The sequence below is a fragment of the Siphateles boraxobius genome, unplaced genomic scaffold (assembly GCF_051911475.1).
Source record: "Siphateles boraxobius isolate OS27281-9 unplaced genomic scaffold, OSU_SipBor_1 16, whole genome shotgun sequence".
Classification (NCBI taxonomy): Eukaryota; Metazoa; Chordata; class Actinopteri; order Cypriniformes; family Leuciscidae; genus Siphateles; species Siphateles boraxobius.
This window is the reverse complement of record NW_027508766.1, coordinates 3,995,201-4,117,096: the sequence shown is the minus strand read 5'-3', so window position 1 is coordinate 4,117,096 and position 121,896 is coordinate 3,995,201. Positions and strand designations below refer to the sequence as shown.

The 121,896-nt window shown below is 38.0% G+C and overlaps 2 protein-coding genes across 4 annotated transcripts; both read left to right on the top strand.

Moving 5' to 3' along the window:
* The first annotated feature begins 745 nt into the window (after positions 1 to 745).
* lrch2 (leucine-rich repeats and calponin homology (CH) domain containing 2) lies at positions 746 to 105,609 on the top strand. 2 transcript variants are annotated; one of them, XM_077231223.1, is made up of 22 exons: positions 768 to 1,029; positions 22,967 to 23,111; positions 24,165 to 24,291; positions 24,370 to 24,475; positions 25,232 to 25,368; positions 32,536 to 32,666; positions 34,399 to 34,486; positions 35,787 to 35,883; positions 45,436 to 45,536; positions 45,690 to 45,754; positions 65,646 to 65,750; positions 69,460 to 69,528; positions 70,759 to 70,818; positions 75,763 to 75,811; positions 78,785 to 78,823; positions 79,820 to 79,960; positions 91,184 to 91,237; positions 92,161 to 92,224; positions 93,850 to 93,962; positions 95,873 to 96,010; positions 98,353 to 98,430; positions 101,716 to 105,609. In XM_077231223.1, the coding sequence occupies exons 1-22, from the start codon at positions 777 to 779 to the stop codon at positions 101,833 to 101,835; spliced, it is 2,280 nt and encodes a 759-aa protein (XP_077087338.1). In that variant the 5' UTR covers positions 768 to 776; the 3' UTR covers positions 101,836 to 105,609. The 2 variants fall into 2 exon arrangements, with proteins under 2 accessions (XP_077087339.1, XP_077087338.1); XM_077231224.1 differs by lacking the exon at positions 69,460 to 69,528 and having other exon boundaries at positions 746 to 1,029.
* Positions 105,610 to 107,335: 1,726 nt separating this feature from the next.
* il13ra2 (interleukin 13 receptor, alpha 2) lies at positions 107,336 to 116,108 on the top strand. Of its 2 annotated transcripts, none has more exons than XM_077231185.1 (10): positions 107,336 to 107,512; positions 108,726 to 108,846; positions 109,356 to 109,507; positions 110,199 to 110,352; positions 111,643 to 111,763; positions 113,705 to 113,889; positions 114,177 to 114,328; positions 114,800 to 114,956; positions 115,286 to 115,397; positions 115,503 to 116,108. In XM_077231185.1, the coding sequence occupies exons 1-10, from the start codon at positions 107,486 to 107,488 to the stop codon at positions 115,600 to 115,602; spliced, it is 1,281 nt and encodes a 426-aa protein (XP_077087300.1). In that variant the 5' UTR covers positions 107,336 to 107,485; the 3' UTR covers positions 115,603 to 116,108. The 2 variants fall into 2 exon arrangements, with proteins under 2 accessions (XP_077087300.1, XP_077087299.1); XM_077231184.1 differs by having other exon boundaries at positions 115,283 to 115,397.
* Positions 116,109 to 121,896: the final 5,788 nt, after the last annotated feature.

Genomic DNA, 121,896 nt, shown 5'->3' with positions numbered 1-121,896 from the left:
TTATTATTCATAATATTTAATGTTATGGTGGTATGTAAGCAATCCAGACTTCAAATGAGCCCTTAGTTGTTCTGAATATTTGTTTTGACAGTGTGAGTGCAAATGCTGAAATTCTGCTCCCAAATAGGCCCAACGTTGCAATATTACAACATTTCCTTAAAAATGTAATAAAACATATATTTTTAAAAACTCCTTTATTATTTCCATCAGAGGCATAATACATCAACATCTGACAGGCGACCAAAAATGTTTTTCTATTTTTTTCTATACTTTATGGGGTCAGCAACACCTCCCTCATGTTGCAAGGAATTTCTCCATTCAGCCGCCAGGGTTCACATTTGAGCTCAGGGCACGTGGCCCGTTCTCTGTACCCCACTAAACCGCAACCCTACCACATGAAAGGAGGTAAGACACTCCCTAAAAGAGTCATTAATCCTTTATTTCACCTCTTTTCACTCAATAATTATCTGAGATATTTTTTTAAAAATGACTGTCGGTATTAATTATAACAAAGCTTTTGAAAGTGCCAACCCATTATTCTCGTATATTAATATTCCCGATGACAAAATACATAGTGCTCTAATTTTGTAAAAATAAAACAAAAACATGAATGGATTCTCTTGATCATCCTTATACATGTCGTAAGAGATGTGCCAAATCCTCCGCCCCTTTCCAGTAGTAGCCCTTCCCCTCCCCACCCCACCTCCGTCTGCGTCCTCTGCGCATGCGCGGCACGCCAGGCAGCCCCTATTATTATTGTCAGAATAATTTCACTTATGAAAATGGCGGCGAGTCAGGGAGCTGTGGGACCTGCGGCGGCTCTCCAGAGCCAGCATTATCTGAACGTCGCGCACTGGAGCCCGGGCGTGATTCAACAGCAGCAGCAGCAGCAGCACCCGCTGCACACCGCCCGCAGTCTGGAGCGCGCACTGGAGGATGCCGTCTGCTCCGGGATGCTCAACATCAGCGGAAGAAAACTGCGTGAATACCCGGGGCTCAACTACGATCTGACCGATACTACACAAGCAGGTGGGTCCCGCAGATGTGGGCTATCTCCCTTCGTGCTCCACTGACCCGATTCTCACGATTCATGTTTTAGGAGGACAACAAAAAACATTTAGAGCGTGGGTGTCTTTTTGGTGCATTTGCGCGGTGTGTCAATGGGTGTTTGTGTGTTCACTTCAATGGCCAGTGCACATGGTGCTTGTACAAGGGAAAACCGTTAATATCACGCTTCATCTCTCGTGTTTATCATAGCTTGAGTGCGGTGACATGGAATTAGAAATACTGGCTATGACACTGCGTCTCTATTTGTTTTGGTTTCACATCCCATTTCCCCTCAGATCATATCCCATGAATTAATGCAACTAGAGAGAGCAAATCAGCTGGAACGAAAGGAGACAATCTTCATTAACATTTGCTCCAGTAATCCAGCAAGTTTTAACATGCGAACCCGTAGAAACCACACTGCACCCTACTGTGAACACACGACAAAACTAGAATGCTCCCTTTTTGACGAAGCCGTTTTATTTATAATTACGGGGACAGCTTATTTAGTGGATATGGCGTTAAAGGATGGTAAAAAAACATCGGTAAATGCAGATACAGGCTGTAGCGACAGACAAAAGATGCTGCCCTTCGTCTCTATAATCTATCGCGCCTTTCTTCATTCTCTCAGTGTAAATCAACGTGCAATCAGCTATGGATGTAATTTAAACACACATTTTATTTTCAACTAATGTTTAGTTTTATGATTTAGATGTTTGTATTAGTATTTAGAGCTATTGTTAATCTAAATAATATTTGGTCTGGCAATTCAGAGTCTTTTGGGTACTATGGCTGTACTATTATAAATATTGCAGTATAAAGTGGATTCGCTACATTATTGTTTCTAGAGATGAGGATAGAAATTAAATGGCTGCATCTGTTTCGGAGGTGTCTGTGGTCTGTAATGGTAGTCTTGCCGCAGCAAACAACCATTCAGATGTGAAGCAGACAGTGGGAGGAGGGACACTAATCCATTCATTCATGCACACCTTACACACAGCATCATGTCTACACTCCCATTCAATTGTATCGAGTTACACTCGTGGATAGGCCAAGGCCTTTTGTGATTTTTTTTGTTTTGTTTTTTTGGCTGTCTCAATACCATTTTAACTGTATGAAGGTTCATTTGTTTATATCAAGCCTTGTGTTTTGATTCACACACATGGCTTGTTTGCCGAAAGAAGCCTGTTGCTGTTGTAGATAACACTAGACGTTCACTGGTTTCCCTGTTACTGTCAGGGTTGTTAGCATACAGTTTGCGTTAGTTGATAGTAGGGCTGCTTGTGTGCACTTTTGTTTGTGTGTATGATTTCTATGGAGGTGTTCGAAAGAGGAAATAGTTGGACGTGCACCAGACTGTCACCTATAAGAGGAAGTGACTTTGTCGCTGACTCAAGTGGAGATGTATGACTGCATAAAGAGAAGAGAATCCTCGTCTTGCAATCTGTGTTCACTTTTGTGAGAATTAGATTGCTTGTGTGCTTGTAGTTTCTGTGTGTTTGACAGTTTGAGTAGGCTTGAGTAAATGGTTGCATACTAGTGTGAGTCTGTTCCAGTGGCTTCAGTGACCTAATTGGCAGTCCTTATTGTCTGTTTGGCCACAAACTTAGCACTGGAGTATGAAGATACCCCCAAGTCGCTGGTGTTAAAGTGTTATAAAGATGAAGAATTCCTTCTCTTTGTCTTTCTTTTTTCCCACCAGTTTTCCCCTTTGAAGGGAGCTGTTTATGACATGAGTCAAGAAGATTAGATAGCTGCATATATCTTTTTGTCATGATTCGTGTCTTCATTGATTAACTGGATCGCATTTCTGTGAATATGCATGATCCACGGTCATATGTCCCAATTCAGTACATTGCAATGCATCTTATTCAATTTGATCTTCAATATGAGTTTCAATCCTTCTTGCGTAGTTTGCTTTACTACTGTCCAGTACATTCACAGTGGCTAAATGTGTAATCTCCCACCATTGTCTTACAAAGACCATATGTGTGCATTAAAAGTAAATGCTTTAAATTCTGAAAAAGTGAGAATTCCATTAACAGAATGGTTAAAGGCAGTAAAAGGGCTACGTTCACACTGCAAGCCTTAGTGCTCAATTCCGATTTATTGCTCTGATCCAAACGCGGCACGCTGTCAAGTCACCTTTATTTATATAGCGCTTTTTAAAATACAGATTGTTTCAAAGCAGCTTTACAGAGGTAACAGGAAAATAATGCAACAAAGTTTGTTTCCAGAAGAAAATAGTGTCACAGTCCAGCTTAAGTAAGCTCAGTGATATTTCATTTTTGTTGTAAAAAAGTATATAAAAGTATTATATATACAGCCGCTCTGGAGAAAACAGTGATGTCATCGTCCAGATCAGTTCAGTTTTCAAATAATGATAACAATGCAGGCATATCAATAATATTGTTGATATTAAATTAAATGTCCCCAACTAAGCAAGTCAAAAGGCGGAAAAGGCGAGAACTCAGAAAAGGAACCAAAACTCCACCAGGTGACAGAATGGAGAAAACCCTTGGAAGAACCCAAGCTCAGTCAGGGGGTCAGTTCTCCTCTGACCAATGAACGAACAGTGTATGATTATGATTCAGGCAGCATTAAAGGTCAGAAGTCAGATTGGATTGGAACATTTAGAATATTATCCAGTTCCATCTGGTTGAAGATCGGAGTCACGCCGGTATGGAGACGGGTTTGTTGAGGATCAGTGCTGATGCCTGTCGTGTCGATGAGGCCTTCACAGGGGAGAGTCTAGTTGAAACAATCTCTGCTGACACTTCAGGGATGCGTTGTGGTCGTGTCTAGGCGCAGGTCCTCCATCTGATCTAGAAATGGCCTGGATCCGGCTGATTACATCATGCGTTGTGGTCGTGTTTAGGCGCAGGTCCACCATCTGCTCTGGATACGGCCCGTATCCGGCTAATTACAGTAAACCTTGGAATAAATAGAAAGTGTAGATGCCATTCTTCTTATGATGTAACGATTACATCAGGTGTTATAGGAACTTTTCCCGTTTCCGGCTGACATCATTTATGCAGCCTAATAATCATTTATCTGATTTGAATAATAGAAATGTATAATGTTGAATGTGTATGCCAGGTTAAAGAGATGTGTTTTTAGTCTAGATTAAACTGATAGAGTGTGTCTTCCCGGACAATGTTAGAAAGACTGTTCCAGACTTTTGGTGCTAAATAGGAAAAGGATCTATTGCTAACAGTCGATTTTGATATTCTAGGTATTATCAACTGGCCAGAATTTCGAGATCGCAAACATTTAGTGATTTGTTTAAAACCACTAAAACCATTTAATGCACGCAGTCATACGGAGGTAAACAGAGAGAACACTAAAGAAAGCGATTATGCGTTTGTTTATAGTGTGATCTGCCGGCGAAGCAGCGAATTTATGCGCAGGCAGCAACATAAAAAACAAAGATGAGGATACGAAAAAAGAGCAGAATTTTTAAACATTTATGATAGTAGCCCTCCTGTTTTGCTTGTATATAGAGCTGTCACTGTAGCCTAATACTTATGAGTTCTTAGACATCACTGCCCTTCCACTGACTACCTTTCAGAGCGCAGTGACGAATTTTGATCTAGAGAGTGACGTAAAATTTGCTGAGGGCGCAGTGCAAAATATCTGACCTGTATTGGATTTAGTACCACATTATGGAAGTGGCACAAATTGGAATTGAAAAGATCAGATTGCATGTGTTTTTTTCTGTCCACACTGTCATGAGAAAAACGGATCTGAGTCACACGTGAGCAAACAAAACAAAACAAAAAAAACCCCAGCCTTATTGCAGTGGTGAGGTAGTTGTTTGTTCAAAGTTCATGTACGTAAACATACTAGTATCTAAACCCATATTTCGAGCATCTGAAAGAGAATATTTATGTGACAAAGACAGGCTTGATGTGAGATGGTTGGGTTTATTTAAAAAAAAAGATTTTTCTCTACTTTTGACTAATCAAGGTGTTTGTCAGAGAGAATGACCAATAAACTTAAATCTCCACTTCTACATGAATTATCTTCATGTAGAAGTAAAGTACAAGTGGTATTTATTTATTAATGATAGTGAAAGATGAAGACAAATAAAATGCTGACTGTTAATAAATATAGATTTTTTTTCTCTTAAAGGGTCACCCCACCTCTGGAAAGATGAATGTGTATTTAAAATGAGTAATATATGTTGAAGAAATGTGAAATTAATTTTGAATTTGGAGCTTTCTAGACTGAGAAAAGACAGAAAATGTATTTTTGGCTTATGTGGATGAAAGACAAAAACTCCCAGAATGCACTTGCTTCGCTGCCCTAGGAGGCCACGCCTACCGGTAACAGAGCGCAGTAGTTAAACAACAAGTCTAGGCTACTAGTGAGTCTCCGTGAGTCTGCCTGAAAATGTGTTTCGAGATCGCCCAAAATGTTCGGGATTCGGCTTTTGCGTTCTACAGTCGCCATTCATCATGTTTACTGTGGCGAGCAGGACGAGTGAAGGCCGTGTGAAGAACGACGCGAGGCCGGTGGCGTGATTACTGATGAGCGACACCTGTGAGACGCACCGGTCTCCTATCTCTCACGGAGGAGCGGGAATTTTCTTAGCAATGTTAAAACGCACATCAACCGATCACTTGTTTAGCGTTCATGTAAACACTACATTCAGATTCACCAATCAGAATGAATTCAGTTAGATTGAAACAAAAGCTGTGCATGTAAACAATGAATGGCGACCGCAGAAAGCAAAAGCTGAATCCCGGACATTGACGGCCGGACATGTCTGGGAAAAAGAGGACGGTAACCCCTAAATTTACTACTCAGCTTTCTCCACAGAACAAGAGCCTGCTAGCTTACCTTCCAAAAAAGATGGGTGACACTATGTGTAATCCCAATCCTCCATATTGCATCCGTCTGCGTATTCAGTACCTTCGTCCATATTTTCAAAAAGTTTCTGCGAGTGAAATCAAACGCACTGGCACTGATCTGTGATTGGACTGTTAGCGCATTAGGTCCAGTCCAGCCCCCTATGGGCGGGTTTGAAAGGGTGAGATCTAGTGCTTGTAGTCTTTACAGAAATCCCCCTGTCTTACACTTCCTCCTACAATGACGTAAAATGACGATTTTTGCGTCATTGTAGGAGGAAGTGAAAAAGGTAAATAGAGGATTTCTCTCGTCTCAGGGAAAATTAGAGAGTGTTGCACGGCCATTCAATAGTATAACTGTGTTTCTAACAATGGAAAGCTTAATGCAAATGGGTGTAGTGACCCTTTAATATCATCAGACTTTTATCTTGCCGTAGTATGCACTATAGAATATTCATGTGCAAAGTTGCCTTTCATGGAAACGACTTACATTAAGGCAGTTTGCGGTCATGCCTGTATATGAATTATGTATGTGCCTATTCCTTGTGCACATTTAGTGTTGCTTTTTGGATCCCTGTATTAAAGGCTGATGCAGATGTATGCTTATGCTAGTCGTAACCCCTTTTAACAGTTCTTATTTAGATTTGACAAAACAAAGTCATTCATATGGGTTCCCGCATGTGTGTGTGTCATAATCTGAAGGGTTGTACTTGAATTTATATCTGAAAATGCTGCTGCTCAGCCCAAATGTTGTGTTTTTAGGTTTAAAGTGCCTTAAAGGGATTCTCAATCCAAAAATTAAAATTATGTTATTTACACGTCCAGACATTTCTTTCCAAACCAGAATGCATTTATTTCTTCTGTGGAACACACAAGAAGATATTTTGAAGAACATATTTGGCCTTCCATTGTTTAGACATTTCTCAAAAAATCATTTTTTATGGTTCACAGAGGAAGGTCATACAGTTTTGGAACAACTTGAGGAACAACTGCTAAAAAAATCAGAAAATGTCATCAATTTTGTGAAAAGGGTCCATATTTGCACACAAAGTAACAGGAAGTCCCAAGGCTGTTTATAGCTGTGACAGAGTGTTGAATGTCTCTTTTAGTGTCTCTCTCTTTAGGGTAATCGGAGCACCAAGAACACTGTAGTCCTTCTTCCTCTAAGCATGCTATAGTTCTCAGTAGATCAGTAGCTCTTGAATGGTCAGGCACAAACTGGTTTGAAATCACAATGACTCATGAAGTTGAATTGCTCAGCGAATATCTTGAGAACTGAGATTGTGTCCATAACACTAAGTTCTTGTTTTGCAAACAGAGGTCAATGTGACCTGGATTTATTTATTCAGAGACGAGACAGGCAAAAGGTGTTTCCAGGAACTAAATTCACACTTTTTAAATAGCTTGTCATTGTGTCTGAATGAATGAATGACTCTGGTTGTGGAATTGTCATGGGTTCAAAGAAATTCATTGCATATGTTTTGGAGGAAAATGTAATGCCATGCATGACACATCTTGATTTATTTACAGTATCTTTTGCCTATCTTACCCCGTATTGTGAAGCCCTGCCTGTCCCCTTCAGAGTACACATTATAGCCCTCAATTTTTTTTCTTTTCTCTGCTGGCCTAGGTTACTCACTTGCCCTGCTTCCACCACTTTTTTTTCTGACCTGGCTGTATGAAATAGTGTTATTTTATATTAGTCTTTATATTAATATATCTGTAGCTATTAATTGCTATTCATTTTATAATGTTATTTTTAATTTACAACATATAATTTGTTTATACTTTTTTGTGATTTTATTTTATTGCATATCATATATAACACATATAATGAACTATACAAAACCAGGGATTTCCAGAGGTGAATAAAAAAAAAAGAAGACAAGAGGGGCACAAAGACAACAGAAAGCACATAAATAGGCTACCAATACACACCTTAGAATTACAGATTTGTTTCCACATTGTTTCTTATTCTTTTGAATAGTAGCTTAAAATTATGCAGCTATTAATGCATAAACACACCTTTACTGGAAGCTTTCTCAAACTATTTTTGGTATGTTACCCAATACTCAGCTAGAGAAAGAGAATGTCGTAGCTGAGAATGTTGGTGACATTTAAATCAGTGGAATTACCAAAAACAATGTTCAAAGGTTGTATCAAGTCATAAAAATGCATGGGGCAAGTGACAGCACCGTCACAGTCTGTTTCATTGCTATTCAACGTTATTATATTTTAAGATGAAGTACGTAACTTCCTTTTGCTGGTGTTGCTTGAGTTTCCTTGCATGTCCTCCAGTGATGTACACTCTGGTCTTGAGATATTGTGACAGTAGGCAGGAGACCTCTCTGCCCTTCACAGATGAACACACACACACACACACACACACACACACACACACACACACACACACACACACACACACACACACACACACACACACACAGAGCACTCTCCAGAGACTGAGGAAATTACACATGATCTGACATGCTGGTCCCATCTGTAAGGTGTCAACTTCAAACCCTTGTGCTCAGTATCATGGTCTTTGTAGTTCGGACAGCACATTTCACAGTGTGGTGAAGCTTTGCAGCACTATAAATACGGAAAAGAGGCAAAAAAGGTGGCGTGAGGCAACGCGTGAGAATTTTAACAAGGAAGAGACGTCTGCCTCTACCCTCAATAGTCCTGGCTAACGTCCAATCGCTGAAAAATAAGATGGGCGAACTACAAGCACGAGTATCTTACACACGGGAGTTCAGAGATGCGTGCGTGTTAGATATTGATATTGACGGATTCGGGGTACCAGTACGTCTTGATCGTGACCCATGTATGACGGGGAAGCGGCAGGGAGGTGGAGTATGCTTTTATATTAACCCAAGATGGTGTAATAAAGTGATTGTACGGGAGAAAATTTGCCTACCGGATATTGAGCTATAGACAATTTCGGTGAGACCATATTATTTGCCTAGGGAATTTCCTCAAGTGTTTCTGTCAGTTGTATATATTCACCCCAAGGCTAACTCTAAAAAAGCAAACGAGGTGTTGTTTTCTGTGTTACAAAGACTTCAGTCCATCTCACCTGATGCCCCATGTCTTGTTATGGGTGATTTTAATCACAGTAATTGCAACAAAACACTTAGCCATTTCCATCAGTACATCACTTGTCATACTCGTGGAAATAAGACTCTTGACTTATGTTATGGTTTCATACGAGGAGCGTATAGATCTGTTGCTGAGTCCCCACTGGGCTCCTCTGACCACAGTGTGGTGCACCTGTTCCCAACATATAAGTCTGTGCTGCGAAGGAGAGGCATAGAAACACGGACAGTCCAGGTATGGAATGAGGATGGTATATTGGCCCTACAAGGGTGCTTCGAGTGCACGGACTGGTCTGTTTTTTGCTGATCAAAGGACGGTTTGGGATGGAATGAAACTAATGACAGGCATACAGGCAAGTATTAGACCTACGTTATCTTTAAATGGGTATACATCTAATGCATGTTTAGCTAATGAACTTAACAAATTTTATCTAAGGTTTGATGTGGATGATGGTAATGTGAAGTATGACTCTTGGCAAAGTAACACGGTATTTAGTATCGATGCTCCTACGGTGGCTAGGTTTTTTAAAAGGATAAAAGTAAATAAAAGCCCTGGACCAGATAATATTAGTGGTAAGGTGTTGAGAGCGTGTTGTGTACAGTTAAGTGGTATATTTACACAGATTTTTAACATTTCTGTTAAAACGCAAACTGTCCCACTAATCTGGAAACATGCCATAATTGTTCCTTTGGTGAAGTGTAGGAGTCCGAAGGTTTTAAATGATTTTAGACCGGTAGCCCTTACCTCCCTTGTGATGAAAATATTTGAGAAAATTATGAGAATAGAGATACTGAAGCATGTTGAAGATAATTTAGATCCTCTCCAGTTTGCGTACAGAGCAGGGAGGGGTGTTGAGGATGCCATAACTACTCTTGTACACTTAGTAGCTCAACATCTGGAGACCCCAAAAACAAGGGCACGGCTTGCTTTTATTGATTTCTCATCCGCATTCAATACAATTAAGCCACATCTGTTAGCCGAAAAACTAGTAAGATTATTTAACCTTGATCTTAACCTAGTAGGATGGATTGTAAATTTCTTATCGAACAGAACCCTGTGTGTGAGAGTCAGTGGTTTGCTTTCTCCCAAGTTATGTTCTTTTATTGGTTCGCCTCAGGGGTGTGTTCTTTCCCCTTTGCTTTTTATTTTGTATACTAATGATTGTAGGAGTACATTTGACAATAGGTATATCCTAAAGTTTGCAGATGACAATGTGATTGTGAGTCTCCTTGCAAATGAGGAGACATCTCATGGTCTAGTGGTGGAGGATTTTGTCTCCTGGTGTGCAGAGTGTAACCTAAATTTAAATATAACGAAGACCAAAGACATGATTATAGACTTCGGTAAATCGGTCATCCCTGTCTCTCCTACTGTCATAAACGGAAGGGATATTGAGTTTGTGGACGAATATCGATATCTGGGTACAATTATTGATAATAAATTAAATTTTAATGCCAACACGGATGCCATTTGTAAAAAGGTTCAACAGCGTATGTTTTTCTTAGGAGAAATGAACTCATTTAAAGTATGTTCAGTGTTAATGACACTGTTTTATAGGAGTTTAATCGAATCCGTAATTTCTTATTGTGATATTGTATGGTTTGATTGTATTAGCCTGTCTAATAGAAATAGAATGACTAAGCTGATTAAGACTGCTTCTAAAGTGATTGGAGTCCAACAGATATTGCCTCAGGACATTTTTAAAAAACGAGTTGTTAAAAAAGCTTTTTCAATAATTAGTTGCCATCACATCCATTACATAAAGAGTTTGTGATTCTTCCATCTGGCCGCAGATATAGAGTAATGGGGGGGGGGGGGGACTAGGAGGTGGTTCAGGAACACATTCATACCAACTGCTATTTTAATGTTGAATAGTCTGTAACCATGTGTGTTCTTTTGTTTCGTGAGAGTCTATGTGAGTGTTTTTTTGTGACTTGTAGCACCTGTGCAAAACTAATTTTGTAAGGGATAAATAAACTAAACTGAACTGAACTAAGAAAAAATACTTTTAGGGAGTATGCAATGAAAAATTAATAAACTAACAGATAGATCAGTCAAGAGGGATGAATGCGCTCAGTGCAATCGACATTGAGAAATACATCTAAAACAAAATTGGGCTAATTCAGGGTTTAAAATGAAGTGAAACTGATGATATATGAGTCAGATCTTCTCACTTTCTGACGGTAGTTCTCAGGTCTCTGATACTGTAGCTTTTTTAAACACTCATTCTGAGCTCTACGCCTTGGCTTTTTTTAAATGTTCATCAGATTTTTCTGTTTATGGTTTATGTTAAATCTGTCAGGTATTTTCTATTTAAGCAAAAAAACTATACAACAACATAAGTTTCATTTTACTAACGTGATCCAAACCACATCCATATGTGCTGTTGTGGTGTGAAATCTTTATTTTGGAATATGTTTCAGTGTGAACAGTCAGATCGGATTTCATCCAATTTTCGTCTTTCAGGACATTTGTAGCTTTAAACAAACTGCAGCTGTGTTTGGATAACACTCATTTTCTCTCAATCTTTCTTCTGTGTGACATTCACTATGTAGTGAATAGTGAATGAGTAAAGGAGTCAGCAGTTTTAAGGAAATACATATGCACGCATACATAAAATGTTGCTTATATTTTTCACGTTGACACACTCCTTGTAAGTTTATCATCTTAGTGAGATGTCATAATATGAGCAGAGGAAAATTTCCCCTTTTTTCTACACTGACACCTACTTTCAGTTGTATAAAAATGTCTCCTGGCATTGTGCTGACATTTTTGTCATTACTGTAGCAAGCGCTGTAGATATGCTGCATATTGACTGCACTGTTTGTACAAGCGATCCAATTTCATCACTTGAGTTAGTTTCATGTTGTTCTGATACACATCACCCGCTGAGGTATAGTGTTTATGAGCTGTATATTTAAAATTTGGTTTTCAAGTCTTAAACACCAATATGGAGTGTCTAATAGTCCTAAGTAGACAGAGAAATGTTGACATTATTTTGAGAGATTGTTCTGGCATGTTAGAGCTGTGTTTCTTATCTCTCACTTTGTCCTGTAATACTGAACCTAGAGTATGAGACAGACGTAAACACTTTTTCAGGTTGCCTTTTTGCTTTTAAATTGAACGAAATAGAATTATTGGTAACACTTTATTTCAATAGTCTACTTTAGACTATACTATAAGTAACTTTGCATCTGCATGTGAACTAGTAGTCATTAGAGTTTAGACTGTGCTTAATCTCTGCTAATTATTTATTTTGATGCTCCTCCAACAGACATTAAACTGATTGTACACTGTTAGACAGTTCAAAAGAGTATTAGTGGCAACACTGTTCACTGAAACACTGAAAAAATAAATAAAAAAAAATAAAATTTAGTATATTTAAAAATAAATATACTAAATCTAAATTAGATTTTAATTTTTTTATATAGAATTGTATTCTACACAAGTACTACTGACATTTATTTACTACTAAATAAATTGTCATTTAAAGGAGCAATGCGGAAGTTTTGAAATTTCTAACTGTTACTGACACCAGTGGCCGTTAGAGAAACTGCAGCCAGTCTCATGCTCGTTCTCGGTGCGAACGCTCGTTGGGAACACTAGATAAGGCGCTTTTTTTTTTTTTTACTTACAAGGAGTTTCCGTGGGTGTCTGGATTGTGCTGGAGGCTGGTCGCTTCTTTCCGTCCGCAGAGTCCATTTGAAACACTACTGCTAGCGATGGCCGCTGCCGTACGTATGTAAGCCCAAGTTGACGAGAACGCGCATGACGTCACATTTAGTGAATTTTCGCGCCAATTCGGACCCCACTCCTCCACACACAATTGAGCCTACAGGCTGATAGAGGCAACCGTGGTGGACAGTCAAGGTGTCATTCTTTCTATTGCAATATGGTTGACTCATAAATGTACAAATGAAAACTCTATCTTAAAGAAAACCTAGTTATTTAACTAGTTATTTAACCCGAAACTCCATCGCAAGGACGACTTAAGCAGGACATTTCTCAGTGATCGTACATTATGAGATGTCTCTATCAGCATTAACAAGTGTATGTCCATCAAGAAACTGATGAGTACATTTCTAAATTATTGCGGAGCACCTGTAGTAACTGTGTCAATAACAGCGCACATGTTAGCTGAGCAGCACTAACGTCAATGACGGATGTAACATTAAAATTTGTAAAACAAAGCTCCATCCTTTATCATTACTCAAAGTAGTAAAAACGACTGCATTAAAAATCTGCATTAATTGACATAGATGTATGCAGTAATGGCCCACAGCTGATTAGCAGAAGTATTAAAGAAAGACAGTAATAACGTGAGTTAGCAGGGAGACCTACACACTATACAACCTAAGACTACGTATTTTAAACAGCCAGCAGAAAACTATATAACTAATTAAACTTGCAGGTTGTGATTCAGAGGAGCAAGTTGGGCCAAATAAACTGGGTACTTTCCCATATGTGTCCCAAAAGCGTTTTGCAAATCCTGAGTTGACCTCACATGCAGTTATAGAAAAGTTATAATGCTGTTATATCGCGGATGTAATTTTAACCACTGACTCTTCACAATCTCATCCTTTGGTAGTGTATACAAAGAGAATTTGCTTTTGCAGAGCAGAAAACAGTATCTTCTTGTGTTTGAGAGTGTACAGTGTTTGAGGGCGGGTCAAAGTAGAACGTTGTTCTTGGGCAGAGCACTAAAGCAGGGCTCGACATTAACGCTTGTCCGCTTGTCCGGGACAAGTGGATTTTTTGAAGGGACAAGTAAAAGAGAATTTTACTTGCCCGACCGGACAAGTAGCCTGATTAGAACATCAATAACAAAAATAAACAAATAACTAGGGCATCACTAAACCGAGAGAATGATTCTGATTTTATTAAATGTATTGTAAGTTGCGATTGATTGAGGATAATGTAGACTGACGGTAAGGTTGCGCTGTTGACGCTCGCGCAGCCTCTCGAGGAGAAATCTAACGTTACACAAATGAGCGCAGCACGCACACACAACATACTGCCTATAAAATATTTATATTTGTATATTTTTAACATATGTTAAGCAACCTCAATTATTTTTCCTGAATACCATCACGACTGAAAATGTGACCGTGATTTCCTACAACAGTTCAGTAAACAGTTAAAATTAAGTCACTTACATTTTAGATGTAATATTGGCTGTTTTTGTTCTGTTTCAGCAGCGAAAATAGTTCCAAACAAAAATCACAGAAGAACCACGGCGCATCTCACAGGAACACTCAACCTGTTTTAATTACTGAATGATTCAGCATTTTGAACGAATCGGTTGAGTCAAAGATTCAATGACCCATTCATAAACATCTGTCTCATACTTGATTGAATCAGCCGTTTGAACAAATCGTTTGATTGAACGAACAAATCATTTGATTGAACGAATCAATGACTCACTCATTAAGACGGTCGCCTGCCACCACCTACTGGCGGTTTAGTGTTGTGTTTAAAAGTAGTATCGTTCTTTCCAACGTTTCCTATTTGTATATTTAAATCAATTTCATAACATTATTTTATGCAATTGTAATTTTTCAGTGTAAATGATTTAATTTGATCAGCCCTACCTAGGGTAACAGCCCTATAGTATCTTATTATTCTAAATAATTGAATTTATTGATCAAATTTAGGAATTTAAAATGAAAGATGAAGCATACATTTAATAAGATTGGGGGGGGCAAATGCCCTTTAAAGATGCAGATATTACAATATGCAGATTTAAATATCAAAGCTGATTGAAAACTGTTGAGCATATTGCTTCAGAATAAATTAAAACACGAAAAAAAATCCGGACAAGCAACTTTTTTACTCGGACAAGTGAATGACAGATTTACTTGTCCGAAGGACAAGCACATGAAAAGGCTTAATGTCGAGCCCTGTAAAGTAATATCTAGATCAGTGGATTTTCACTGGTTAAAAGTAACCTGACATGGTGGTCATTACAAACCTTGTTTTTCATTTTTTGCAAGTGTGCATTCAATCATTGTAATCTGGGTTGTATTTCTCTTTTACCTTTTTAAGAATGAGGGCATGGTATCGATCTAATTTGGCAAGCTTCTCCTAGCTAAATTACCAATGAATTGGAACCAAATTACAGTAGTGTTTGATTGAACATCAATGTCTGAGCTTTTAGGAAAGCCTGTTCTTTTCCCTTTTTAAAGTCTAGACTCTAGAGGCCTATTTATTTTGTTATCATAGCAATGCTTATATGCTTGGTTTTAATGTATTATATGCAGTGTTGCTTGATGACTAGAAACAACAAAATGGTAAATGCAAGCATCTCCAAACACCCCTCTCTTTCCATTGATAAGACATAATATAGTAAATGATGAGTAACTAGTGATGAATTTTGGTTCATACTGGATGTTAAATGACTGGATGTGTATCTGTGTAAAAGATTTTTGTGGAAAAATTAAAAAAGTTGTACTGTAAGTGTAAGGAGAAATACTGCATCATATGACATGTTTCTCTGTAAAGTCCCTGGTAAAGAGTGAAATATTATACAGTGAGGTGCTGATTCATTTGACTTCCTTCATTCAGACTCTTTTCACTCTCTTTCTCTTAAACACCCTCTGTCCTCAGTTTGAACATAATTGGATAGATTGACTATTATATAACATTTATTCAGTGTAACAAAAATGAGATGTTAGAGACACAAAGAGCGAGTGAGACAGACAGAAACATTTAAAAAGTCCATGAAAAGAAAATGAGATGAATACATGCAGAGAACAAGAGAATATCTGTTGTATACACTCTTTTATGGGAGTCTCTTAATTAATCTCGTACTATGTCAGTATTGAATGCTGAAAAACAGCGCTGCTGGTCACCAGTATATGCAGTGCTGTGGATGCTTGTCCTCAGTATGGGATATAAATATATGCCTGTATCCCCACTAGACTTACTAGAAAGGTCTCTTTGGTCAACTAGCTGTGCTGAATGACTAGCATCACCAGCTTTGCATGGCTTTGTTGATTCACCAGCTAGACAAGCAGCAAACAATTAACAGGCCATGACTAACATAGAAATTCATGCCTGATATTTGGCCATATTGTTTTTAAAAGAGTTCTCCTTTCCTTACCAAAGTTGCATTTATTTGATCCAAAATGAAGTTAAACAGTAATATTGTGAAATGTTATTACAATTTAAAATGTTACAATTTAAACAGTTTTCTATTTTATTTTAAATTGTAAAATATATTAAAATTACTCCATCTTCAGTTCAGTGTCACATTGTCCTTCAAAAATCATTTGGTGCTCAAGAGACATTTCTTACCGTGTCCCAGTGTGCAGAAAGTTTCCATTCTAAATAGCATGTGAAATTAGAATAAATGTGTCCCGAAGTATAGCATGTTGAAAAGAGTCCCTGAGGGTTTACTGTTTCTGAAATGTGGATCTGTGCACACTCCTCCTCACTTTGGAGAGCTAGAAACAAAAAACAATCATGGTGAATGCACATGACAACTAGGGTTAAATAGAGATGTCCTGTTATTAATTGTCAATATATAACTTGATGAAGAATGTTTATTTTTTAATAAAACAGATACGTTTGGTCAATTACTATTAAATGCATCATTATGCGAAATGAGCAAAGTTCTCAGCATGAAAGACCCATGACTGTCAGATCAACATTCTCTTCAGTATGGTTAAAAGAATTGTTTGAGTAATGCAAACTTGCAAATAAAACGTGAACCTTTTTATATAAGGTTGTTAACTGTGATGGGAAGATTGACAGGCCAGTTTACGGTGACAGAATGCAAATGACTAGGCCTATGCGACACAGCACAATTTTTTGACGTGGTAGTAATGCCCCAAAGCTTCTCTCACGCAATCAAACGTATCTAATTTTTATTAACAAAAAGAGTAGGCTACATGCATACATATAGTAAAGTGGGCGAATTGGGACACCACATTATTATTATTATTATTTTTAATGTTAAAAAACAGTTGTGCTGCTTAATATTTTTGTGAAAACCGTAATTAATTTTTTCAGGATTCTTTGTCTAATATAAAGTAAAAAAAAAAACAACAGCATTTATTTGTAATAGACATCTTGTAACAATGTAAAAGACTTGACTGTCACACTGTGATTGTGTATTTGGCGGTAGGTTAGTGTGGGTATGTGAATGGTGTTGAAGTTGTGTGGTGTGTTAACAAACCACCAAACCTCTCTACTCCTGTTAATTAACCTGTCACTCTGTGAGTATCTATTGCTGGTTTCCATGGTAATTGAAGGAGGGTGGGTCAATTAAAATGAACACCTCACCTCACTATAAACGTGCTGGGACTTTTGCTCAAGCAAGGTTGTGTGAGAATGATTTCTGTGTATCATGCACTGTTTGTGCATGCTGACGAGCCCTACACGGCAACATTAGGGTCTATGGCTGTCTTGTCTGATCGTATTCAGAAAGAGTGATGTTTTTTGCATTTCTGTTTGATGCTGCTAGTGGTGCAGAAATTCACTTCAGCTTTAAATGGATAGTACCCAAAAAATGTATATTCTGTATATTTACTCATCCTCATGTCATTCTAAGCCCATAAGACTGTCATTTATCTTCAGACACAAATTAAGATATTTCTTATAATCTTAGCATTTTTTTTTCATCCTATTGATAATTTAGGTAGGCAACATTTTCAAGCTTCATGAAATATGGTAAAAGTAATCCATATCAATTGAGCAGTTCAATCCAAGGCTTCTGATGAGACACAATTGCTTTATTTAAACATTTTAATTTAGGCTATCTAAACATTAATCATCGCACACGTGTACATTGTACGCATTAAACGGAGGCTTGGTGCACAAGGATCAGTGATGTTTGTTCATATGTCACACACACAAACTTTAGAATGTTGATTACTTAGACTTTACTTAGACTGGCCAAATATGAGAATTATCTTCATTTGTCTTGAATGAACGTTATATGGGTTTATGGTAACAACATGAAGGAAAGAAATTGATGACAGAATTAACATTTTAGGGTGAACTATTCCTTTTAAGCTCAAACATGCTGTCTGCCAACATTCATTCAACTTTTGGTTTTTGCAGTGTTTTTGACTGAAATATGTTTTCTACAGATCTCTATGAATTCTCTATGAAATGTCATATTTCTGGGTTTGTCCTTGTCCATGAGAATTTGTTCATTTCTCAAAAAGGAAATGTATTGGTAGAAGCAGCAATCAAATTCAATCCATCATTATGTTAACAGTGGACAAGGTTGATAATCTGTTGTCTAAGAGAGCAAATATAAAGAAGACGGATAACATATTCTGATGCAGTCCATTATCATATTCATGAAACACATGGGGCATTGAGTTAGCTCTCTCTGAAACGTGAGCCCTATCCCCCTCACAGCCTGTATCATCTCTGGCCTTAAGTCCATGCATTAAAAGCACATTGATATCTCATTTATGTGTGTGTGTGCGCGCCCACGGTGGGGGTCTGGCACCTTCTGCTAAACGGCTGTGCCTCAGTGTAAGTATTGTTTGAGTAAAAAAGATAGATCACAAAAAGAAAGGAGAAATGGGGAAAAAAGAACAAATAAAGTGATCATAGATATCAAATCAGGATCTCGGTAGACTGTACACACACACACACACACAATAACAGACTTTTCAAAACGCACTTGCTGAGTGTAACAAACCACACACACACACACACACACACACACACACACACACACACACACACACACACACACACACACACACACACACACACACACACACACACACACACACACACACAAACTACTGCTGCTGGAGATGCTGAGCTGATATTAGAAATGTCACTGTCTCAAGGAATTCCCATCAATTCCTCCCTCTATAGCTTCCTCACTCACTTCTCCTATCTCCATCCAGTATCCACAGTCATTTACACACACGCACACATTTGTTTCACTAGTGAGGACATTACATAGATGTGGCGAGCAGGACGAGGTCGAGGGACGTGAGAGAATGTCGCAAGGCCGGTGGCATGAGTGATAATGAACTCTGAGACGCACCAGTCTCGCATAAAAGGAGGTGCGACGACAGTGAAGATCGAGAGAGAAACAGGCCTGATTTTATGTTGTGTTTTGTTTCTGTTTTGTGAGGCTAGCCGTCGTCCGTGAGGGGCTGCTGGCTTATACTTTTGTTTTTGTATTTGTATTATTGTATTATTATTAGTTTTGTATTATTATTAGTTTTGTATTTTATTATTAAAATGTATGAATGTTCGCCGGTTCCCGCCTCCTTCCCAAAACATCTGAACCCCGTTATAATAGACTTCTATAGACCCCGATATAATAGACTTATATCAGGTTAATGATATTTTCTATGGCCCTAACCCTGATTTTACTCCTAAACCTACTCATCACAGAAACATGTGCAACACTAGATTTAAAAAAATAAATAAATCGCATGTTTTTGCCGATCTCTAAGCCTTTTTAACCAGTGAGGGCCAGTAAAAATGTCCTCATTAGTCGGTTGTCGTTTGACACTCACAGGTATAGCCAAACCTGTCCACACATAGTTCCTCACAGTCATTCTGTGTCTCAGTCTTTCTGTCTGTCTGTCTCTGACTATCACACAGACTCAGTTCCTCATACAGTCTCTCTCTCTCTCTCTCTCTCTCTCTCTCGTATTATATATTATAGATGGCTGTAAACTATAAAATCCTCTCATAGAAACAGACAGCTGTGTCTCAGTGCTTAAGGCCGTGTGTCCACCAAAGCGTTTTTAGCCGGGTGAAAACGCTAGACGCTCTGCTGAAAACGCCTAGCTGTGGGCGCTTGAGAGCGTTTTGGCAGCGCTGCGTTTTTTCAGTTGAGACGATTCGTTGTTATGATACAGAATAACCGCAGCACAGTTTACTCGTAACTGATTTCGCAGATAATTTTGTTTCATACTAAAAATTTATTTTTCATCCATTTTGTTCGGTTAGCTCTGCTGGTTGACGTCGTTGTACATAAAGAATGTCCCGTCCCTCCTCCACTCTGATTGGACGGCTGTCTAAAAAGTGACAGTGATGAGCGCAGCGTTTTACCCAAAGTTGAACATTTTTCAACTCTCGGTGACCAGTAAAAAACGCCGGGCGCTCAGCGCTGGAGCGTTAAATACACGCTCAGCGCCTCGTTACGCTCATGGCGTTTAAAAAACGCGGTGCTCCCATTGAAAACAATTAGAATTTTATGCCAGGAGCGTGAAAAAGCTCTTTGGTGGACACACGGCCTAAAGGTGCAGTATGTTATTTCTCAAAATCGTTGCTGAACATTGTTGATATTTTAAATCGACCAAAACAAACACACCCCTCTCTTCATTGCTCCACCTCCAAAGCTCATCCTCTAATCGTAACCACCCTGCTTTGAGTTGGTCTTGAACCCCGATCATTGGCATGATGCACTAACAAGGACGCTAGTTGGCAAACCACATTCTCTAGCAGTCATCAGCCTGTGCAAACTCTCACTAGCTGGCCTCCGTTACACATGCAATGCAAGAGTGGATGTCTATTTATCGTACGAACAACAAAATAATGCTTCACGAAAAAAAAGCGAAGATGATGAACAAACGACAAGGAAGCACAAAAGATGAACACGCATACACGAGAGTTCGTTGTTAGTTGCCAACAGCACAGCATCTCCAGATGAACAGTGACACTTAAAACAAGTGTTACTGGCGTATGGAGTGGATTTAAAGCAACCTCCGTGTCTGTTTTCAGGCCTTACCACTTGGCTCTCTCTAGCACTGGAAAGCTTTTCTAATATAACGTGGGCCCTAAAGCTCTTTCCTGATCATAACCCTTCATCAACCACACAATCCTTCTAACACAGTGATATTCTTATGAGCTTATTTATCTCTTTTGTAATGTCTCTCAGCCATCTCTCCTTCTACAGTCTTTTTTCATATCTCCCTCTTGCTTTTTCTCTCTCCTCCACCATCATACGCCCCCTAATGCTGATTGGCTACACGTTTGTTGTTGTGTCGGTCAGAGCTTACCCCACCTTTAAAGGGGATAGCTCACCCAACAATGTAAATTCTGTCATTTATTCCACCTCATGTCGTTCAAAAACTGTGAATTTCTTTCTTCAGCAGAACATTAAAGATATTTTGAAGAATGTTTTATAGTTTTGAAGTTCTGTTTCCAGTTGTCATGTCATATTATAAATATTGCACTATTTTCAAATGTGACTGGAAAAAAAGTATTTTTTATTTTTAAAAGCCCAAATCCCTTCACTAAAAAGTATTTTGAAAAATCCTTTAAAAACAGAAGGTTTTCTGGTAAAAGGTGTATTATACATTTTTTTTTTTCAGTCTATGATTATAATATACTGATTAAAGGTTTGCAGGTTGGTGTGGGTGTGGTTACAGCTTACTGGCCCAAATTAATCAGCCAAAACATGACTCCTCGGGCCCGAGCATTTGAAGTGAAATGTTGAGTGGTGTGTAAATGTTGACAATGTTGAAGCCCTGTTAAACGAAGGCAAGTCTGCTGTTTTCTCTTATCAGCCAACTGAAGGCTGTTCAAAAGGAATTTCTGAGGTGGAGTCCGCACAGTGTTTGGGTTGGTAACGGTTGCCAAGCAACTCTGTTCCAGTCTGTAAGAGTTGCCAGGCAGCACAGTTTCAGGTTAGCAACGACCACTGCACATCAAATAGTTTTTTTTTCTTTTTTTTCTGCTTACATCTCATTGGCTGACAAATGGCTAACCCATAATATTGAATTAATTATTTGCTGGCATTTGGCTTCAAACTCCAGAAGGATGTTATCTGTAACACTTACAGGCCCAAAATAATTCTGAAATGATATTCCCATTCTGTTTGTATTTCTTCTTTTTCAGTCTGCATTGATGTAGTTACAGTCTTTTATATTTCTCTCACATTTCTCTTTTCAAATGGGATGTGAATTATAGAGGAAGTTGACATGACTTTTCTTCTGCATGCATGTCTGCTCCCATGGTAGCGCTGTAGTAATGACAACTCCGTTATGATTGTTTGAAGTTTTTATAATTCTGGGTGTTTCTTTTTTTTGAGATTGATGTCTGAGGATGAGGGCTAACATTTTATATCCTTTTTTGTGTGTGCACTTTACCAGTCAAAAGGGTCCCAAATGAAGCCAAAGCAAGATGAACCATTAACTGTCTCAGAACAACACATTCATCATGATTCAGTGTTTTTTAACAAAGCGCATATTCAATGTCTTATTCTTTACAATGTAAGCTCTGTTATATGTTTTCCCCAATATCTGTTTGGCTTATGTTTGATGTTAAATGTCATTTTAAGCTTTTATGAAAGTTGAATAAAAATATAAAAATAAATGATTCAAAAAGTCACTTATCGCCACCTAATGGCATAATGGTGTAACTAGCAAGAAAGTGTAACTTTAACTGTTGTGTAGTTGCATTTAAACATATTTTCAATGTGATAATTCTTTTGACCATTTTTTAAATTCAAAGTGAGTGGGTCACATTCATTTCACTGTTGTGAATCTCAGCCGTTTTATTTTCAGGTGTCACATCAGCAGAGCTTGTGACGGAGCTCTTCACACTACATCTGAATTAAATGTACTGCCTTGACAAATCAATAATTACCTCTCTTATTTTCTCTCTCTTGCATTCTCTCTCTCTCTCTCTCTCTCTCTCTCTCTCTCTCTCTCTCTCTCTCTCTCTCTCTCTCTCTCTCTCTCTCTCTCTCTCTCTCTCTCTCTCTCTCTGTGTGTGTGTGTGTGTTACACTGGTACTTTGAAAATGACTGATAAGGTGAAACTCCTATACATCAGACTAATCAACCAATTAATTATTCAATTATTCAGTCATTCTACCTGTAGACATTTCAAACTTCCTGTTTGTTTGGATGTGCAGTACATTAGCATGCATTATTAATTTGTAAATGTGTGTATCTTTCTGTTGAAAATGTTCACAGTATACTTATTCGCCATGTTAAACTGACTTTAATTTATCTTTTTTCTTTATAGACTTGTCGAAAAACCGCTTTTGTGAACTCCCTCCAGAAGTTTGTATGTTTGCGCCGCTGGAGTCTTTAAACCTCTATCACAACTGTATAAAGGTCATTCCAGAGGCCATTATAAACCTACAGATGCTCACCTACCTGAACATCAGGTAACACCCACACTATGATGTCTTTGTCTGTTAACATCTCATTATAATTCATCCATTTCTAAGACTATCTTAACATCTGTCTATTATGTTTTTGTTGATCAAGCTGTTATTAAAAATAATGTCTTTTGACTGAAACCGCTTTTAAATCAAATTTAGACCCATAGAAATGCATTGGAATCGACTGCAGATGCAATTGTTGTGAAGTAAACTTTATTTAATCAAGTTTAAAAAAAAATACAGTAAAAACTAACATTGTGAAATATAATTACAATTTAAAATAACTTTATAAAATAATTATCCATAAAAGTAAAATAACTTTAAATAATAATCTTTCTTTTTTAATATATTTTAAAATGTAATGTATGTAATCCTTCGGTCCAAATCAGAATTTTCAGCAGCTTGTTTGGGTTAGTAAGTTTTTATTTTTATTTATTTTTTATAAATTAATACTTTTATTCAGCAAAGATGCATTTTATAATGTTGCAAAATAATTTATTCCAAATATATGCTGTTCTTTCTAACTTTCTATTCAACGAAAGAATCTTGAAAAAAAAATGCATCATGGTAAGCGGAACAACTGTTTTCATCATTGATAAGAATAATACATGTTTCTTGAGCTGCAAATCACCATATTAGAATGATTTCTGAAGGATCATGTGACACTGAAGACTAGAGTAATGATGCCGAAAATACAGCTTTGGCATCACATGGATAAAATACATTTTAAAATATATTACAATAGAAAACAATTACTTTAAAGTTGTAGTAATGTCTCACTATTACAGTTTCTACTGTATTTTTTATCAAATAAATTTTGGTGATTTTTTTAAATCAAAAGCCTTGGTGAGGCTGCAGAGACTTCTTTCAAACACATAAAAAATTCTTACCAGCCCCAAACCACTGAACAGTAGTGTAATTTTGTCCAGCAACTGTAAGAGCTTTCATTTTTTTCAGTTGTTGTGGGGGTTTCCTCATTAAAGAAAGTGAGAGATGGTATTAAATGGTATTTATTGAAGACTATTGAACCTAATTCTTGTGTTTTGATGTTTTCAGTCGAAATCAGCTGTCCGTTCTCCCCAAGTTTCTCTTCATTCTTCCTCTGAAAGTGCTTGTGGTCAGCAACAATAAACTCCTGTCTATTCCTGATGAGATCGGAAAGGCCAAAGACCTTATGGAACTGGTCAGTATGTGAAAATACACACGTAATTAGTGTATATAATATATTCATATGTACACAGTACATGTTTTCTGTGTTCAGGACATCAGCTGTAATGAGATCCAGGTGCTTCCTGCTCATATGGGGAAACTACTCGCGCTACGAGAGCTCAACATACGAAGAAACTGGCTACAAGTGTTACCAGATGGTATAGGCACATACAAAAAGACAGATATATCAATAGAAGCATCTACCAGATAAAACTACAAAAGCTTAGCTGGATATAAATTCACATTTAACACATTTAGGCTCAATCCCAATTCACCCCTTGGCCCTACCCCTCCGTTCACGTCTAGGGGTAGGGTGTCCCGATTCTTGTTGTGATAGAGGGGTAGGGCGAAGGGGTAGGGCTATGAGAAAGTTCACAGAATACATCGCGAATCACCGGTGAGATGGCTTCGCAAACGGTTAAACATTTAAATTTAGCCCCAGATGACACCACCATGCACTTTATTTACTCTTATGATAATAATATAGTCATTTAAATTAAGAAATTGTATAATAAATTACCTTTCCGAAACAGAAAAGACATACATTTCGAGGAAGGAACATTATAATCATCATGTTTCCTCAGAGGTAAGAGCAGCGGCGCTCATTGTCAGTCATTGTTGTGGAGAAATCCTGTAAAAACTCGTCGCTTACGTCAGAGCCATCATCGACAACTGATGACGTATAATCGGGTTCATGAAGGGTTGTTCCATTTCCTAGGGGAATATTTCAACCTCTTGGCCCTTGTCACTCTGTTTTAAGGGCCAAGGGGTACACTCGAAAGCAAGGGGGATAGGGGCAAGGGGTGAAATGGGATTGAGCCGAAGTGTTTATGCTAGTTATGCTACTTACTTTGAGATAGGAAGGAATTTCTCATTATATCTTTAGTTTTACCCTTTCTTTCTCTTTCTCACAGAATTGTCTCATCTGCCGTTGATCAGGTTGGATTTCTCTTGTAATAAGATCACTGAGATTCCCATATCTTACCGCAAACTTAAGCAGTTACAGCACATCATTCTTGACAACAACCCCATGCAGTCTCCTCCCGCCCAGGTATTTCAGTAGTACTCAACTGTTACATGTGTGGCACTGAAGCCAAAGACTTGCTTGATTGTTGTCCCTGTCTGTTGGTAATTTCTTTTCTCTTGGCGCCATCCAGTGGCTGACATTGCAAAATACATAAAATATCAAGCATATTGATGCAATAATGATGGTATTTAATTTTTTTCTAATCTTACTTAGGATACCACATAGGAATGTCCCCTCAAAAAATAACATAAACAGTTCTGGGGAAAAAAAACTATTACAGTGTCCACAAATTTTTTTTTGCAGAACAACTGTTTTAAACATTGATAATAATAAGAAAAGTTTCTTGAGCAGCAAATCAGCATATTAGAATTATTTCTGAAGGATCATGTGATGACACATTTATCTTTGTTGAGAAAAATGTAATTAAACTGGGTTTGATTCCAAACTTTTGTGTAATTTCTATTGTCTGAGATGTTCAAGGACTTTGTAGTGTTTAAATCACATTTCAAGCATAATTTCTGCATTGTGTATTATTTGCGTAAATAAATAGGCTACTCAACCACTCAACCCCCCTCCCCCCAAAACACAGCGAACCTGTGGTGCTTGGCATTTTTGCCATCGCAGTGGTAATAATCTGCCATTGTCACAGCCCTAACCAAACCACACTTGTCATTTTCCAGTTTGATTACTGAAAGGATCCATGGGACCCATCAGCCATTACATTGTGCCCTTAAAGGTTGTATCAGCGATTTCAGGCCCAAACAAAAATTCTCACATTCATCTAATCTTTCCTAACGATCCACTAGCTGCCCGCCCCATATGCAGTCTGTCAAAAAACGCGTCTCTGTAGGCAGCCTAGGCTCTGAGATCTGCACACAAAAACAAATGGGTACAACCACCACTCAGAATCAAAATAAACAGTGTTCTAACCAATCACCGACAGGGGCGGGTGTTGTTTGTTTTTGCGCTCGTGCACGGCGCCTTCACGCGAAGTCGGAGCTAAAGAATAAGGCAGCGTCTATCAACCCTATGCTATCAACGGACCAGATACATTTAACATGGAAGAGGCAATCCCCAAGATGAGAAGGAGGATTAGGGCGAGGGAATACCCTCGTTTTTCGTCAAAGTAACGAATAATAATCAGGAAGGCTTTTGAACGGTGGAGAGAATTCAAAGATTTGAAAATTTTTAAATCGGACGCTGAGGTTGCGCTGTTTCTTCTGGACAGGTGAGTAGCTTCTAGTGCTGACTTTTTTGCATTTGAACTGTGTGTGAAAATATAATTCTTTAAAAAATATGAGTGAAGCTCGACTAAACTCGGATAGCTGTAGCGAATATCAGATTGTAGGGATTTAGTGTGTGAGATTGGCATTCTAGTGAGCGAGTTGATTCTGACGAATTGGAATTCGTTGAGGGAGGGGCGAGCTAACTTGGTTTGTTTGGGATCTCGATTCAAACACAAACAGAAGTGACTTCACCCACAATCGCTGATACAACCTTTAAGCAATGCACTTAACCCAAGTTTCTTCAGTGTTGTTCTTGCTTGAAAGGAAGACACATGCTGGTGTACCTGTGGGCAGTAAATCAAATGATAAAAGGGGGTGTTGTGTGATGATGTGCAGGATTACGTTGTTCTAGTCACATCGTTGGCAAAGAACTGTGTTCTGAACACTCAATTAAATCTCATCATCAGGAATTGCGTGTTGTTGATAAGGGTTTGGTCCTTTTTCCTCTTCATCTGTAAAATCTTTTTTTTTTTAATTATGTGAAATGCTTAACGTTTTGTTCTGTCTGATAAGTTGATAAAAAAAAACAAAAGATCATGGTTTCCCTGACTCTGGCTTGTCTTGCTCAGACACGCAGCATGTTCTTCCCTTAACTGAAATTAATTTTGGATTTGTTTGGAATGTTCTTTGGTCCGTTTGGTTTTTCCTTGGAAATGCAATGCTGAGAGAGAGAGAGAGAGAGACAGACAGATGGATTCCAGTCAAGTGACTTTTTTAATGTCAATGATATGTTAGCACATTACAGTAAAAATAAAAATAAAGGTTATTTATCTTATCTTTTTATGAAACACAAGCTGAATTAATTTTTTTGTGAAATGCTCATAAATCCAATCTTACATAAATTGATGAATTAGACTTAATGTGAATATTGACATGAGAATGAATATTGACTAAATATAATGTCCATCTATTTGTTATGTATGTGGTGCAACTTAAAAAAAACAGTTTTTGAAAGAAGTCTCTAATGCTCACCAAGGCTGCATTTATTTGATAGAAATACAATAAAACAGTAACGTTAAATGTTGTTACAATTTAAAATAACTGCCATATTTAGGGGCCAAGAACCAAAGGTGCTAGGGCACCTATTGTATCCGTTTTCTTCTTATCATTTTTCCTGAATGGGAGTCAATGGCAGCCCTATCAACGGAACATAGGAAAATTATGAAATTTGGCACACTTGTAGTGATGTTAATGAATAGTAATTGGACCAATTTTTGAGTCTCTAAGACCAACTCTATAGCGCCGCCACCAGTTCAAAAATTCAACATTGAAATGGTTATAACTTTTGAACCCTTTGATCTAGAAAAATGAAACTTAGTACAAAAAACAGTAGTGGCCATTTTGTAAAGTTTTGTCAAATTTTGTCCCAACATTTGCTCAAATGATCTTTGGACTGCGTAGCACAGAAATGACTGAATAGAATTTCATGACATACTGGTTAAAAAAAAGTTATCATGTTGCAAACTTAACGACTTAACAAGGTCGACACAAAATTGGTGTAGAAGCTGTAGCTCAGCCAAACTTTGATCAATCGAAACGAAAATTGGTACACTTCATTGGAACCATGATCTGAGGGTCCATGCCAGAGTTGAGAACAGCGCCACCTACAGGTCATAAGAAATGAAAAATGGCTATTTTGGCCAATAACTTTTGAACAGTTTGTCAGAAAATTATATAAAAATGTGTCAGTGTCATGCCGAATCCGTGGATACCGATTTTGCCAGGATTGGATGTACCACGTGTCTGCCATTTTGAATTTGGTCATAAATTGCAATATCTTTTAAACTATTTGACATATCAGCACTAAATTTGGTTGGGATGATCAACAAAATGTCCTGAAGGGACATGAAAAGTTTGAACACAGTGCCACCTAGTGTTCCAGAAATATAAGTTTTTTTTGCAAAAACGCTTATAGCTTTTGAAATCATAGTTCAAAATTGAATTGCTTTATGTCATTATATTCCTTGGTTTATGCCGATTCCGACGATATCTCATTTGTCATTTTCCAACAATGTGACTCCGCCAAATTGGAGCAAATAAATGATAAACAGTTTTTTTGTTACTCCATCTACAAATTTTGCCCAATTTTGTCCAAAGTGTGATCAGATGATCTTTGGACTGAACCGCACAGAAATGAGTGAACAGATTTTTGATAGTTTCCACTGTTCCCGAGATATTCCTCTCTGAAGTTGACCTAGCCTGTGTTTGTTGCCTTACGCTAGTTAGTTTAGCATAATAATTGGTTAGCATGCGAACCAGTTGCCATTCTTTCTAATGTGGGTCTTCAGCTATCAAGTTAACAATAAGCTACATTAACATAGCATGCTAATCTGGTTAACATGTTATGGAACTTTTTTGTGAACTCATTCTCACACTGAAACCTCTCCTCAGCAGGCTGGTGAACCCGAATGCTTTGCGTCGTGGGTTCGCAACTCAGTATGACACAAGTGCCCAGACCGCATGAGGTACTGTGGCAGGAAAAGATGCAGAAGTTGCATCTGTTTCAGGGATTGTGCCTAAGAATGATCTCATCTGAAGCTGTCACATACAACATGCAGTGATTTTACGTACAATTCATTGTTCTTCTTCCAGAATGGTAGTAAATGGCAGCCCTATGAACCACAAGTAGGAAATTAATGAAAATTGGCACACTTGTAGTGATGGTAATGAATAGTAATTGTACCAATTTTGGATTAAATTGAAGAAAAGAAACCTAACCCTAACCAAGAAAAATGAAACTTAGTAAACCTGATTCCAATCATTATGGTGATAACAATCAATACCGTCAGGGCTGTATTAAGACAGTGTGGTACCCCTGGGCACTATACCTCAAAATCCACCACCCCCAGCCCCACCCATCAGACATAATCAAGGTGATTTCTCAAATGTAATTTACTAACTTGTCCAACTACATACATTCAGGCATATGAGCAGTGAGCACTATATTCAAATGTCTCAAATCCAAATGTACATCAATTCATTGACAGCGTCAATTCACGTTTGCCTAAAAATAGTAATAAATCTATCAGGTTTCTTACCTATACAGGCTTGAAAACAGGTCAGGGGTGAAAAAGGTCAGAAGGCTATTCCCCCTCTAGGGGGGTCCGGGGGAATGCTCCTCCGTAAGAAATTTTTAAATATTCCATATTTTAAAGCATCAATCTGATGCATTTTGAGATGCATTTTTTTGCCAACCTGGGGAGAGTTGGAGAAACTTAACTTCAGCCATGAGTCAAAAATATTATGGCCTCCGTAGCGTTAGCTAATAATTTTACCAGCGCAGTTAAAAAAAAAAAAAATCAAGTCGAATTTCTATAACTCTGTGTGTTGAACTGATAATCACTCTTTTGTGTGTTAAACACAATCTACTTACTACAGACAATTTCATTATAAAGAAAAACAACAAATTAAAAAAATATGATCATAATCTATGACACAACTTCTATTATAAACTAGATTAGTGGGTAACTCAGCAGTAAAATTTTGAAAAATCACAAGTGCACAATAATTGTATAAAATCTGAACATTTTGTGAAAAAAACATTATTTAGTGGGGAACAAATAAGAGACAATAAGTGTAGCACTAAATCTGGTAAAATGTTTTCATGTATGAAGTTTAGCAGAACTGCTTCTTCCTTGATTTTGCGCAAGCAAAGGTGTCAACTACATCCCCAAAGTCCATTTCTTTGTTTCCGTCTCCACAGTTAGCTCAGGCTTCGTCGGAGTCAGCGCTGCTACAGGATCGCAATTCCCGTGATGTTCTCACAAAAAAACGTTCGATCCCTGGAACATTTTGAATTGTAGCTAAACGTTTAGCGTCCTTGTCTTTCTTTAACTTTCTTCTTGCAAAACCACTCAATTGATGTCTGTCCATTTTGGATTTAGATTCATTTTCTGTAGCCGTTAAAAAAATGACACATTTGCGTGTACTTTTGAACCAACTCATCTCTGACAGACTGGGGAGGGGGGAGTGATAGTGGTCATGTAATCTTTATTTATTTATAATTTATTAATTATTATTATTATTATTGTTAAATTAGTGTTCATAAACGGGTTATGTAGGCCTATGGTCTTTCAAGAATTTCAAGTTAATAATATAACAATTTACGAAAAATATTTTTAAAGCCTGTGTCATGTGGTGCTCCCTAGTGGTTGTGAATGGTTGGTGCCCCTGGGCATTGGCCCAAGTACCCTTATGGATAATCCGGCTCTGAATACTGTACATTAAGACTCCGCCCATTACAGTAGTGGCCATTTTGAAAAGTACAGTATTTTGTTTTTTGATCTTTGGACTGGGCTGCACAGAAGTGAGTGAACTGATTTTTTTAATTCATCTTTGTTCAAAAGTTATGATGTCGCAAACTTAACGAGGTCGACCCAATATTGGTTCAGAGGCTCTGTCTCGGCCAAACTTGGATCAATCGAAACGAAAATTGATACGTTTCATCGGTGCCATGATCTGAGGGTCCATGCAAAATTTGGGAACAGCGCCACCTACAGGTCATGAGATCTGGAAATTTTCTATTTTGGCAAATAACTTTTGAACAGTTTGTCAGAAGATTTTTCCAGGATCGGATGAACCACGTGTCCGCCATTTTGAATTTTGTCATAAATTGAAATATCTTTTAAAATATTTGACATATCGGCACAAAATTTGATATGTATCATCATTAGCATGTCTTGAAGATACTTGAGAAGTTTGAACACAGCGCCACCTAGTGTTCCAGAGATATAAGTTTTTTGCAAAAACGCTTATAACTTTGGAAAACATAGGTCAAAATTTGATTTCTTATTTATGTCATTATATTCCTTGGTTTATGCAGATACTTACGATATCTCATTTTTCATTTTCCAACAATGTGGACTGCTTCCATGTTTGAACAAACAAAAAACATTTTTTTCGCTACTGTTCCTAAAAAGTTTGCCCAATTTCATCCAACATTTGCTCTTTGGACCGATCTTTGGACCGAGCCACACAGAAGTGACTGAACGGATTTTTGATATTCACTACCGTTCCCTAGATATTCCACTCTGAAGTTGACCTAGCCTGTGTTTGTTGCCTTATGCTAGTTAGCTTAGCATGCTAATTAGTTATTTGAGTTGATTCTCATTTGAACTGTGGAACTTCTGCATCTATGTAAACACATGTCTTCCAAGTGGCACAATGAGATGAGTGACAGGCATCTGACCCAGAGATTGTGGCTTCAAGTCCTTTGTAGTACAACTTTATAAAATTGTGTGTAATGTTGTGTCATTTCAATTCCTTTATCATACTGATAAGCATTGTGCTATTCTTTCTTCCTATTAAATAAAAGTGTTTCATTTATTTACAAAGTCTTCATTTTGAGTTCATTCTCTTTTTAACTACTGAACCTCAGTAGCTGAATGAACTAATTTCTTCTGTGAGGTAAGAAGTTAAGAAGTAAGAATACTTTGCTTTCAAAACTTTAAAAGAAACTTTAATAACCAAAGTATTTTAACTACTTCTTGAATCTATGGAACCATTGGAAAGCTTGGCCCTTGTGAGGCTGCTTGCAGCTTTAATTTTAAATGTAATTTATTCCTGTGATGTCAAAAGCTGTATTTTAAGCATCATTACTCTAGTCTTCAGTGTCACATGATTCTTCAGAAATCATTCTAAAAGGGTGATTTGCTGCTCAAGAAACATTTATTATTCTTATCAATGTAGAAAACGGTTGTTCTGCAGATTTTCTTTTTTGCGGACACGGTGATAGTTTTTTTTTTCAGGATTCTTTGATGAATAGAAATTTCAAAAGAAGAGCATTTATTTATTTTAATTAATTAATATTCATTTCAGTGATCCAACTTTTACTGAGGCTGTAATTTCTGTGATGTTTTGTAATGTTCTTGTCAGTTTTTAGATACATTTTCTTCTTTGCTTTCAGATCTGCCTGAAGGGAAAGATCCATATCTTTAAGTATTTAAATCTGCAGGCATGTCGCCTGGATAAAAAACCAGACACACTTGACCTGCCTTCTTTGGGAAAGCGCTGCTTACCTCAGCAGCTAACAGACAGGTAACTACAGCAGGGCTTAAAGGGGCATTCGGCAACCCTAGGTATTTCTTCGCTGATTTTCACTTTTGTTGTCGCATGTTTTCACAACAAGCTCCCCCTACAGCTGTGAGACGTATATTTCACAACAATGTCGTAAAAAAAAAACTCACTTGCGGCACCCTCCTCCCCCTTTCTACCGCTGCTCATATGCATTTGTTATTATCGGAGCTGGCCAACTTTATAGTGTGGAGCTATGTCTACCGAGGGGGGTTATACATCATACACATTGAGGGGAGCGGCGTGTGCGTTTATGTCGAATTGCCATAAAGCGGTTAGTGTTTCTCGCTCGTTCTCACTTCTCAAGAGACTTCCTATTTCCAACTTACCGGGATGTTAATCCTCATGTTGCAAGGTTGGTTTTCCGCCTAGGAACGTTGGGGGGAACGGGGAAAGTCACCATTCTCACCAGAACAGGTTAATAAACCATCCAAATAATTTCTAAACAGTTTTATTAAGCTGAAATAGTTGCCGAATGCCCCTTTAAAAAATATCAATTGGTTCACTCCGAGCTACAAAACTACAGAATCAGTATTTTAACATTTCTATTCTGCGATCCTTCTGTAACATTACAGTTTAGATAACAGTTTATTAGAAAAACGCTATTAACTGGTTAATGTTAATTTTAAATGTGAGTTTTTATTCAGAATGGTTAAACTTGATTTAGTTTTTGTTTATGTTCCTGTTAAAATTTAGTTTGTTTCTGGTTTTTGTTTTCATTCCTTGAAATGGTTTGGAGCCCTGAACTACAGCTTTGTCATCTGTTAATGGCACTTTGTTCTACTAATAACATCACTTTCAGAGCTCCATGAATCATGTTGTCAACATATGTTTGTAACTAGTGAAGTATTTCCTGCTTTCCTGAGGATTTACACAAAGCATTTTACAGTGACTTTTCTGCGGGTTACATGCCAGTACGTAGCGACAGGTGCCCGTCTTTGTGTTCACTCAACTGAATTGTTCAACACTGATTCATTAAGAAAAGAAACATTAGAGGGAGTCGTTGAGTTGTCAATTCAAACCATTCGTTCAAAAGCACTGATTAATTTAAGAAACAAGTTACTTTTTTGTGAGTCATTTTATTGTTCATTCAAAGGATTTGTTCAGAAATGCTGATTCATTCAGGAATGAAACCCCTCTGTGTTGCTCGGAGATGTGCAATGGTTCTGCTTTGAATTTGTTTGAGACTATTTTGTTGGTGAAGCAATTACAAAGTAACTTGCAACTTGTGTTTAAAATGTTACTCAAATTAATATATTAATTTGATATTCAATATCTATTCAACAATAGTATTTTTTTTTTCCTTTTCAGTAGATTAAAAAATCAGCTGAATTAGAGATTTTTGTGATCTTTCTGGACAAATTAGCTGCTAGCCATCGTTGCTACTGCAGTATAATGATTCTAATGTGATGACTTTTAAGTAGTAACAAAGGCTTGTACATATCTTTTAAACCTATCAGTGGTAGCTCCCAAATCCTTGCTGTAAGTAGTTTCACACAGAAGAAGATCTTCGGGACACAATTTACGCAATTGGCCATTGACTATTGTTTAAAAGTGTTGTATCTTTCAAGTGTGATATTGCTTAATTATTGTTTCATTGAATTTATCCTCATCCAACTCTCAGTGTAGTGGAGGGAAATTATGTTGTGTGTCTATTTGTCTCTTGTTTTACATGAATATTTGTTTGTTTGTGTAGTATGGAAGATTTTTATCCCAGTAAAAACCATGGCCCTGACTCCGGTATTGGCAGTGACAACGGTGACAAAAGACTGTCGACTACAGAGGTAAACACACACACACATTAGTTGTACACGTATATAGTTAGTGCTTCAAACGGCTCAAATATTTTTTCACTTGATATAATAGAAAAAAGTTTTGAATTAATTTTGCCTGACAATCCAAACAGTAGACACTGAGGCCCTGTTTACACCTAGTATTAGGATGAGTTTTGTTTGATCAGATCACAACTGTATGACTCTAAATACAAGTGTAAAGGGGGTCTAAAACGTTTTGAGCTTGTCCATTTTCGACCACTTCCAGAGGTAGTCAAAAACGCATTAGACAGGATTGATTTCTTAGTGTATTCATTACTTCAATGAGCTCATTGTTTCTGCCTTTAATTATTAAATTATTTAAATGAATTAATTTTTAGCTAACTGTGATTTTGTATATGTACATTTCTGAAATACAAAACTACCTCTGGTAACAGATCGCTCTAAATTTTAATCTGAAACGATGTGTATTGTGAAAAGTGCTATACAAATAAATGTGAAATAAATGTGAATTGAATTGAATTAGTGTAAACCACATGTGGTCGAATGTGTTCGAACAGCGACAAAAGGCTGCCTGTTCTCCACCTACTGACCTAATGCATAAACATTAATGGAAGCGTGCTAACCCGATGGGATTTCAACTTTGCTGGCTAAAGACCCTTGTTTGGTTCAAAGACGAAAAACGTACCAGCACAATGTTCTCTCACCATTCCTGATTTCCAACACTCACTCACCACGTTCAGCTGATCTTGTGGATATAATAGCAGAAACGAAAGCCATTGTTCACCGTATGTTTTTCCGTCATCTCCAGGCACGTTTGTATATAAATTGCGCAAGCTTATTTTGTCCGTTAGATCAAAAGATCTGAAAAACCCATACATATACCCACCCATAGACCCCTCCCTTGAAGAATCAGGACAGAAGTGGTTGAAAGTGGACAGAAGAGACAGATAAAAATACCAGGTGTAAACGGGTATGTGTCTCACTCGACTACTTATCTGATCGACCAAAACACGTACCAGGTTCAAACAGGGCCAGAGGTGGAGTGAGTTAAGCTCATAATAAGGTGTGCTGTGCACACCTGTGGAACTTGACCTGATCTGGATTTTCAAGAAAGATTATCTAAAACAAGTAGCAATTACTGAGTAAATACAAAGACTATAAAATAACACAAAATGCATCACTCGTATAATGACTTGTCCTAAAGGGACTTTGGTAAATCTCTAGTACAGTTTGCCAGAGGCAAAAAAAAAAGATTTTATTTCCCTTCTATTGTTTTTCTCTCACTCCTGTTCTGTCTGTCATTCCCCAGCCATCTGATGATGATACAATGAGTCTTCACTCTCAAGTGTCTGAGACCGCGAGGGCTGACCCACATATACTTCTGACAAAGCTGGACTCAAACAAAGGTGTGCTTTCAGTATTAGTAATATTGGCCATAGGTTATCATTCACATTGTGTATTTGTTAAGAGGTCTAGAGACTGAAGGTCTGAAGAATCCACTCCGCTCACTCAAGCCAGAATGCACTTTGTCTTTGATTTTCTAGTTCGAGATCGTCTGTAAAATAGCTAAGCACGAGTGGAGCAATAGGTCATGGAGTTCAAATATTATTTTAGTGAAGTTGCAAGCCTTATACATGAATGCACAGTAAAAATCAAAGTTAAGAACGAGCAGGGAGAAGAAATTGAAAGGGAGTGTGGAAAGCTAGTGCGAGTTAGCAAAGATTCATATTGGAATCTAAAGCGGCACATTGGCAGAAAGCACAAGGATGTGCATGTGCTACGCAAACATAGTGCAGCAAAAGGTGAGCTATAGGCCTACAATAATAAATTAGATAAATAGGTAAAGTAGATATTGTGTTGTACCCCACTCTTTATATGCGATAATTAGATTTTACGTGCATATGATATACGCAGTTTTCGCGTGCATATGATACGCACTTTATAGCGTGTAATACAGACGCATCCCACAACACTAATCCTTCCCAAACATATAATACATACGTACCCCACACCACTACTACACCTACCCATATGTATCATATGCACTTAAAGGGTCATGAAACCCCTCTCTTTCAGCTCAAGTCTAGCTCACAATCTTTTTGAAAAATGCAACTTAAATGGGCGTGGATGGCTGTGAGAAGAAGGGAGGGAGTGGGTGTGGTGTGGCACGGCAGGGGAGAGGGGGAACTGTCATCAGCCAGTGGCCCATGCATATCGACTGTCACTAAAAATCAGCGGTAAAACGTGAGGAAATGCTAGATTTTTTTTATAGCTGGCAAAGTTAAAGTCTAATGAAATACACTGACACTTTATTATTGTCCTTTCAAAAGTAACTGAATGCCCTGCTACATATAGCCTACAGTAATCGTAATTCTATTAAAACATATTAATGTACATGTCTAATTATAATGTCATTATAATATATATATATTTGTTTATATACACACTATACATGCATATATTTGAAAATAATTAATTTTCCGCTTAAAAAAATGTTCTGTGCATAGATCTTCGCGCCCCCTGAACCCCAATGGCGCATGTTTAATTACACGAATTAACCATACAATTGATGTATTATCGAAATATCTAAAATTTTAATAACGAGCGCTTATTTAACAAAAGGCAAGTAAAATGACCAGGGTTACATTTTAGACACACACATACCATAGGCGGAGTTTGACATTCGAGCCAGGGGGGGCAAAAACTAAAAAAATCATTGTAGCAGCTGGGACCTGCATGGCCTATCAATTGGGAAACTCAGCACTAGCAAATATGGACAAAACAAACATGCTAAATAAAGACATATTTATTTTTAACCCAAGAAAAAACAGTACAACAATACAATCATATTTGTAAACAGGTAGAACTTCGCATAAACTGCCACTTGACTTCGCATCGCATCTTCGTTCGGACACAATTAGGATCAATGAAATGTAGACCTGTTTTCACAAATGTGAAATGTAGTTAAAATATTATCTTCAACCAAAAAGAAAATATTTTTAACGTTTTTCTTTCCTTTTTTCAAAACACATTGTGACAATGAGAGTGATTAAAAAAACAAGTTATATTTCGCATTTTGTTGTAGCCTATTTCATGAAACATTTAAAACATTTTGATACACGGGAAAAATGAACAGTCACACAATACTCTCCACTTTTGAAACATACTGAACAGCATATTGAAAGCAGTGTGTTGAGTTTCTCCAGCTTAAGCAGTTATTTGGCAGAGAAATAAAACTTACATACCTAGACATTGTCCAGACTAGTGCAACAGTAAATTTTCATTTTTTGCGTCCTGCATTCCTCATTTGGAGCTTGACGTTTTAAAAATCTCCGTATGTCCATATTTTGGTGTAACGAGTCCAAACAGATAACTACAAAGCTATAGAGTGCCGAAGTTATGATGTCACTTTGTATGCCAAAACGCGGAAGTGAGTTCCCTCCGGTTCCCTCGCCCTAAAGTCTATGGGTTTTTTGAATGGGTTTTTGGTAAATCGACTTAGACTTTTGCACCACGAAAATATACACTTGCGTCCCATGATTGTCTCTCTCCTCTACTACGCGATATCACAGTTTGACATGTCTGTCATTGGAAAGATCCACGTGGTGTCATGAATAATTTAGAGACAGTGGCCCTCATTTATCATTCTTGCGTAGAAACGGGCGTATATGTAGGCGTAAGATTATGCTTACACTCCTCTCACCGCCTGATTTATGAAGCTGTGCGTACCTTTGAAATCCAGGTGTACGCAATACCTGCCCTTGATAAATGCCGCGGCTGAAAACGATCGTCATTAGAATAACACGCCCCTATATATTCAAGTATCCGCTTCCCCCACACCCTCATTTTACGCCATGGACACACGAAAGACGGCAAAGAGGAGACACTTCTCTAGAGATCGATACCATCACCATCATGAAAAATTATTATTAAATCAAACAACAATATTGTTGATGATAAATTCAAAGTTAATTGTATTTTTTTTTTCAAAACGCTATAAATCCATCCATTTTTTGTATAAAAAAACAACAACAAAAACAACAAGAAGAGAACATGCAACATATAATCAGGGACTCATACTATAAATTAATATAAATTAAATAAGTGCAACTGCATGAAATAAATAAAAGCCAAACAAAATAAATAGTAAAATAAATTAAATAGTAAAAATAAAATAAATATTTCCAATGTCACGTTCCAATATTGTCCACCACATAAAACAAATAATTTAAAAATAACACACAAATACAGTCCTTAAATACAACAATGTTAAAAATACATTCAAATCATTTAGTAACACATTTAGGCTAATAGTAAAGTAATAACAATATTCAGGCCTACTATTAGGCTACGTGTTGTAGCCATTAACTAAGTGCATTTAGTTTCATATTTGTTAAAAAAATAATAATGTTATTTTTCCCCATCTATGTTGATTATGAAAAGTGAACATAGGCTAAGATAGGATGCGCAATATATTGGGAGACATGCTCAGACATGATTTTGGCCACTTAATTAAGTTTTGTTTTGTAGAAAGGCTTTCTTTAAAGTGAATTTCGTTTTGTATAAATTGTATCTTAATTTTAATATTTTTTTCATCAACCAATAAAATAATAAATAATAAGCAAATAGCAGACAATATAATCATGAGTTATGACATGGAGGCGCGAGCGCGGTCCCTTGCACTGCACGTGAACTGGAGCGCATCTCATCACAAATCAACCGAAACTCAGTATATGCCTCACAGACATGAGTAATATATCTATAAAGAAAGCTTGAAATGTCTTTAAACGAAACAATTATAAACGAAAAGAAATAGGCTACTCTCTCTATAGGCGCGTTCACTACGGAGATGGTGATCATCAATTTCATCTTTGCAGACACAACACTAGTTTATTAATAGAAATAAAATACAAATTTATTTTTAAAAATGGCTTTTATCGCGTTTTGGAAAAGAGCTCCTCATATCTTTTAGTTTGTCAGTGCGTTTTGTGGTTTTAGGAATTGTTTTTCTGCGCATTTCCGCACTAACTCAAAACGTGCGTACATGTACACCACCTCCTGACCTGGCGTAGGATTTGAGCGTGCCGTACGCCAACGTCCATATTGATAAATATCAAAGTCACCGTGGTTTTGGGTGTACGCCAGGTGTACGCTGGAAATTTGGTGTACGCACTTTTGATAAATGAGGGCCAGTGTCTTCTCATAGGATATAAAAACTCAGTCTCATTAATAATTATGAGAGACAGATGAGTCATCAACGCACTATACAGTGCTCTGCCACGTCACAGCCTGCGATGAAGATTTTAAACCCGGAAGACGAAAATAGAATTCGAATATAAAATTTAACAATTTTCTCCCTACTATTAAATCTAACAGATTTTACCATTGTCTTCAATGGTGTTCAACACACATACCTCTGTTAAATTTGGTTTAGGGTTTCATGACCCTTTAAAAACTCCTTTTCGCATATAAATTGCACGATAAACACAATGCTTGCTATAGAGATGCATTTAGTGTGACCAGGTTGCACCACAAATTAAGATTTCCTTCTCATGAATTTAAGAATTCGTTCTCTCATTTAGACCAAATCATGGCCACAAATTAAATTTGTTCTATGGTTTTAGTAAATCATGGCCACGTTGTTGAAGTAATTAATTCTCTCTTTTTATTAAAACAAGGGAACGGGGCCATGCACAATTTACTAAACCAGGTAGGCTTTAAATTAAATTAACTTTATCAATTAAAAAACATGACATTGATGTTTTTTTAATTGATGAAGTTAATTTAATGCATTTAAATTAATAAAAAGCACAGACTGTCACAGGATGTCATATCATAACTTCTATTTATAATCCTACATTTGATACATTATTTTAAAAAATCCAATACAAACAGAAATCAATTAGCCTACTACAGAGAAATGTAATGTCGGAGTGGGATTTGTTTTACCTGTGAGAGCATTAAGCGTTTTGTGAGTGGAGTGTTTGCTTGGGCCGTGAGTATGGGGTTAGATTTCGGTCACAATTTTGCGTGCGCAAGATCACATTTTGAGCATGCAAATGCGCATTTCGCATACGCGTGAACTGAGTTTTGCGCAGAAAAGTTCGTCTTGCAGATAAGACAATATTTCGAGCGAACGAAAATAAATTTTACATTTAAAATAAGTATTTGGATGTGCAAAGTTTCATCCAAATACTTTCTAGACACAAGACTTCACTTTCTTGCTACTCTCATACCAGCCCTGAGCGCTCTCTAAGCGCAGAAGGCTCACTTGCTCAACACAACCCAGGTTACAATATGCCATAATTCCAGCCAATCAGAGATGAGACTGCTAAATTCTGATTGGCTGGCTTGACAACCAATCACAAGACTCCCTGAATCACCGACTGTGGAAGAGGAAAAATACATTGCGGAACATGTTTGTTTATGTTGAATTTGTTTAATGGCTTGAACACTTCAATTTAAGTTCAAATGTTTAATCAAATCGTACTATTACTGTACATAATGGCATGTCCCAGTGTTTCCTACACCTCGAGTGGTAGTTCTAACTTGTCTCTGAACTGCAGGGAGTCTTGTGATTGGTTGTCAAGCCAGCCAATCAGAATTAAGCAGCCTCATCTCTGATTGGCTGGAATTATGGCACATTGTAACGCTGGGTTGTGTTGAGCAAGCGAGCCGTCTGCGCTTAGAGAGCGCTCGGGGCTGGTATGAGAGGAGCAAGAAAGTGAAATTTTGCACATGCGAAAGAGAACGTCTGCGCACATCCAAATACTTATTTTAAATGCAAAATTGATTTTCGCTCGCTCGAACATCAGACGAACATTTCTCCGCAAAACTCACGCGCGTGCAAAATGCCCTTTTGCATGCTCAAAATGTGATCTTGCACGCGCAGCATTATGACCGAAATCTAACCCCATACCGGAGCGCCTGAGCTGAGCGCACGTGCATAGAGCAGGCATCCTCTGGTCATGACATTAGATACTCAGATCTGCTGTCTGCTTTGTCACTTTGAAATAAACTTGGATTTGTTTGTACCATCAGATTATTCAGTAATGATGCCAAGATAGTATTCTACCTCTGCTTATCGTCGCTAAGACCAAATACATTAACATTATTTCCATTACCATGCTAAACTATTCCAAAAGTTGTCATTATTTAATTAATTTAATTTACATAATTTAATGCTTAATTTTACTTAAAGGCAGGGTAGGTAGGTTTGAGAAACTAGCAGAAAACTGCTGGATTTTGAAAGTATCCAGCAGAGAAACTCCCACCACCTCCGTTCTGGGCTCCTTCCAAAAGCCACGCCCCCAAAACTCATGAACACCTGATGCCGACCAGCGCCGAGCGGAGAGGAGCACAGTGCATGGAGTGATATCACCTTTTTTTGCCTTGTTTGCCTGCTCTGACTGCATATGCAGGTACAGTTGGTACTGGGAATTTTGACTGCTCTTTCTCTGCCATAATTGTGAGACTTCGTGGCTTGCGGTCGGTACGCGCCTCTCTTCCAAAATGAGCGAGTCAACCGAGTGCACGCATGTGGGCAGCTCCTGTTGGTAGCCATAGCAGCGAGGGAGAGTGACAGTCGCCCAGTCAATCAGAGCACTCGTTCCGAATGGAATAATGAGCTGTTTATTGTAGCCCTGAGAGGACTACAGACACTCTATTTTTATAAACTCATTTTCAGAGTACTTACATTTTAGATATGTATTGGTTTATAAAGACAGTTTAAACACATTTGGCAAAAAGTGTTTTAGAAACGCATTGCCTAACCTGCCTTTAAAGTTAAGCTTTAGAGATATATTGAATAGTTTAATAACACTTGCTGATTACCTGCTGCTGCTTTACGTTACAAAAAAATATCAAAAGAAAAACAGGCGCTTTTGGGTACACGATATCCTTAAAAGACGAGAGGAGTTGGGAGAATCCGAATTTTATTATTGTTGTCTACAACATGTCATTGAATATGTTTTTGCTGTTCTTATTGCCTTTACATGTCTTTGCCAGCAGATGTCCTCAGCCAGCATGCTATGTTCCGAGCGCATCTAAACAGTGAATCTAGCAAGTCTAGTGTAATCGATCTAATCTAACAGTGAATTTAGCTGACGAAGTCAATGAAGGGATAAAAACATCGCCTAGTCAACACCTTTATGTATACAACGCCTTTTTCACTGCAACTTCAGCAATGTTGTCAAAACTAGCGCTGGATAGCCTACCTTAGGTAATTTTGTTACACTATGCTAAACTGCATAATATCTCATCGTTAATACTTTTCACCATTTATTCCCAGGGTACGACCGATTGTTTTCCATATATCCATCTTTTTTTAACGTATCCTTGTAAAGGGGGTTTGACTTGTCAAACAGTGGAGGATTTTTTTTGTACCTCGACGATTAACTTCTCTGCAATGTCATCTGCCATTTTAAATGCACGAGACCTTTAAATTAGAATGGATTCTGATTGGCTGTCAGTGTTTTATCGTTCGACAGCTGGAAAAAAAATCGTTCTGAAAGTGATCCCAACGATATCGTTCCTCATATCTTTAGCGTTATAGTTGTGGTGTGAACTTTTTATATTCTTTAATATGGAGAACGATTTTTAGAATTATATCTTTATCGTTATCTTTATAGTTATCGTGCTTGGTGTGAACGGGCCTTTAGTGAGCCATAAACATTTGTGCAGTTATCAGACAGCTAATTCACCTGCAGCATGCAGACACTTGATTGTTGAGGCCAACACAATTTCCTGTTCTTTCTGGCATTAAATAGTGTTATAAAAGCCAGTAATTGTCAGTTATTAAGTGAACAACTCAGACAAGTCAGGAAATTACCTATAGCCGCAAATTCACTTCTTTATTCAGAAAGTCTTGACATGTCATATATTTATGTAATTATGTTGTTTGTTCACTTATGATTTTCACCACTACGTATGATTATAGTCATGACATACTAATATGCAAAATCCCATTCCTTAGAAGACATAACATAATGAACTAGCTGTTGCATTGCATACCATAACTAACTTATTCTATTGTGCATTGAAGAGATAAAACATAATTTCTGTTTGTTTACTTTTGATTGACACCAATACGTATTTTTACAGTCATGATATACTGATATGCAAACTCATGCCCTAGAAACCTATGGGATGAATATAGTATCAAAATGATTAACACATGCAAGCACAATTATCAATGAACTTGATTAATGTTGCAGATTTGTTTTACTATCCACAACCAAATGCCTTTCAACTTAGTTGTTTGTTTGTGGGTTGTGAAATGCTTAAAGGGTAACTAAACCCCTGGTCAGAGCCTGACTCCACCCTCTGGCAATATTTGAAAAATGCTGGAAAAGTGGGCAGAGCCCAGCGGAGATAGAGGGGACGAACAGAGGGCGGGGCTGAGCGGGGGGGCGTGCACCTGAGACCCGCAGTGACGGATTAATTGACAGCCGCCGTCAGACTCTGAGGGGGCTTTCACACTGGCAGTTTAGTTCGGAACGGGGCACAGTTCGCATGAAAAATCGCTAATGTGAACGCTGTCATGTGGACCGAGGTGCGCACTGGGGTACCGAACCCGAGACTACCTGGAGGAGGTGGTCTGAGTTCGGTTGCTCCCGAACCGTGCTGCGGTTCGCGTGTATGTGAAAGCAACACGGACCCGGTTGCGCACTTGTTCAGGAATAAAAGTATCCTGCGCATGCGTTTTAGCCGATTATGATGTATTTACATGTTAAAACATGTAAGGGATGGTAGTGTTGATGAGTTACCTTGGATATACGAGCAAGAACGCTGCAGTGTATTCTCGCGTAGTGCGTGTAATCAGGGCAACAAATTAATGGAAATCCACTATCGCCTTTTGCAAGAAGCGGAAAGACAGCTAATGTGACACACACACACACACACACACACACACACACACACACACACACACACACACACACACACACACACACAGTAAACCTGTGTTGTTTACTCAGCTATGCATAATAGCTCCAAATTAATAAAAAACACAATATATTGACCCGCGTAGTGTTTTCTGTCACGCATCTGTAAGATGCACACAAACGTTGTTGTAGGGAGATACCCAAGGTATAGCTATGAAATATGACAAGTCCAGAGTGTTAAGTCCAGTTAATTCATTAATTCATACTGATCGTTTTCAATACTCGCAATTCCAACTTCTGACCTGCTCGCTACAGTGTTTTTGACGAAACAAGATGTTTTTTTTTACTGCCAAGGGCGTGGTGAGCTGGAACCTGCTTACGTCACCTGCCACCCCAAACATCCAATAGGAAAATTCAACTGCAGTAGCCACCGTTCAACCTGAAGAGGGCAGCACTCAGACGTTTTTACACCATAATATTGTAGAATTAAAACACTTTGTGTCAAATGTCAAAAAAGTTACTCGAATCAATGAACAGCACTAATAAAGCCCCATTCTTGCAGATCATTGACTAAAAAAGTTGGTTTAGGGTTTAGGTACCATTTAAAAACAGCAAAAAGAAAGTCTCAAAATCCAAATGAATCAAATGAGATTGACTCAGAAAAGACGTCAATGAATGCACGCGCGTCACCTGATCCACACATGCAAATCATCTTTGTTGCATGAGCAAATTATGATACACTAATACAAAATAAAACATTTATATTCACAAAAATGTCTCTATTTGTACAAATTGCTACACATTCATTCAATTTTGAATTTTGCACAGGCAAGTTGAAAAAGGCATTTGGTTGTGGATCGTAAAACATATCTGCAACATTAATCAAGTTCATTGTATTTGTTAATCATTTTGATACTATATTCATCCCATTCAAACCCCACCAAAAATAACAAATAAAGCCTCTTGGTGTTTTTCAGAAGTAGCATGTCATATTACTGGTATGTAGCAATTACAGTATAATTTTACAGGAATGAAAGTGTCTCACCTTAGTGTTCTCATGTCAATTATTTGCAGATCAGGACCCATATGACTTTATTGACCCAAATGCAGATGAAGAGGCCACTCTGTCTGAGGGAGATCTACAGCACAATGCACCCTATGTGTCGTGTATAAAGGTATGCATAAACATTCACACAGATCCATACTCCTGTGTACTTGCTTTTTAAAATCCTTATCTGTCAAGCACAGACCACAAGCATGCACATGTGTACATAAACACACTCAGTGCACCACGCAATGTAAAAGAGCTTCCCCTCTCTCATCCTCAGGAGTTGGAACGGGTACTGAAAACACACCAAAGCAAAGACAAAGAGAACTGGAAAGAAGAGTCTGGGTAAGTCTGACTGGTTTTATGGGAAATATTATATTGGGTAAATTCTGTTGTAGATCTTTCCCTAAACCTAACTACTCTAACTTACACTTCGGCGAGTCTACAGTCGACTACAGCCTTTTACGTAAACCTATATTTCAGCGAGTCTACAGTCGACTACAGCAGTGGTTTTCAAACCCTGTGTCGCGACCCTCGGGTGGGTCGCGAGAATTAAAAAATGGGTCGCCAGTGATTTAAATAAAAAAATAAAAAAAATTAATTCCGTTTTTAATAATATTAATAATAATAGCTTTGATCAGAAGTACACTAAAAAAACATTCAAATTCATGCAAAATAAATAATCCAAGTCACCTGACCAAAATGAAGAAACAACGAAACAAACTGAATGCTTCTCCTGACATGCGTGTTGCCCTCTCGTCCTGCGAACCGGCTTGGGACCAGATTATGCAGAATAAGCAGGCCCACCCTTCTCATTAATATATATACACAAAACTCGTACTCGTTCGCTCCATCCGCAACACACACACGTTCGCTCCATTGGCAGCAACACACAAACACTCGTCTTTTATTGCGGCTTCCGCAACACACTCTCGTTCGCTCCATCGGCAGCAACACACAAACACTCGTCGTTCCTTGCGGCTTCTGCAGCACACTCTCGTTCGCTCCATCGGCAGCAACACACAAACACTCGTCGTTCCTTGCGGCTTCCGCAACACACTCTCGTTCGCTCCATCGGCAGCAACACACAAACACTCGTCGTTCCTTGCGGCTTCCGCAACACACTCTCGTTCGCTCCATCGGCAGCAACACACAAACACTCGTCGTTCCTTGCGGCTTCTGCAGCACACTCTCGTTCGCTCCATCGGCAGCAACACACAAACACTCGTCGTTCCTTGCGGCTTCCGCAGCACACTCTCGTTCGCTCCATCGGCAGCAACACACAAACACTCGTCGTTCCTTGCGGCTTCCGCAACACACTCTCGTTCGCTCCATCGGCAGCAACACACAAACACTCGTCGTTCCTTGCGGCTTCTGCAGCACACTCTCGTTCGCTCCATCGGCAGCAACACACAAACACTCGTCGTTCCTTGCGGCTTCCGCAGCACACTCTCGTTCGCTCCATTGGCAGCAACACACACATTTCAGATCAATATATTTGTTTTCCTTAAAATTGTAATTAACACTAACTTTATTCTCATTTGAATTATAAATATGTTTGCTTTTAAACTGTGTGTGATTTTGGTTGGGAGACAGTGGTAGGTTAAGTTTGACAAGAGTTTACAGTTTGACAAAAGCACAATGTTGTGTTTTAAAATAATAAAATAGTCTACCTAATATAAAAATCACACTGCTCTGTTTAAATAGCAGTAGTACGCTACAATTCGTACCATTCAGCGTAAGCACCGCTCAACTGTGATGTTTCCATGCACATTTTTGCGCATGTGAAAAGGATGATTTTTTCCTGTCGATATTGCAACGTGAGTGAAGTTGACAAAGCCAGTGCTCGAAGTGGGGCGGTACTCACCGATACGCAGGAACGGCACTTCTACATTTTACTCTTAAGCGTACCTGCACTTTTTCTTGTGTAGCCTACCGCTACTTCTTGCATGTAGCCGGTACTCAACCACTGACAGAAAAAGCGCCAGTGTCACGCCCCGTTGATATACTTCGTTTGCAGTGCGTATGCAGTGCGTATTTTTTCCGCACCCATGTTAACAGGTTCGAGCTTTCACACTGCACGCACATGCGGTCCGTCAATGCACTCCTGGTGCTGTGCGTATACAGCAGTGCAGAGATCGTTCCGAGTCTATTTTTGCTGTGCTGCACGCGGTGAATTAAAGTGACAGCTCATGTTTCGTGGTCAAAACACAGATTGACATGAAAATATAATAATATCACCATAAATGCATTTAATTAAATAAAATGTAGTAATCTAAATGTATTTTTGGACTTGCAGACTTGGAGGAGTTCCGTTTTCGCACGCACGTGAACACACGCAGGACTTATACACTCGCACAATAAGTTTTGTTATTCACTGTAGAAATCTCAAATGTCATGATTTGCCAATGCAAGAGAGTCCCGGCACCTTTCTTTTCCCACTTCAAGCACTGTACAAAGCCTATAATAAAGAATAGTTTACCATCAAATACATTGCGATTCGCGAATATTGAAACATTATGATTCTAATGAGATGGTTATGTGAGCATAATGCCCCTTACTTTTACTTTCGCTTTAAATTATTTCGTTTTGGCTTGTTTATAGTTATTATTTTTTAAATTCTTGTTCTGGTCTGAATATTACATTTAAAGAATTTGTTGTGGAATATGTTTTGTGTATTTTTTAAGCATGCAGCAAACGATAGACTATTAATTGGTTAAAATTCCTGTATGTAGGCCTATAGCTTGATCAAACTAGTTCAGAATCGACTTTGCGTTGCAATCGCGTCAAGGATCAGCATGTGCACGTGCATCATCAAAAGTGGTTAAAAAAGTGCTGAGCTGATTTTTTTCTGCGCACAAGCCTATGGGTCGGGTGAAAAAAAAAAAAATCCTGTATCATCAAAAACATTGTGAGGGGTTAATATTTTAATCAATCATTTCACAATATAACGGTTAGTCCAAATTCAAAGTTCCTTTTACCAAAGTTAAATTAAGTCAAATGTTAGGAGGTTAGAGTTTGTCTGCTACATCCTAGAGAAAAAAAGGAAGTAAGCTCAATTTAGATTTATTGTTAGAATCAGGAATGGAAGTTTTAGTCATCTTCAGACATAGGACCAAAGGAAGTGTTAGAACTTATCAGGAAATGTTAGCATAATTCATATCTTTATGTTTAGATGTTAAAAACATGGTTAATTTAATGTTCAGTTTAAAATCTCTACAATTCCTATACGCAAAATCCGTGCTCCTGAGGTTTGTAGTTTTGAGTCAGTTTCCTGCACAGATTTCAGATTACATCCATTATCATAAATGTTGCCTTTGCTACACTTAGATAAAAAAATTCTCACTCATAAATATCTCTTACTTCAAGTGTGTGTATTCAAGGCCATTTACCCATTTATGGAATCTATCTACGGTCATAAAGGTTTTAATTTACTAGCTACGGTCAACAATGCAACATGCTAAGACCTGTTGTAGTTTGAGATTTAATACATACTATGGCTGTACACTAATGGTTAAACATCCAAGCTGCTGACACAAAGGGCAATAGTTTGGGGTGACACATGAACAGAGCTTCAAGAAGACTTCCTGTGTGAATGTGAGCTAATGTGCTGTACAGTATGTCACACCGGATGAAGCCTCTTTAGGAGCAAAAAGTTTAACCATATTGAAATGATTAACAAGACATGAAAACTCTTGAAACTGCTCAACGATTTTTTTTTTATTGGGTCTGTGTTCCAAACAAAGTGTGTAAAAAGTAGCATCTGTAGTGTAGTGTTTTTAAACAGTTATGGGGCCTTTCACACAGATTTTATTTTTGTTTAAACAGGGCAGTGGAATGAACAAAATGAAAAAGGTCTAGATAAATGTTGGAACTGTTTTTAGAAAGGCTTGACAAAAGACGGTCAATCAGTCAAACATATCTGTCTAGCACATGTGTTTACAAAGAAAACAAAAGCAGCGCAGTGGAATGCAAAAATGTGTTCTGTGTGAACAAGCTTAGTCAAACATAAGCTTAAATGCCATCCAGGTTTTGCATTGTGGCTTTAGCATTTTACATGAATTTTTGTTCCATAAAACATGCAGCTGTGTGGATTGTCACTGGAGCAGGTTTTGATGTGGTATCTAGAGAGGTGATTAAATCTATAAATACATCTGATACACTGCATGTGTGTGTGTCACAGAAAAGGAAGGACAGGAAAAGTGACAAGCATGCATGTTTTGTACAAGCATGTTACTCATTTTTTTCTCCATTATTTTCTTTATCGCTAGATTACTTAGAACAGGTGTGGTACATTTTCCCTGACTTGCATCACCATGTCTTTCATAGAGTGCATTGCGAAACAGTGGTGGTTTGTTGACTGACACATGACATGATGACATTATATCTTAATAAGGTTTTTTTGTATTGTCAAAAATATCAGTAGTCAGTGCCAACATAAGTTGCATTTCTTTTCTTCAGTACAATACCAGGTTTGATTGAACTGTCTGAAACTTAGGGGTCAAATAGGGCTGAAGGGTAAGAGAGTCTTCAGGGCGGCTTGTGTAATGACTCTTTTTACACTTGGGATACTTGTGCTTTACTCCTCAATTAGCAGTTTTCCTATTAGACTCTGTTTTTGCAGGTTAGATTTTACAAACTAGTTGTGAGTTTGTATAACTTTACCTGCAGGGTTGGTACAAGGTGCTTAAAGTGCTTGAAGTGCTTGAAGTACTTGAATTTGACTTTTTGAAATTTAAGTCCTTGAAAACCCTTGAAAACAGCCATATTTTTGAAGAGGTACTTGAAAAGTGCTTGAATTATTAAAGGGATGCACCGATACCGAGCTCATGTACTCGTAAACATGCTCGGATACCAACAACCGATAGGCCCCCCAGGCAGTGTGTAGTAACACACAGCTGTGATGCGCGAGCTGATCAGAGAAAACCGCGCTGTGGATTGAGCGCGCAGCGGCACAGACACGCGAGCTGGTCGAGCGCATCCCTTTAAACAGACATCAGTGGAAGGTTTGTAGTTCAGTCGGATGTCAATGGCTAAGAAAATAAAACGAGGCATGTAGCTTATTATTAACGTTAACTGACGAGAGAGCGCAGTTCTGTTGAATGCTCTTGATTGTAATCGTTCACTCAGCACGTGTTATTTGGATGAAAACGAAATCGTATATGTAGGAAAGTAAAACATGAACTGTTACCTGATGTATGTTAACGAGTGATTCCCTACATTATTACTGGACGTTTGCAGTCAAGAAGTTCCATGAACGCAAACATCAGCGCGCGACCCGCAAACCAGCGTATCCGCGCGAGAATACTGAATTAAATTGTCTTTCAGGTCTTGCGTTTGTACGGACGAATTCACACAAAATTATGTAAAAACGCCAATCTTGACGAGTATCCTAGTAAACAAAGTCAGTTATATCTCAAGTGAACGTAGCCATGTTCAAATGGGGTCCGTGCGTTCGTCTTAAAGGGGCAGTTTAATAAACCCACTGCTGTTTTAGTGTTAATCAAACAATGGACAATACATTACTCACTGCTCTTTACTAAATAGGCTACCCTTTTCAACTTTATAAAAATATCCATCTATATTTAATTTATCCAGTAATGAAAATGCAATTTTTTCACATTTGATTACTTTATTCAAATTTCTGTACCTATTAGATCTAGGCCTACCTGAAAAACTCCAAAAACACTGTTTATTTCATTTGTAGCCTTTTTTTGTTCTATTGTATTTATTTGTAAGTTGATTATTCGTTCTTATTTTGTTTCTGGCTGCTTACCTTTTAATAATGTTTTAAATTCACATTAATTAGGCTGGCAGTTTTTGTTGTAGTATCAAAATTGGATTAAATAATTGATATTTCACTGGTGTCTAAACATTTGTACCACTGACCCAATCCTCAGCACGGACCCTTCTGGAGCTGCTCTAGTCTAAATATGTGCTGTGCATTCAATGAAAGATAAAATATGATAGAGCAATAGAATGTACAGTAACAGAAGCTCATACAATGCATTTTAGCGGGCTTAATTAAGCATGAAAATAATTGAAATAAATATATATTTGATAAACAAGCCCATTAGAATTAAGCCACCTAATATGATTTATATTCTTTTGGTTTATCTACTAATACATTTAAAAATTACAAATGCAGTGAAAATTCAGGGATCGGTTACGGTATCGGTATCTGGTTCTGCAAAAAGTGGTATCGGTGCATCCCTAATTCAAAATATTGGAAAGTTTTTTTGTTGTTGTTGTTGAAACCATACAATTGTTTCACACTAAATCAACGCTGCAGTCCTGTTTAACTGCAGTCCTTTGTCTGTTATAATAACAGACATGTTGATCCGCTTTATCAATGCAGAAATGTTCTCCATGAACACCTGCAATTGTTGATAAAGCACAAACCTAATGAAAGTCAAGGGTCAAGAGCCCAACTAAAGCAAACACTGATCTCCATGATGGTGACCTCAAACGAAAACTTTTAAATAAGACATCAACATCTAAATCTGTTAATTCTCAATAAGAACTTCTCTAGATGTTTGCCACAAATAAAGTCAGTCTGGTTAGTAATACGTGAGGCTGGTGATGCTGTTTGTGGAGTTGTTTAATGAGATCTTGATAGTTAATGTCTTTTATCTTCAGTTTATCTAAGGCTGTGTCTCGATAAAGCTGTAGTTTGTGTTCTTATTACTCTTTCGAAAGATGATTGAAAGAATGTTTCAGGAACATCACACTAACCTCAAAATAACATTATAGTAACATTAAAGAAACTGGATATTTTTATGTTCTTGGAATGTTAGAAATCAACGTTCCTATAATGTTGAATTTTAAATCAAAATGAAGTTGAAAGAACGTTTGAGGAACATTACACCTTTTAAAACACGTTCCTCTAACGTCAAGAAAACTGGACATTTTTCACATTCCCAGAACCAACACTTAATATTTGGAGAACGTTCTTATAACAAAAGTCTGTTAGCTGGGACATCAGATACCATATATATTTAATTTGAGTAAAAAAATAAAATGAAATAAATTTAAATAATAATAAGGATATTGTTTGATAAGTACCGATTGAAGTCCTTGAAATCCCAAAAAGTAGTGCTTGAAAAGTCCTTGAAAGTCCTGGAATTTCATTTGACAGAGTCTACGAACCCTGTACCTGTAAAAGTATTAGTCAAAATCTGCTAAGGGGTATTTTTACAATAAGGTTTCATTAGTTAGCATTAGTTAACTACTTTAATTAACATGAACTAAGAATGAACATTACTTCTACTGCATTTATTAATTTAGTTAGTTACTTTCAGCATTTACTAATACATTAATAAAATCAAAAGTTGGATTTGTTTACATTATTTAATGCACTGTTAACTAACATGAACAATGAACGACTATTTTTATTAACTAACATGAACAAAGATTAATACATATTTATATAAATAAAAAATAAATACAAACAAATGTATTACTTATTGTTAGTTTATGTTAGTTAATACATTAGCATTAAGGTCTCATTAGTTAACATAAGCTAGTGTTACCAGGTAATTAAATATAACAAATCATGTTACAAAAAATTGCATCTTTTATTGGAAACAATAAATTAAAAATAAATAAACTATAAATTATCAAACTTTGATCATTTTTATAATTGATAATCAGCTATTATAATTGATGATAACAACTGAGAAGATAGTAATTAAACTACATTTTATAAAAATAACCTGTCGAGTTTGTAATATATATTTCATCAGCCAATGAGTCCATTTGGAGGACTAGTAGTAGTAGTAGTTAGTAGTTTAGTTTATTGTCATTGCATATCGCTACACAACGAAATTAAGATGACATCAATCACTCACTTAGCAGCCTATAGGATAAAAAGTGTCACTGTCAAGAAAACCAGTATATTTAAAAACACATTGCGATTCATGTCCAAATTTGATTAGTTTTCCATCTTCTTTTCAGCCTTTCAGCAGCTCATTTATGGCCCTTGGAAAAAAACTGTTTCTCATGCGGTTTGTCCGCGCCCTCATGACCCTAAGCCTGCCTGAGGGTAGGGTGTCGAACAGGGTTTGGCCAGGGTGTGTAGGATTTGCCCTGATGCTTGCTGCTCTTCTCTGCAGACTACTGAGATAGATGTCCTCAAGGCTTGGAAGAGGTGCACCAATTAATCTCTGGGCAGTTTTAATTGCAGGTCTTTGTTCTCCTCAGTAGTGCAGCTGGAGAACCACACTGTGCAGCTGTATGCCAGCACACTCTCTATTGTGCACCTATAGAAGTTTGTGAGGAGTGTCTGCGGGAGCCCAGTGCTTCTTAGAGTTCGCAGGAAAAAGAGTCTCTGCTGATCTCTTTTCCCTATCTTTTTGGAGTTCACTCCCCAGGTCAGATCCTCCGCCAGATGCAGCCCTAGATATCTGAAGCTTTGGACCTGTTCCACCTCCTCTACATGTATCTCAAGACTGTCATGACTGTTGTTTTTGCATTTCCTAAAATCGATTATGATTTCTTTTGTTTTCTTTGTGTTGATGATTAAGTTGTTTCTGCTACACCATGATACTAGTGATTGGACCTCGTCCCTGTAGGCGGTCTCCTCATTGTTGGTTACCAGCCCCACCACAGCTGTATCATCTGCAAATTTGAAAATGGAGTTTGAGTCATGAATGGGAAAACAGTCATAGGTGAATAGTGAGTAAAGGAGCGGACTAAGAACACAACCCTGGGGAGTGCCAGTGTTGAGGAGGATGGTGGTGGAGGAGGTAATATTTCCAAGTCTGACATGCTGGGGTCTGTCAATTAGAAAGTTCTTAATTCACTTACAGAGGTGAGAGTCTAGGCCAAGTAACAGCAGTTTGTTGACTAGCTTGCTGGAGTTGATAGTGTTAAAAGCTGAACTAAAGTCAACAAAAAGCATCCTGACATATGTGTTGGGGTTCTCCAGGTGAGTGAGGGCAGTGTGAAGTGCAAGTGAGATGGCATAATCGGTGCTTCTGTTAGCTCTGTAGGCAAATTGATGTTGGTCCAGATTAGCTGGAATGAAGGCCTTGATGCTGTTCAGTACCAATCTCTCAAAACATTTCATTATGACTGGTGTTAATGCTATTGGTCTGTAGTCATTCAGGCATGCAACCGTTGTCTGTTTTGGAACAGGAATGATGGTTGCAGTCTTTAGGCAGGTAGGAACTGTAGCCTCCTTCAGTGACCTGTTGAATATGTGAGTCCAAACAGCTGTAAGCTGGTGGACACATACCTTTAGTACACGTCCTGGGACACCATCTGGTCCAGGTGCTTTTCTGATGTTAATGTTCTGCAAAGCCCACTTGACCTGGTGCTGATCTAGTACAATTGGTTGCTCATCCACATGAGTACTGACGATGGTCTGTCCTGCACTAGCTCCATCCTCAAAGCGGGCAAAGAAGAGATTCAGCTGGTCCGGGAGAGAAGGGTCAACAGAAGAGGGTGGGCCATAGTCTGCTGTATTGTTTGTTATTGTCCTGATTCCCTGCCACATTCTGCGTTGGTTATTTTCTTTAAAATGCTGTTCAATGCGCAGCTTGTAATTTTTCTTAGCAGAAGTGATCCCCCTTCTCAGGTCAGCTCTGGATTTCCTGTAGGCCTCCTGGTCCCCAGATCGCAAGGCAGCATCCCTGGGTTTCAGAAGAGTATATACATTTCTGTTGAACCAGGGCTTCTGGTTAGAGATCAGTTTGACTTGTTTAGTCTGGATGGTGTTTTCAATACAGAACTTAATGTATGACAGTACTGTGGTGGTGTATTGCTCAATGTCTGCATGGTCAAAGAGCTCCCACATAGTATCTTCAAAGCAGTCCTGTAGTGCAGATGCTGTTTCCTCAGTCCAGATCTGCACAGTCTTGATTTGGCATTTATTTCTGTTAGCAACAGATCTGTATGTTGGTCTCAGGAAAAGGGCAAGATGATCAGACTGACCGAGGTGGGGGGCTGGCAGTGCTCTATAGGCTCCCTTTATATTCGTATACACCTGATTCAGTGTTTTTCCCTTCCTCGTTTCAATCTTAATGTTTTTGTGAAACTTAGGTAGGACTGACTTTAAATTTGAATGATTAAAGTCTCCCGCCACAATGAAAAGACTGTCAGGTAGCTTGTTTTGTTGTAATAGCCTCGTACAGTTTTTTCATGGCTAACTTAGCATTAGCACATTAGTGGACCTATACAGCAGCCACAAACACAGCAGTAAACTCCCGGGGTAGATAGAACGGTCTGCATTTTAGCAGCGGGAATTCCATGTCTGCACAGCAATGTGTCTCCATGACAGTAACATCCTTGCACCAGTTGTTATTTATAAACATGCATACTCCTCCCCCTCTCGTCTTACCAGACTGTAGTGTGCGGTGTGATCTGTAGACACCGCAGCCTGCTAGCTCCACAGCTGTATCCGGGATGTTCTCATGTAGCCATGTCTCTGATATTATCGTGACACAACAACCGTCCCAGCGGTGATCCGTAGTCCAGAGTCTCATCTCGCCCATCTTGTTGACGAGAGAACGGGCGTTGGCAATAAAGATGCCGGGCACGGCAGGTTTGTGTGGAGCTAGGTGAAGCCTGTCCCAGCTCCCAGCCCTCTTCCCCCGCTTCTGTTTCCGCGTCCTCCTTGGATCTGTGTCTCTTCCCGGAGACTCGGATTAGCTCCCTATGCTTCGTTGGCCGAATAATCTCCACCGGGAATGTTCCAAAATTACCAGGTACATATACTGAGCTGCCGTTTCTTATCGTCAAAAGTGTAGATCGAGTGTACTTCACCATAAAACTGCTAAGCAAGGGAGAGTGCCAAGCCGCTGCATGCGCCCGCGCCGCCATTTACTTCCTACAGGGTTTCATCTACAGGGACTCATCTCAAGATCACTCATTTAACATTTAGTCTTTTGCCAAAATCATTAAAAAAAAAGATCAGTTAATATCCAAATCAGGAATGTCAGAATCAGAATGTGTAGTTCGTGCTTGAAAAATGTCTGTCAGAACATTTTGAAAGATTGTAAAGTTTTTCGGATTGGCTTTTATTATTTTTTGCATGAAGCATTTTCACTCCGTTCCCTGATCATTCCGATTCAATGTCAGCGAGTGAAGAACAAATTTATACTTGCGTGCGTTATGTATTATGTACGTTATCATCTCTGACCAACAGCATGTCATTTCCACCCTCTTCTCAGAAAGCGACGACTTTGTCAAAATATCTGATAGAGTGGGTTTATTCTGCCTGTTATTTTTTGACAGACATTATTGCTGTGATGTTCACTATTGTATGGATTTGAAAACAGATGGAACGTAAGGCAATAATTATTTATTTCTTAGCTGGCAACTTGACAAGTATTCAGGGAAGTGATTGATGCTCATGAGTGTGGTACAGTATGTCAATGTTTTTAGTTGTAATATTTCAACCAACAGACAGCCTAAGTTTTTGACGGATGTGATAGCGTGCGTGAGGGGTGAACTATGTCGCAGTTTGACAATTTTAATTATGAAATCATTTTAATATGCTGATTTGCTGCTCAAGAAACATTTCTTCTTATTATTATCAATGTTGACAGTTGTACCCTACACTCAGTTAGACATATATTATGAGATGTTGCAACTGTAATTCCTCTACATCAGCATTAACAAGTACATGTCCATCAACAAACCAATGTGTATATTTCTAAATTATTGCGGTGTACATGTGGGAACTGGATCATTAACTGCATCAATAACAGCGCATACGTTAGCCGAGCAGCACTAACGTGAATGACTGATGCAACATTAAAGTTTGTAAAACAAATCTTGCTGCATCCTTTATCATAACCCAAAGTAGTAAGAATGTCAGACAATATGCATTAATGGACACAATTTTTAGTAGTAGTGGGCCCACTGCTGATTTGCAGAAGACAGTAATAACGTGAGTTAGCCAGTTAACTGGATAACTACACAATATAAAACAAAAAACTACATATTTTGAACACCCGGTAGAAAATGTATACATCAATAATTAATAATACTTACAGGTTGTGATTCTGAGGAGCAAGTTGGTCTAAATAAAGTGGGTATTGTCCCATCTTTAATGGATAAGCATTTTGTAAATCCCATTTAGACCTCACAGAGATTTGAGAAGCAATCGTCAAAAGGGTTATACTGCTGTTGTATCGCTGAAGTAAACTTAACCACTGACTCTTCACATCCTCATCCTTTGGTAGTGTATACAAAGAGAATTTGCTTTTGCAGAGTATAAGACAGCGTCGTCTTGACATGTACACAACACCAGCTACAGTGTTTGAGAGAAGGGTGGGTCAAAGTAGACGTTGTACGTGGGCAGCCAATGCAAACCATAGGCGGGCATTAGGCAAATCTGTTACGGCGTTACGTATACAGGTCACGGAAGTGGGATTCGAATTACTGGTGACTAGGGATCGGACGATTACCGGTTTCACTATAAACCACGATAAAATGTACTGACGGTTAGTAATATCGTTTAAAATTCAATTATCAGTAAAACCGTGTTTGATTATCGCGATTTTAATAACTCACTATAAATCCTGTCCAGCCAGAAACAGTCTGACGCAGTCGCGCAATGTTGGGTTTTTTTTTTATTCCAGAAGGAATGGCGGAAGGCAGTGGCCGTGTTCGGGAGATTTTTCAGCCTTTTAAGAGGACCAAATCTGAGGTGTGGTCATATTTTGGCATTTACAAAAATCCTGAGGGAAACTTAATAGAGGATGGGTCACTCTGTCTGCAGAACATGCACAAAAAAAGTCGCAGTGATAGGGGTAAACACTTCAAATCTGCTGAGTCGTCCTGTGTGACCATCATCCACGGTTTTAGCGAACGCAAGGCAAGTTAACTTTGATCTCAATACTAAAACTACGTCTGGGAAATAATTGGGCACAAAATGTTGTTTTGAGTTGACATATTTTATCTCACTCACTTGAAATAAACTTGAAGCTTCCGCGAAGAAAAGTTCGCAGCAAGTGGCTTTGAGCCAAAGACGAACTAATAAGTTCAAACAAGACTATTAAGAGTGACATTTAAGAGATAATAATGTATATTCATTGTACACTTATAACACCGATTTTTTTTTTTACCACATAATTACGGGGACATATTGAATAGAGATTAATGTCTCTATTCTTAGCTGTTAAATCCATTTAGCGTACAAAACTCGTCCAGACAATATGATCACAACAATATTATCAAATTCTGTAAACAATAAATCAACTCTGATTTCATTTTCAAAACAATCAAAAACGGAGACGCAAGATGACAGGTTGTATTTAAATGAAATGAGAACGCGCGTCCGTTGTGATACACGTGCGCTGTTATAATATGTTGTTATTGTCGACGGTCATCATAAGGAAGAAAATCAAAATGCCACAGAATAGAATGTTGCTTTATAAAGTGCATAGAGCTGCTTGTTTTATTTGTTGTTTGTTGATTCTCAAATATTAAACTTGTTGAAATGTTTTCAGTGTGAGCATCAGTTCTTTTTTAACACTTTCATCTTGTTTTAACAAAACCATGATAATATTGATAATCATAATAATTTCGGTCACTACAATCGTGATATGAAATTTTCATACCATCCCATCCCTACTGGCGACTCGTTTAGGCTGTTCAATTCAATTCTTTCTTCTGAGAGACAACTTTACTTATCGTGCACTTTCGGCTTCACAACAATGCAGATCGTTTACATTCACAGACAGCTGTATTACACATTGCATGAAAGGTAATATTCGAAAAACCATATTGGGGGCACTTTAATCTTCAAAAGGTGAGGCAACAGTCAGAAAAACATAATACATAACTGAAATGGCAGTTGGCTCATGTATTTAAAAATAGAGCAAATTAGCTCTAAAGAAATATTAATAATCAATCATAACTTGTTATTATTGATTATGAACATTTGTATCAGTTAATAGAATTTACTTAATGAAGTAAAATTAATATTACAATCAAATCTACCTGTTCATCCCATGAACACATTTCCGCCCTGTTTTTAGGCATAAAATGTCATATAAATCAGGCCATGAATGATATATCAACAAATCCCTCTGGGCAAACGTTCAAAATATAGTTAGGAATAGGACTGTAAAGTTTGGTGTATGTAGGTGCTACAGAAGTGGAAAACCGTCACTAGGAGTGTGAGAAAAAAACTCATTTTGAGAAAACGCCCTTTAAAGATTTTTATGGCAAAATTCCACTAATTTCTATTGAAAGACATGAATTACAGAGAAAATATGATTTAGGTCCAAGTAAAATCAATGTATCACACTGTTCAACATCCAAAACTCATTATTGCTTCATCCATCACTGATCATAACATCCAAAACAACACTCAAAACATCAAAACCACACATCAACAGTCCATCACACAGGTGAATATGATCTGCCTGAGGGACTCACAACAAATTTAGGATCCCACAATTACAGATTTGTTTAGTATTATATAGTAATTATATACAAAAACTGAAATGTGTTGTGTAATGTTATTGTGAGAAAGAGCTTTCTAACGGTATATGTGATAACGGGGTGCAGACAGGGATTGCGGAGCAGAGGGATGATTTAGAATGCCAACTTTTGATTCATTTATGCAAAATCTAAACACGCAAACAGAAAAAGTGTAGTAAAATAAAGACCTAAATGTGTATTTTGGACTTTTTTCAGCACAAGTCTGAAAGAAAACATGTTGTTGAAGACAAATAGCCCAAAAAAACATGTTTTTGCCTGCTGTGTCTCGCCTTAATTCTAATAAATGTTAATTTCCGGGGGAGGGAAATGTATTTCTTACTGTACAGTACTATTCAGAGCCTTTAGTCAAAATCTAAATCGTAAAATAAACTTTATTGCAAGCAGAGAATCAGAACCAAATACGTATTGTGCACAAGTTTCATTAACTAAATCACAAACATCACTAAACTAAACACACATATACATAAATGCATAGGTAAAATGGTGAGCGACAGAATGAAACCGGAAGCAGGAAATGAAACTATGGAAAAGATCCATTTAACTATGAAAAGAACCATCAGCTTATCATTTTAAGAGCACCTCATTAAATGTATACTTGCATGGCCTTTGAAACATTTCGTGAAGTTCATGAAGAAGGATTTTGATGGTCCCATGAGTCTCAATCGATTTCTTCAGCATTGACTGAAGAATTGGTGATGAACTTGCATGGTTGGTTTGACTCTCTTCCCATGGCTGGAGTGCAGATTATGGCCTGCCGGCTCTGGGCCGGAGAGGACACGCAGAGTCGGAAGAGTTCATGGTTGGAGTTGCGATGGACTTCTTCTGCATTGAATGAAGACATTGTGCCACACTCCTGATGTTGTCCTTTGATTCAGTTCTGGTTGAGAGAGTCCTCTCTCCTGAATGAGCACATGGCTGGTTGTGGGTCAAGGCCTACTGCCCTGGGGCCTAGTGTGTCCACGCAGGACAGCTATGCGAATGTACAGAGAAGGCCAAAAAAGGGAAGAGCTTGTGTAACGGCAATTTAAAGTCTGAGAAAGGGTTGGCTCGACCAATAAGAAAGGTGAAATCTCCAAGCGGGAAATTGAGCTCTCTTTCGCGTCTTCTTGTGCTTGAATATTTAAATTGACAAGACTTAAAAACACATGCAAATGATAAACTTTCGTGTCTATGCAGAACCGATCTATCAACTGTCTCAAGCGTCGTTTATGCTGACCTCGTGGGCATTAGGCAGTCCTTATTGTCAAGCCCTGGAGTGAAGAACTACATATTTTCATTTATGCACCTGAAATGAGCATGCATTTATTAAATGGCAATTAGTATGATAACAATGACAATGGTAATTGTTTAAAGTTTTATACATTTTTCATTCTAATCGTAATTTGATGTCATTACTGTTTTTATATCTCAGGAAAGAGCAATAGTAATTGTGAAAAAATAATAAATGGAGCAAATATCTCCAAACTGTGGAGCAGGATTGTGCCAATGTTAATTGCCAATCTTTTCTTATATTGACAGTTGTTTCTGTTTCATGTGGGATTTTTTCCAAGGGTATTTTTGTCACCTTTGTTACAAGCTCTTACCTTGGTATTCCAGAGAAGTTAACAAAAAAGTAATGCGGTATTATCTAGATGGCAGGGAAATTCCCTTGCATTCTGGTGAATTGAGTTCAGAACAAAAACAACAAAAAGGTCCAAGGTTATGGCATACCTCGCCCATAGCTTTAGGTCCTGTCTTGATTTGATCTCATTTAGATTCAGACAACTGATGTTATGGGTGGAAGAGGATGGAGAATTATTTAATATTTTATGACTGTCTAATTCGTCACATTAAAGGTGCTGTAGGCCCCATTTACACGTTCATGGTTATTTTGAAAAACAGAGCGATTGTGCCCTTCGTTTACACGCAAACGAAGAATTTGCTTCTGAAAACGATTCTTTCTAAAAACTCCGGCCAGAGTGGAGATGTCGAAAAACTTCGTTTGCATGTAAACTGAGTTTTAGGCAGTTTTAGGCAGCCGACGTCACAGTATGCGACAGAACTTGTACCTGCGTCAAAAGTGCGACCTATGTTTACATTTTCATTTGGCTATGGTGATCATGGATGCCTTCAGAGTAGCAGTCACATTTCTGTTGGTGCAAACCCTTTTAAACTGTTTGCATTTGCAAATACAGCTGCTCTATTATGTCGAGGAGCAGAGACGAATGAGTGCTCGGAGGTCAGCAATTTTGCAACAACTTCTCCTCCCTCCAACACGAATAGGTTTTTTTGGGTCCGACCTGGGTGAACTGCTGTCTGGTGGGAGAACTTCGAAAATGAAGTGGTTGCTCCAGAGGAGTGACTTGAACATTTTAGGATGTCGCGGTCATCGCTGCTGTCACTCTCCAAATTGTTGCGTCCCTACATCGAGACTGAGATGACTAGCGTGGGCTTGAGCTTCTTGTTACACTGCCACCTACAGGTTTGGCATGCTCTTGACGGCATATATACACGGGTTCGTGTAAACGAACACTTTTCTGAAAACTGACAGGTGTGCACGATGTTATTTTTGAAAAAGGAGAGGGTGAAATGTCCGTTTATGAAAATAGCCGGCCACATGTAAACGTAGCCGTAGGACATCTGGGAAAATGCTAACTTTAGCCTGATAGCAGTAAAAGTATATGTTCCACCCTCCCTGCAAATCGCCGTCCAAAACCACACCTCCTGAAAGCATGAATGTGCACAGCCAAGAAGACTGGAGACAACGTTACTGCAATACCATCATATGATATGTCATTCACCGGTGAGAAAACTTTATATTACAGTTAGTAACACTACAATACCAAACGTAAACAAATTCTTCAAAAACATACAGCGTATGTGAAGTGAACTCGCTGATGACTTATGTCTGCGTGAAGCGCCTGCGCAGTGGTATGCAAACACACGTTGACTAACAGGGAGCACATGTTATAGGACCGAACGCAACAATTGAACGACCATTTTATGGTCCTACGCCTTCCACAGCCGACATGTATTTTTTTAAATACATTTAGACCGCTTAGTGATTGCTATCAGGATATGAGGAGACTTTGAACCAGCATAACAAAACAAAAAAATTCTTCAGAAAATCACCTACGGCAACTTTAAGTCCATTTCTTAGTTAATTATTTTTTCATTAATGAGCAATTGTTATACACTTTGCTTTAAATAAGTGTCGAAATAATAAAGGAGGGAAAAATTCACAATAGATCTGGATACTTTTCACAGCAATACACTAAGATAAATACGATATGTGACTCTTTGCCAACTGCATCTATTGGCATGTAATGACGCACATTCCCCTACATCAAAACTTGTTTCGACACGGTTAATTGAAGCCTCTAAGTAGCATGACTCTGCCAGTGCCAACCTTTTATGAAGTAAGTCACACTTTACGTGTCTGATTTTTTTTACCTTGGTAATCCAGAAGAGTTATTTACTGTACATCCAGAATCCTAATATTGTGGAAAGATTCCGGATTCCTAATATAATGGGTGGAGCCAGAGAATGGAGGTTTATTTGCATTTTATTTATTTTTTGCAGTGCATTTGGTAAGCCACACTAAATGTTAGTCAACAATAATCAACTAGTTTAATTATATATTAGCACTATTCAGATACACTTTGCTAAAAAAAAGAGATCTAAATGTCAAAATGATAAAGGAAGGGAAAAGGGAGCTAGATAGAACATTAGCAGGAGTTTTTATGCCGTAGTCGTCTTGCGGTTTTTCAGGTTGCCGAGACTCCATTTTTTCCAGAGAATTCCCAGATTCTGTAGTATCCAAAGGTCCAATAGAAACAAACAAATACTTGAGTCATCGGGTAAATTCCGAGTTACTAGCCATACTTGCAGTTATGTGGTGTTCCTGCGATGTATCCACTTACGTAGATGTTTGTGCTGTTGGGAGGCTTTTAAATTGGTGGATGAGAGGAACTTCTTATACCGTAAAAAAAAAGGGTGGTGCCAAACTATGGATAATATGTAGTTTGTGATTTTATTTCATTTTTAATATTTTTTGGATGGCCTCAGCAGAACCCATTCAATAAATTATTTACTTTTCTTCCCCCAAAAGCTTTTGTTTCATTAAAATTAGCCATATAAATCTATTAATTTACCACATCTATATGCTTTTTTTAAATAAAATTTGTAACTCAAATAATTTATATCACTGCTAATCATACATTACAGAAAATGATTACCAATGCAAAATTGCTCTAAAAGGCTGAAAAATTACATGAATTTTCAGAGAGCATTCAACACTTTAAATTATGCCTTCGAATCAGCTGTCATGGAGGATGGAGTTATGTCTGTAGTTGTTATGTCTGTCGTTCTAAAGAAAAGATTCTAACAAAAAGAATGTGGACACCACCATTCTAATTACCAGGTTTGGCTAATCCAGTAGTTGCAGTGAAAACATTTCTTGTCATATACAAGGACTAGAATTGTGTGCTTCCAGCTTTTTTGCTGCAGTTTTGAGAAGCTCCTTTTTCTGTTCCCAAAATCAAAATACAATACAAAATTTTAACTTTTAAGAGTCTGGTGTAGAATAACTTGGTCCGCACAAAGCCCAGATGTGAACCCCATAAAACACCTTTGGAACGAAAAAAAGCAGCTATTGATTAGGCAGTTCAAGATTAGTGCAGCATCCAATCATTCACTAAACTCACTGATGTGTTTGTCCCGTACCAGTGTTTACAGCTCTTGTAAGATGCAGTATCACATCTGCTAGGCTTACTGCGGTAGTCTCTGTTATCGGTGTTACACTGTGTTTGGCCGTACACCGATTATGTTACTTGGCCATCACGGCACCGCTCCCACTGTCATTTTGCTTTTTTTTTAATAGAAATAAAAAACATTAGTTCATTCAACAGCGTTTACAATTTTAAAATGAAAGCCTCTGCTCTGCACCATACAGCACGAGCTGCAGAGTCTCAGCACAGTGCAGCAGGAGTCTTGTCACTTGTCAGTCATCTCTCCTTACTCTCGTCATGTTATAAGATGATGGCAGAGGATTTGGTGTGCAACAGATCCTGAGCGTCATTGACACATATTTTATCTTGTAAGTTGTGCAGACAGTACTGCCGCTCCCTATACACAGAGTACACATGATCACAAATTAATTCAAACGCAATTTCAGTACCCCACATTTTGATGGTTAACGTGATTACACCAAGTACAACATGTTCCTGGATCAACATTCCAATCAACCAATCAGATTTGAGGGTTTGCAGTTTGTCAAGTTTAGGGCTTACAACCAGGGTTAGGTGCTTTAACATCACTGTTCTTCAACTTCTTTTTTTTTACATGAATGTTGTTCCAGGATCAACAAAATATTATATACCGGTGTGAAAATTTCCTCACCGTGACATCCCTAACATCTGCTCAAAGGCTTCATTAAGGTCCTGTACCATGACTCCTTGTATCATGCTAACATCTGCAGGACTTCTAGCCAAAAACACAATATTTTGTGCATTAGTAAATTCGGTAATGGTCCAACAGAAATAAATTAATCACATTATTGCATTAATTTATAGCCACTTTGGTTGTTAAACATTATATGATATTTCTAAACAATCTATTCTTTTATGAATTCCTTTAACTACACAGACACTGAAATGTTATAATAGCATCTTAATTTTGAATAACTCGTAAGGATTTGTTTTTAACGGTTCGGTGTAAATTGTGTACAGATTAAGAATTCAGCAATAACCTCCTTTTGTCTCTTTCTTTTTTTTTCTTCCTCTCTCATCTACTTCAGCTCAGAGAAAGAGCAGTTAGTTGAAGAGGAGGAGGATGACTTGAAGGAAGTGTTGGATCTGAGGAAGATTGCAGTACAGCTGCTACAACAAGAGCAACAGAACAGGTGATCTTTCTTTCATGCTAAATCACACATGGTCATGCAACCTTCAGAGCCCATCAAACACAAATGGGTAGATGACAAATAAGGGTGAAACAGCATTTTTTTTAAACAAAGTTCTAAATTGCTTGAGAATTGTATGAATTTGTAAAGTTCAAATACTGTTGTTTTTGAAACTGTTAGAGGTTTGCAATTTTTTTTTCCTCATTATGCAATTTATTAAGCTTTTCTCACAGCTCCAGGCAAAATATGTCCTGCGGTGTGACATGAAATTACTATTAAATTCAAATATTGAAATATTATTAATTCCAAATACAAATCAGGTATGTTTTAAGTTGAACAAGTATTCTTAAAGAATGATCATTAAAATTCTGCATATATTTTTTTTCACAGCTGTTTTTCGATTACATTCTTTGCTTGTCCCATCTATTACCACTCACTCCAGTGGAAATATTGTGTAAAATGAGAATTTTTTTTTGAAAATGTTTATTATTTTTTTATATAGCTATATTATGCAATGTTTTCAAATGCATGTAATTATTTAAGCTAGTTAACATAGTAAAAGTCGTTTAATTGTGTTTGAAGTGATGTCACACCACAGGACATCCCGTCATACCAAAGGACGAACAGAGACACTGTATGAACATTTATGGTGAAATTTATTGAATACTTTTGTAAAAAACAAATTAATTTGCATCTCTATTTGAACATTAATGAAAATGCAACACATCAGTACAATCTTATTACTTAGTGTATGAATTTGAACTAAAAACAAACATACTGAATAATTAACATTTTGAAGGCATCAAATCAGACCCAGTCATAAAGTCCACTCATTTCTATTTTTAACTTAAAAGACTAAACAAACGTCTTGTTTCTCAGGAGAAAGTCATTAAATTCACGCTTAAATAATTAAAAGCATGTTAAAATCATCAATTCAGCTCTTTGAACAAAGATTCCAATGAACAAGAGACATTTGACATTCTGTAGTTGTCACTAACAAATGATCAGACCCTGAACATTACAAGCTTTAGAGCCAATATTTACATTTACATTTACATTTATTGATTTAGCTGACGCTTTTATCCAAAGCGACTTACAATTGCTATATTTCAGAGGTCGCACGCCTCTGGAGCAACTAGGGGTTAAGTGTCTTGCTCAGGGACACATTGGTGTCTGACAGTGGATTCGAACCCATGTCTCTCACACCAGAGGCATGTGTCTTATCCACTGCGCCATCACCACCCCATATATACCACCCCAATATAAATAAAAAAGACTAACTGTAATATTAGGGCTGTCAATCGATTAAAAAAATCAAAACAAAGACTTGCATTAAAAAAATTGTATATATAAAGGGGCTGTTCTAGGGTTATTGTATATTGTGTATTTGGCACCATTAGCATTAAACATTGGAATATTATATATACACTACAATTAAATGTTGACATGTTACATCTCCAAGGTATAATTTTAACAAAGTAGATTTATCCCCAGAGATACAACTAAAAAAGTTCCTCAAAGCCTCTATAATTTATTTTTAACTACTGTATTTTGAAGAAATCTTTTAAGAAATTTGTCCTTTTAGGCTTCCAATGGTCAGCTGTATGTTGTATAAGGTAACAGTAGACTCATTTTAACTTTTTAAATAAGTTAGCAGGTTCAGATGATTGCTTCAAAGATTATTATAGTTCCTTAATTTACCAAAGTTTGTGGCATCATGTCGTAATAAAGGTTTTGCAAGAACTGTAAATTTGCAGATTTGTGTATATTCTACTTTGTTATCAGAGTTATGTCTGGAAAATATTCAGTGCTGGATTACAGCTGGATGCAACTAAAAGCCAAGAAATCTTCTAGTTCAGGGGTGTCAAACTCGGTTCCTGGAGGGCCAGAGCCCTATAGAGTTTAGTTCCAACCCTGCTTCAACACGCATACCTGTAGTTTTCAAATAAGCCTGAAGGATTTGCTGGAATAGGTGCGTTTAATTAGGATTGAAGCTAAACTCTATATGGCTGTGGGTTTTGCACCACTGAACTAGTTACTCTATTTTCTTCAGGGTTGTCTGCTGAACTAAAGGCTCCCCATTCATTTAAATGAGTGCTCTTTGTCACAAAATACATTAGTTGAATTCTATGCATTAAAGGCAGATTAACATGGGCTTTTAACTAAATTCCCACATCTAGCGCAGCCAGTAAAGTTATGCTAGGGGTCTCCAACCCTGCTCTTGGAGACTTCAGCTCCAACCCCAATCAAACCAGAGGTGTAAAGAGTACCTGAGAACCATACTTGAGGAAAAGTACAGCTACCTTATAGCAAAAAATTACTATTACAAGTTACAAGTCACCACTTCCAATACGATTTATGGCTTAAGCTAGTCCCAGACTAAAATTGTGCTGTTTTACCTGAAAGCAACTTGCACTGATATATCTTAAAATATGTCAGTGGAATTGTTTTGTCTCAAGATGCACCAGTAATGTTTTTTTATATAAGGCACTTATATAAAAGCTACTTAAATGCCCTAATTGTACTAAGCCCTAATCCTGGCTTAATCTAAGCACTGTCTGTGAAACTTAGAGTATCTGATTTTAACAGTAGGCCTACTTACGTATTTTACTTTGCTGAATGTAGGCTCAAAGATGCACTAGTCCTCAACACCTAAGAAACATACCAGTGAAAAACAGGAAACAGTTGATTTGTGAGGAGAGAAATTACATGTTTATTTTCTAAAATCAAAATATAACCGTCTCTACATTATTTTATTGATCCGTTATACTGAAAAGTTAAATGAAATAGTCAAAGCCTACTTGCAATGGACGTGCTGGTTTTGGTCTCATCAGCAGCTGCAGGCATGTCCTCATCTCATATATGAAACGCCTGCGGTTCACAACTACCTGCTGATGCACTCACATTCACGTAAAGTAGCCTTGTTGACAGGTCTGGGTGAGTCAGGGAAAAACGCACAAGATTTTGTAGCAGAAATAGACTGCTGTAGAAAAAGTTAGGTGCCATGCAAAATGTAACAAGTAATTGCATTACAAATGTATTGGAGAAAAGAGTACTACATTTTTGGACTACATTTTTGAATAAGTATAGGGTAAATGTCGCTAATATCTGTAATACTCCGGAAACTACAAAGTAGCCAAAAAGGTACTTTAGTACAGTAACTAATTACATTTATTCAAATATTATACACCACAGAATCAAACACACCTGAAGCAGCTAATCAAGGTGTTCATGGTTACTTGAAAATCACAGGCAAGGGTGGAACTGAGGTCTGCTGGAGACACATGGGTTATGCTTTTATAATTTGTGTTATTGAAATTAATTCTACTAAATGAAAACAGTAAATTGACGTCCCAATATAATAGATATATCTTTTGAAATGTGCTACTCCTCTGTTCTGTATTCACTTTTTCTTTCTTTTGAACCTCATCCTAATACGTTCTATAACTTTGCTCTCTTTCATTGTAAGTTATGTCTATGAGAGATTCACATATGAAAGCAAGATTTGACATTTCCAATTCGAAACTCTCATCCATGCATGCTGCATCTGAAGGAGAGAACGGCTGTCCGATGTAATTCAATAAGACACTCTATTTACTAACAAATGAACCATATTCCTCCTCCTCTTTCTCCTTCCTTCTCCTTCTCCATCCTTTCCATCTCCACCTAATCCTGGGATCTGATCGGTACACACATGACATTTGACTCTCAGGAGGCGGTCCCTAATTTGTAGGGCAGAGAGTCTAATTCACCGCAGAAGAGCAGCGGGGAGAGCTCACAGGTAGAAGGAGAGCTGTGTGTGTTTATATGTGTGTTTATTTCAAATGGTGGATATGTGTCATACTGTATCTGATATGAGGGTGTATGACACATTTCCAGTACAGCTGGTGTCTGCGTGTTGTGTGTTAGTAAGTACATACGTGCTTGTCCTGGCTTAATGATGTCTCAAAGTCAAGTGTTGCAATTTCAAGTGTGTTGTAAATGTTTCAAAATAGTTTTGCACGTTCTAAAATTGTTGATGTGCAGATGTAGAAACACTCTTCTTTTGAATTTGTCGGTTCATTTCACAAAAGAATAAATAGCATGCATTTTCAAAGATTGCTGTGAATCATAAGCTAATGTCCTTTACGGATCATTGGGCAGACATCATGAATTAAGAATGCTCAGAAGTGCGTTTAACCTAGAAAATCATTGCGCAACATGTTTATTTTTTACAATTCCTGATGATTTGATGTAGCAGCACCTCTCTACAAGACATTTTTGACGGATGAGCGGTGGTTCTTTTCTATTTTTCTTAATTGTCTAACCTGAAATTCAATCTGGCTGTTTTAACTAAGGTGCATTACCAAAAATTTGTTTGTCACCTGTGAGTGTGTTTTCGGGTCAGATTCCAGATTTTTTTTTATTTTCGGTTCAGAATACAAAAACTAATCTTTGCATGTTTTGAACTTGTGCAATAATAGTGGCTTTCACACTAATAGGGCAGTTCTAGGAACTTAAGGAGCTTTCGCTCTGGAGGAACCTTTTCATAGTTCCTAGAACTATTGGCGGAAGTTCCCGATTTCCGCTTGTTTGCACCACAGGAACTAGGAACTCCTTTTGGAGGAGTTTAATTTAGCTCCAACTTCAGAGCAGGGTCTAAACAGCAATATATGAACTATCCGTGACGTTAGTGTACGCTGATTGGCCGAACGCACGTGAAACACCAGCACCCGCCATTTTTAAAAAAGGCTTTTTATGATAAGGTTCCTCTGGTGGGAAAGCTCCTTTGCGACCAAGGTCTATAACAATTGCCTTTTTCATAGAGGGTGGATTTTAATGTTTACGTCAGTTTTGCTGTCAAGCATGTCTGCTTTTTTTTTTTTGGTATAAAAATACATTTGTTAAACACCACTACAGAGTAAAGTAAAACAAAGACTACATTCGTTCTCATATAGTGACACCAGCATTGAAATGTTTTTCTGCATCATTTGTAGTGTCAAAAGACAGAATGGTTATTCTTTTCTTGCAGGTTTCTCAGCCACTCAGGGAGCAGCACCAAACAGAGATCCCCATCTCAGACTGTCAGAAGGTATTCTGATGCACGCACAAACTCTTCCACACACATTCTGATTTCTTAAAAATATCTACTTTATTCACCTTTGTTTTCCAACGCTCAAGTTAGCTATTTCCTGTGAATGTGCGGGTTGTCTAATTCTTTAGCCGCTTTAGGTAAGTAACCAGAAGAATAACAAAGTACAGTAAAATTTGTGCTACAAACCAGTTTTTTTATGATTATAATATTAAATTAAAATAATATTCTAAAAAATACTAGTTTGTCACAAACTGTATAATGGACTTTTTAGACAGCTAAAATAACTGGAAGACACCGAAAACTTAAAACTTGAATAAAATTAACAAATATCATTACATTGCGTATTTATTAGCAGATAATGTATGGTTAATGTACTTTAGATATGTCATGGCACTTCATATATTTTCATTAAAACTTTACAATAAGCTCCCATATATTAACATTAGTTAATGCATAAGGTATCATGAAATAACTGAAAAATATCTACAATATTTTTACAGCATTTATTGATCTTGGTAAATTATAATTTATAAATGCTTTTTTTCACTGCAAATTAAAGTTAGGTAATGGTAGTTAAATTTAAGTATAAATTAATATTACCCAGATTAATAAATGCTGTAAAAAATATTGTCTGTTAAACTAATGTTAACATGCAACATATTGTAAAGTGGGTAACATTCGTTAATGCATTAGTTTTCATGAACTAACAATTACAATTTTTACAGTATTTATTCATTTTAATATCAAATAATAAACTGTTGTTCATTGTTAATTTGTGTTTATTGATATAGCATTAATGTTACAAATGTATATAGAAATGAACATTCCCCTGAAATATATTTTTGAAAAATTGTTCATGAAACAAATGTTAACGAATGGAACCTTATTTTAAGATGTTGTTCTTATGCGTTACCTTGTTTTTATTCTAACTGCTAATGATTTATAATGCTGTTATAAATTGTTACTAGTTGTACCAGACTATTCGGTATTCATAGAAACAAAGCATTTGCACAATTATTTTAAACGGTGAGCATTTGTAGGGGGGAGAATCCTCAGGGGGTTCAATCTCTGAGATCTCTTTGTTGATTGTGGAAACACCCTTAAAATAAAAAGAGAACTGAGAGGGAGGTGATAACAGGGTGGAGAAGCAATAAATTTGATAGTTGAACAGGTAGAGACATGAATGTATACACCTGGAATTATATGTATATTTTTTTCAGACCCAAGGCATTATTGTGTATTGGATCACTTGTGTCTTCTTTTATCATCTCCTAACAACATTTATTCTCAGATTTGATCCTTGGAATAACTGTTAAAGTTACAGATTTTGTTATATTCAGAACTGCAGTCTTAATCCTGAGGTCTGCATTAGTGAATCACACTATGACTGAAACATTGCACCAGGGCATCAGTTGGTCATACGAATGTGCCACAACTATACTGTTTCTCCAACAATTTTTGGAGGTCCTGTACAACAAATTATTTTTCTAGCGCATTCTCATTGTCAACCATTTCACCTCCAATCTGAAATTTGAAGGTCGACTGAGTAAGCTATTCAAGAAAAACTCTCACTCTGCAAACATATTCAACCAGAATTTTATTCAGCTATTTAATTTTCCCAAATGCAACCACCATCGATCACTAAAAGGGAGACCGAGATGTTAAAACTTAAAGGTAGGGTAGGCATTTTTTTTATAAACGCTTATTTTAATACTGGCTGAAACTCTCTCACATCCTGATAGCAATCAACAATAGAAGTGGTCTAAATATTAAAACAAAGTAAAAGTCAAATAGACAAAGACGAATAAAGTCTCAGGACCAAAAAAGGTCCAAATACGATGTTCTACCTGCCTGTTAACATATGCATTTCCATACCTCAGACATCAAACATCGTCAGCGCATTCCATAAGGCTATGCAGTGTTGTAGACAGTCACCGAGCGCCGCAAACAAACAGTTTTACAGTTCCTCTTGGAACTGCACGAGTGTGATTAAATGAAGAATAACAGTTATTTTGTGTAAAATGGAGATCGTGATTCTCCCACAATCCTGAAGAAAAACAAAACATCAGGCAACTAAGCAAAATAAGATGCAAACTAGAGGTTCTGACAAAATTGTCATTGCTTTAGTCTATTTAAAAGATTCATTTGAATGGAATAAAGAGTCAATGTCTCATTCATCAAAGCTTGCTTCGTTATTGGATGAATCAGTGTTTGTAAATACATCTTTCAAATGAATGATTCCATGACAACCACTTTTTTAAAACACTCACTTGTTGCCACTGAAGGGGTGGATTCTGGAATCCACTGCTGCTTCGATGTATATCTAATGAGTGATTATAATCAAGGTATTAATCAATATTTTTCCTTCTATAGATGAAACTATCTTCAGTAAAATGTTTATTTAATTTGAAACCTAAATTTAAAACTTTCTTTAATTTAAAAACTTGTCTTAAATTGACTGCACTTCTGGCTCCTGGTCTTAATTAATGATATCTGGTCCTTGGGTCTTTAACTGTAAAACTCCTAACACCACCTCCTGGCGTAACAATAAGAAATACAATACAAAAATGCTTTTTTAAAACATGATTTACTCTTATTTTGATCAATACCATGTTTATACCCAAACTAAAAACTTTTATCCCAGTGCACTTTTATGTTATTTACATACCCAGTTATTTAAATGTTTGTGTAACATAAATAAAAACAATGTGTGGGAAAACACTGCTGTTGCATACTGTATATTTACATGACGGTTGCTCTCTTCGGATCAGCGGCAGCGTGAACGCAGATTTGAATGTTGCAGTGTAATGATTGCACTTTCAGAGGTTAACCGAAGTCTTTGTTTTTAAACCGTTTCACATTGCAAGCGTCAGCGCGTGTTTTGTCACTACCCATATCAATGAATGAGAGCATCGGAAGTGTGACTGCCGACCCTATCACGGTGCGTGTCCACTGGTGCGGAGCAGAGCGAGCATTTTCAGATTCTTATGGAAGTTGAACTTTACGGTCACGCGTGAGCAAGAAGCTCAACTTCCATTGGAATGAATTGAAAACGCCTACTATGCTCCGCGCCAGTGGACACCCGTCATTCATTAAAGGAGAACTCCGGCGCAAAATTAACCTGGGGTGTAATAACACATCGGTACCGAGTCGACTGTTCTCTGGGATTTTTTTTCATGATAATCGAGTGTAGAGAGTTTTATCTCTAAAAACTGTTTAGCTTATAACGCTATGAGGCATATAATAAGTAAAAAGAGATCGCTAGTTAATACCAGTAACAAGGCTCAAAATAGCCCCACACTAACACGGTAGCTTAATGAGGGTCTATACATACAAACAGAAGCACTGTACAGACAGTTTAATCCCTCTTGGGTACCACGAAATAGTGACTGTGCACTTCCATTCTCAGAACGAGGCGTTATGATGCAAAGTCAGTGACGGACCTACGTCTGACGCGGGTTGGTCTGCGTCTGGACTGAAGAGAATACCTGTTTTGAATTATCCCCAGAAGCCAGCCAAGGTGAAGTGCCTGGAATAACTGTCCACGCGTCTAGAAAATGACACCGGCCGTATTACTTCTATGGCGGCTGTAGCCAGTTTGTAGATTGGAACAGTGGCACTCTTGTATTTTCCAATCGGGAGGCTAATATAGACACGGACTCCCTGCGAGTCCGTGCTGCTCGGGGCAGGGCGAGTGACACAGTGTTGAGTGTATGAGGAGGAAACGTCCCTTTGTGTGAAGGGTTATGTGCTCTTATTATGGAGTTCACACAAACGGCACACAAACATTGCAAATGTTTTCTCTCTTCCTTTTGGATGGTCCGTAGGACGAAGGCTTGGCAGCCGAGGACTGCGCTTTCCGTGGTCCTTGACGCTATATTACCGGTCCCGCCCACTGCCTACGGTGCAGATCTGGCTAAGGGCAGAGCCACAGCGGGCTGCTCAGCCGATCTTAAGCAGGACGAGGTGCTGACGAAGAGAGAGAGACCTCGACATGGGCTGGAAAGATGGGGCAATATTCGTGACTCATAGCCTTCATGCTTCTGCGCCTCAGAGAAATGCTCAGTAATTGACTCCACGGCCTCACCAAGGAGGCCGGAGGGAGTGTTTGGAGCCTTTCTTTTTTCAGTCAGATGAGCCATGAACTTGCACGGCTTGCACTGCAAGCTGAGATCCGCGCCCAGAGACGAACAGACGGGCACAGATGCACGGCGACGGTCTCCTTGACGGGGGGGCATGCGCACAGAGCGTCCCTATAGACGCACGCCGATTGTGGTGTAGACCACGACGTTACCATGTGCTCATGGACGTCGTGGGAGAGCGGAGTCCTCATCCTCGAAGCAGCCTGGCGATGGCTCGACTGGAGATACCAGACTTACTTCTTTTTTACCGGAGCATTTCGCATTGAGTCCAGCGAGTCCGGTGCGTGGCAACTGCAGAGGACTACGGCCCCAGGCCTCGACCCTGTAATAGCAAAAACCTTCTCCAGTACGCACCGGCAGTTTGGCGCAGTGCACGCATTTGGAGTCCAAGAAGGCTACCTCGGCGGGGGCCAGGCCCAGGCAGGCGGTGCAGTACTCGTAGGTGTGGGGCCAACTGAGAAAGTTGGATAACACCAGTGCAACCAGTGGAAAAGTTAGTCTGGAGCCCTGACCTCACAGCAAACATATTAAGGTTGATGTAGACCATTCATCTGCTGTAATTATGACACTATGAAAGAATTAGGATAGAGCCTCACATCACCCTCATCGTCCACAGACAGCAGATATATTAATGACCTGTCAACACATCAGGCCTCACACACAGTTGAGCATGCACACACATTCCCATATCTGTCCCCATATAAGTGTACACATTAGTATCGTAGAGCAATTGCCCCTAAGCCCCCATTTGTATGTTTTGGGGGTCCATGTCACTCAATGTTTCTGTTTTTCTTTACAGTGCATCACTAGATGAAGGAAGCAGCTCAGCCTCTGCCTTAAGTGGACAGGTACCAATATACATGTTTACAAGCACACACAGTCATACACGCCTGCATTGTATGCAATAATAGATGTAGCCGCATACTCATTGTGTCTCACCTTGTAAGAAATACTGGCTGGCTTTTCATTGGAAATTTTCACGGTGAATTATGAAAGATTATCATGTATTAAGTGTCAGTTCTTTGGCTACTTCTTAGTGTGAGATTGGCTTATTTTATTGTTTTATAGTAGCACTGACCGTGCGCCCATTCCATCATCCCTTTTATTCCCCAGCCATGTGTGTTCATTTATGTAATATTTTGACTGCTAAAGATGCATTCAGTGGTTCTTTAGCTAGTGTCAGCATCGCTGTTTTTCATGTTTAAGAATCAACACCACAATGGTGTTAGACGTTGCACTGCAGTCTATAGATGTCCATCAGCATGATTATTTCTAAGTTTGGTCACACATGTTCACTATTAACTAGGAGTTCCCTTTCGAGAGGTCTCTCCTATTGCGTAAGTAGCTTACGATATGGGAAAACTCCTTTTCTCGAGAATACTGAAGTCTTTATGTAAAACGCATTGCAGCTGCACAGCTGACAGCAATGAACGAAGGAAGCTCGGTCATTGGCTGTGCTGCGGCAACTTGCTCTGAATGCGCGACCAATGACCGCGCTTCGCGCCCGCGCGCATCGGAGCCCGTCGAGATGGGCATGGCCAAGAGCTATTTATTGGTCGCCCCGTCATGAGAGTTCTTTAGATTTAATCTCCTTCAGCAAACACCTTCTTCGCTGGATCCTCCGGATTATTGAAGCCTTCGCCGCCGTCGAAAAGCATACCAGGGGGATTGCTACGAGGACGTCGGCACCTTCAGCCGCCTTCGAACGCCATCCTAATGAGCCATCCGGCGTGCCCCACACGCAAGTATCTTTACATCTGTTCGCCCCGCGTCACTTGTAAAAGAGCAAATTTCTGAGGCGTTGTTTCAAATGCCTTCCTGCGCGTCGTGCAGAGACCTTCTCCCGGACGGGGATCGTCACATCATCTGCGCTCGCTGCCTGGGCCGGGACCACGCAGAAGCTGCTTTGACCAAGGGCGGATGCCCGGAATGTGATGACCTGGGTCTCTCCGCACTGCGGGCTCGCCTCGCCGCTTTCGCCGTGAGCGAGCCCATCGCCGCCACCCCTCTGTTTGAGCCGCGCAAGAAAAAGCGCCGCTCACAGAGGCTTCCTGAACCTGAGCTCAGTGACGTCACGCCGAGCCAGTCTCCGCGTGCTTCACCGCCGCTCTTGCCTTCCCCACCGCCGGTTCAGTTGACCCAGCCGGACCTACACCCCTCTAGCAGAGCGGTGGGCCTTGTGACTTTCGGCGCGTCCGAGGACGATGGGGGAATAGATGACAGCTTGTCCATCGACGCTGCATCGGACGACTGGCCGGGCTCCACTCTCGACCCCGCCCCGTCGACGCTAGCTAGAACGAGCGGGGGCTCCACCATGGATACCGAGATTATCCGTGTCCTCTCTAAAGCCGTGGAAGACCTCGGGCTCGATTGGTCTTCTCCCGAAGAACCAACCCGGAGCCGATTGGATAGACCGAAACACGGGTATATTCCTAAAGTGCTCACCACTCCCTTCAGAGCACAGGTTATCTCCCTAACTGCGCTGTCGTCTCCAGCAGACGAACACGACGCTAATCTACTCTGTCCCGTTAGGGCTCTCAGAGTGTATTTGGAGCGTTCTGCACTATTCAGACAGACAGAACAACTGTTTGTATGCTTTGGCGGCCGTACGAAAGGTTCTGCCGTTTCAAAGCAGAGAATCTCTCACTGGATAGTTGAGGCTATAGCACTGGCTTATGAAGCTAAGGGACTTCAATGCCCCTGGGGAGTCAAAGCACACTCCACCAGGAGTGTGGCTTCTTCCTGGGCATGGTCGAGCGGGATACCGATCGAGGATATTTGTGCGGCGGCAGGCTGGGCCTCACCGTCCACATTTATCAGGTTCTACAACCTACAGGTCCCGGCATTGCATTCCAATGTACTATCAGCATGATGCTAGTTGAACTACGAGTTCGTATCTAGATTATGTATGTGCTTGTGTCACACTGAGCTCCTTCTAGCCGCTCTGTATTTTTTCCCACATATAAAGCTCGCCTCTGCCGGCTAGTTGGATGATAACTTTGCTTTTCAGCTCAGGCACCTGCCTCTGGCTATCATAAGGCGAAGTTCAGCATGCACAGCGTTTTGCATGGTGTTCCCATAGCGTAAGCTACTTACGCAATAGGAGAGACCTCTCGAAAGGGAACGACTCGGTTACTCACGTAACCTCGGTTCCCTGAGAGGAGGGAACGAGTATTGCGTAAGCTGCCATGCTTGTGCTTGGTTAGTTCGCTTCAGTCGTTTTAACCTAAAGAACTCTCATGACGGGGCGCCCAATAAATAGCTCTTGGCCACGCCCATCTCGATGGGCTCTGACGCGCGCGGGCGCGAAGCGCGCTCATTGGTCGCGCATTCAGAGTCGCCCCGTCATTGGTTCGAGCAAGTTGCCGCAGCACAGCCAATGACCGAGCTTCCTTCGTTCATTGCTGTCAGCTGTGCAGCTGCAATGCGTTTTACATAAAGACTTCAGTATTCTCGAGAAAAGGAGTTTTCCCATAGCGTAAATTACTTACGCAATACTCGTTCCCTCCTCTCAGGGAACCGAGGTTACGTTAGTAACAGAGTCGTTTTCCCTCAATAAACTCCTAATTACTGCTTATTGATAGTAAGTAAGGTAGTTGTTGTAGTGGTTATGTTTAGGTATGGAGAGTTAAGGGTTCTAGAATATGGTCATGCAGAATAAGGAATAAATGATTCTCCCCCAACCAAAGCAGTGCAGAAAACGTAAAATAATCTGGGCCTGCTAATTTCATTATTGTGTCTGAGAATTCCATTCTTACTCATTCTGTTTTTTGTTGTTGTTGTTGTTTTTTGTGTGTGTATGTGTTCACTTATTTTTTAAGGAGACTGATCTCACTGATGAAGATGCGGCTTTCTCTGAGGTCACTCTTCCTTCATCACATTCCTCCTCCTCATTCATTTCTACCTTTACAGTAAAGGTTCTAATGTCCGAGGTTCTTGTTGTAATTTTACTCAGATTCGCACTACTGTTCAAAGGTTTGGGGTTGATATTTTTAAATAAGTTTATGCTTTTGTTCAGAAAGAATGTATTAAATTGATCAGTGACAGTAAAGACATTTATAATGCTAAACGTTTTTTTTAACGTTTTTTTTTTTGATTTTTTACTTTCAATTCACCAAAGAACCTTGAAAAATGTCTAATGGTTTCCATTCTAAGCAGCACAACTGTTTTCAACATTTATAATAATAATACATGTTTCTTGAGCAGCAAATCAGCATATTAGAATGATTTCTGAAGGATCATGTGACACTGAAGACTAGAGTAATGATGCTGAAAATTCAGCTTTGCCACCACAGGAATGAATTACATCTTAAAATATATTATTATATTAAATTGTAAAAATATTTCACAATATTACTGTGAGCATAAGGGACTTCTTTCAAAAACGTAAAAAAAATAAATAAAAAGTTACTGACACCAAACATTTGAACAGGAGTGTATATTTCATTAAATTTTTCTTTACATGATTTTGTTCCCCTATTCCTTACATTACAAGCTAAAGATTATGCAGTTAAAGTGTAACTCTATCATTTCATAAACACACTTTTGCTGGAAAACAATGGCATAAAATCTCAAACATTGCTAATTGGTTTGTAGTTTTCAACACATTCTTACTGATACTTTCATGCTTTTGATCATTTATGTCATTTTTGATATTCCAACAAAAACTCACCTTTGTTAGCCAACCACAAAACATTATCTGTGAATGTCAATGAATGTTTGATTGTCAGTGTCAGTGAAGGACTGTCCCAAAAAAGCAGGTTACAGTTTTGCCAACTGGTCTAAAACACTCTCAAACTGGCCTGAGGCCTCTTTTATGCATGTCATTCACTGTAATATTGTGATTTGTCCCTCAGCCTTCTTCCTCTTGCTCGTTTGATGGAAGTTTGAAATCAGAAAGCAGTGACTCAGAGCCAAGATGGCCAGAGGTTCCTCCTGTTCTCAACCAGAATGAGGATCGGAGAAGAAATAAATACCTGAGAAAAGACTACTTGAAGGTACACACCCAAGTACGCACATATTTGTTTTTTCTCAAACTCACACGTTTTCTTTTTCTCATGTACTGTATACTCATGCATCTCTCTCTCTCTCTCTCTCTCTCTCTCTCTCTCTCTCTCTCTCTCTCTCTCTCTCTCTCTCTCTCTCTCTCTCTCACACACACATTTTAACACTTCATGCCACTTGTTGAAAAATTCCTTGAATTGTTCAGTTTGGCAGTGTTGTTTTTTTTTTTTTTTGTGTGTGCGGTGTGCGGTGTTCTATCATATCACTTTTGATATGATAGAATCACAACTAGTTAGCATACCCCTAGTCTCAGTCCCTGGTATCTTGATATCTTGCCCCAGATGTTGTTAAAATGCCTGACTAATTCCTTTACTTCTGTCCTCATCTAAAACATGGCGATTCAGGATGTGAGAAGATTATTCTTTTGAGGTGCTTTAGAAACACTGCATTGTGAGTTTAGCATCAGTTCCTAGTCCTGTGCATATTGTTCAAATCTTGCCTTGTGATCTTGCTAATAATTAGCATGTAATTGTTATACAAAAGGGACAAAATTCTAGACCACTCTGTATTAAAATTGACTCGTTTTAATGTACCTTGCTGCTTTCACTTTGTATAGTCTCAGAGTTGCTTATATATTTATATATATATATATATATATATATATATATAAAAGAGATGCACAATTCAAGATCATTTTCTGGATATTTTATAGACAACTAAAAATAATGCAAGTTACCATTGGTTCTGACAAAATGATAATTGCTGGAGCCTATTTAATTTGAATTAATTATTTAAAAAAATAGGTTTGAATGAATGATTTATTGAAACACTCATAAAGACTTTAATTGTTTCATTAGGCTACTTGAGGAATGAGCTATTCTTTTGAATAAATGATTAAATGAAAATACATTTTTAACAGTTACTTGTCGCCACCTACTGGTGTAACAATATAATATAGGCCTACAATCTTTAGGCTATTTGAGCGTCTAGTTACTTATAGCGTCTAGTTACTTTTAGGCCTACTCTGTCGCTACTGTAGACATAAGTGTTTATATCTGAAATCTAAACTTTTATCCAAGTATATTATTCTATATTATATCCAATAATTTGAATGTTTTTTAGACAGAAATAAGGTTGAAAATACTTATATATATATATATATATATATAAATATATATATATATAGGCCTAAACAGGCACCGTATTATCAGCATTGAATCATCGACGGTGACGCATGCTTAAAGGATTAGTTCACTTTTAAAATAGCTTTTGCTGATAATTTACTCACCCCCATGTCATCCAAAATATCCATGTTTTTCTTTCTACAGTCGAAAAGAAATGAAGGTTTTTGATGAAAACATGCCAGGATTTTTCTTCATATAATGGACTTCATTGGGTACCAAACGGTCCAAGGTCCAAATGACAGTTTCAGTGCAGCTTCAAAGGGCTTTAAACGACACCAGACGATGTATAAGGGTCTTATCTAGTGAAACGATCGGTCATTTCAAAAATAAATAAAAAAGTTTAAGTTTTATAAGCACAAATGCTCGCCTTGCTCTGTTCTGTGATGCGCGTTCGTTTCCAGGTAATTGCGTATTACGTGACGTCACGAACACGCATCACAGAACAGAGCAAGCTGAAACTGTCATTTGGACCTTGAACCGTTTGGGGCCCATTGAAGTCCATTATATGAAGAAAAATCCTGGAAGGTTTTCATCAAAAACTTTTGACTGAAGAAAGAAAGACATGGACATCTTGGATGATTTGGGGGTGATTCAATTATCAGCAAAAGTTTTTTTAAAAGTGAACTAATCCTTTAAGGAAGTAAAATAATGACAAATGTTTTTGAAAGAAAAAAAGCTTGTTGAATTGCACTACTTGAAAAAATATGCATTGCATTAACCCTGCTTGCATTTTAATACAATACATTTTTAGGGCTTGGATTTTTATGGGCTGAAATTCAACATGGTTGTATATTTAAGCTGTGAATATTTCAAATCAAAACATTTCACACATTTTCATTATTAAAAATTCAACATATTCACCTTTCAGATTTCACTTCCAAAATATTCATTCTGTTTATAAATACAACCTATAATATTCGACAGGCAATTTTCGGTCCATTTTATTTTCGCTTTACAAATTCGCTTCCACAAATTCAGTGGTTCAAATTCGACAGAAAATTCAACATTTGACATCCTGGAACTGCAGGAATGTCAGTAGATTGCCGATTGATAATCCATAGCTATTGGTCGACCTCACCAGCAGGTGGTGCAAGCGTCTGTTGACGAAAAAGACTAGAGCAATGGGTGAGAGATTCAGAGAGACATTCATTCATAAAAATGGATTTACAGAAATGGAGCAAGATTTGTGGTTTTTATGAGGGCCAGTATATATATGGAAAAGCTGATAAAGACACAAAAGCTGTGTTTACATTTAAGTCTTTACAGTTAGTTTTGTACATGTAAGCATTGTATTTTTAAACAGAATTAATATTTTGGGAGTGAAATCTGAAAGGTGAATATGGATTATTGAATTTTTGATAATGAAAATGTGTGTGAAATGTTTTGAATTGAAATATTCACAGCGTAAATATACAACCATGTTGAATTTCAGCCCATAAAAATGCAAGCCATAAAATACAATGCATTAAAATGCAAGCAGGGTTAATGCAATACATATTGTTAATGCATTTTTTTCAAGTAGTGCAATTCAACAAGCTTTTTTTGTTTCAAAAACATTTGTCATTATTTTACTTCCATACACGCTGCATATAGAAATATCTGCCGTCGCAACTCTGGAAAGCTGATCGAGGCGCCGCGAAATAAGAACAGGTTTTATCGTAGTTTTTGTCCAACTCCATTGACTTGTAGGGTTGTGCCAATAGACGATAGTATCGTGTATCGACGATAGTCTGAGATTTCGCCGATGGCAGATGCCTTTGACAATATCAATACGATATTGGCTCGTTTTACCATGAACATATTAAATTATTATTATTATTATTATTATAAAGCTACAATTAATTTGCCTTGCCTAAATTCATAACGACATCACTTGCCTAACACTTGCGACAACATCGACACACGCGTATGAGGACTCCTCTAAGAAAATGTTTTTAAAACAGAATAAAAAACTAGGCCTACATCCCACATCAACATTGAATTGCAAGGTGATCCATTCATAAATTGTCAAGAGTGCTTGTTTTAACAGACGCTCGCATATCTTATACAGATCCAAGATGAAAACGGCATCATTTTGTTCGTCGTCAGTAGCCTATTTTGTTTCCATAGCACATTAACAAAAAGTTTAAAGACACTAATAACACTAAAACAATACAATTACTAAATATTAATAATAATAATATCACTAAAATTATATAGGCCAGTCTTTAGTTCAAAAACACAGCACAACTCTGCCATCTGTGAAAATCAAAAGCAGCTTCAAAGACTTGTTTAACAAGAAATATTCTTGTAATTTTTTCACTGTCATCATATAGGTCCACAAGAGAAATACTAAGCCAGTAAATTTAGATAGTCGCTATAGCCTACAGTTATATCCCATCGTCGACTCGCGGCGAGAACGCGGCGTTAATGCAGCGACAGCCAAAAGCTCAGTCCGTTTCTACTTTCACTTTGTTAATGAGTGCGTTTACAGGCACGTTCTTAACCCGATTATTCTGAATAAACTGACAATGCATGTGGTCATGTAAACGCATTAACCTGTTTTCCTTTATCGGAATCAAGTCATAAGTTTCAGTATAAACCGATCGACTTAGCCAGATTTCTGCCCCTTACTCTGATTTCTCCCGGCATTAACACCCGCGTTCTTCGGGCTTATTGAAGTGCGCATATGTGAAGAGCATCCAGACAGAGAGAGCACTGGTAGGAGGACATATATCGAAAACTCCGTCTCTTTCTTGACCTTAGAAATTATTAAAACGTGTTTTCATCTCGTGCAGAAGTACAGTCAATCTGTAACGGCATGAGAGGATAATGTGTGTCCGTAAATTTCGTTCTGACATGTTGAAATACTCGAGTCAGATACAAAAATGATTAGGATCTTTTTTACCTCACTATACCGGGAAATAACCTGATCTAGCCTAGTAATAAACTCTCCACCTTTGTTAGCAAAATAGAAAAATATTCTCGTATAAAATGAAGTAATAAAACAAGCAAATTAAAGAGTAAATAATCAAGTTAATAATCAAATAAGTAAGCCCCGCCCCCTCACGATAATATCGTGTATCGCCGATCTCACAGGCTGACGATAGGACGATATGAAAATGGAGCATATCGCCCAACACTATTAACTTGTATTGGATGTTCTGTGCGGTAACGTTATTACTCCGCCGCCGGGAACGGAAATGGGGTTGTTTGTATTCTTTCTGTAGTCTTCCAGTCGTGGTATCGTAGGCTACGCTATCCAGACATTGGCAATGGTGCATTATCGCCACCAACTGGGCTGGAGTGACTATTATTCAAGCTCTCAACGGAAGAATGTCCGGTTGTGAGGCGTTTGGAAAAATAGTTCCACAGTTTTACAACGAATTGTAAAACACCTGTTGGAAAGCATCTTTTGCAGCGATTTTTGTGTGAGCATATCAGTGAACACCCCAGACCACTCGGTGAGTTTCACGTCTTTGTAAACTAAGTTTAATGCGTTTTATGAATGATTCTTCCAGTGCCCTTATGAAACCATTGTGTAGGTGGGGGGTGCTAACACAAAAACCTAAAATTCTCGGGACAGCAGCATTTGTCCAAATTTCAATCTTAAACGTTCTATTTCATCAGAAACGATCTTAAAACAGGGCTTTAAGTGTAAAATACAGAACTTGTCCTTTAACGACAACCAATAGTGTGCCTCATATTCAAGAGCATATTGGACAGTCACGGAAACACAACATGTTGTATAAACAGTAGTTTCAGCGTTTGAGGGAAAAACTGTAAAATGGTTAGCGAAACCACGACAAATTGGATTAAAGAGACCGTTTCATTCTTACCTTTATAGTCTAAAAAGTCTATTTAGGATTAACTTGATAGTACTGTCGGCAATATATAATATTAATTCTTAACCCCAGGTAAATAATGAGCAATGTGAAACGTGAAGGAAGATAACCCAGGATCCCATTTACCCGGGATTTAGAATAACCCAGGATTAACTATTTCAAGTGTGAAAAAAGCCCTAGAGTGTTCAATAAAAATGTGAAAACATATAATTGTTTCTGTGTTATTTGAAGTCCTATTCGGACGGGATTCGTTTTACAAGGGTAGATGGAGTAATGAAATTTTACCACTGAATGTCTGTAATATTAATGGACAATTCGCCAGGATAAGAAATCTCAGTGAAATTACCAGAAGTGGGAGGGATAACTATTTACGCATCACCGTCACCTGGACAAACGATATATTAATTAGATTAATTAAATTCTGATTGAGGAAGAGGCTCTTACCTAAAGCTATAAGAAGTTTTGTGCCTCTAACAAGTGCTTTTGTCCTTCTTTTTGATCAGAATAGTATCCCTAAACCAATTGAGTTTTGCCACAGACTTGTCCCACCGCCTAGAAGGCAACTGAATGCTTGCGTTCATACTTGAAAACCTGTGGAAATGACAGGATATTTATGTGCATATTTATGGCTGGTTTATTCGCACGGGATTATCATTACTTGAGGTACATTTTTTACCGGACCTTTTAGCCCTGTTTGGACGGGACTAGTTTAACATGCAGAGGTGTGGTAAAGTAATTTTACCTTCAGTAAAAAGGTCCGGAAAAATTACCTCAGGTAATACTAATCCCGTGTAAATATGTACGTAAATATTTCATCATTTCCTGTTTTAAAGTAGTTTTCCGCGGTTTTTCAAGTATGGAGACGCTTAAAAAGCATTCAGTTGTGTTCTAAACTATTTTAATATTACATATATATTTATATCCCTAGATCTTATAATATATTCCACAACTTCATTCTGTGTATCCTCTACCCCTTTTCCTCTTGTTCCCAATACACCCTCAAGGTTCCATTTTCTTCCTGCCTGACTTATCTTTTGTTTTAATTTAATCATCTCTTCCCTATATTTCTTACAATGTAACAGTATATGCTCGGCATTTTTTTGCAAAATTGCTCATCATAATTTTGCACTCCAAACATTCGTCTGGTTAAAACTATCTCCTCCCTTCTGTTTCTTCTGATCACACCCTGCGTATTGATAGATTTCTGTATACTATAATATTTCCTTCCACTATAATCCATGTCCCACCTATCCTGTCATTTCTTCATCATTTCTTTTTTGATTATTGCCATAGCTTCTCCTTTACCATATGTAAAGTTTATAACATTGCTCGTTCTTGTTGATTTTTTTGCTATTTTATCTGCTCTCTCATTCCCTTTTATGTTTACATGAGCAGGTACCCAGCAGAATCTCACATCTTTCTGAAGCTTTCGCAATCTAAATGAACTTTGATGAATTTCTAACATTAAATCTCCTATTCCTCACTTCTGCTAGTTTTACTGAGATCTCTTATCCCGTGCGAATTGGCCATTACTCTTACAGACGTCCTGTGGTAAAATTACATTACTCCATCTACCCTTGTAAAGTTAATCCCATCCTAATAGGGCTTTTGTTTCTCTGTTCTTATCACTTTTGAGTCAAATTTGAATGAAATCCAAGTAAATACATCACTGTCCTTTTTCCTGCTCTTTGAACCGTGGCGCAGTAATAATTTATTCAAACCTAGTTAATCATTTATTCATTTTTAATTACTTGTTATGTGAAAATTGAAATGGTAAATGTCAAGGAAAGAAAATGGGTTTAAATGGGTGTCTTGTAGTTTCTTTGCAAGACATGGAAACGCACATCCCCATACCTATTCTTCTGTGAGGAAATTTCCCTTTACTGTTTGTTGATAAAAATGCACTGCCATGTGGTAAAGCATTGTTTTGCACTCAGTCAGCTTCCTTGGAAGTATCAAAAGACCAGAATTAGAGGGCAAGCCCAGTCTGTGCCCAGATTACTTCACAATAACAAAATATTTCCCCTTACTGTAACTGAGAGAACAAATGAGAGTCCTTGGAGGATCTGTTTTGTTTGAGTTATGGATACATTTGCATTAGCGTTTAATGCTCTCTTTTATTTTTAAAGTGGTTTCTTACAACTGCTATGTACAGACTGTAATGGTATGACAAAAAGAACATTAGGTTCCACTTTATATTAAATGGTAAATGGGCTTTCAATATAACTTCAATTTCAAAGCCTTTTGGAAAATCTGTTTGTGGCGGGCAGTGTTGATATTGTGAACCAATGAATGGGAAACACTGTAATATAATTTGACTGCTAATATCAATTATAGTGTAACAGCCCCCTAAAATATTTTTAGTTTTTTAGCTTTTATATGTTAGTCTTAAGGTTATGAATAGGCTGGTGTGTTGCAAACCAATGACAAATTCGCATTTAGGAGATAAGCATTCAAGACGTACAGTACCTCTCTTTCGCTAAAAAGGATCACAGATTTTTATTACGTCACTGCGGACTTCAGCTTCTCATCACATCTTCTGTCTAATCTAATGCTCTCTAGTATCTAAAGCGTCCCGCCCCCTATGCGATAAATACCACCTGGCCAAAGCGACCATCGTTCACACGTCGCAGAGCAATATGGGTTTTTGCCAGGGTCGATATTCTCCACACGACTTTTTGAAATAACTCACGGCACGGATGTGCCTAATGCACATTTCCAGTTAACTAGCAGGGCATTCATTTCGTTCGTTTGTCAAATAAGAGGCATTCTAGCGCTGAAATGTGTTTTTTTTTTTTAAATCAAGCTGCTGAGCTCCTTGCCGCTCCGATCAGTTGCATGGAAACAGTGTTCTCTTGTGGCTCGCGCACAGTCTTCCCTTGGCGCTTCAATCTATCGCCGTCTTCACTCAGCGCTTTAATCTATCACCGTTGCGGAGACTCTATTCGTTCTGGTGAAATCACAGAACAAAATGCACACAAACATGTCCCTGCTTGATATACAACCACTGATTAAAATATTCGGTTTTGATGAGAAAAAAAAACTACACGAGTGCGGAATTAGAACCCAGAACCTCTGACACGTTTTGCTAAAGTTCTGCCACTAGACCATGAAAGTACAGTTGCAGATTTATGTATTTATTCAGGTGAAAATTCTCGGCACTAACAATATATATTCGTAGATCTCATTAAATGGCAAATTAAGGCCAATGTACTATTTAAAATCGATTACTGGACATCGTAATGTTATTTTTTCCAAAAAAAATTATTGTACATATATATCTTTGCATTGTATAGCAGCCTCCCCCCCCCCCCCCCCCCCCCCCCCGACACCCCACACACCAGACTGTCCCACCCACTTTTTAAAACAAAATTATGCCACTGGTTGGAGATGTGTCTTCGGTTGCTAAAGTTTTATTCCGTTTTCTGTACATTGTTTAGGAATGAAATGGCTAGAATTTATTTACACTTCCACTATTGAATCCAACATCAACACTCTGATTCCCTGCCATGGTGCTGTGAAGTACGACTTATGGTCTGTGAGGTAAACTAATCGCTATTAGCAATTTGAAAAGGGGGAGGGGCCATTCAATATGTCCCACCTCAGCTTCCTCTTTCAGTGGAAATTACATCAACGCGTCATACAAAGCTGCGCATTCCAAGGCACTTCAGTGGACCTTTAACGTATCCATCTTAATTCTTCACCATCACGCTTAGTAGCACTTACAGCTGTGCCCTCACCACAGTGCAACAGTGAAAAGGGACCCTCTCAATCAGCTTCAAAAATAGCCCTGTCCAAGCCTTTTCAGTGCTATTTTTTTCACTGTGTCTTAAGTACACCCTGACAGTAGTTTTTTAATGCCCGGGCTTACCCGAATCCCACCTCAGTAGCAGCAAGTATTTTTCAATAGAGGGTATGCACATAATGGGAAAGAGCTGTGTGATTGACTGTACAAGTAGATTCAACAAGAAATCAGAGACCTCTTTTTACAGAAAAGAGAAGCAAAGGGATCATTGTAATTCATAAAAACAACTGGAATCCAGATTAAACTTGTCTGCCTGACGGTAACAGCTGACGGGTATCCAGATAACTTCATAACTTTCTACAAAACAAATTGAATGCCCAAATATCCTTTTATGTCCTCGTCACTTAAAATTCGCCAACAAATCTAGTCTTGAAGTAAGAACAAGCGTCAAGTCAAATTTATTTGTATAGCGCTTCAAAACAGTCATGGTTTCCAAACAGCTTTACAGAAAGGCTTAATGTTATGTCTATAATGCTTAACAAGTTTTAGGGCCGGGTGCTATAACGATATATAATAATAATATAAGTTATCATACGGATTTGGATCTACCTTTATTGCATTTATAGTGTTGTCTAGCAGATAAAGGGTTCACAGGCTTAGCTTTATGTATTTCCCCGGTGTCAAAATCAGGAACTTTTCAAGAAACCCGATGTCCATGGACCACTGTTTCTTTGGTAAGTTGTGAGGATCATTGTCACTCCCCTTAATTTAGGCAGATAATCATTTGTTTTACTCCCGTTTTCACAGTTGCCGTATGTTGCAGTATGTTTTGCCACTCAATCTGGCTGAAGGGAGCGTGTCCCAACGGGAAAATTATGTCAGTACATACCCTTTATACAACATGAACATAAGTACATTATAGCTAACAATTTGTGGTTGTTTTTTGATGTAAGTACATAGTAGTTAAAGACTCCTAACTTGAAGGGTGAAAGGTAGGGTTACACCACACAATAGAATTCCTGTACACACCTCGACCCACATCTGTTCACAACCAATCATCCAAACACATACAGTACATCCAGGTTGTCCCGGAAACATTTCTGTAATTGCTAGTTGATCTATTTTTAACGAGGCAATTACTTCACTGCAGCTATGTGATTTGACCCAGAGGAAAGATTGTCTTCCCTGTTCTTGAGATCTTGTTTATCTTCATTTTATGTCATCACTGGATGAATTCCAGGACTGTTATGGGAATCGTCTAGAGAATTTGCTCTTCCTCTTTGAGCTGACAAGTGTAGACGATGCCAGGCTGATAATTTTATTTGTGTTTTGTCTATTATATGACGTCTTACTCTCTTCTCCAAAAAAGAGAGTTGTATTGCTTTCCTGAATCAAGCCTTTGCTTAATAAAACGGTTAAACATTCACATCCATTTGTTTTGACTTTCAACTGAAATTAATTGATTTTAAACAGTGAGGAATGTTTGTGACTCAGAGAAAAAGAAAATTCATGGTTGAGCAGGAATAATGAGTAGCCTTCCAAGTCAAGAGAGAGTGAATCAATAAGGGAATCAGTTTAGATCAGACAGGTTTCCAGGTTTCCACATAGAAGTTAAATCAGGAAAAGAAACTATGTGTGTGCGAGTAGCAGAATCGACCTGAAACTTTTCTGGTGTCTCGACCAGACGAACCACGAACGCCGTGCTACGTTGGTTTTTATTTTTTCTTATTCTATGCCCTATATACTAGCGTTATAAATTAATCTGTGGTAAAACTAAAACTATGATTATGATTTGATTATCATGAAAACACATCCCAGAGAACGGTCGACTCGGTACCCATGTGTTATTTACCCCTAGGTTCATTTTTGGCCAGAATTGACTTTTAAGATGCAATTGGACAAAGAACATGAACATAAACCGATTATTATTGTGCTAATGTGTAAGAGTCTGTCTGATGAAGCAACTTCACTTTTTTCATGTGAAATGGATCATGCCATGATAATAAAACTGGTGAGGGATAAATTAATTTAATAAATTGCTGTCTCCACAAATGGTTGAACAGAAAACACTACAAAAAATGGTAGGAAAAAGTGTATCAGTTTTGCAATCAGAATTTATTTCAGTCCAAAAGTAATAGGTACTGTTTATTTAATATAAAGCAAAAAATAAAGCAGTTTATACACTTCTGTACATTGATATGTAGTTTTAAGTCATTTGGCACCTTTTGGTCCAGACTATGTCATTCCAGCCATTCAGTTTGGAAGTGGTGACATCAGTTAGCATGTGCACTTTTTTTGTGGACAACATGCATCAGACAGTCTGTCAATGTGAGTGTGGGCACTTTATCTAGGGCAGTAAATCCCTTATCTCAGACTAGACCATTTACAGCATTTCTGATGTTAAAAGCTGAATAAAATGTGCAACAGATCTGATCTTCTGCCTCCCTGTGTTTCCCATTTCAGTACAAGTGTCAAAGTGCTCGAAGAAACTCAAGTGGCAACGACAATGATTGTGAGGTGAGACTTTGTGTGTGTGACTATATGCATGTCTCTGCTTGAGTGTCACTGTTTTATTGGGTTTCCACAGTCATGAAAAACCTGAAAATATCAGGGAATTGTGATATTTAGGGCTAGGTAAAGTAATGGAAATGTTGAAATTCACTCTATGCACCTAACGCCCTAGACACCTGAGATAGTTGTGATCCCAATCTAATATTATTCTCAAATTTCCATTTTCCTTAAGCATTGTATAACCAGTTTTTTGAAGAAAATATTTAATTCTTCATCCATCACAGAAATATATATGGAAATATATATATAGGACTGGTGGAACGTTGTCCTGCTACACTTCAAAGACGATGAGTGGAAGGATAATTGAGAATGGCACAACAGTCATTCAACAACAACAGCTCGTTCCACACGTCATAGTACGTCATTACGCCAAAAACGCCATCACTACATCATTCCACATGCGCGGTACTTTCCAGTTTCGGTTTTCAATCCGATCAAGTGTTTATGTACTCTTGATCGGATTAGAAAAGGTTTACACCACTCCTTACAATCCGAATGAAATTTTAATCGAATGTAGCCATTTTTTTTATTCCGACAGTGTTACTAGTCCAATTACAATCGGATTAATGTAAACGCTGCTAATGTTTATTTCTCCAGCTACGCTCAGCTTTTCATAATATTTTATCAGTTACAAATCTGCTCTTTTGTCTGTGTAATCAGTAAAGTTTATTGGAAATTCTTTGGAAACCATGGTTTTGTACCCCAGTCTGACTTCATGAAGGAAGGAAACATCTGTGTAAAACATGTAAAACCAACCATCTCAGGCAGAAGAAACCGAATCCATTTCATAATACAGGATTGTTTCAGGGGTGTTTGCCTTGTTCTATATGGCAGTTTTTTCCAGCATTACAATGTCTATGTTATTACAGGAGGGAATGCGGTCTAATGAGTTCACCACAACACTCACTGTCTTTGGTCTGAAACCAAGATCAGGTAAATCTTTGGGCCTATTTACACTTGTCACTTAATGTGTTTTTTTACTGATCAGATAGTTCAGCGAATTAATGTGTCTCTGCAAAACTAATATAAATCTGATCATCGATTCCCACACTATATGCAAGTTCATCAGCGTTCACGTCACTGAATGCAACAGAGATGCCTGCAGTTTACTTATCATTATTATTATTTATTATTATTATTTATCTCTGTGTTGTTGAGCTTTCAGGATGTGAACAGTCTCAAACCACCACCTGAAGTGGTTTGAGAGATCAGATTTAGATTTGTCTCGAAAGCGTTTCAGGGGGTATTTATGCATGGTCTTTTCAGATCTGATAGCTATCCGATCGCATGACGGAACCAGGTGTAAATAGACCCTTTATCGCCCCCTTCCCCTTTATTTTCTCATAATTTGTCTTTTTGTTTTTAATCTTGTTGATGGTATGGCTAATGTTTGTTAGCTTTTCAGCGCAAATAAGCAATGAAAGTTGTATCAATGTGTAAGACCAAAACATTTTTTTATATTTTCCTATTTAAAACAGTTTCTAGCAATTACACTTGAGTCAAACAAGCATACTTTCTGAAATCATATTTTGAAGCTCTTTACTACATTAATAGTGGTTTTTCCACAGATATCTTATTTAGAGACTGCACTCAAATTTTACGATCTCTTTCATTTCGAAAATACATTTGTTTAATGGGAATTTAGAGGTCAAGAAGAGCATTTCTTTGGAAAGATATTTTTTCATGACTTTTCAATTCAGTGGAAAGCACAAGGAAGGCCTGTGCTTCCTGTCTCACAGAAAACAATGGCAATTGAGCAGCATACAATACCAAAACCGCTTGTTATCCGTCTCAAAGCTTCCCTTTTTATTTGAGTCAGTCATATTTTTTAAATATTAATATCTTGTGCTCTGAGACCCACAAATAGCTGCTATAGAGGTACCGTTGCTATGTGAACAATCAATAAATTACCTGCTTTGATATGTTTATCATCTGCATAATACAGCATAAAGACATCAACAAAACAAATAAAAAAATGCTTCTCTATATTTTTTGTTCATGTAAATTAGGCCTCATACTATAGCAATGAGAAATAGGTTTACCAAGTACTGTAAAAATATGGAGAAATCGAGAAGTGTGGTTGTTTATGCCTTTTAATGGCCATTAATGGCGTAATGTAATTTCATCCAGTCTGGCTTGAACAAAAATACCACAAACAGCTGAAAACCATTTGAAACAGTAAAGTCTATATCTGAGGTCATTTATATTTTTTGTTCCACATCAAAGTGTCTTAATGCAGATTTATTTGTTTAAACCAGGGCTGAAACAGCAAATTGCTAAAAATATGAATTATGGAGCTATTCAACAGTAAATGTCATTACTGATCAGTCAGATGTGCATGAACAAACTTGATCTTTGAAGGGCAGCCATGGGAGACCTCTAAACTTCCCCTGTTATAAGCTTATGCTAATGAACAGACAGGAGACACTGATTGGCCAGGTTTACACAGTGTGCAGATGTAAAGATTTACCAAACTCAAAGATCAGACAGGTTAGTTGTTAAAGGAAAGCTTAAATGAAGAGAAACATGATGATAATGACTGTATGTTTACTACTCAGCCTTCTCCCGTGGAAATCGCCAAGACTTAAGCTCCACAGACCCAAGCTTTACCATGAGGAGAAAGATGGAGCACCTCAGGGAGGAGATGGAGCAGATCAGAGTCCTACGGCAGGTCAGAATTCCACCATAATATTCCTCTGGCATATTTTACCAAGTTAAAAAATATAATCAAAAATGCTAAATTCATATCTCTAGGTAAGCCAAGTGAAACACTCAAAACATATTCTGTTTTTCATTTTAGCCTAGAGGTTTATTTTGGTAAAATTTCTCTTTAAATTTATTGTTAGTGTTTTTAAAATCCATTTGTCATAACAGTGATTTCTTGCTTTCGTTGGACAGTCTTCTATATCTGCTTTATGTTTCTACTTGTCTCTGTGGAGCTCTCATCAATAGTGTTAACTGTACTTGTTGGGTCATGATGTAAGAAAAGGACATTTCTATTTCAGGCAGTAATTCATACCATGTAATTAGACAGGGATTCTTTCTGAGGAAAGGAATGAAGATAGTGTTGAAGCACTGTGTATATATGGAGTAAAACCATTTTTTGATGTGCGCTTCACATGGAGAGCGCTATTTGAGTCACTGCCTATTTAGAGCAGTTCGGTCCCTTATTGTATAGGGTTTAATTATAAATAATATATATCATTATAACATTCTACATGTCTTTACTTTCACTTTTGATCCATTTAATGCATCCTTACTCGATAAAAAAAAAATTCTCAATAAAAAATCTCTTACTCAATGAAAAAATTTCTTACTGACCCCAAGCTTTTGAACAGTAGATTTTAATATTACAAAAGGTTTTTTTTTTTTTTTTTTTTTTTTAACTTTCTATTAATCAATGAATCCTGGAAAAAAAATTTACACAATTTTTTCAACATTTTTCAACATTGATAATTAATGATCGACCGATATATCTGCCGATATTTGGCATTTTTAAAATACCGGCATTGGCCGATAAGTTTTTCTTATTGGCCAACATGTTGGGCGGGACTTTTATTTTGACGGCAAGAACGCCAGCGCCTGAGATGAGAACGGCAGCGCCTGATCACACAGCGCTCATTCACATTCTCCGTCTTCATTAGTTTATGATCTCTGTCAGTCATATCTAATACTTTGTAAGACAGAACTGGTAAACAAAGAAAGTAAATGGTCTGCGAAAAAGTGTTGCTTTTATATTATTTGTAACAGAAAAGGCAAACAATCAGGCTAAAATCCTTTATCGTTTACTGTCAACATTCAGCAAATGCGCATCTAATGTTACATAATTTAAACAAATCTCTGAATTTCTAATAAACATTTAATTTCACAAACCTTGCATATATAATCTGGGGATAGTTCACCCAAAAATGAAAATTCTGTCAGTATTTACTCACCCTCATGTTGTTCCAACCCCGTAAGACCTTCGTTCATCTTCAGAACACGAATTAAGATATTTTTGATGAAATCTGAGAGCTGGATCACTCCTCCATACTAGTCCATAGGCTTATTGAGGGTTTGAACTTGCCGGCCTCGAAAACTTATTAAAGACATCGTTAAAATAGTCCAAGTGACTACAGTGGCTCAATCTTAAGTTTATCAGGCGACGAGAATACTTTTTGTGCGCAAAAACAAACAAAAATAACGACTTATTTCAACTATTAATTTCCATCTCTGTTGGCCTCTTGTCAGTTAACTTAGTATGATTGCTCACTATTGGCCGACACTGGTCATGTGGGTGATGCGTGTGACGTACAACAACAGAGGCTTACTCTATCACACTAGTGAACTGACTCGAGGCCCACAGTCACACTATGATACACACACACGGTGAAATGCTTGCTTGTCTTTGCTAATGATTTCCGGTCATGTCCAACATCCATCTCTTCAGCTATGTGCTGTCCTTGGTGGTGAAGAGCGAATGTGATAGCCGGAATGACTGAACAGAGCATGGAGATTTAGCACGTGGATGATTCTTGGTTCATTCATATGATATAGCTGTCACTTATTTGGAATCAAATGATGATGATTTTTTTTTTGCAGAACCTCGAGTCTAGGTTGAAGGTTTTGTTGCCAGATGATGTGGGTGCTGCGCTGATGGATGGTGTTGTTTTATGTCATCTGGCCAATCACATTCGTCCTCGTTCTGTGGCCAGTATTCATGTGCCCTCCCCTGCAGTGGTAAGTCTCACTGAATGTTTCATTCAGACTTTCTTGGATCTCCTTTTCTGATAATAATTAATGAAATGTCTTAGAGTATTTCTGGGTTCAAATGAGATTTTTTTCTGAACCTTTGTTTAGCATTCAAAAAAAGCACTTAAATTGTTTGATGTTGTTTGGATCTGTTTAGTGCTAGATAGGGGTGTAACGATACACAAAACTGACGGTTCGTTCTTCCCACAGTTTTGACGTCTCGATTCGGTGGGGTTGGGGTTTTAAAAGCTAAAATTGCTTTTTTTGTTTTTTTAAACAGTGCTTTAATGAAAAAAATGTATCTTTGTCTTTAAAATAATTCAATTACAATTAAACGTTTTGCAAGGATTAAAAAAAAAAGATCTGCTAATGCTGTAAACTATATAAGGAGCCCGCACATTACTTTAACATAAGGTTAACAACAGAGCCTAGACTTTTAGCCTAAATTCAGATGCTATTTATTTTTTAGATATAATAATCAACACCCAACACATTGTATGAAAACATGTAAACTCAACATAAGGCGGTTTTTGCATTAACTTGTGTTTTACTCTAATTTGTTATTGAAAATATAATAATTTACACAGTTGTCATATTCATGAAAGATATTTGAAACATACATTAAATAATCAAGATATCATTAACAGGTTAAGTAAAATATAGGCTAATATAGTGCATTTATTTAGTGCAAGAGTTCATTTGGATGACGTGCCTGCTGAGGTAAATATAATGCTATGTGACAAACTAAGCTGTTTTATTGACGTCTTTCCGCTGCTGAAAAACTGATTGAGCGATTACACGAGTTATGATGCCTTTCAGCAAGTATACTGTATCTTTCAACATACCTTCAGGTCGCTTTCCGCGCTACTGCTTGAAATGAGGAGTCTAGTACAGAGATCTGTCACGCCACATCAAAGAGCGCCCAAACGGCATTTATTGTTTGAATTTCGTGATCGAGAATTTGAAAGATTACACCTTGCTTATTATCGAAAGTAACAAAACACGGAGCTTGCTATTATATGGTGTTAATGGTGGTTAGTAGTGGTCGACCGATATATCGCCACGGCCGATTATTGGCCGATGTAGCGGGACTTTTATTTTGACGGCGCTACGGACTTTTATTTTGACCGGCGGCGCTGAGAACACCAGCACCTGAGAAGAGAACACAGCGCTCACTCACATTCTCCGTCTTCATTAGTTTACGATCTCTGTCAGTCAGATCTAATATTTTGTTAGACAGAACCGGTGGCTACAGAGCTGGTCAAAGAAAGTAAATGGTATGCGAAAAAGTAATACGTTTGCTTTTATATTATTTGTAACCGAAAAGGCAAACAATCAGCCTAAAATTCTTTGTCATTTACCGTCAACATTCAGCAAATGCGCATCTACATAATTTAAACAAATCTCTGAATATCTAATAAACATTTAATCGAATCCAGCTGTGATATCTTGTGAAGTGTGCGTTTGTAGCCTGCATAAATGTGTTCCTGCGAGTGACGGTCCGTGCGCAGTGAGTGAATGCGAACAGAAGATCAGCTTCACAGGAGACGCGATCGAAACACTTTAAATCCTTCTTTTTAAAATATGCTGTGCTATATCCAGTGGCTCACTGTGTCATATTCATGTCGTTTTCACTGTGTGCTGTATGTAAAATAAGCGTTACCTTGTCAAAAGTCAAAGTAAAAAAAAGTCTTTATTTGAAAAAATATGATTATAAGTGATTACTGATTAATTACCAGATTACTGAGTGCCCTGTTACAGTGTTTACTTCCTTTTTATTCACATATTCATATATTTTTAAACAATTACTTTATTTGTGAAACATTCTGTAATAGAATTGCAGATTCAAGAAGTTGCCATCTAGCATCTAGTAAAGATTTTTAAATATGTATTAAATTTATCAAATTTATTAAATATTGATTTATATAAATATAAAGTGAGTGTATATATATATATATATATGTGTGTGTGTGTGTGTGTGTGTGTGTGTGTGTGTATATATATAAATATCGGCTTTATATCGGCCATCCGCCACACTGCTCTCGAAGATATCGGCATCGGCCATCAAAAAACCCATATCGGTCGACCACTAGTGGTTAGGCTACAAAACTGAATTCGTTGTGTACACATTAGACATGAGGTCCAATGAGCCGGGGTAGCAGGGGGCGGGGCGTGTTCGGAACGCCATGAGAGAATCGTGATTTGTATTGTGGGTTCTGTATTGCGGTTTTTCCGTTCGGTTTGAATATCGTTACACCCCTAGTGCTAGATGCTCTACTCTCTGAAGGTTTTTATAAAGGACCTTGTCTGTGTCTGTGTGTCTTTAATAGCCAAAGCTGAGTATGGCCAAGTGTCGGCGGAATGTTGAGAATTTTTTGGATGCTTGTAAAAAGCTTGGAGTGACACAGGTATGATTGCATGATCAGTTTTCTATGGAAGCATATGGGTAGCAAAATTCAATTTGAAATGTAATATGTAAAATGGCAATGCATTTCTGTATTTAAATTAAAATTTTCCATTACATTTGTGCAACGTTTGGTGCTTGATGTCACCAGCCCCGCGACCTGCTCCACATTCACCCAAAATAGTCTCGTTTGTTTGTGCCGCTTCGGTTTTTAAAATATTAGACCGATTTAGAGATGTCACATGAAATTTCACTTCTATGAATTTGACCCGTCAGATTCCGTGACCCTATATATTTATTAATATCTGATCAACATTCTTTATAAAATAGAAAGGGGAGATGGTAACAGATCACATGAGTCACTTTTGAACATTACATTCAGTTATGGTGAAATAAAGAGCGGTCACATTTTTCAGTAGTTATTTCATCCGTCATATTCTATAATCTCAGATTAATAGGCCTATGCATTTGTAAGGAAAAGCTATAGGATCTCAAAAATTATTGGGTAATTATAGTTAATAGCAATAAGAATAAAGATAAGCATATGTGTATCAGACAATGAGAATATTTTATACAAAACGAAACCATCTTTAACACAGTCCAGCATTAGACAACAGCAGCGTAGCATAATTTTGACACCAAACTGGTGTCAGAAAACAGAAAATTCATAGCACCCCATGAGTGCAGTCTGGACGATGGGGCGGTGCAAAACATTTGGGCAGGGCAACATTTTTTTTTTTTTTTTTTTTTTTTAACGAGATTTGTTGTCCTATGCTTGGCAAACTCTTGTTTCCTTGTTGTTTACCATAATAATATATGAGGGCCTATATATTGGTTCTGTAAAGCCCTATGTTATAGTTTTTAAAGATTCTGTTTTCTAATAAGTGTCAACCTGTTAACAACGACTCTGTGACTGTGACATTAGGTAGGCTATTAAAAATCCAATTATTTATTTAGCCACCCCCGCATTGCGTTCATGTTTTAATCTGCGTATGTACGGGATAAAAATTGTTTAAATGATTAACACTCACATATAGGCCTAGCCTAGGCTAGCTGCATAACCATAAAAACATCACTGCTGTTAATCTGTGCAATTATAATAAATAAAATTAATAAAATACCCAGCAGAGAAGTGATATGAACATGTATTGCTTAAATATGCTCTTGAACACATAAATAATAATATTTGCTATAGATCGACATCATAACATCTGTTTTACTAAAACATATATATATATATTTTTTTTCTCCACATTTCAGCACTGCAAGGTTTTTATTCCCATTGTACGCACAAAACCCAATGGCCAGGGCTTGTAGGCTATTTGGTAGCCTATTATTGTCTTATTTGTCTCCCTTGTTTTGCTTTAAAATAAAATGAAAGACACTTTCGGATTTATCCAATGTCTTACTGAAATACAGTGAATTATCATCATTTGTGTAAAATCCCGAGTTTGTGTTTATTCACTGACCCTAATGGAAAATGAAGAAGCATAAACGAATGATAAAATTACGGAGCCCTTCATGACATGCGGAAAATATTGTCTATATTAGCCTATAAATATCTCTCCTTTGCAATGGCAGTAATTTCATGCAGTCATCCGCATTGGCCACTAAAAGTGACACTGACTTATCTGCTGGGTAAATTATTAAATATAATATAGCTAGGCTAAATATCAAGCAGTGTATCATTTATATCAGCAACATATTTCGTGATATCGCCCAGCCCTAAAACTACTTAATATTAAAGCTTATATGACTCTTTGTAAAGCTGCTTTGAAACTATGCGAAATGAGCACTCTCCAAATACATTTTGACAGTAACTTAATCTAACTTTATTCATGTAAATTCATCAAAACATTATCCAATTGATCGTTACTGAAATCGCCATGGTTATCGCTTAATATTTCTGTAGTACGGCCAAACAGCGTAGTAGATAATTCATAAACTCATAACCTACATAAAGGAATGTGCATGCTCATGCCTCAAGTCTACGCCAATAAGATTGCTGTATTATAAACCAATAAAACCTTAACGTGTCGCCCCGCCCCAATCGTCCAGACTGCACTCTGGGGTTACTCGAAAATTCTCCCAGACGTTCCAACAACGTACTGAATCTATTACCTGCAGACGCGTAATAATCTTCGGAAACACTACAATTTCTCTGTTCACGCTCCACTTTATCTGCCAGTGAATGTAACGCTCGTATCAGCTCTGCCACCGCCATGTTCCCTTCCAACACATCAAAATACCTAGCCTGTGTTTACTTGTTGCCGAGCCCTGCCTTCATGCAGTGATTGACAGGGCGGGAGGGGGCGAGGACATGATCGCACATTGAATTTTGCTACATTCACTGTGGGACATTTAATGAAAATGCAATCACAAGTGTCTTAACTTTGAGTGTAAATGCAATTAAAATAAATGACATTTAAATGATCGTTTTGCTACAATTTTTGCTTGAACATGTTAAACATATCTAATAATTTCTGTAATAGATTTTCATTTTGCACCAAGCGTTGCACAATTGTAATGGAAAATGTAAATTTAAATACAGAAATGCATTGCCATTTTACATATTGAAGTGTAATTTTGCATATTACATTTCAAATTGAATATTGCTACGCATATGCTTCCATAGTTTTTATCCAATATCTGTATCTACAATATATTTTTATTATATAATTTGATATTGCATATTTAATTGATTGATTTTAAATTATTGATTGATATTAAATTAATTGATACATATTTTAAAATTACAACATAATCTAGTTTTTACTTAAAGGGATATTGATAGATGTGCATATGTTGAAGTTGTACATTCATGCAAAAAAAAATTGAAGTTGAATGTTTATACATAATGTCATACATTCAAAGGTTTAAGGTCAGTAAGATTTTATAAATTAATACTTCTATTCAGCAAGGGTTAGGGTTAGGGTTACATGTTATCTAATGTGAGAGTAAAGCTATTTATATTGTTAAGGTTTCTGTTTCAAATAAATGCTGAATCTTAAAAAAAAAGCATATCATGGTTTCCTCAATAATATTTGGCAACACAACTGTTTTTGACATGGATAATAATAAGAAATGTTTCTTGAGCAACAAATCATCAAATTTAAGGATCTCCTCAGGAGACTGGAGTAATGACTCCTGAAAATTTGGCTTTGACATTACAGCAACACGTTTCATTTTTAAAATATTTTCAAATAGAAAACAGTTAAACAGTTCAAATTGCAATAATATTTCACAATATTGCTGTAGTTACTGTGTTTTTGATCGTGTTCATGAACAGGACAAGTTGTGTTTGCCACATCACATCCTGGAGGAGCGAGGTCTGGTGAAAGTTGGTGTCACTGTACAGGCACTGCTGGATCTTCCATCATCAAAGCCCAACCAACTTTCAACCATGTAGCATCGCTGGATCATGGGACGCCCACTTAGCATCCCTTTACCCTGCCTTACCACCTCATCCTCACTCCTCACTCTCAGTGCTGATCTTTGACCTATTATGTGGAGGTCATGACCCTTCACCCTAACTCAACTGTGGTGAACAGGCCGGCTTCCCCCTACCTCTTATAAGCCTCTATGGAGGGGGCTAGACAGTTTAAAGCTTCAATATTGTGCCCTATTGGAGAGAAATTGTACGTTAAAGCCACATGTTTCATTCTGAGGGGAAATATCTGTTTCTAGTCCACGACTGGCTATGCCGTCTTAATGCTGGACACCTCAGTCTTCTTTCTTTTGTATCTCCTTCTCATCTCCCTCGTGTTTGCTCTTCTCTTGTACCGGTGACCCCAACAATGGGCGAGGACAGGAGAAAAGTATGCAGCTTTCTGGCTGAATCTGGACCAGAGGGAAGGAGTTATTTCAGTGCCACTCCAGCCCTCTCCTGTATGAAGTCACTAAGAGCTGTCAGTCATTTAGTTACATTCCGTCTGTTGTTTCCTGTCTGTCCAAGGAAATAAGTAAGGGAGAGACATGTATTGATGTGCATGTAATCACAACCAGACCAACAATGAGGACACCTGGAAAGGGCCGACAAAGATGTTGCCATAAAAAAACGATCATGGCTGTCATAGCTGCGTTTACATGGACCTTTATAATCGGATTGAAGGCTCAATCGGACTAAAAAACCTTAATGTAAACACCTTAATCGGTCTGATTGAGCTCGATCCGATTGGAATTTCGATCGGATTGAAAGGGGTGGTTTATTCCTTTTGTAATCCGATCGAAAGAACATGTAAACACTTGATCGGATTGAAAACCGAAACTGAAAGGATTGCGCATGTGCAATGACGTTGAAATAGCGTAATGACGTATGACGCGCGGAACAAGCTGTTCTTCCAGATGAATAAAGTGTAATCTAAATGAGTGTCCGATTATTCTAAAATTCTCATTTCACTCAGCGTCTGTGAAGTGGAGCAGGACAACGTCCCACCAGTCCTTATTTAAGACTCTTATCCACAGACGACTGGTTTTCGGCGTGATAAATAAGCAGCACGGCAAAACGGTTCATATGCTCATTGTTTCCAAATCATGACCAGAGACGGATAAATATTAAGTCTGCTGTTTAAAACAAATAAAGAACCAATAGAGGAGAATAGTTATATACGAACAGTAGCAGTATATTCGCGCAGTGTGCGCATGTCAAAAAATCAATTCCGATTTGAAGCTTGTGACATATAAAAGCACACCCGATTACTTTATTTATCATTCACGTAAACACCGTGTTCGGATTCATCAATCGGATTGATTTAATTCCGAATGAACCAAAAGGTGTCCATGTAAATGTAGCTAGTTTTGTTAATTTACTGCAGTCAGGTTAGTCAAGTATTAATTTCTTTCTGCATTCCTGGACTGTTTTGTTTGAAACGCGAAGACACTGCTAATGTTCATATAAGACAAAGGCTTGTTTATGTTCTTTCACATACTTGCAAATCTTTGCAAGTTCATCTTTATTATGACTGATTTTCCCACAGGTTTTATTTTATTGCTTCAGTTCTCGTAAACAGCCTTTGTGAGGAATTCACAACAGAATTCCTGAACATTTTGCATGTGCCAGTGTAATTGCATTGTGCACTAGAATTTTTATTGTTTGATGTGCAGGTATGAATAATTTCAGCACTGAAAATAGGCCAGTTTTAAATACAGCAACAGCTAATTATAATCACATAGAGTAGAAACAGTCCATTTATAATTGATACACACATGATTGTATGGATTTAAATTACAAAATTTAAAAAATAATGTCTCATAGCTAAACAAATCTAAAGAATCTTGGATGCCTGGAAAATGTTATCAAGTTGTAAAGCATTTGATGTACTGCAGTTGTCCGTAAACTGAAGATGTTTAGAATTTTTTTGTATGTACAAATAATTTTAATTTGTTTTATGGAGGAATTTATTTACCTTTTATGTACTTTTGTATGTTTTATTTATTTCTGCTCTGTTTACTTCTGTATTGAACATCTGAAAAACATCAACTATTGCCCAAGAATCAGCAAAAACATTCAAAACGTTTTGAGAAAATTAGAGGTTTTGGAGGTCACCTTCCATGTCTAGGTTTACATGTACACCAGAAAGCCATCTGTTGTGAGAAAGCTAATTAGGATCAGATGAGAAAGAAAATTCACATTTAGATGGCCAGTTTCATCACATTACTTATGCGTCAGTAGTTTTTATGTTACTTGAATTGTGCTGTTTTTTGTGCACTCATCAAAAAAAAAAAAAAACATAAGAATGCTGCTTATGCGTTTACATGACTGCATAATCCACATTCACATTACGTTTATATGGCAGTAAGAAAATGGCAGCTAATACAGAGCATGTAAACCCCAACCTTCATGTCTTAGCCTGCTTTCTCGTAGTAAACGGATTTATAGTGGGCATGTAGAGCCCAATTTATACTTCTATGTCGAATTCACGCCGTAGCTACGTCGTAGGCTGTGTGTAGCGCGCGTACCCTTCGGCAACCCCAAAGTGCACCTCTCCAAAAATGTAAAACACGTCAATTCTACGCGGATGCAAGCGCTGTGATTGGTCTGCTAGAACCCCTCGGGTCATTTTTTATGTCTTATTGCTGTCATGTCTGAATAACCACTTCAACACATCTTGAAAGTTAGCCTACTTGTTAGTGTTTTGAAGAGACTGATGAGTAAACGTTGTTCATTGATTTATGCCTTTCAAAACCTCACAGAATGCTCATCTGGCAGTAGGAGCAGCTGTTGACAACTTTGCTGTGGAAAGGAATTTTGGGACCTAAATTTGCAACGATTAGTTTGTTTACTCCCCTACTCTAGTTCATATACTAGCAGCTTGCTTCTGATTCAGATGCAAATCTTGGTGATGGATTGATGACAGCAATTCCTCAGTCTCCTTGATACAATCTCAGCCAACAATATTAAATGTTTTCTACAGTTCTTCTTAACAAAACATGTTTTGATTTTACTTTCACTCACACCCATTAGATAATATCTGTGAAATCCATGTTAGATCAGTTTAAAGTGGCAGTTTCAGATTTGGTTGTTTCTAAGACTTTCCAGTTATCTGTCACTCATACACAACTATGTACGCTGTCACTTGCAAGATTCCAGAAACTGGTTGCCTGGTACAAGGTATAAACTGCATTCTATGTTTTTATTGATATGCTATAATGCTACAATAATGACGGAACTGTAGCCGAGATAATCGTTGCCATAAGACCTTAAATTGACAAATGTAATGCTGAAACGGGTTTTATGACAGACTTATTTCATTGTGGGAAACGAGTAGATAGCTCATACTGAGTATTTACATTTACACTGTTAATTGTGAGGAGGATGACAGTATGCTGTTTTGATGAAAGCCATTCTCGTGTTATTTTTTGTCCCCTTTCACAATCAAACTCCATTTTAGCAAAGCTTTGAAATAATCTCACTTGTCAGCTCTGATCCTCATTCATGTTGAGAAAATGTTCAGTTTGTAAAAAGAATTGTTTCTTCAAAAGTAATAGACAGGAGATGCCTCCTATGCAGTGCGTACTGTATGTATAGATGTTTTTGTATGACACAACTGGATTGCATGTCTCGATCATACCATTTTTCTTGTACATAATCTCTGTTTCAACACATTAGGATGTTTCTTAAAAAGGAAAACACCTGAAACATTTCAGACGTCAAAATACTGGAATAAAATTACATTTTACAGTGTTTCATTGTGTCCTTGACCTTTGCTTTGTGCTTCTCCTTCACTGCAGGAACAGTTCTTCATATAACGGGAGAAATACAGACAAATGCTCTCTAAGTGTCACACTGTAATAAGCAATGCTTACAAATATCAAGCAACAATTTTGACCATTCATCTGTATAGCCCTATTCGCACGGGATTAGTACTATCTGGGGACCTCATTCATTTCTATCCAATCATTCTTTTTGTTTTTGCTCTTCTGATGATTTTCAGCTTTCACTTTCTGCAAATTGTGTAGTTGTGTATAGCGATTTGACCCAGCACCCAAAATACTAGCCTATCAAAACACTCCAACAGCCTCCATTCTTCGCGAAAGATGGATAAAAAGGCGCACATGAAACAAAAACCTTGAAAAAATGATATAGGCCTACGATCTGGCCAAATCACAGAGATGTCGATTCGGACGGGACTAAAATTAACACAGGACCTCGGTGTTCGGCGAAATATAGTAGGTCATTTGCGGGGGAATTTTTACTTTACAAATTACAGACATGGCCGATTCGCACGGGATTAAGATCTCAGACAAACTCCGCAATTATTACAAATGACTAGAGGTCACCAGGTAATACTTATCCCGTGCGAATAGGGCTACGTCTGCTACATGATTCAAGAACTATGAATCCATTTCCAAGGAAAGCTTATATCTCTCTTCCAGGGAATCAATTACAGAGAAGGCATATGGGATCAGGAAGGAAGTGTTGTTTTCTCAGGTTGCACTCATGAACAAAGATTGGCAGACACTATTAACTCCATATTATTTGCAACTTTCATGTTTGGGAATTTTTAGGTCAAACCAGACTATTTGTATTTATTTATCAATGAACAGATTAGAAAATAAAATAACACTGCTGTCCAATTTGTATTTATGAGAGATTTGTAGGCCTATTTGTGAGATATGAACCCATTGACTGAAGCTTTAACAATCTTGAGAAAGATTGTTACTGCAAGCTAATTTTCCTATGGACCTATTGTTGAATTTTATCCATATTATGGATACTATGTGTACTCCTAAAAGCACTATATTATTAAGTATTAGTTTATATTAATGAGGAAAATTGTGAATTTGTGGTCTATCTAAATACTATAAACTTGCAGCCTTAGCATATGTTGTTATACACACACACACACACACACACACATATATATATATATATATATATATATATATATATAACAAGCCCACATTGCATCTGATGATCTCCGTTTATTTTGCACATTTTTCTGATATTTCTCATCAATGGTAACTGCTTGCAAACATGCTGTTTTCAATCAGCATAAAGCCCAGAGGACACATTTATAATTTAAACTGCTAAAACTACTCAACGCTCATATTCAACATAAACATCACCCCACAAACATATTTTTTTCTTGCTGCCTTGTAGTGGCCATATTTCTGCACAAAATGGGGAAAAGTGAATAAACAGAGTAAACCTAAGTAAACACTTGGAATTCTAACTAGGGTGATTTACAGGGCAACACACCGGCGGAACGCCCGAACAACACAAATGATCAGTGTGAAAGGAGCTACAGAAACAATGATCCTTTGTTTCAAATCATTCACCTAGAACGAACTGTTCAACCAGTTTATATCAAATGACAAAACCACAGGTGTTCAATTAACTTGTACCGGTATCAATTGCAATGCTGTCAAAATTGTGGCATGTATGCTGTTCAAGAAAAAAACTAACTGTATGCAACTAGACAGTCTGTAAGCGTGTGATTTACACGCGCGCGCAGACGCACAATGAGTCACAGAGAGCGCTGTTCCTGCAACATTTAAGCACCATGAGATGATTTCATTCAGTCCATCCCAAGGCACCTATATGAGCTCATACCATCATGAGTTTCTATCACAGGACAATGACAGTGAGTATATTTGTTTCTTCTAATATTTTGTACTTTAGTAGGTTTTTGTTAATCGTATTACCTTTCTACTTCTTAGCACCTTTTCAGATCTACTTTATTTTATTAGGCTGCTTTTTGTTCGACTATGAAGTGGACTAATTTATCTGAATTCACTCTATAACTATATACTTGTTTTAGTGTGTGCAGATATCTAAATTTTTTGTAAATATTTTAGTTCAGATCAAAATAGCAGCATTTATTTTAACACGTTAGTCCTATTAGGCGAATATGTATTATATTTAATGTATATATATATATTCAAAAACCAGAGCTCCTATACAGAGTAACAGAAGATATATTTTTACTCTAGTTCTTTGATAATTATTGTTTAAAATTGTGAACATCTTTTCATTTTGAACATGAACTTATTAGGCTATATAATATTTGATATAATATTGTGATATTTGCATATTTTAATATATAACAAAAAAACTTTGTTTACATAACATCAACATGTTTCTAACCACATATCAACAATTCTTTTTTATGTATGTTCCATTTATATGCTGAATTAATATGGATTATAATTTGCTTTCCCCTCTATCAATACAATATATTTATATATAAAAATATATTTGCGAATGTGTTAAGGGGTTAGTTCACCCAAAAATAACCTGCAATCAAATATGACTTTTTTTCTTCTTTTGTGCAACATTGAAGAAGATTATTTGAAAAATTTATTTTTCTGTCCATACACTGAAAGTCAATGTACAGCGAAACTGATTAGTTACCAACATTTTTCAAAATATCTTCTTTTATGTTTTGCAGAAGAAAGAATGTCATACAAGTTTGGAACGACATGAGGGCGATTAAAAGATGACAGAACTTTAATTTTTGTGTGAACTCAATTTAAGGGTGATGTGGAACAGCTGTTTTAGGGTTAAGATGCCATAGCTGACATGACTGAGCAGACTATTAACTCATCTGGCTATAACAAACACAGGGGCCACACCTTATGCGTGAGCATTTAACGTGTGAACTTTTACTCATTTTCAAACCGCATGGGGGAAAAAGATATCTGACTGTGTGGGTGATATAAAATCTTCCCTTTTTAAAAACAATGCACTGTTTTATCAGAATTCAGCTCAGAAACATTCCGTCATCTTGAAAAGTAGTTCAAACAGGCGTGAAGAGAGATAACTGCTGTACATGTTGATGCTTTATCACTCTCTAGACACAGATAAAGAACATGTTGCTGCCGAATAAGGTTCCTGTATGGCTCTCTGCATTTACCCTGCTTTTGCTGACTCGGCACCCTGTCTCCACATCAGAGGTCGTGGCCTGTGGAGAGGCGGGTAAGTTTCCTGGCTTGTTCCAATGAAACGATTGAACAAATAGGCACAATTTTAGACTTTTGCTTCTTCTCTTGAGTCAGATCAAATACAAGACAGTCAGTATTTGTATGAACATAACATGTATCAAAGCTTTAGTAGGCAAACTTATACTAAGCAAATAGTTCAATTATTTGATATTTCTCAAATCTATGTCTTCAACATTTGTTATATTGTTCATGTTTCCTTTTACATCCGTTCCTTGATTGCCTAACTTTATGACTGGACAGATAGAAGTTGCAGCATTACTTTGTATCGCAGATCACAGATAAATAGGCTGAATTCACTGGATTTCACAACTGTTTGTCCTCATGGCATGCAAACTAAACAGTTTGCCTCATACGATTGGCTCCTCTTGAGTTCAGAATTACAACTACTGTACAGATGTTTGCTGTAGGTGCTTGGTCTGTCTTCAAACCAAGTGTTATAAAAGGGAAACAACATTGTTCATTGACATACAGTATTTTCCACAGTGGATCCACCTGCCAATATTGACATAACAGACCCTGGCTTCCTGGGTTACCTCAGTATTCACTGGACTCGACCAGCCAGCCTTCAGAACCTTACAGGTTGCACAGTACGATATCAGCTACGATACTATGACACCTACGAGGAACGATGGAGGGTAAGGATCCTTGAGAATCAGCAGAACACACTTGTTATTTTCCTTTTAGCAAGTATTTACTTCTTGGGCCTTACCCGCACAAGTTGTATTTCAGATTTCATGCGTGCTTAATGCATTACGCTCTAAAAATGTATTTATTTATTTTATTTTTTGCATTTCCGTGAAAATGTTGTGGACCTGATAGTTTTGTGACTGTTTTACTAAAGCTGTGCTCAGTCCTGCTGGAGAAAACTGCTCTAGTATTTCATCATTATTGTGACATGATATCAGCCATTTCAATCAAGTCTATGTTTCTTTCTGAACTTTTATACTTGTTATTCACTGAATCATTGTGCCTTTCCAAATACCCACAATTGACAAAACTTTGTTTTGAAAGCAAACTCAGTTTGTAAATTCCATTTAGAGCTTTAATCTAAAAAAAAAAACGATAAGGGCAAGTCTGGTTTCAAAACCAAGTCTAATTTCATAAATTGCGGTTCAGTGAATGTAAAGGTCCATTTCGTAAACTAGTTCCGTGTTCCATGGAACTTCTGGAACTCCTTTATGTCAGAAATGCCAAAAATCTGTTTTTTTATTTAATGTAACCACTCTCCATATAGCCTACTTATATTCAGGAGAGACATATTTGTTGTACAACATCCTTATATATATTATTTGTGACTCAAAACTGCCCTCTTTTTGTGTTGTACAGAGTGTTCGAACCGTCAAGCTGACTTATGATGCCCAGTTTGACCTTGAAAAACCAGTCATGGTGAGAATGCTCACTGTGTTAAAGTGTGCCTGCACCAATGGGACAGAGGTCCAAGGGGAGGAGACAGAGAGGGTGTTCACACCTGAACCTACAGGTAAAGGTTTAAAAACTATTCTACCTCACTGAAGCAAAGAAGAGCAAAGACCAGCTATACATCTTTTATTGTTCTTGCTGGGAATTGAACTAAAAACGTATCATAATCCTTATCTTGCTTTGTGGCTTCTTTTAATTTTACACTCTATGCAAAACAAATATATATGGCAAAATAATTCTAACTCTAAAAATGGTATTTTGAAAAATGTGTTAAAAATCATGTAAAATCTATCATTAAGACTCCTGTAGGCCATATAAAAGCAGCTTTATTTGATATGTAACGGGTTGCCTCGCCGTGCTTGAGATCACATGACAAGTTGAGTTACTATTCATTTTATCTCTGCATTTCCTGATATAGACACTTTCGCTTGCGAAATTATTATTCACAGCTGGTCGAAAAAAGCACATTTCATCAATCGCATCTTTAACTTAAAACTATCAGAGTATCTGATTGTAAGCTCCAAATAAACAATAATAACAAATTCTAGGAATAGAAAAGGTCAGTCAGACAGACTCCACAGGAATAATCAACAAAGCATGTTTATACATTGGCTTCTTTGTGTTGGCATAATCCTTCAGACTTTTAGATGTATACATTTATAGTTGAAATATAAATAATTACATGAAATTGTAACCATCTTAAACCAATGCATGTTAATATTTTCCATTTCTATGTTCCCGTGCAGCCTTTTTAATCTAAACTTTATTGCATAAGCAAAAAAAAAAAAAAAATGCTAGTCTAAATACACCCATCTGGAATCCACTACTTATGTCTTGTTTACAACAGAAAATGCTTTTGAGTGAAACAGCTGTTGCACCGTTTAGATTTGAGTCTTTCTAAGAAATTGGTAAAAAACACACAAAAAAACACTGTCTTTCAGATTACATGTTACCTTAAATATAATTGATCAAGTTTGAGGAAATTGTGGTTCATTATTCATTTCTAGGCAGAATTGTCATTCAAAAGTTATCCATACTGTTATAATAGCTAATAATATTCAATAAAATGGCATGAGTGAATTCCAATCACAAGTGAGTATTCCTATGGATAAGTGTCCTTAAAGTGCAAAATCTAAATGGAGCATTCATTGTTGCAAATAAATGTACATTTTTAATGTTTATTAAATTGCCTTTGTGTCTTAATTTGAAATGGCTTACTCTATTTTTATATTATATTCATGCTGCATTACCTTAGCAGTGCCTCCAGTAATTCACCTGAGATGTGGCCTTGCTTTCTATTTTGATTGTTCTCCTTTACCTAAACATGTTCTCAACTGTGGTTTTGTCCCAGGTGTGGCAGGATCAAAAATAAGAGACTTTCATTGTGTCTACTATGGGAAGGAGTACATGGAATGCACCTGGGATTCAGGATCTGTCCAGCCTCCAAATTTCCAGCACTACCTCTATTACTGGTGAGCACTTCCGTGGGAGTGTTGCTTACACTAAACCATTTAGATATTCCAGTTTCACAGATGCAGTAAGGGTTGTTGCACTGTGCCGCAGGGAGAGGTGAGGACAGGTTGAAGCACAAGTCATTTTACTTGGAATTACTTGTATTTGAGAGAGCTTATAGCCTTCAGTGTTCTAATGCAAAAGCTTCTGCTGTTTTATCTGTTCCATAGAAGACAAAATGAAGTGCCATGCTATACACACATTTGAATTTGGCAAAGTTCAACATAAGCTAATTTGGTTGTGGTCATGGATTAACCTTTAGAATCTAAGCACATTCCACTGCACTACAGGTCAAGACAGGACTGCTTAGCTGTTTTGTTCTTTCTGTGAACTTGTGTAACAGATCGCAATACAACAGAATCTTCAATTTGATGCCAAAATACCATTTACAACTGTTATAACCACCATAACCAACAGTTTAATAACGCTTTGGTCTTTTTTAAGAGGAGAAGTTTAATCTTTGTCTTTCTAGGACATCTTTTGTTACCATAATTCCAAGGTATTTAATATAGGGTTTCATTGGAATGTCAGCAACAACTTTATCATTTAAACTGTGTAACGGTAGGATTTCACATTTGGATAAATTTTGAGTTAAACCAGAAGCTTTAGCTTAACTGTTCATACTCCTAGGGGCCATTTATATGACACCGTTTTCATTTAAAAACTGGAAACTTTTTATACGTTTTGGTCATCATTAATTTACACAACATTGGCATTCTGGAGGCCAGAAAACGGGTTTCGAAGTGCAAGTTTGTGAAAAAGGTGACGTCATACGTATCACGTGTTCAGTGTATAGAGTACAACAGACGGGTTCCAGAAGTAAAAACTCAAATGCATTTTCCTCATTCATTTTCTGCATAGGGAAACAGATTTTATTTAATTTTTTTAATTTAAAGACAGACCTACTGTGAGCTACAAGGTTGTTAATCCATAGGCCTAGTATTTGCTACTGTTGAAGCCGTCCGCCTGCTTTATTTCAGCTTATTTTCTTAAAATAGCCTAATCATATTTTACAGCCGAATTCCTAGTAAAAAACTACATTGTACTTGATACTGTACAGACGAATTACTCCAATCACTGTCGAAAAAAGCGACATATGTGCCAAAATACCTCTTTAGCTCCACCCATCCAATGAAGCACTGCTAATGCTGTAATCGAGACGATAAGCTATCAATGTGTGTGTGTGTGTGTGTGTGTGTGTGTGTGTGTATATATATATATATACAGTATATATATGCATATTTTGCAATAAACTGAATATATTATATATATGATAAGGCCTACATTTGTAAATTAGTTGTTTTATATTTCTCCTTATTTTTATTTCGATTATTCTTTTCGCAATGCTTCATGGGATTGTAGTTCTTTCCCTCACTAAAACCGTTAAGTACACAGTCTTGTACCTTTGTCATTTTGTCCGATTTTCAAAAACTTTTTTGCTTCAAATCAAAAGTTTATAATGCTATGATTCACCTCGTAGCTGATTGGCTTGGCTTGACTCATGTCTTATGGCAAAAATGAATGGAAAAAATACTTCCGCAAGCAACCATCCCTACTGAAAAAGTATGCAGGAGCTGTTGAACTCTATTGGTGCATAGTAAAGTAACCCCGCCAACTACTGGCCTGGCATGCATAATACAGCGTTTTTAGTCATTGTTGCAAGCGAATCCGTGTGGACGGGGATTGTTTTGACAACGTTGCGTACGCGAAAAACGCAAAGAAAAACATTTCCAGTTTTAGTGCATTGTTGTCGTGTAAATCTACCCTGAATATAGTCATTAATTCAATGACATAATTTCTCTTCTAAGATATCTAATGACGCACACAAAAACATACAAATCAGTTTTACATCAATATCCCACATTTTTGAATAACGAGTATGTATGTATCTGTTTTTCCAGGCACAGGGAAATGGTTGAAACGCAGGAATGTCCAGAATACATCATATTATCTGAGGTTCGGAGAGGATGCAGGTTACCTCGAGAATCACTCTTAGAATTCTCCAAGTTTAATATGTGTGTAAATGGATCCTCTCCAGCAGGAAGTCTGAGAACAGCCTACTTTTCTATTGAGGTCCAAAATCATGGTAAATACACACTGCCCAGACAACAGCACAGTGTCAGCTCAGATCCGGACCAAATCTGGTACACATGGATTCCACATGGCCCAGATGGGCCGGATCTGGGCCAACACCATATTGCTAAACGGGTGTTTTATACCTGAAAAAAAACCCCCTCAATATTAGTGTATATATTGCAAATTTAACTAACTAGGGAGACATACAGAATGAGCACCTGATCTGACTCAACAGTAAAGTGCATTAAAGAACATATTCCTCAGTTGCTTCTCTCTTTCTTTTTCTCTGCGCTGCAGTAAAACCAGCTGTGGTATCCTCAGTGCACATCTCAGAGATTGATGGACTGTTGAAGTTAGATTGGTCGCCACCTAGTGGTCTGGTGCCAGAACACTGCTTGGAATATGAGATTGCGAGAAGCACTCTAATGGCAAATGACAAAGAACAGCAGGTATTCCAATCATTCTATCTTCTTTTCTTCTTAGCGTCATAGGATGATTAAAATTTTCGGTTCTATTCATAAACACAATTTTCAAGTTTTTGTGCTTGTTGGTACTTGTTTAGGTGTCTCACATTTACACCAGTGATTGATAATACAGAATAGTCTACCAGTGAGCTGATAAGAATCAGATGTATTTGATAAGTGATAGATCTAAAATGCCTTCAGGAACAGAAAGGGGGAACACTGCTTATAATTCTCTCAAAGTGGTTTTATTGCTTTGTAACATCCAGTTATTTGTAAACAACACTTGTCGACATGAACAACTGCCATTCAATTGCATTTTATTCTGAATCTTGGCATGCAGCATTAAACCAAGATTTGATTTAGGTTGTCAGCCAAATCAAACAAAAGAAGAAGAAGAAAAATAAACCAGGAATCCAGCCTGTCAAAGCTAATTTTATATATTTATTTCCCCATTAGCAAAGGAAGGTTCTGGAAAATTTAGTTCTGGACACATCTTATGACATCCAGAGAGAAGCAGAAATTAAGAAAACTTGTTTTCAAGTCAGGTCAAAGGTGAACATGTACTGCGCTGATGGAGGATTCTGGAGTGACTGGAGCCAAACACAGTGTACAGGTTAGACTGATTGATTTTTTGAGTTTTATGCATATTATGCTGAGAAGTAATCAAGCAAATATGGGACAAATGATGTAAAATCTGTAATTTCTGTTTTTTTTTACTATTCATAATTTAAGTTTGTTTGTGATTATTTAAAGACAGTTATTGTGTCTCGATTTAATGTACTCTTTTAAGCTTTTGAAAATATGTATGATTAACAAAGCAAATGTAGGCCCTAAGATGTAAAGACAGTAGAAAGTATCCTTAGGTTGTAAATAGTCCTTTGCATTTACACTAAACTAAGTTAGTGTTGATCATATGTTTTTTCTTACTACCACTATCAGAAGAGAAGGAAACTCAATACATAAATGGAACAATGTGGAATAATCTCAGTCTGGTTGTTTTTGGCATTGCTGGAGTCATCATTCTCTGTCTTTCATTATGGATATTAAAGAAGATGTGAGTATACAGCAAATAGTGAATACATAAATAGATGTGCATACAGGTGTGTTGATGGGTTTATTCTTCATTGATTGAATCTAAAACCCATTTCTGTCCCCGCAGCTGCATAAAAAAGACCAGCAAGAAGGATGCCCTATACACTTTGTACAAGCAGAAGGTCAATGAGAGCATGCCCACAATCCTCAGCCCCATTTTCAAGTGATGCTCCCTATGACCTGCTATGCTGCATTACCATTCAGCAGTTCTAGACTGCACTAAAAGCTCACTACTGAGATAAATAAACACGAGGAGTGAGACTTCAACGTCCTTTCAGAGTTTACCTTCTAGTGCATTTAAAGTGATAGCTATTAGGACCAATAATCTTGTGGAACAGACATATGGACCTGAATGATCCACAGCACTGACCTGAATGTATATGTGCCACTTTGTTTACTAAGCCCCTATGTTACCTGATGTGTTTACACACATATAATGTGTTACTTAAAGTTACTCATATATTTTTCAAATGCCAATGATCTTGCCAGTTTTGCCTAGTCTTTATTTTTCTATGAGCTTTTTCACTGTTTTACCTGGATATATGACTTTTTTATATTTTAGGTTATTTTACCACTGATTACATCATGAAGAATGAGTAAGAGTATTCATACACTTTGGAAAAAAAGTGCAAACTTTTAAATACATTATTAAAATAAAAATTTCTTGACTTTATGATCTGTTTGTTTACATTTTTTAAAATACATACAATCAACAAGAAGTCTGTAAAATACCCATTACAGCTAATGCAGTGCACATACATATGCAATTACAAAACATATTTCATTATTGTTCACTTACCAATTAGATCATTACAGCCTTTCCTTGTGGTCATCACTTCCTGAGCTGACAAGGTATGGTGACTGGAATGATGATGTTTGGGTCATGACATAACACAGTATGCAATAAACAGAGTGTCACTGTATTCAAAGAAAGCTTCGTTGAGGAAAAAAGCAGTGTTGTTTTGAGAATGTTCCACAGTTATTCAGCTACCATCCTCCAATCGTAAACCTTTTTATTTAATATTGACGCCTTGCACCAAGAAGTCGTTACAGAAATAGATCTCCCTGAAAATGAAAATTCTGTAATTTACTCACCCTCATGTTGTTACATCCAAACCTGTATTTTTCTGTGGAACATCATAACGGTGAGTTTTTTTTCCCATTCAATTATCTTGTTTTGGACCCCATTAACATTCATTGCATGGACAAAACCTGTTGAAATATTCTTCAAAATAGCTTCTTTTGTGTTCTGATTGAAGGTAAATGTAAATGATAGATGATATAATTTTTATTTCTGGCCGAACTATTCCTTTAATTATTCCAAATTACCATATGTTACTGTATGTGGGATGTCTATAAGCTAATATCTTTTTTAAATCAGTTCTTAGAAAATGTCCTATGTCCAGGTAACATCAATCATCATCCCGATCTTCCTCTTGGTAATGACTTGGTAATGAATGAATCTGCTGATTATTTATTTTTTTATTTTTTTAATGCAGGGAGCATGTCAAAGTAAACATTCTCATTGAAGCAGTACACTCAAACTAAATGCTTCATTGGTTCATATTCAGGCATCACTGAAACTAATGATGAATTTGAATTGATAAAGATCATTATAATACTGTAAATCTTTCACCCAACAATCTGACATATCAACATTGTGGTTCACCCAGAGCTACAGTATTTACTGGAATAAAGAAAATAAACATTTCCAAGTAAAGCTGCACATCAACCTTGACATCCAGCAAGCACGCCAGCCACACTCGCGGGTGGCCATTCATCAGAAAGTAGAAGACAAAGACATAAATTAAATGGCGACTCAAGATGAGTGGAAGGTGAGCCATCCAGTGTGAATGTCATATTACACTCATCATGGATGATGTGTGTCATGAGCTCAACACTAAAAAAATTATTCTCAAAATGAGATACCAGAGCAGGTGTGTGAATTCAGGTGTGTGCCAGTAGGGTCAATTCAGGTTTAATGGGACACTTTTTCTAAGTCATCTCAAAGGCAGTGTGCCAATCAACCTGAATTCACCCCAACATTACCAACATCTCCACCCACATGAAGATGACGCATACGCCTACCATCTCCTACACGGTGGAGTTATTTTGAATGCAATATCCCAAACAACTTTGTGCAATGACACAAAGTGAGTGAAAAACCTCAGTGTCATACAATGTGCACATAAATGTGCTTTATACCTTTAAAGACATTCTGCTACGCTGCTACGCACGTACGGGGGGAGTGCCGCTAAGGGAAGACGCAAGCTGTTGTGGAGAGTTTAGTTCGTACATTCCTGTATGTTACCTGCTGCACGTTTGTTTTCATGCAAGTATTCATTGAAGTCTAAGACTCGTGTGGACATTTGAATTATTTACATGGTGTCAGAAGTGTTTGATGGACACATTGCTTCTCTGAAAAATTGCCAAGTTTCATCCTCCGGAAAGTTTCGCTTTTGATCATCCAAATGAATGCGCTGACTGGAAGCAACGTTTCCTGCGATTTCGGCTGGCCACTAAACTGAGTAAAGAGGACGGCGAAGTTCAGGTCAGTTCGCTGATTTATGCCATGGGGCCAGAGGCTGAAAACATTTTCAAGTCTTTCACCTTCGAAACGGAGGGGGATGAGAAGAAGATTGACGTTGTGTTGGGAAAATACGACGCATACTTCTATCCTCAACGCAACGTGATTCAGGAGCGTGCCTGTTTTCACCAGAGATCGCAGCGGCCCGCTGAGAAAGCTGAAATGTTTATCAGAGCCCTGTATGAGTTATCTGAACACTGTGACTTCGGCATAAATAGCATTGCGCAACCGCATTGTTGTGGGCATTTTAGACAAGGATCTGTCACGTAAATTGCAGCTAATGGCTGATCTTACACTTGCCCAAACCATTACAACTGTAACGTGAGGGTTCGGTTTGTGGTGGTAGATCACTCTTTATGATAATAAACAGCAGAATGGAGACAGAAGACTTTCTCAAGCGGCACTTTTACTCAACACCGTCACAACAACAACACTTCCTTCAACAGCCTTTCACGTGACTCCAATAACCAATCAGAAGCAAGAGCTTAGACTGAGATAAACGTGAGTGAATCAGAGAGGCAAATTCAGCAGAACATCCCTACTGTATAAATATGTAAACACATAAATATGTAAATAATTAACTGACTAAACATTGTAAATATACTTCTAGTAAATTAACTCAAATATAAATCATATTAAATTCTAAGCATTACAACTTTCCAATATGAAATATGAACTCCATTTCTAAACCTTACATTTCCTCCCCCTCCCACAAAAGAAACGTCCCCGTTTCCCATCAAATAAACAAGTAACAGTAACCACAGCAATAAAGCAACTGTATCAGTTCAGAACATAGTCCTTAAGGAATCTGGGAGGTCTAACTGGACGTTTCCCAGGGCGTAGCAAAGAACCAGGAGCCTGAGGAGTGGAAGAGGTGACAGTGACAAACTGGCCCACTGGGCCAAAGGAGGGGGCAGAGCAAGACTGAGTCAGGGGAGAGCGGGATTGGGGCTGTGGTCGGGGTTGTGGATGGGCAGTGGGAGGGACCAATGAGAGAATATTGCCCTGGCCAGGCAATAAGGTGGTTAGGGTTAGGGTTAGGGTTAGGGTCAGCAATAAGGTGTAGCTCTTCGTGGCTGCAAACTTTGAAGGCTTAAAGGGCAAAGCACCTGATAATGCAGTCAAATGAGGGAGTTGAGACTGCAAAAAGTCACATGTAGGTGTCTCATGTCCACAATCTGGCACAGGAGCATGGTAGGGTCTGAGACGGTTGTAGTGGACAATCTGGGACTTATCAGACTGATCCAGGAGGTAGTGAATCCTGTATGTCACTCCAGGAGAATCCACATCAGATCCTAGGCACTCTAATATTTCAAAGGGGCCTTTCCAGTGAGGAGCAAGTTTTTTTTTTGCTGTAGTGGGGTCATTTAACCAGACAAGGTCTCCCGTAACATAGGGAGTGTGCTTAACACTCTTGTCATACTGTCGTTTCTGCTGATTGTGGGCAGAATCTCTGTTCCATGCAGCAGAACTGAAAGCGGACTGAAGTTTCTGCGTCAATTGTGCAACATAGTCAGCAGGAGAACCCGTAATAGACAAAGATGGTGTGTTGTTAGGTAACAGCATGTTGACAGGCATCCTGGCTTCATGACCATGTGTGAGGAAGAATGGTGTGAATCCTGTTTGTAGAGTGTGGGTTGGTATTGTAAGCCAAAGCAACTTGGTTGAGGGAGTCATCCCATTCCCCAGACTGCTGAATAAGTGTCTTGGCTAACTGATCAATAAGTGTCCTGTTGAACCTCTCAATCATGCCGTCACACTGAGGATGATATGGGCTGGTTCGTGTTTTCTGCACGCACAGCAGGTCACACAGATGTTTCACCAGGTCAGATTCAAACTGACGTCCCTGATCAGTGTGAAGCATTTCCGGGATGCCATGTTCACAGATGAAGTTTTCAAACAGACATTTCGTAACTGTTATGGAACGCTGGTCCGGAATGGCATAGAGGTTGACATACTTGGAGAAATAATCTTGGACAACAAGCACATACCTGTTGCCACGACTCGTGATGGGAAGCTCAAGTATGTCAGCCGCAACCTTTTGGAATGGCTCCGTAGCAACAATTGTTTTCATTGGAGCTCTCTGATGAGGTGTGGGACTCCGTCTGGCGTCACATGGAGTACATTGCTTGCACCACATCTTGACGTCACGTGACATAAAGGGCCAGTAGCACAGCTGTTGAGCACGTTTCAGGACCTTATCAGCAGATGAATGACCAGTTACAGGATTTCCATGCAGCATCTGCAGAACAGTGTCTTTCAAAGCATGAGGGACAATCAGTTGATGGAGCACTGATGTTGTGGATGGGTTGAAAACTTTACGGCAGAGTACACCATTATGAAAAGTAAGTCTGTGGAACTCGTGCCAAAGTGCCTTCTCAACAAGTGTGCGTTTTTTCATGCGCCAGTATGGTGGTTTCTGTCCCTTAACTGTCCAGCTAATAACCTCTGATAGTATGGAGTCTCGCTGTTGTTACTTTTTAAAATCCTCTTCAGGGAACTGAAGCACAAATGTGGAGGAGACAGACTGTGGAACACACTGTGAGGAGGCGGGAGGAGGCTGTGGTCCAGTCAGGTTACAGCAAACTGGCTTTGTATCAGTACTACAGAGGCTGTGATGTACAAAACTGACCGGACTAGACAGACTCACAGGACTCAGACTAGACAGTCTCTTGTCAGAGGGTGGATTACCAAAAGCACTGGAGGAGGTGCTCTGCTCAGTTGGTCTGATGTCAGCAGGGCGACGTGACATTGCATCTGCATTGAGGTGACTCTGGCCATCCTTGTGAATTACAGTCCATTCAAAAGGATCAAGTTCAAGGGCCCAGCGTGCACGACGACCAGTTCTGTCTTTGTCAATGGGTATTTTTCTGAGACCCAGGAGAGGTTTGTGGTCAGTGACAATAACAAACGGTTGTTTGTAAAGGTAGTGGCGAAAATGTCGCACGGCCCAGACAATGGCCCAAAGTTCTCTGTCATATGTTGACCATTTTCTTTCTGCTTTTGTGAGAACATGACTAGCATAAGCAACCACTTTTTCTTGATTCCCTTGTCTCTGAGCAAGCACAGCACCAATTGCAGAGCCTGAAGCATCTGTGTAAAGGGAGAATGGCACAGTAAAGTCAGGGAATGCAACCACTGGAGGGTTTGTGAGTGCATGTTTCAGGTAAGTGAATGCATCCTGACATTGAGAAGTCCATTGGAAAGGTGCATTCTTCTCTGTAAGAGCGTGTAGAGGGACACTGTGATGTGCAACGCTTCGGATGAACTTGCGGTAATATGAACAAAGTCCCAGAAATGCTCTTACTTCTGTAGCTGACCGTGGAGTAGGCCAGTCTTGGACACTTTTCACATTCCGCGGGTCTGGCTGAATGCCGTCTTTGCCGCATACAACATGGCCCAGAAACTGTACCTGATCCCTGGCAAAACAGCATTTTGAGGGATTCAGCTTCAGGCCACTTGACTGGAATCTGGAGAGAATTTCTTCCAGGTGCTGGAGATGTTCACTGAAAGAGCGGCTGTAGATGAGGACATCATCCAAATACACTAGGCAGGTTTTCCATGGGAGGCCACAAAGTACCATTTCCATCAGGCGCTGGCATGTGGCTGGAGCGTTGGTAAGACCCATTGGCATAACTTTAAAGTGATAAAGGCCACTACCTGTTGTGAATGCTGTTTTCTCACGGTGTTCCTCCTGCAGCTCGACTTGCCAATAGCCATGTTGTAGGTCCATTGTAGAGAACCAGGCAGAGCCCGACAAAGCATCCAGTGCGTCGTTGACTCTCGGAAGAGGGTGGGAATCTTTGATTGTCACTGTATTAAGTTTCCTATAGTCCAGGCAGAAACGCCATGTGCCATTTTTCTTGCGCACCAA

Coding starts and splice junctions, on each gene's coding strand:
- lrch2 (XM_077231223.1), top strand. CDS start 777: ATGAAAATGGCGGCGAGTCAGGGAGCTGTGGGACCTGCGGCGGCTCTC. Junction 23,112..24,164: donor CTCACCTACCTGAACATCAG/GTAACACCCACA, acceptor TGATGTTTTCAG/TCGAAATCAGCTGTCCGTTC. Junction 35,884..45,435: donor AAAGCTGGACTCAAACAAAG/GTGTGCTTTCAG, acceptor AATTATTTGCAG/ATCAGGACCCATATGACTTT.
- il13ra2 (XM_077231184.1), top strand. CDS start 107,486: ATGAGTTTCTATCACAGGACAATGACA. Junction 107,513..108,725: donor TCTATCACAGGACAATGACA/GTGAGTATATTT, acceptor ATCACTCTCTAG/ACACAGATAAAGAACATGTT. Junction 108,847..109,355: donor CGTGGCCTGTGGAGAGGCGG/GTAAGTTTCCTG, acceptor TATTTTCCACAG/TGGATCCACCTGCCAATATT.